Source organism: Rhinopithecus roxellana, chromosome 17 (assembly GCF_007565055.1).
Source record: "Rhinopithecus roxellana isolate Shanxi Qingling chromosome 17, ASM756505v1, whole genome shotgun sequence".
Taxonomy (NCBI): domain Eukaryota; kingdom Metazoa; phylum Chordata; class Mammalia; order Primates; family Cercopithecidae; genus Rhinopithecus; species Rhinopithecus roxellana.
Window position 1 is genome coordinate 20,055,341 of NC_044565.1, and position 117,207 is coordinate 20,172,547.

The 117,207-nt window shown below is 48.9% G+C and overlaps 7 protein-coding genes and 2 pseudogenes across 38 annotated transcripts; 5 read left to right on the plus strand and 4 right to left on the minus strand.

Annotated features, from left to right (window-relative positions):
• The first annotated feature begins 7,166 nt into the window (after window positions 1-7,166).
• SFTPB (surfactant protein B) lies at window positions 7,167-17,195 on the plus strand. 18 transcript variants are annotated; one of them, XM_010381976.2, is made up of 11 exons: window positions 7,167-7,301; window positions 7,608-7,735; window positions 8,188-8,259; window positions 8,623-8,748; window positions 9,351-9,539; window positions 9,785-9,874; window positions 11,290-11,473; window positions 11,651-11,784; window positions 13,019-13,099; window positions 13,594-13,685; window positions 15,732-17,195. In XM_010381976.2, the coding sequence occupies exons 1-10, from the start codon at window positions 7,199-7,201 to the stop codon at window positions 13,654-13,656; spliced, it is 1,170 nt and encodes a 389-aa protein (XP_010380278.1). In that variant the 5' UTR covers window positions 7,167-7,198; the 3' UTR covers window positions 13,657-13,685; window positions 15,732-17,195. The 18 variants fall into 18 exon arrangements, with proteins under 18 accessions (XP_010380278.1, XP_010380275.1, XP_010380274.1 ...); XM_010381973.2 differs by having other exon boundaries at window positions 15,856-17,195; XM_010381972.2 differs by having other exon boundaries at window positions 13,594-13,675.
• Window positions 17,196-25,670: 8,475 nt separating this feature from the next.
• Window positions 25,671-73,125, minus strand: USP39 (ubiquitin specific peptidase 39). Of its 3 annotated transcripts, XM_030921631.1 has the most exons (14): window positions 59,793-60,156; window positions 56,549-56,618; window positions 54,057-54,151; window positions 51,819-51,955; window positions 49,917-50,069; window positions 44,741-44,966; window positions 39,779-39,856; window positions 38,462-38,529; window positions 36,537-36,725; window positions 34,047-34,189; window positions 30,148-30,283; window positions 26,925-27,011; window positions 26,107-26,199; window positions 25,671-25,939 (listed from the first exon to the last, which is right to left on the minus strand). In XM_030921631.1, exons 1-13 carry the CDS (start codon window positions 60,058-60,060, stop codon window positions 26,152-26,154), a joined length of 1,698 nt encoding a protein of 565 aa, XP_030777491.1. In that variant the 5' UTR covers window positions 60,061-60,156; the 3' UTR covers window positions 25,671-25,939; window positions 26,107-26,151. The 3 variants fall into 3 exon arrangements, with proteins under 3 accessions (XP_030777491.1, XP_030777492.1, XP_030777490.1); XM_030921632.1 differs by lacking the exon at window positions 59,793-60,156 and adding an exon at window positions 72,834-73,125 and having other exon boundaries at window positions 25,671-26,199; XM_030921630.1 differs by having other exon boundaries at window positions 25,671-26,199.
• On the plus strand, window positions 57,172-57,472 carry LOC115894336 (annotated as a pseudogene). The gene has a single exon (XR_004054445.1). The product of XR_004054445.1 is annotated as a 60S ribosomal protein L39 pseudogene (transcript).
• On the plus strand, window positions 64,521-70,996 carry C17H2orf68 (chromosome 17 C2orf68 homolog). The gene is made up of 4 exons (XM_030921639.1): window positions 64,521-64,720; window positions 64,804-64,922; window positions 66,678-66,832; window positions 67,200-70,996. Exons 1-4 carry the CDS (start codon window positions 64,614-64,616, stop codon window positions 67,320-67,322), a joined length of 504 nt encoding a protein of 167 aa, XP_030777499.1. The 5' UTR covers window positions 64,521-64,613; the 3' UTR covers window positions 67,323-70,996.
• TMEM150A (transmembrane protein 150A) lies at window positions 72,719-77,366 on the plus strand. 7 transcript variants are annotated; one of them, XM_010381967.2, is made up of 8 exons: window positions 72,719-72,912; window positions 73,842-74,022; window positions 74,428-74,475; window positions 74,803-74,889; window positions 75,492-75,559; window positions 75,877-76,004; window positions 76,208-76,385; window positions 76,593-77,366. In XM_010381967.2, the coding sequence occupies exons 2-8, from the start codon at window positions 73,958-73,960 to the stop codon at window positions 76,832-76,834; spliced, it is 816 nt and encodes a 271-aa protein (XP_010380269.1). In that variant the 5' UTR covers window positions 72,719-72,912; window positions 73,842-73,957; the 3' UTR covers window positions 76,835-77,366. The 7 variants fall into 7 exon arrangements, with proteins under 7 accessions (XP_010380269.1, XP_030777496.1, XP_010380268.1 ...); XM_010381966.2 differs by lacking the exon at window positions 72,719-72,912 and adding an exon at window positions 73,180-73,308; XM_030921636.1 differs by lacking the exon at window positions 75,492-75,559.
• RNF181 (ring finger protein 181) lies at window positions 77,321-81,048 on the minus strand. Of its 4 annotated transcripts, none has more exons than XM_010381960.2 (5): window positions 79,999-80,588; window positions 79,263-79,393; window positions 78,980-79,089; window positions 78,733-78,807; window positions 77,321-78,483 (listed from the first exon to the last, which is right to left on the minus strand). In XM_010381960.2, exons 1-5 carry the CDS (start codon window positions 80,082-80,084, stop codon window positions 78,361-78,363), a joined length of 525 nt encoding a protein of 174 aa, XP_010380262.1. In that variant the 5' UTR covers window positions 80,085-80,588; the 3' UTR covers window positions 77,321-78,360. The 4 variants fall into 4 exon arrangements, with proteins under 4 accessions (XP_010380262.1, XP_030777497.1, XP_030777498.1 ...); XM_010381961.2 differs by having other exon boundaries at window positions 78,286-78,464; window positions 79,999-80,577; XM_030921637.1 differs by lacking the exon at window positions 78,980-79,089 and having other exon boundaries at window positions 77,321-78,464; window positions 78,733-78,958; window positions 79,999-81,048.
• Window positions 81,049-81,589: 541 nt separating this feature from the next.
• VAMP5 (vesicle associated membrane protein 5) lies at window positions 81,590-91,348 on the minus strand. 2 transcript variants are annotated; one of them, XM_030921640.1, is made up of 3 exons: window positions 84,321-84,420; window positions 83,469-83,606; window positions 81,590-82,050 (listed from the first exon to the last, which is right to left on the minus strand). In XM_030921640.1, exons 2-3 carry the CDS (start codon window positions 83,550-83,552, stop codon window positions 81,841-81,843), a joined length of 294 nt encoding a protein of 97 aa, XP_030777500.1. In that variant the 5' UTR covers window positions 83,553-83,606; window positions 84,321-84,420; the 3' UTR covers window positions 81,590-81,840. The 2 variants fall into 2 exon arrangements, with proteins under 2 accessions (XP_030777500.1, XP_010380261.2); XM_010381959.2 differs by lacking the exon at window positions 84,321-84,420 and adding an exon at window positions 91,197-91,348 and having other exon boundaries at window positions 81,592-82,050.
• Window positions 91,349-93,643: 2,295 nt separating this feature from the next.
• Window positions 93,644-98,513, minus strand: VAMP8 (vesicle associated membrane protein 8). The gene is made up of 3 exons (XM_010381958.2): window positions 98,360-98,513; window positions 96,840-96,998; window positions 93,644-94,099 (listed from the first exon to the last, which is right to left on the minus strand). The coding sequence occupies exons 1-3, from the start codon at window positions 98,360-98,362 to the stop codon at window positions 93,959-93,961; spliced, it is 303 nt and encodes a 100-aa protein (XP_010380260.1). The 5' UTR covers window positions 98,363-98,513; the 3' UTR covers window positions 93,644-93,958.
• A 12,307-nt stretch (window positions 98,514-110,820) lies between these two features.
• On the plus strand, window positions 110,821-112,591 carry LOC104653835 (annotated as a pseudogene). Its single transcript, XR_746731.2, has one exon. The product of XR_746731.2 is annotated as a phosphoglycerate kinase 1 pseudogene (transcript).
• The last annotated feature ends 4,616 nt before the right edge of the window (window positions 112,592-117,207 follow it).

The window sequence follows — 117,207 nt, forward strand, 5'->3', positions numbered from 1 at the left end:
TGTGTTTTCTCAGACAGGTGGCTTGGTGAGAGCAGGGCTGCTGCCCCTTCTGTCACCCACCCTATGCCTGGAACAGCACTTGAGCACAGAGCCAGGGCCCATCAGATTCAGCGACCTGACCCCATCTTCCTGGGAAAACACTTGTTCCTGCAGGAATGGCAGCTGGAAGCCTTCCAGTCAGAATCAGCTTCTCTTTTCCTGTTGAAGCCACCATCACTGCTCCCTTGTCCTAAGGCAGCTCAACTAAGGAGGTGCCCACTGGGCCTTCTCTGCTCCTGCCTCAAGATGCCTTCCTCAGGATCCACATTTTCCCTCCACACTTTGCACCTGTTCAGGGTGCAAACCTGTTCACAGCCCTCATCATGCCCCTCAGGACTCCACTTGAAGCCTCTTACTTCAGGGAAAGACCAAGAAGAGGGGCCTGAAGCATTTCCTGCAGAAAGGAGACCCAGCCCCTGCCAGAGGCCTGTGTGGGTCTCTTATCTCCTTAGACCCGAGCAGTTGGAGGCTGGGCCAGAAAGGCAGAAAGGAACAGAAACCAACAATGGGCAGGAATGTCCTCCAGCTACAACCTGGAGGCGCAGCTACAGCCAACAGGTGCAATTTTAGGGACATTTAAAAGGGTCACAATTCCACAAACAAAATGTGGTATATGCACACAGTCTTTAAAAGGAAGGAAATTATATGAGATGCATGATAACATGGATGAACCCAAAAGACACTCTGCTAAGTGAAATAAACCAGTCACAAAAAGACAAATACTATATGAGTCCACTTCCAGGAGGGACATAGAATAGTGAAAATCATAGAGACAGGAAGTAGAATGATTGTCAGGGGGTGGGGGAAAGGAGAGTTAGAGACAGGAAGTAGAATGATTGTCAGGGGATGGGAGGAAAGGAGAGTTAGTGTTTCATGGGCACAGAGTTTCTGCTCGGGAAGGTGAAAAGCATTCTGGAGATGGATGGTGGTGATGGTTGTGCATCAATGTGAATGTACCTAAAGCCACTGAATGTACACTTGGAAATGGTTAGGAGTCTCACTGTCTGTCGGCCAGGCTGGAGTGTAGTGGCGCGATCTCGGCTTACCACAACCTCTACCTCCCAAGTTCAAGCAATTCTCATGCCTCCGCCTCCAGAGCAGCTGGGATTACAGGCGCCAGCTAGCATGCCCAGCTAATTTTGGTATTCTTAGTAAAGACAGGATTTCACCATGTTGGTCAGGCTGGTCTTGAACTCCTGACCTCAGGTGATCCACCCACCTCGGCCTCCCAAAGTGCTGGGATTACAGGTGCGAGCCACCGCTCCTGGCCTAGGATGCAAAGTTTAGGTTATGTGTATTTTGCCACAAATGAAAAAAGAAAAAGATTTACAATTCCAGTCAGGAGAAAGGCACTCTCTTCTACACTGCTCAGAGGAGATGAAGTCAACGTGACATCTTGGGATACCTATTGGCAGTGTGCATTAAAATTTAAATATGCTAGGCCAGGCATGGTGGCTCATGCCTGTAATCTCAGCACTTTGGGAGGCCAAGGCGGGAGGATCACCTGAGGTCAGGAGTTTGAGACCAGCCTGGCCAACATGGTGAAACCCCGTCTCTACTAAAAAATATAAAAATTAGCCGGGCATGGTGGTGCATGCTTGTAATCCCAGCTACTCAGGAGGCTGAAGCAGGAGAATTGCTTGAACCGAGGAGTTTGCAGTGAGCTGAGATCACGCCATTGCACTCCGAGAGCAGGTTCTCCCGAGAGGCTCCCAGGCCCCCATGCTCCTTCCCAGCAGGCTACTACAGCAGGAGGACAGCGGCCAGAACCAAATGTGTGTGCACCGAGGAGGGGGCATGGGAGAGGCTCAAGTTGTAGCCTTCAGGCCAAATGGACACCCAAGTCAAAGTCTGGCAGTGCTAAGAGCTCTCCCAAAGGACAGATAGTACAATGGCAAGAGGGAAGAGATTGGGTTCCAGGTCAGGGGAAACTGGGAGACCTCCTTGGAGGATGTGAAATTTAATCTGCACAAAAAGGATGCAAAGTACAAATAACTTCCTTTCTTCCTTCCCTCCCTCTTTTCTTTTTCCTTCTTTCTTTCTGTCTTTCCTTCCTTCTGCCTTTGATTGAGATTATTTGGGCTGCATATAACAGAATATCCAAGGAGAAATTATACAAACAGAACAATAAGGGCTCGGGATTGGTTATATCAGCATCTTGGCCATGTCAGGGCTCTGAGCTCCTTCTCAGCAGTTCTTCTGTCTCCCCCTTCTTGGGGCAAGATGGCTACCATGGTTTCGACATCCCAGCCTTGCACGGGAATGTCCAAAAGAAAAAACAGACACTTCTCCTCATCTGTCTGCTTTAACCAGGATGAAAACATTCCCTGGAAGGATCCCCCACCATGCTGCCCCCAGCCAACTTGTGTCAGTCTGGTTGACCAGAACCCAAACACACGCTTACCCTAAGTAATTACCGGCAAACGGAGATGGCGTGGCCAGATCACGCTGCGTCTACAGAGTGAGGCCACAGAATCAGCTCTCTGAACCAGAACAAAACTTGGGTTCCATTAACAACGAAGAAAGAGGGAATGGCAGTTGGTTGATTAGGCAGCCACTATGTTCCCAGCACCATGCTGGGGCCTGAATCAGCCATGAGCAGACAAGCACATTTCCTTCCTGCAGGGAGTGTCCAGTTAGGGACAGAGAGAAAGGACATTCCTGGCAGGGAAGATGAACAGATGAGCTTTCATCAGGGCCCTGGGGGAACGGACATCTGACAGATGGTGAAAGAGGACAGCCCTGATGCAGGAGCCAAATGTCAGCCATCTGGGACACTTACTCAGGGAATATTCTGCACTGAGATTCAAGACTCAGATCTTCCCCAAGGCCTCTACTGCAATCACACTTTTTGGTCATAGAACTCATGCACAGCAAGAGTGAGTCGAACTGTGCCTGCCCCAAACCCAACATGTCCAGTGTTCAATTTGGATTTGGAAAACAGAGCCTCACATCTTGGTGTGGGGAAGGGGCAACACAGATGGGCTGCAAATATGGTGGGCAGCTGCATGCATTTCCTAGGGGTCCTGGAACAAAGCACCACAAGCTTTGTGGCTTCAAGCAACAGAAATGTGTTCTCTAACGACTTTGGAGGCCAAAAGTCTGAAATCCAGGCCATGCACCCTCCGAAGGCTGTAGGGAAGAACCTTTCCCTGCCTCTCCTTGGCTTCTGGCGGTTGCTGCAATCCCTAGTGTTCCTGGGCTTGCAGCTGCATCACTCCAATATCTGTCTGCCTCCATGGTCCCATGGCACTCCCTCTGTGCCCCAATCTCCGTTTCTTTTAAGGACACCAGTTATTGGATTAGGGCCCACCCTAATGACCGCATCTTAAATAGATTACACCTGCAAAGGCTCTATTTCAAATAAGGTCACAGTCACAGATGCCAGGGGTTAGGACATCAACATACCTTTTAGAGGACACAATTCAGCCCAAAACAGCAGCGTAAAGAAAAGGGAATTCAAGGAAGGTCAATGTCAACATTGCCAGTTCCTCCCACCCGCTGTTCTTAATAGAATCCAGCTGAGCTTGGGGAGACAGAGGGAGGAAAAGAGATGATCCCAGTCCCCAGAGATGTCCAGGGCCAAAGCTATTCGGGCTGCTCAGATACAGACCAGGGAGCAGGAGATGTGGGTTTGGCTGTCACTCTCTACCAAGCTCCCCAACACTCTGAACCTCTATTTGTGGTGCAGAGTGGTGAACACTCCCTGCACCAGCCCCATGCTCTCTCTTTTCCTATCTGCCTGGAATTCCTCCTCAATCAATTCCACCCCACCATTTGACCGCACCAATTTCTACGTCTCCCCAAGTCTCCCCTTAGCTGCCCCATCTCCCCCAGAGTCTCCCCTCCTTCTCCAGGCCTGGGTAGTATTCCACTCTGATTACTGGTCTGTGCCCCCACCCCATAGATATTAAGTCCACCAGGGCAGTGACCGTTGTCATCCCAACTCCTAGCTCATTAACCATTTTTTGGTCAAACGAATGAATTGTGAGAGGTCTTTATAAACTGTAAGTTTCATTGCCAAGGGCCCTACCTCCCTACCCCTTCCCATGGAGAAATTCCTTCTTTTGACTGGATTATTTCACTGAGCATCATGTTTTCAAGATTCATCCGTGTTGTAGCATGTGTCCAAATTTCTTTCCTTTTTTTTCCTCTCCCCACCCCCCCAGACAGAGTATTGCTCTCTTGCCCAGGCTGGAGTGCAGTGGCGCAATCTCAGTTCCCTGCAACCTCCACCTCCCAGGTTCAAGCGATTCTCCAGCCTCAGCCTCCCGAGTAGCTGGGATTACAGGCATGCACCACCATACCTGGCTAATTTTTGTATTTTTAGTAGGGACAGGATTTCACCATGTTGGTAAGGCTGGTCTCGAACTCCTGACCTCGTGATCTGCCCACCTTGGCCTCCCAAAGTCCTGGGATTACAGGTGTGAGTCACTGCGCCCAGATGAATTTCCTTCCTAAAAAGGCTCAATAATATTCCTTTGAGTGTGTATAACACGTTTTGTTTACCCATTCAGCCGTGGATGAACACTTGAGTTGTTTCTACTTTTTGGCTATTATGAATAATGCTGCGATGAAAATTGACATACAAATATCTGTTCCAGTACCTGTTTTCCATACTCTTCAAAATACATATGTGGGAATGGAATTGCCGGGTGTGAAGGTAATTCAATATTCAAACTTTTCAGAAACTGTTTTGTAGAAGGTCTTTTCCACATGGGTTTCCACATGGGTTTCCACGGTGACTGCACCATTTCACATTCTCAGCAGCAAAGCACCTAGGGTTCCAATTTCTCCGCATCCTCTCAACACATATTATTTTCTGTTTTTTCATAATAGCCGTCCTAGAGGGTGTGAGGTATGGTTTTGACCGACCTGGTCAACATGGTGAAACCCCATCTCTACTAAAAAAATACAAAAATTCGCTGGGCGTGATCGTGGGTGTCTGTACTCCTCAGCTACTAGGGAGGCTGAGGCAGGAGAATCGCTTGAACCCGGGAGGCAGAGGTTGCAGGAAGCCAAGATCGTACCACTGCACTCCAGCCTGGGCGACAGAGTGAGACTCCATCTCAAAAAACAAAAAAAAAAAAAAAAAAAAAAAAAGGAAACATGTGGCCGGGCACAGTGGCTTATGCCTGTAATCCTAGCACTTCGGGAGGCTGAGGCGAGTGGATCGCCTGAGCTCAGGAGTTCGAGACGAGCCTGGACAATATGGCAAAACCCTGTCTCTACCAAAAATATCAGAGAAAAAATTAGCCGGACGTGGTGGCATGCGCCTGTGGTCCCGGGTACTCTAGAGACTGAGGTGGGAGGATCACCTGAGCCTGGGAGGCGGAGGTTGCAGTGAGCCAAGATCGCGCCACTGCACTCCAGCCTGGGTGCCAGAGTGAGACCCCATGTCAAAAAAAAAAAGAAAAAAAGAAAAAGAAACATGCAGGAGCCAATAGACTGGAGGGCTCTCTGTTATGGTAGTGGGACCACCCTGACAAATACGCCCCTGGAGGCAGCCAGCCACAAATCCCCACTGTCTTGCACAGCCTGTCCTGATTGTATCCAAACCAGATACCACTCGCTCATTTTTTTTTTAACACATACTGAATAACACGCATGTTTCAGTTCCACCTTTCTGAGGTTCTACCAAGGTCACTCGGTTCCCAATCTTTGGTTACACATTTTTACACAGTCTTGGTGGACTCCCATGATGGCAGCTGTGTTTGTTGTACTGACAAGCGCTTGAGGCCAAAAGAAACTATATAATCCTTGGGTAATCTTGAGTGTGTCAATAGCCACCTTGTATCCAATTCCTTTTTTTGTTTGTTTTTTTTTTTTTTGAGACAGAGTCTCTGTTACCTGGCCAACATTGTGCCGGGGGACCGCGCATCCCAGGGACCAGGAGCCAGGACACCCTCAGCTCAGTCACATGTTTAATGGCCTCGCACTCCCAGACCGGAGTGCAGTGGTGCAATCATGGCTCACTGCAGCCGCGACCTAGTGGGCTCAAGCGATCCTCCTGCCTCAGCTTTCTGAGTAGCTGGGACCAGAGACATGCATCACCACACCTGGCTAATTTTTAAATTTTTTTTGTAATGATGGAGTCTCACTATATTGGCCAGGCTGGTCTCAAATTCCTGGGCTCAAAGGATCCTCCCTCCTCAGCCTCCCAAAGTGCTAGGATTACAGAAGTGAGCCACCACGCCCAGCCCCAACTCTTTTCATCATGGTACGAATTCCTGCTCTGTCCACCCCCAAGAGCACTGTAGTGCTTCCTGAGTATAGGGGCCTGTGAGCCTCCACTAGGGAGAGGGTTCCTGCAGAGATCAGATAAACTGATCACAACAGCTGGGGTGATAGCAATGTGCTAACGTTCTCTTTCTTCCACTCAAGATATCCTCTGTCTCCCTTAGCCTGTGAGCTTTTTCTCCAGTGTGCTCTGCCAGTGGGGGCCCTGCCTGAGAGCCCTGCAGCTGCAGAGGACAGTTTCTTTCTGCTGAACCATCGCAGCTATGCCCCAGCCCCTACCCTGAAGGAGTCCCCAGGGTCCATGGGCAGTACTTCCTGTATAGGGCTGTCTGGGAGCCACTCCAGGGCCACAGAAATCTTGTCTCGGACTCAGGGTATTTTGTTTTCTGTTTCATGTAAATGTTCTTCTGACTAACGCCAATCTTATGTCCATAGAACCAGAAGATTTTTCCAGAGGTAAAGGTAAGGAGGAGGTGAGAGTGTCCTAGGTCTGCCCTTCCAGGGGTTAAGAGCCTGGGTTAAGAGCCAGGCAGGAAGCTCTCAAGAGCATTGCTCAAGAGTAGAGGGGGCACCAGAGGCCCCGGGAGGGGATGGGAGGGGAACACCAAGGCTGCCTCCAACCAGATGCCCCCCACCCTCCTCAGCTTCCCTCCCACGGCCTGGAGAGGTGAGACCAGGTATGGAGGCTTGAAAGCCCCTGGTTGGAGGAAGCCACAAGTCCAGCCACATGGGAGTCCGGGCAGGGGGAAAAGGAAGCAGGAACAGGCCATCAGCCAGGACAGGTGGTAAGGCAGGCAGGAGTGTCCCTGCTGGGAAAAGGTGGGATCAAGCACCTGAAGGGCTCTCCAGAGCAAAGACAAACACTGAGGTCGCTGCCACTCCCACAGAGCCCCTATGCCCCGCCCAGCTATAAGGGGCCATGCCCCAAGCAGGGTATCCAGGCTGCAGAGGTACCATGGCTAAGTCACACCTGCTGCAGTGGCTGCTGCTGCTGCTGCCCACGCTCTGTGGCCCAGGCACTGGTGAGTCTGCCCCAGCCTCCCCTGTCCTAGGCAGCTCCACCACTTACTGAGCACTGCTCTGTGCTAGGCATTATCCTAAGTCTGTCCTCATTTTAAAGACAAGGCAGCTGGGGCTCAGAGAGGGTTCAGAGCTTATCCAAGGTCGCACAGCTGGTGGGTCCAGGAGCAGGTGGAACCCAGAGCTGTCTGACGCCCACATGTTTAATGGCCTCGCACTCCCAGCAAAATTGGGTCTAGAGATTGGGTGAAATCAGGATGCCAGGTATGTAGCCTGGATCCTGACTAAGGTCTGGCCCCGAACCGCAGCTGCCTGGACCACCTCATCCTTGGCCTGTGCCCAGGGCCCTGAGTTCTGGTGCCAAAGCCTGGAGCAAGCATTGCAGTGCAGAGCCCTAGGGCACTGCTTACAAGAAGTCTGGGGACATGTGGGAGCCGTGAGTACCACCAAGGATGCACAGCAATTGGGGGTCTGAGATGAAGGGTGCTGGGTGGGCTCTGAATGGGCAGGAGGGGAGTGGAGTCCCCATAAGGGATGGTTGAGATGGAATGGGATGAGATGAAATGAGATAGGATGAAATGGAATGGGATGGATGTGATGGGATACGATGACATAGAATAGATGGAGTCGGATGAATGGGATGGGATGGGATGGGATGGGATGGGATGACAGAATAACAATGGATGGATTGGGATGGATGAATAGAAGAGATGGATGGGATGGGATGAATAAAATGGAATGGATGAGTTGGGACAAGATGGGCTGGTGGGCAGCCACTGGTGCCTTGGAGTGTTCTGTTGGCCTCTGCCTGAGAGAACCTCCCCATTGGATCTGGGAGCCTGCCCCCCACTCATGTGTCCTGCACCTTGGGGCCCCCTCCCTCCCCAGGATGACCTATGCCAAGAGTGTGAGGACATCGTCCACATCCTTAACAAGATGGCCAAGGAGGCCATTTTCCAGGTAATGAGGCCTAGATCCTGGATGAAGGTTGGGGCCCAAGAGATGAGGGACAGAGCAGGGAAGAGGTGAGCCCCCTAAAGGGGCCATTTCCAGGCTGAGGAGGAGGCCTGGGTGCCTGAGAACTCCCAACTCCTCCTGGCTGGGAGTAGGTCCTGGCCCTGAGCTCAACAGCACAGCCAGAGATAGTCCTTCCTGAGGGGAAGGGCCCCTACATGTGCCCAACTACTTAACTCCTTGAAACTCTTGAACTCCAGTGCCCTGGGGGAATAGGGGTAGGTCTGCCCTGGTGGGGCCTTGTGTCCAGGGACTTGGGTGGGATAGACCTCAGAGAGGCCCAGCTGACAGCCCGCTCTGGACTCCCAGGACACGATGCGGAAGTTTCTGGAGCAGGAGTGCAACGTCCTCCCCTTGAAGCTGTTCATGCCCCAGTGCAACCAAGTACTCGACGACTACTTCCCCCTGGTCATCGACTACTTCCAGAACCAGATTGTGAGGGCTGCCAGCTCACTTCCTGCCTGCCTCCCCACGCAGGCCCCTGTGCCCACCCATGGGGAGTTACACACATAGCACCCCAGCCGGCTGGACACACACACACAGCACCCCATCCAGACACATACACACACACAGCACGCCAGCCAGTCAGACACATACACAAACACAGCACACACACAGCACCCCAGCTGGTCACACACACACACACACACACACACTCTGCCCACAAAGGGCCCAGGAAACTAAGTGCCCTTCAGCCATGCACCCGACCACAGGCCCCCAGGTTCAGGTTCATATGGTGGGCTTGCACGCTCACACACCCTTACACTCTCACTCTCACACACATGCTTACACACTTATTCATGCTCACATATATGCTCACGCTCATTCACACGCAATGCCAGCCACCTCCCTTAAAGTCCCCACACAGCCCCATCTTTGCCTTTTGTCCCCCCACATAGAGTTCTAAACCACAGCACCCCCACTAGGCCTGTTTCCTCCCATTCCAGTGGTCCTGGTCCCTGAGCCCTTGGGCCAGCATGAACAGGGGTGGGCTTCCCTCCCATAGCCTAATACTCCCACCCTGTGCTGTGCCCCAGGACTCAAAGGGCATCTGTATGCACCTGGGCCTGTGCAAATCCCGGCAGCCAGAGCCAGAGCAGGAGTCAGGGATGTCAGACCCCCTGCCCGAACCTCTGTGGGACCCTCTGCCAGACCCTCTGCCGGACAAGCTGGTCCTCCCCGTGCTGCCCGGGGCCCTCCAGGTGAGGCCTGGGCCTCACACACAGGTGAGGGAGGCCCCCACAGCCAGTTAAGTGGGGATCCGGAGGGCTAGAGCCACCTCTGAAGCCCACGAGCACTGGGCCCTGGAAGAGGCAGAGCCGGGAAGGTGACGGGAAGCTCCAGGCAGGGCCTAAGGGAGGAGGGAGAGAAAGGGAGGGGAGGAGAGCCTGGAGAGAAGAGGGAGGGGAGGAGAGCCTGGAGGACTCTTCTCCCAGTACCCAGCCTGGCCTCCACTGGATTCTCTCCCCAGGATCTCTCCGAGCAGCAATTCCCCATTCCTCTCCCCTACTGCTGGCTCTGCAGGGCTCTGATCAAGCGGATCCAAGCTATGATTCCCAAGGTGAGGTATCCAAGGCCACACAGAGCCCAGGAGGGTCCCCTGCAGCTCCCACCTCTCTCCCAACTCACACCCCCATCAGAACCCAGCTGGCTGCCAGAAGTTAGGAGGGGAGAGAACCGCTTGTGCATTGCCCCCACCCGGGGACCCTGGGGCTCCGGCTCAGGCCTGGTAGGTACCAGGCCTACAGTTCATGCAACAAACATTAAGCCCCCACTGTATGGAGGTGCCACGCCAGGTGCCAAAGTACAAAAATGGACAAGATGCAGCTCTATTCTCCAGCAGCTCACCAACTGATGGAGAAGGATCCCCAGAGGTCCCTGTAGAAAAGTTGCTTTGATCTTTCAAGAGGGAATTTCCACAGATAGATTCCCCATCTCTGCCTGAGTCCAGTTTGGAGTCTTCCAGACCTGCAGTGGCTGTTGTCCAATGGCCCCACCAGCCCAGGGTTACCTTGCCCCAAAATGAGGCCCAAATGAAGAAAGGCCCTCCCCTCTCAGCCTTTCCCAGATGGGGTCTCATGGGCCACTGCGGACTCAAGGCAGCAGGTGAGGTTCCTGCTGAGGCAGGTGGTTCATGTGAGCCCAGGAGACCAGCTTGAGCAACATGGCAAAACCCTGTCTCTACTAAAAATACAAAAATTAGCCAGATGTGGTGGCGGGTGCCTGTAGTTCCAGCTACTCGGGAGGCTGAGGCAGGAGAATCACTGAGGCAGAGATTGCAGTGAGCTGAGATTGCACCACTGCACTCCAGCCTGGGTGACAGAGCAAGACTCTGTCTCAAAAAGAAAAGAAAAAAGAAAAAAAGAAAGATCACTGCAGAGATCACAGTGAGAGGTGATGGGACAGGGATGGAGCTGAGGGCTGGTCTGGAGACGCATTTGGGAGGTGGGCCCGCTGCACTTGGGCATGGATGCTGGAGTGTGAGGACCAGGGAGGATTCCACAGTGACTTTTACAGACTGGCCAGAGCAACCAACCCTCTGTAATACCAGCAGCTGAGATGGGGATACTCAACAAGAAATGGGTTTGAGTAGAAAAAGAGAGCTCCCTCCTGGCCATGTTGAGTTCAAGATGCCTGTGTGAAGTGCAGGAGAGGAGAGTCAGGCAAGCAGCTGAATCTCAAGCCTTGGGGGAAAGTCAGGTCCAGCGGATCAGTCTGAGAGTCACTAGCTGTGGGCCACAGCCTTTGGGACCAGACGTAGGTCTGAAGCTGGCTCCTACACTCAGCAACCCTGTGTGAATCCCCTGCATCCCTTGGACTCTCTGATCCCCAGTGTCCTTATTTGTGAATAGCCTTGCCCTCCCTTCTAGAAGAGAATGAGGGAATGTGTAGGAAGTGCCTAGCTGGGTGCTGGGCAGAGAGTGGAGGCTTGCCAAGTGAAGGCCCCATGCTGGCTTCTCTCCGCCCCCACCCCAGGGTGTGCTAGCTGTGGCAGTGGCCCAGGTGTGCCACGTGGTACCCCTGGTGGCGGGTGGCATCTGCCAGTGTCTGGCTGAACGCTACTCTGTCATCCTGCTCGACATGCTGCTGGGCCGCATGCTGCCCCAGCTGGTCTGCGGCCTCGTCCTCCGGTGCTCCATGGATGACAGCGCTGGCCCAGGTGAACCCACTGCCCCTTAGCCCAAAGCCTGCTCTCCTCCTCCCCCTACCCTGCCCCTGCATGATGCTCTCCCTCTCTGGTCCCACTGCAATGCACCAAGGACAGAAACCGAACGCCTCTGCAGGGTGGCCTTGCCTGCTTTCCCCCTAACGCTTGCGTCTCTGGGGTTGCCCACAGGAGAATGGCTGCCACAAGACTCTGAGTGCCGCCTCTGCATGTCCGTGACCACCCAGGCCAGGAACAGCAGCGAGCAGGCCATACCACAGGCACTGCTCCAGGCCTGTGTCAGCTCTTGGCTGGACAGGGAAAAGGTACAGGGCAGGCACATGGGGACTCGTGGTCAGGGCCTATTCAAGGTGGAAGCCTGAGCCCAGGAAAGGCTTTGCAGCCAGAGACACATAGGATGGGCCAGAATGGAGCGCAGACAGGCAGGCAGGATGTGGGGCAGACAATGGTGGGACTGTAAGTTAGGGCAGAGCCTGTTAAGGGTTAGGAGTCGCCTCTGGACAAAGGGCTGTGGGCTCCAGAGACCAGCAGGCCCCCTCCATGGGCTGAGTGAGCACCAGGCAAGCCTTCAGAGGCCTGGTTATCTACTAGGAAACGAGTAATGCCAGGGCCAGCTCGAGCCAGGGAAGGGACCAGCCTTCTCTCCAGGGTCCTGATCCCATTACTGCTCCCACACTCCTCAAGGTTTAACTCACTCAGGACAAACCCATCTGCAAAAGGAGAGGGTTGGGCTTGAAGGTCCTAGGGCCCCTGCCAATACTCAGTCAATGACAGAAAATCTCACTTTTTTTTTTTTTTTTTTGAGACGGAGTTTTGTTCTTGTTGCCCAGGCTGGAGTGCAATGGCGCAATCTTGGCTCACTGCAACCTCTGCCTCTGGGTTCAAGAGATTCTCCTGCCTCAGCCTCTCAAGTAGCTGGGATGAAGGCATATGCTATCACGCTCGGCTAATTTTTGTATTTTTGGTAGAGACAAGGTTTCACCTTATTGGTCAGGCTGGTCTCGAACTCTTGACCTCAAGTGATCTGCCCGCCTTGGCCTCCCAAAGTGCTGGGTTTACAGGCGTGAGCGACTGTACCCGGACAGGAAATTCCCTTCTTAAAGCAAGATCCTGTCCTGAGGCAAGCCAGCTGATGCTCTTCCCAGGAGGCAGCTGTCCACACTGTGCTCCCTGCTCAGCAACTCCCAAGCCTCCCCGCTGCCCATCACATCTGGTATCAAGGACCAGATGAACATTAAGTTTCCTTCTAGAACTGAAATGGAGGTGGAGGGAGGGAAGGGTGGTGGCTGAGATTCCACCCCTCTGCCTCAGTCCTCCGTCTCCAGCATCGCCTGCTTTTCTGATGGAAGTCCTCCATTTCAGCCAGCTCCGGTTTGTTAAGGGTTTTAACTGCAGCCAGAGCTGTTCAGTGAGGGCTGATGGAGGAGTCAGAAGGGAGCCCTAAAGTGATCCAGAGAAGTGGAGAGGCCAGGACCACACGACAGGAGAGTCCTGCAAAGGGCCCGGGTCCCCTCCACAGCTATGTGTCTCCTTCCTCAGTGCAAGCAATTTGTGGCTCAGCACACGCCCCAGCTGCTGACCCTGGTGTCCAGGGGCTGGGAAGCCCACACCACCTGCCAGGTACATCCACCCCTCCCAGTTGGTCCTAGGACTTCCCTCGGCTCCCAGAACCCCCACCCTTTGGGCCCGTGATCCTCAGAGGCCCCACTCCCCTGGGTCCAAGGTGGTCCCAGGTGCATAGGCCAGAGACTGGAAGGCACCCCTCACTGTTTCCATGTAGAAAATCATGACAGTATGGAAAAGGGGAATGGGAAGGGAGGGACGCCCTGAGGAGTGCGGCTGGATGTCCATTATGGGATGGGGCTGTGTTCCCTGGCCAGTGTGTGCTGGTGGGGTAGGGGTACAAAGTAGGTGTTCTGGAGTTAAAAATCTCACCTCCTCAGACTCTAAACCCTAAGGCCTGTGGCTCAGGGAGTGGCCCGAGGGGTCTCCAGAGTCACACTGGGAGCACCCGCTAGGCGGGAGGTGGCGTGAGTGCTGTTCACTTCCGGAAGAGCTGGGTGTGGGGAGCTGAGGGGGCCCAGGCCTCAGCCCTGGTGCTGTCCCTGAGACAGGCTCTCGGGGTGTGTGGGACCATGTCCAGCCCTCTCCAGTGTATCCACAGCCCTGACCTCTGATGAGAACTCAGCTGTCCAGGTGAGTCCAGGTGAGTCCAGGCCCCCAGTTGCGGGGAGAGAAGAGGGCAGGTCCTGACCATCACGGCATGGGAGGCCCTTCTGCTCCCCAAGCAGGAAGAGGCGGCTACTCCTGCCGGCTGCTCCATCCTCCCTCTCACCATGCAGCTGGAGGCTCCTGAGGGCTTCTGGTGCACCATCAGGAAAACGCCCTTTCTGGGACCCTGAGCACTCCCCTCCCGTAGAACCCCGGTAACCAAGTGCCCAACCACCAGCTCCCCACCCACCTCCCCCCACTCCCATCCCCCTGCCCTGCCCTGTCCCAGGCCTCCCCCTCAGAGCTTGCCCCAGGGACTCTATGGTCCTCAGGGTTCAATGTATTCCAACCAAGGCCAAGCTTTCCTGGACTCAGGGAAAATCACACTTTGCTACCAAAGCTATCTCCCCTCAGATGCCAGGAAGGCCATGATCATCTGACTCCACCCTCCTGAGGCACATTCTCTCCCTGACTGTCATGTTGTAAGTCAGAGGAGCACTTTAGGACGGAGGGGTGGAGGCAGGGCCAGATGCAGCCTCTGTGAACAGGTGCCTGGGGGCTGGGAAATGGCCCTGAGAGGGCAGGACACAGCGACCGTGGGCTTAAGGTGACCCTGAGCACAAGCTTGGTCCACTTTACAATTCTGTTCAGAGCCAGCCCCTAACATGGTGGTCATTTATTCATTCGTTCCCTCATTTTAAAAAATGTAAGGCTGGGCATGGTGGCTCACGCCTGTAATCCCAGCACTTTGGGAGGCCAAGGCAGGCGGATCACCTCAGGTCAGGAGTTCGAGACTAGCCTGGCCAACATGGCGAAACCCCATCTATACTAAAAATATTTTTAGGCCAGGCGCGGTGGCTCAAGCCTGTAATCCCAGCACTTTGGGAGGCCGAGACGGGCGGATCACGAGGTCAGGAGATCGAGACCATCCTGGCTAACACGGTGAAACCTCGTCTCTACTAAAAGAATACAAAAAACTAGCCGGGCGAGGTAGCGGGCGCCTGTAGTCCCAGCTACTCAGGAGGCTGAGGCAGGAGAATGGCGTAAACCCGGGAGACGGAGCTTGCAGTGAGCTGAGATCCGGCCACTGCACTCCAGCCTGGGCGGCAGAGCGAGACTCCGTCTCAAAAAATAAAAAATAAAAAAATAAAAAAATATTTTAAAAAATTAGCTGAGCATGGTGGTGGGCACTTGTAATCCCAGCTACTCAGGACGCTTAGGCAGGAGAATCACTTGAACCTGGGAGGCAGAGGTTGCAGTGTGCCGAGATCATGCCACTGCACTCCAGCCTAGGCGACAGAGCACAACTCTGTTTCAGGAAAAGAAAAAAAAGGTATTTCTTTGCCAGGCAAAGTGGCTCACACCTGTAATCCCAGAACGTTGGGAGTCCGAGGCGAGTGGATCACTTGAGGTCAGGAGTTCAAGACCAGCCTTACCAACATGACAAAACCCCGTATCTACTAAAAAAGTAAAAAATTAGCCGGATGTGGTGGCACACCTGTAATCCCAGCTACTTGGGAGGCTGAGGAGGAGAACTGCTTGAACCTGGGAGGCAGAGGTTGCAGTGAGCTGAGATTGTGCCACTGCACTCCAGCCTGGGCAACAGAGTGAGACTCTATCTCCAAAAAAAAAAAAAAAAAAAAAATGTAGTGAGTGCTTGTGGCCAGGCCATATCCTAGGGTAAGGGCCATGGCTGAGCCCTGCCCTCCTCGAGTTCACAGCCAAGTCCACTTCTTCCATCTGAGGCGGGGGAGCCAGCCCTGTTCCTGAAACCCTGAATCACAAGCCCCTGTGGGAGGCAGTGGGGAGGGGAGGTCCTCCCCCACTCAGACCTGACCCACAGGAACCAGTTAAATGTGTCCTTGCCCCACTGATGATAGCTGGGGACCTGGGGGTGGGGAGTCACCAGGAGCCGGGCAGTCACCTTTTCCCAGCTCCCAGGCTCCCAGCCTTCCCTACTGAAACAGCAAGACCATTGGGTTGGCATGGGAGGCCTGGACTTCAAACCCAATTCTGCTATCACCTGGCTGTGGGTCCCCAGGCAGGACACACGCACAGTCCCTCTCTGGTCCTCATCCTCCTCAGCTGCAAAGGAAGAGCCAAGTGAGACGGGCTCTGGGACCATGGTGACCAGGCTCTTCCCCCTGCTCCCTGGCCCTCGACAGCTGCCACACTGAAAAGAAGCCTTGGATCCCACACCACCCTCCTCACCGCCCTTCCTCGGGAGTCACTTCCACTGGTGGACCACGGGCCCCCAGCCCTGTGTTGGCCTTGTCTGTCTCAGCTCAACCACAGTCTGACGCCAGAGCCACTTCCATCCTCTCTGGTGTGAGGCACAGCAAGGGCAGCATCTGGAGGAGCTCTGCAGCCTCCACGCCTACCACAACCTCCCAGGGCTGGCCTCAGGAGAAACCAGCCACTGCTCCACAGGACAGGGAGTAGAAGCTGAGCCCTGCCTCACACCCACCCCCATGCACTCAAAGACTGGCTTTTACAGCTATTTGTAATTCAAAATTCAGAAGAATAAAAAATGAGAACATACAGAACTCTAAAAGATAGACATCAGAAATTGTTGTTAAGCTTTTTCAAAAAATCAGCAACTCCCTGGCGTGGTCAAGGGTGGACACTGCACACTCTGGCATGATGGGATGGCAACCAGGCAACCTTTCTTCCTCGAGATGCTCTGCTGCTTGAGAGCTGTCGCTTTGTTAAGATATAAAAAGGGGTTTTCTTTTTGTCTTTCTGTAAGGTGGACTTCCAGCTTTTGATTGAAAGTCCTAGGGCGATTCTATTTCTGCTGTGATTTATCTGCTCAAAGCCCAGCTGGGGTTGTGTACGCTAGGGACCCATTCCTGTGTAATACAATGCTTGCACCAATGCTAATAAAGTCCTATTCTCTTGTATGAGAAAGAAAAAGACACCGCCCTTTAAAGTGCTGCAGTATGGCCGGACGTGGTGGCTCACACCTGTAATCCCAGCACCTTAGGAGGCTGAGGCAGGAGGATCACTTGAGGTCAGGAGTTCAAGACCAGCCTCGCCAACATGGTGAAACCCCGTTTCCACTAGAAATACAAAAAATTAGCCAGGTGTGGTAGCGTGTGCCTGTAATCCCAGCTACTCAGAAGGCTGAGGCAGGAGAATCGCTTGAGCGCAGGAGAATCACTGGAGCCCAGGAGGCGGAGGTAGCAGTGAGCTGAGATCGCACCATTGCACTCCAGCCTGGGTGACAGAGCAAGGCTCCATCTCAGTAAATAAATACATAAAAAGCGCTGCAGTAGCTGTGGCCTCACCCTGAAGTCAGTAGGCCCGGGCCTACCTCACTCTCTCCCTTGGCAGAGAAGCAGGTGTCCACAGCTCCTCTTGCTCACAAGGGCTCCCAGCCTGCCCTCTGGCTGCTGCTCTCCCCTCCCAGTCTCTACTCAATGGGATGAGGTGAGGTCGTGAGGACACCAAAAATCTAAAAATAAACAAAAACCCAAATAAGCCTTAGCTTTTTTAAAGACTGAAATGCCTCAAAGTGTCCCTTTATTTATAAAATAACTTTTGTCATATTTCTTATACATGTTTCTTGTAAGAAATTCAGAAACTACAGACAAAAAGAGTGGAAATTACCCACTGTCAGGCCTCTGAGCCCAAGCTAAGCCACCCTATCCCCTGTGCCCTGCACGTGTACATCCAGATGGCCTGAAGCAACTGAAGATCCACACAAGATGTGAAAATAGCCAGTTCCTGCCTTAACTGATGACATTCCACCATTGTGATTTGTTCCCGCTCCACCCTAACTGATCAGTTGACTTTGTGACAATACACCCTCCCCACCCTTGCAATAATGAACTTTGTGATATTCCCCCACCCTTGTGAATGTACTCTGTACTATACACCCTCCCCACCCTTAAGAAGGTACTTTGTAATATTCTCTCCGCCCTTGAGAATGTACTTTGTAAGATCCACCCCCTGCCCACAAAAAACTGCTCCTAATTCCACCGCCTATCCCAAACCTATAAGAACTAATGATAATCCCACCACCCTTTGCTGACTCTCTTTTTGGACTCAGCCCGCCTGCACCCAGGTGATTAAATAGCTTTATTGCAGGCTGGGTGCGATGGCTCACACCTGTAATCCCAGCCCTTTGGTAGGCCAAAGCAGGCGGATCATGAGGTCAGGAGATCGAGACCATCCTGGCTAACACGGTAAAACCCTGTCTCTACTAAAAATACAAAAATAAGTCAGGCATAGTGGCAGGCACCTGTAGTCCCAGCTACTCGGGAGGCTGAGGCAGGAGAATAGCGTGAACCCGGGAGGCGGAGCTTGAAGTGAGGCAAGATCATGCCACTGCACTCCAGCCTGGGCTACAGAGCGAGACTGTCTCAAAAAAAAAAAAAAAAAAGCTTTATTGCTCATACAAAGCCTGTTTGGTAGTCTCTTCACAGGGACGCGCATGACATCCACAATCCCACCAAGCCCAGGAGAGAGCTATTGCAGGGTGTGTATTTTGACACTGAGCCTGGGGCTTTTTCAGTCCTCTCCCTGCAGCCTCTGGCTCCACACCTCCACGGTTCAAGCACCAGAGCTGTCTATGTAGCCTGCTCTTGGGCTAGGGATGAGACACACAACTCATTGGCTCCTGGATTTTAACTTTTAAGAGGAGGGGACTTATTCTTCACTTTCCAGGGTGTGGGCTTCTAAGAGAAGCCTGCCTCTCACAGGACATCAGAAAGGGTGAGGACGCTAGCCTGAGGGATGGAGTTAGGCAGCAGGCCTGAGGTCTGCCTCACAGAGAGTGTCCCCAACATGATGTGGCTGCAGAAGAGCAACCTCAACCCACAGACCTACAGGCAGTCAGAATCCATGGCTGGGGATGAATCTGTGACAGATTTAGTGGATCTTGAGATGAGCAGAAATCAGATGTGTAGCAATGATGGCACAAGAAGATGATGATCAGGCAAGACGAGAGACACTCCAGAGAAACCTGGACGGCCAGGGAATGCTTAGTCCCCAATGCCTCTTCTCACCACAGGGCAATCTGTAAATCATTCCCAGGGAAAGGGGAAGGAGGATTCAGTGGTGAGTCAGCCAAGAGAGGCTGAGTATTAAGAAGGGAACGAGTTATTCCGAAATGGAAAGAATATGTTTTGAGGGCTCATGAGCCAAAATGAGTTCAGCTACAGAGAAATAACGACTATTACATTATGTCCCCATAATGAATAACTGAAATTTTAAATCCACAACATAATCATTATTAACACGTTATTATCTATAATTCCAAAGCTTTCTGCGCACATATACAAAAACAGATACAGCAGATCTACAAAACTGGAAACATCCTACACATGCTGCTTTGTAACCTGCACTGTCCATTTAACAATAACCTTTTCAGGTCAATAAATGTAAGTATCTATTATTATTGCTAATTGCCACATGACAGCTCTGTCTCCCAGGCTAGAGTGCAGTGGTACAATCACTCCGGGGTTCAAGCAATCCTCCTGCCTCTCCCTCCCTAAGTGCTGGGACTGCAGGCGTCACATACCATGGCTGGCCCTTTCTTTTTTTAAGCAACTATTATCAATGATTTGCGAAGAATACAAATGCTTGCACTTACATCTTTGTCTGACTGTCTTCTTAGAATCAATTCCAAGACGTGAAATTTGGGGGGACACCTTTACTTTTTTTTTTTTTTTTTTTGAGACGGAGTCTCACTCCATCGCCCAGGCTGGGGTACAATGGCGCGATCTCGGCTCACTGCAAGCTCCGCCTCCCGGGTTCATGCCGTTCTCCTGCCTCAGCCTCCCGAGTAGCTGGGACTACAGGTGCCCGCCACCACGCCCGGCTAATTTTTTGTATTTTCAGTAGAGACGGGGTTTCACCATGTTACCCAGAATGGTCTCGATCTCCTGACCTCGTGATCTGCCCGTCTCGGACTCCCAAAGTGCTAGGACTACAGACGTGAGTCATCTCACCCAGTCTGACACCTTTACTTTTAACAGAGGCTGGATTATCAATCTGGGCTTCTGTGCCAGCCATACCAATTTCTATCCCAACAGAAAACAAGTGCCTCTTTCCACTCTCACCAAACTGGGGTATTAACAATCTTTCAAACTTTGCTAATCCCAAAAAATATATATATATAAAAACATATTTTTATATATAATATATATTATAAATATATATTACATATACACATATATATTTTTTTTTTGAGAGGAAGTCTAGCTGTCGCCCAGGCTGGAGTGCATTGGCACGATCTCAGCTCGCTGCAGCCTCCGCCTCCCAGGTTCAAGCAATTCTCTCGCCTCAGCCTCCAGAGTAGCTGGGATTACAGGGGTGTGCTACCATGCCTGGTTAATTTTTGCATTTTTAGTAGAGACGGGGGTTTCACCATGTTGTCCAGGCTGGTCTTGAACTCCTGATCCACCAGCCTTGGCCTCCAAAAGTGCTGGGATTACAGGTGTGAGCCAATGCACCTGGCCTACCCAAAATATTTGTTTTGTTTTGTTTTGGCTTGGTTTTGTTCCTTTTCTTTTTCCCACTAATCCAAAATATTTTTAAATGATGTCTCATGGTTGTTCTAATTTGCATTTCTTTAGTTACCAAATCAACACCTCGTCACATGCTTACTGGCTATTTGTATTTCATCTTTTGCGAAATGGGTACTTAGGTTTTTTGCCTACTTTTCTGTTTAGGTTTCTTTTTATTGTTTTACCAATAAAAATAAATTAGGCATATTCATTTATTTACTGTCCTATACATTGCAAATTTTTCTCTATCATGTATCTGGGGTATTTTTTCCATATCTATCTTTTCCTCTGTGACTTCTGGCTGTGGGGTCATGCTAAGAAAACATGAATTGAATTTAACTTCTTCCCCGTGTGTGGTTCAAACTCTGGTCAGACCTTGAGGTCTCCAAAAGAGACCTCAAGGGCATGCTGGGATCAGCTTTGAAGACATGCAGGCCAGGCCCCCAGCCCAGACAGCAGTGGTGGAAGCAAGCCATGTGTCACCCACAAAGGACCTCAAGATCACACAGGATATGACAGTCAGCTCCAAGAAATAGTCCCTAAACTTTTAAGTGACAATACCTATTTTCACCATCTTGAAAGGGTAGAAAGAGACAAAATCATTTGTGCAAAAGGACAACACAGAGAACACAGGCTAAGTACTAAAGCATTTACTCAAAAAATATGGGTGACTGGCCAGGCATGGTGGCCCATGCCTATAATCCCAGCACTTTGGGAGACTGAGGCGGGCAGATCACTTGAGGTTGAGAGTTCAAGACCAGCCTGACCAACATGGAGAAACCCCATCTCTACTAAAAATACAAAATTAGCCAGGCATGGTGGCACATACCTGTAATCCCAGCTACCTGGGAAACTGAGGCAGGAGAATTGCTTGAACCCAGGAGGCGGGGGTTGTGGTGAATCGAGATCATGCCATTGCACTCCAGCCTGGGCAACAAGAGCAAAACTCCATCTCAAAAAATAAATAAATGAATAAAATATGGGTGATTGACTTCCAAGTGCCAAGCATTTCCCTAGGGCTGGGCACAAAAGTTTCTATCTATCCTTTGTAACTTGAGAGTTTAGTTGGGAAAACAGGCCGTAATCAAAGAATCACAGAAAAAACAAATTTTTCAGGTGCAATAAGGGTCATCAATGAGAGATATACAGGGTATTAAGGGTATGAGAGGTCATGGAGGAGAAAGAATTAAAAGGGAAAGGAGGAGCATCCCTCACAGAGGAAGCAGATGGTATAGAGGCCTCATGCCATGTGGCACATCTGAGCAATAGAATGAAGCTCAGTGAGCCTGGGGTCAAGAACAAGCAGGGAGCCGGGCGTGGTGGCTCATGCCTATAATCCCAATACTTTAGGAGGCCGAGGCAGGCAGACCACTTGAGCTCACAAGTTTGAGGCCAGCCTGGGCAACATGGTGAAATACCATCTCTACAAAAAAATCAAAACAACTAGGCCAGTGTAGTGTAGTGGTGCAAGCCTGTGGGCCCAGCTACTCAGGAGGCTGAGGTGGGAGGATGGCTTGAGCCCAGGAGGCGGAGGTTGCAGTGAGCCAAGATCATGCCACTACACTCCAGCCTGGGTGACAGTGCCAGACCCTGTCTAAAAAAAAAAAAAAAAAGGGCCGGGCGCGGTGGCTCACGCCTGTAATCCCAGCACTTTGGGAGGCCAAGGCGGGGGATCACGAGGTCAGGAGATAGCGACCATCCTGGCTAACAGGGTGAAACCCCGTTCTCTACTAAAAAATACAAAAAATTAGCCGGGCGTGGTGGCGGGTGCCTGTAGTCCCAGCTACTCGGAGGCTGAGGCAGGAGAATGGCATGAACCCGGGAGGCAGAGCTTGCAGTGAGCCGAGATCGCACCACTGCACTCCAGCCTGGGCGACAAAGCCAGACTCCGTCTCAAAAAAAAAAAAAAAAAAAAAAGTAGAAACTTCCTGATAAATTAGGCTAGCAGCTGAGGATTTCACTCATTATCCTAAGAGCCAGTGAAGTGTCTTTAAGCATGATCAGAGTATGGGGGAGAAATGATTCAGGTTTGTGTTTTAAAAGATTACTCTGACTAAAGCATGGATAAACTGGGGGTAGGAGGCAAGGAAATGTAGAGAGACCTATTGAGGCCACTGCCAACAGAAACTGGCAATAGCTTAGACTAAAATAAGAGTGGCAAAGGGCCTGTGCAGAAGTCTGATGGATCTTGGAGAATGACTGTGGACTATCGTAAACTTAATCAGAGTGACTCCAACCGTCCAACCGAAGCTGCTGTCCCAGATGTGTCTTTTATTTTTTTTTTTTGAGACAGTGTCTTGCTCTGTCACCCAGAGCTCAAACTCAGCTCACTGCAGCCTTGACTCAAGTGATCCTCCTGCCTGTCTCCCATGTAGCTCAGACCACAGGTGCATGCCACCATGCCCGGCTAATTTTTTTTGTAGGGATGGGGTCTCACTTTGTTGCCCAGGCTGGTCTTGAACTCCTGGGTTCAAGCAATCCTCCTGCCTTGGCTTCCCAAGCTGCTGGGATTACATCTGTAAGCTACCACTCCCGGGGCCAGATGTAGCATCTTTATTGATAAAGAACAGCTCTTGGCACTTGGCATATAGCTACCAAATTAGAATCAAATTGTTAATTCTCCATACCAATTTATAAGGATCACCAGAAGTAGTTTGCTTTTACCTGGCAAGGCCAACAGTATACCTTCCCAGTGTTACCTCAGGACTATGTCAGTTCTGCTCTCTAGCATAATACAGTTCACGGAGATCTTGATCATCTTGGCAATCCACAAAATATCACACTAGTCCACTACAGTGATGACACTATGCTGTTGGATCCAATGAGCAGAAAGTACCAAGCGCTTTAAATGCCTTAGTAAGACATAAATAAGAAGTTGGGAGTTAAACCCAAAAAACAATTCAGGGGCCTGCCACCTCAGGGACATTTCTGGGAAGTCAACAGTATAGAGTTTATGTCAAAATATTCTCTCCGAAATAAGACAGATGGCTGTACCTCATACCACCTCACACACACACACACACACACACACACGCACGCACGCACGCACGTTTGATAGGTTTTTCTTGGCTTTTGGAGACAACATATACATTTGGACAGCACGGGCACCCAGTAGCTTCAGCTGGCACTCTCTCCTCCCTGGACAGTTTTGTAGCAGAGGCCTCCAGGGAGACACCTGTGAATAGCTTTCCCAAGCACACTACAAAGCAGATTTTTAATGACGTTCAAAGGGCACACTTTTAGCAAGGTCTGGATCTCAGCTTTGGATACTGTCAGCCCCAGAGGTAGTGGCAGCTCTTTGTATCTGTTATTTCTACATTCTTTACTTGTTACTAACTAATCCCCTGTCAACTACAAACCCCTGTTGTAGTTAATAATTATTGAAATTAAACTTTCCCTGATTATAATACATGAATTTCTGTAACTGGATAGTGTAATCTTCACCTTGAAAATAGTCAAGTTTAAAGGTAAACTCATGGCTGGGCAGAGTGGCTCATGCCTGTAATCCCAACACTTTGGGAGGCCGAGGTCAGCGGATCCCCTGAGGTCAGGAGTTCGAGACCAGCCTGACCAACACGGTGAAACCCCATCTCTACTAAAAGTACAAAAATCAGCCAGGTGTGGGGCACACACCTGTAGTCCCACCTACTTGGGAGGCTGTGGCAGGAGAATCACTCAAGCCCGGGAGGCAGAGGTCGGCAGTGAGTCAAGATCACACCACTGCACTCCAGCTTGGGCAACAGAGTAAGACTCCGTCTCAAAAAAAAAAAAAAAAAAGGGAAACTCACAAGCTCAACTTTTTTCTTTTTTGTAATGACAAGGTCTTGCTCTGTTGCCCAGGCTGGAGTGCAGTGGTGCAATTATGGTTCACTGAAGCCTCAAATCTTGCGCTCAAAGGATCTTCCCGCCTCAGCCTCCCAAGTAGGTGGAACTACAGGCACACACCACCATGCCTAGCTAACTTTTGTTGTTGTTCGAGATGGGGTATCACTATGTTGGCCAGGCTAGTCTTGAACTCCTAGTCACAAACAATTCTTTCACCTCAGCCTCCCAAAGTGCTAGGATTACAGGCAGAAGCCACGCCTTGCAAGCTCAGTTCTGAACAATGTTAAGTTTGAGTTTACTTTAAAACACCCCAAAATAGGGCTGGGCACCATAACTCATGCCTGTAATCCCAACACTCTGGGAGGCTGAGGCGGGCAAATCACTTGAGGTCAGGAGTTTGAGACCAGCCTGGCCAACATGGTGAAACCCTGTCTCTACTAAAAATTTTTTAAAAATTGGCTGGGTGTGGTAGCTCACATCTGTAATCCCAGCACTTTGGGAGGCTGAGGGGGGTGGATCACGAGGTCAGGAGTTCGAGACCAGCCTGGCCAACATGATGAAATCCTATCTCTACTAAAAATACAAATATTAGCTGGGCACGGTGGTGGGCGCCTGTGATCCCAGCTACTCGGGAAGCTCAGGCAGGAGAATCACTTGAACCCAGGAGGCAGAGGTTGCAGTGAGCTGAGATCGCGCCACTGCACTCTAGCCTGGGAGAAGGAGCAAGACTCCATCTCAAAAATAAAATAAAATAAAAATAAAAATACAAAAATTAGCCGGAAATCACTTGAACCTGGGAGGCAAAGGTTGCAGTGAGCTGAGTGCCACTGCACTCCAGCCTGGGCAACAGAGCGAAGTTCAAGAGTTTAGAGAAATCTGGGATTAAGATGTGTTTATGAGTCATTTCCATAAAAATGGTAAGTGAAGCCCTAGGCATAGCCAAAATGGCCTAGGGAAAAAGTAAACAGCAAGAAGAGTAATGCTAGGACTGAATCTTGAGAAATCTCAACATGTAATGGCTGGATAAAAGAGATAAGCTTGCAAAGGAAATACTGGAGCTTTCAGAGAGGTAGACGAAAGTGAGGACAGGGTTGTATCCAGGTAAAGGGTGGCACCACAGGAGTGCACGGCTCCTGTCTCCCTTCAAGAGAACTTGCTGAGGCTGACTGGCTGCCTCCAGCTGCTTCCCACATCTTTGGACCTGCCACAGTGCTCACGCCAAGGTCACCCTTCTAGGCTACTAGAGCCCACTACAGAGCTGATGAATTGTCTGACAGAGAATCTTTGCCCTGGGGCTCCACACTGGCCTGGCTGAGACCTTCTCAGAATTGCACTGTAGTGAGAAGCACTTCCTATTTCCTTTCTTTCCTCTTCCCTTACTCATTCCTGCACTGCAGCCGGAAACTGCCCACCTCTGGCCTTCTAGTTAAGCACAGTAACAATGTATCCCCTTGACTCAAGCATTTTTTTACTTAGAAACAAATGCATCCTAAATGACACACCACCCACAAGCTGACAGGAAAGGGCGAGCGTGATGTTCGCCAGATGTCAGACTGTAGGGTAGAGAGTTTGTGAAGATTAAAAAGGAAAATATTTTCCTCAGCCAACCACCAAAGGAAAAGATATAAAACAAGAGGCTAGTTTAAAAACAGGAGAATATTTAATCCATCTAAAAATACACATCAGGAAATGAGGGGAACCATAGGAAAATCCTCCACCTCTAACAGACAAGAGTGAGGTTACTGGCTTTCTGGTTGCTCCAAGAATCCCAAGGCTTGATGTTTGGAAGAAATTATCTGTTCTTCAGCTACTCCCAGATACTCAGACATAAGTTACACACATCTGGAGAAGGGTTCTGCCCTGCTGAAGCTAGAAGGGAGCTTGATGCATGGGAGAAAGGAGCATCAATCTAGAAAAAAATGATCAAAGAACAGCTGGGTGACAGTGTGGGGCCATCCCAGGCAAGTGGGCTCCTGGTGCTCTGGTGTAGCCAGAACCCATACAAGCTGGGCTTGCCCAGGGAGCCCCCCAGTCAGCCTGTAGCTGAACAGCTACAGCTTCTGTGTTCTTATTTACCATTATCAGCCACAGCCCTCGGAAGCAAAGCCCTAGACGCCTCCTTCAAGCCCCCTGCTGGTTGGTTTCATCATTATCTCGCCTCTTCCAAATCTGTAAGAAATGAAAACACAAACTGAAGTCTAGGAGGCATTCAGTCAACAGATACTTGTTAAATACCTATTCTGTGCCAGGCCATGGATAACTAGTCATGCCATTTACAAACCTGCTATACTCCATCTGGAAATCTGCTACAGTGGCTACAGTCACTGAAGGGCAGAAACAGTTATCTCTAGAAGAGGTATCACTTTCTTCTTACAAAGCTATGGCTTTTGTCTCAATCTTCCTTCTTTTGCCAAGTACTAGGGCAGTTACATAAAGAGAAGACAGAGATGCTCTGTGCTCCATGGGTCAATCCAATGGAGAGGACAGACAGGCAAAGCGATATGGTCGGCACTAAAACAAAAGGCAAGCAGAAAGTGCTGTGGGGTCACAAAGAGAGCTCTGCCTGGGGCTCTCGGGGAGTACTTCACGGTCGACTTCTAGCCAGCCTCCCTTCCTCCTTGCAACCAGACCGCACACTTCTGCAAAACTAACCCAGCCATAATCACAACTTTCTTTGCTCACTCATACATTTTCTTATAATTCTTTTCTGAAAATCTGTGCTTGTCTTTCAGGGCCATACATTCTGGCCCCAACTCACTCCTAAGTACTTCCCAACAGGTACCTGGCCCTCCAACCAAGGTCCTAACTCTGTCCCTCTTTCTGCCTTGGCCCACTCCTCTCACTGGCCCCATACCCCACCTATTTGTGGCTCACTAAGCCTGTGGCCAACCCACCTGAATGTAAGCCTCTGACAGTGTGATCATCTGGGGAAGGATGTCAGTCACCTGGAGGTCTTGTAATTCATACCATTTGCCTGTCCCCTGCAGAAAGTATGAAGAGCTGGGTTAGTCTGCTCTCTAAAACCAAAAGGGTGTAGAAGGAAAGGATCACAGCCAAGATTAGAAAAATTAGAAGAACAGCCACTAGACATCATCCAGCAAGAGTCATAAAGAAGAGAGTACATGGGCCGGGCGCGGTGGCTCACGCCTGTAATCCCAGCCCTTTTGGAGGCCGATGCGAGCAGATCACGAGGTCAGGAGATCAAGACCATCCTGGCTAACACGGTGAAACCCCGTCTCTACTTAAAATACAAAAAATCAGCTGGACGTGGTGGCGGGCACCTGTAGTCCCAGCTACTCAAGAGGCTGAGGCAGGAGAATGGCATGAACCTGGGAGGCGGAGCCTGCAGTGAGCCGAGATTGCACCACTGTACTCCAGCCTGGGTGACAGAGTGAGACTCTGTCTCCAAAAAAAAAAAAAAAACAAAAACAAAAACAAAAAAAAAAGAGGGTACATGACTTCTGTGGGCCTGATTCAACTAACAGGACTTTTGATGTGTCAATCATGGCAAATTCAATTTTTTAAAGTACAGTTTTTTTTTTTTGTTTGCTGGTTTGTTTTGTTTTTTTGAGATAGGGTCTCACTCTGTCATCCAAGCTGGAGTGCAGTGGTGTAACCACAGCTCACTGCAGCCTCGACCCTCTGGACTCAAGCAATCCTCCCACCTCAGCCTCCTAGGTAGCTGGGACTACAGGTGTGTGCCAAAACAACTGGCTAATTTTTTTTTTTTAAATAGAGATGGGGTTCCACTGTGTTGCCCAGGCTAGCTCCTGATCTCAAAAGATCCTCCCACCTCAGCCTCCTAAAGTGCTAGGATTATGGGTATGAGCCACTGTGCCTGGCCCCTTAAAGTACAATGGAGACTGAAACACTTCTGTACATCTTTTTAAAAGGAATTTAGTGGACACTAAAGAGGAGAAAAGAGGAAGCCCTCTAATCATCACCTATGTCTCCTTCCTGCTCAGAAATGACAGACTAGACATTCTCACTTATGAGGTACACAGTGTCAACCACTGACAGAACCTAAATATGGACATTCCTGGCTGGGTGCAGGGGCTCACGCCTGTAATCCCAGCATTTTGGGAGGCCGAGGCGGGTGGATCACTTGAGGTCAGGAGTTTGAGACCAGCCTGGCCAACATAGTAAAACCCCATCTCTACCAAAAATACAAAAATTGGCCAGGCGTGGTGGCAGGCGCCTGTAGGTCCTAGCTACTTGGGAGGCTGAGGCAGGAGAATCACTTGAACCCAGGAGCTGAAGGCTGCAGTGAGCCAAGATCATGCCACTGCACTCCAGCCTGAATGACAGACGGAGACCCTGTCTTAAAAAAAAAAAAAAAAGGCAACAGCTCATCAAGAAAAGGTGTCCTTGGTGGACACTGTCTATCACACTAACCTGATTCCTTTGGCCTAAGAAACCAGTGCTGCAAATACAGCAAAACATATCTCACTTCATGCTTCCACGAACAAGGGGAAAAGGTTTCTAGATTAAGGCAGAGGCACCTCTGGCCGCCCACCCTGCCTTATCCAATCAAAGTTCTAAGACATGCCAAAAACCACTATTGTAGAATATAAATATTCCAGATCCTCTGGATATTACAATAGTTGGGAAAATAGGAAACAAGGAAAGCTTAGGATCACATAAGCAAGTTCCCATTCCTGCTTCAAGGACGAGTTAAGACATGGGCTTTGAAGCAGAGTACTTGGGTTCAAATCCTAATTCTACTGACTTGAGGTCAATTACTGAAACTCGGAGCCTAGGTCTCCTCCTCTGTAAAAAAGATAATACTGACACCTGTCTTGGAATTGTGTTTTAATGAAAAAAATGAGATTAATGTACATTAAGTAACTGGTGTACTGCCTAATCATAGCAAAGCACTTGATAAACAGAAGCTAGTTAAGATTAAACCCACAGTTCCAGAAGAGACTAATCAAATGAGAACAATTTATGGTAATAATCTATTGATATCAAATATATCAAGTACATGTTTTATCTGTTTTCAGCTTTAGACAAATTCACAAAATTTTTAAGATGAAAGGGAGCCTCTAAACCAGTGCTTTGCAAACTTTAATTTCTTTTTTTTTTGAGACGGAGTCTCGCTCTGTCATCCCGGCTGGAGTGCAGTGGCGCAATCTCGGTTCGCTGCAAGCTCCGTTTCCTGGGCTCATGCCATTCTCCTGCCTCAGCCTCCCGAGTAGCTGGGACTACAGGCACCCGCCACCACGTCCGGCTGATTTTTTGTATTTTCAGTAGAGACAGGGTTTCACCATGTTAGCCAGGATGGTCTCAATCTCCTGACCTCGTGATCTCTCGGCCTCCAAAAGTGCTGGGATTACAGGTGTGAGCCACCACGCCCAGCCGCAAACTTTAATTTCTTACAAATCAGAGGGTCATATTAAAATCCAGGTTCTGATTTAGTAGGTTTGAGGGGCCTGAGAGTCTGCATTTCTAACAAGCTGATTTCTTTTTTTTGAGATGGAGTCTCGCTCTGTCGCCCAGGCTGGAGTCCAGTGGCGTGATCTCCCCTCTCTGCAAGCTCCGCCTCCCGGGTTCTCGCCATTCTCCTGCCTCAGCCTCCCCAGTAGCTGGAACTACAGGTGCCCACCACCATGCTCGGCCTATTTTTTTGTATTAATTAGCAAAGCCAGGTGGATCACAAGGTCAGGAGTTCAAGACCAGCCTGGCCAAGATGGTGAAACCCCATCTCCACTAAAAATACAAAAATTAGCTGGGCATGGTGACAGGTGCTGTAATCCCATAATCCCAGCTATTTGGGAGGCTAAGGCAGAGAACTGCTTGAACCCAGGAGGCGGAGGTTGCAGTGAGCCAAGATCACACCATTGCACTCCAGCCTGGGCTACAGAGCGAGACTGTCTCAAAAAAAAAAAAAAAAAAAAAAAAAAGCTCCCAAGTTGAGTCCAATGTGTAGCCAAAATTGAGAACCACTGCCTTAAACTAACTACTGACAGCACTATTACTGTCAGTAGTTAGTTTGGGACAGCAGAATCCCAAAGCCAAGGCCAAGCAAGGACAAACTGAAGGGAGCTGCCCTCTGAGATGCCAAAGAAACACCTGTTTTTGCCACTCTGTGCCATGAGACGGTCAGCAGCCACTCACATGATGAAGCACATGGATCCGGTAGGAGCCCTCGGAGGGCTTGCCATCATGCACGATGTTGGCAATGAGGTCATAGGTGGTATTCTTGTGTACTGCTTGTACTTCTTCAGACAAGTATTCTCTGAGATCCACATTTCTGTTAATGGTGAAAATAAAGCCGGAATAATCAGACAAAGGCTGTGCAGCTAAGGAAGCTGTCCTACACAAACAGACCACAAAGGCTCTGGGTAGGCCTGCAGAGTCAAGAAGGTCCAGGTGTGTTGGAATTCACAAAATATGCCAAAATGAACGACAGGGTTACACAGCTTCCCACATGATTAAAAAATAAATAAATAAATGACAGGAAGTGGCTTATACCTATAATCCCAACACTTTGAGACGTCAAGGTAGGAGGACTGCTTGAGCCCAGGAGTTCAAGACCAGCCTGGGCAATGTAGTGTGACCCCTACAAAAAAAAAAAAAATTAGCCAGACATGGTGGTACATGCCTGTGGTCCTAGCTACTCAGGAGGCTGAGGTGAGAGGATCACTTGAGCCCAGGAGATTATGGCTAAAGTGAGCCAGGACCACACTATTGCACTCCAGCCATGGTGACAGTGAGACCCTGTCTCACAAAACCTCCAAAAAGAAGAAGAACTTTCAAACAGTTAAAAAGGAAAACATATAGACAGTTAACAAGATTATTAACAGACTATTTTAAACACATAATTTTAGGAAAATATATCATTTTGGAGCCTACAAATATTTATAAAAACTTAATACAAGGTAAAATAAAAAAGATATTACACCAAAAAAGTTGTTTGATGTGCTACAACTCATTACATGAAACAAAACCATGTTATCACTGAAGAGTTCACAAGAAACAGCTAATGGTGGTCACGCCCAGTTATATATCTCCCTTTGAAGTCAGACTGTGAACCTACTAACTTTTCAAAATTACAGAGTTTAAAATGTAAACCATGTGGTAATAAACAAACATACAACTTTGTTGTAATTATTATATGTAGCTTCCTATGTATTGGTGACAACTATTTGTTTCTACAGACTGACAGTGTCCCATATATGATGCAGTCAGACTGCAATAAACATTCACCGTTAAGAAAATGGAGGCCGGGTGCGGTGACTCATGCCTGTAATCCCAACACTTTGGGAGGCCAAGGCGGGCAGACTGCCTGAGCTTAGGAGTTTGAAACCAGCCTGGGCAACATGGTGAAACCCTGCCTCTACTAAAGTACAAAAAGAAAAAAATTAGCTGGGGGTGGCAGCATGCACCTGTAGTCCCAGATACTCAGGAGGCTGAGGCAGGAGAATTGCTTGAACCTGGGAGGCAGAGGTTGCAGTGAAGCGAGATCACGCCACTGCACTCCAGCCTGGGCAACAGAGCGAGACTCCGTCTCCAAAAAAAAAATGGAGGTATGAGTCCTGAGTCCATGTGAGCTCTAGACAGCCAACCTGCCTTCCTGCTGCCAAAAGCTGACTTCTCATTTTCTCTTCAGCTTGAACAAAAGCTGACTAGACTTGTCTAAATGAGTATCAGAGAAGTCTTTTTTTTTTTTTTTTTTTTGAGACAGAGTCTCGCTCTGTCGCCCAGGCTGGAGTGCAATGGTGCTATCTCGGCTCACTGCAAGCACCATCTCCTGGGTTCTCACCATTCTCCTGCCTCAGCCACCCCAGTACCTGGGACTACAGGTGCCCGCCACCACGCCAGGCTACTTTTTGTATTTTTAGTAGAGACGGGGTTTCACTGTGTTAGCCAGGATGGTCTCGATTTCCTGACCTCATGATCCACCCACCTCGGCCTCCCAAAGTGCTGGGATTACAGGTGTGAGCCACCCGCCCAGCCCGGAGAAGTCTTTATACTCAAGATTTCATGACTGAACCAAAACTGTCCATGTGGCAAAAGAGAAATACTACGTTTAATCATTTTGTTTTAGTAAACAGGAAAAGGAGCAAACTATTCATTTTTTTAATTTTTAGTAGAGACGAGATCTTGCTATATTGTCCAGGCTGGTCTCAAACTCTTCAGCTCAAGCAATCCTCCCACCTCAGCCTCCCAAAGTGGTGACATTACAGATGAGAGCCACTGCACCCAGCCTAAAAGAGCAAACTATACTCATCTCCCAGCCACAGCAACAAACCAGTTAAGAGAATGGCTAATTACCTGAAAGTGAAACTTCAAACCTGCCCTCAAAAATCTCTGTCTCCAAATAAGCAGAGGGTGCCTAATCACCATAAGTCTGATAACTCTGACAAAAAGAGGATGTGTTATGAATAAATCACAGGAAGACAGGTATGAAAAGAATCCTTTTCAAGAAGTATGGATGATGAAATGATCCAGAATCGTATTACTGGAAGTCATTACAGCACATAAAATACTTAAAAGTGCAAGTTTCCAAAATTAGTCACAATTTGATGTTCTCTAAAAGACTGCCTAGTTAAGAACCAATCTTTCTCTTCTGAAGGATAAACTTTTATACTGGGCCTACTCTAGGCCCATAAAAGAAAACAATGGGACAAGGAAATTTCTGTGGCAACTGAGCAGGAAGTACCATTGATACACAGTCTTCCTCCCTCTGGAGCTGCCCTTGGAATCGAGACTGCCCCTACCTACCAGGAACAGACAGGTGACTGGTAATTCACAAGAGGCTAGTGCTGAAATAAAACCCTGATGCATAGACTTTCAAAGAAAGCAGCTCTGTCATCCTACTCAAGGAGGCAGAGAACAAACCTCCATGTCTCCCTATTTAATTCTACTGTCTCACAAAGAAGATGCTAGTGGAGAAAAGTGGGGGAAAAGAGAAAAGAGAAAATTCGCCTGTAATTCTCAACTGCAAATGTTCTCTCTCCTCACCCTCCATGGTTCTAAGAGTCCTGGCAATACTATAGTAAGATGTTACACCCGGACAAACCCCTAGGGCTCAGGCCCATCTACTCCAAGCTCTCATTTTATCTTTGAGAGAACATATCCAGAAAACATGCAAACTATGGGTCTGAGGTCCCACCACTAAGACAGCCTAAAACTCGGGCCTCTTAATTTTAGATACTACCTTCTTAAACACTACGTAGAATTTAAAACTGACACTACTTTCTTTCTTTTTTTTTTTTTTTTTTTGAGCACAGTCACACTCTATCACCCAGGCTGCAGGGCAGTGACACCATCTCACCTCACTGTAGCCTCAATCTCCAAGGTTCAAGCAATCCTCCTGCCTCAGCCCCTCAAGTAGCTGGGACTACAGGTGTGCACCACCACATCGGGCTAATTTTTTTGTATTTTTTTTTGTAGAGACAGGGTTTTGCCATGTTGCCCAGGCTGGTCTTGAACTCCTAAGCTCAAGCGATCCATCTGCCTTGGCCTCCCAACGTGTTGGGATTACAGGTGTGAGCCACCACGCCTGGCCCAACATCTTCTTAAGTGTGAAAAACCTTGTCTCTTGAGAACTGAAAACCAACAGTCTACCCCCAAAAGGATTTTGCAGAAGTTTTCTGAGTTAGAAGGAAGCAAATTAAAAGCATCTAGCACAACTCCAGTGTGCAAAAAGGTGTGATGGCCGGCAAATAGATGGGCAGACCCTCACTACTCAGGACATCTTCCAAACCAGGCAGAATTCTACCTGTCTTATCCTACTTGCATCATTTCTTCTTCTCTACGCAGGAGGACTATAATTTCCGGCCAGCAACAGGAGAGGAGATAAAATAGGGATTGCCTCCTAGTAAACATCCATCTTTTGTGGTCCCTGAAGTTAAGTGTACCCTTCCAATAAAAACTGTTATCTACTGTAGGTAGGCTCTGTTAATTGTAATCCCCAACTAAGACAGTCCAAAATTAATACTGGTAAAAACATAAGAGAAGAAATCCAGGTTCACTCCTCGTGAGAGGAAGTGAAGCAGGATGTTACTTACGTAATAGGGAAATTGACAATAGTTGGATTCTTCTCAACAAAGAAGTTGTTCTTAGTGAATCTCTTGATACAAAAGATTAGATATGGAGGTAGCTTGGTAAGCTGGAAGCGCTTCAGAAAGTTCTCCTTGTAAGTCTTATATTCCTAGAGAAAAAAAAGAAAATTCTCAAGTCAGTGCTGAAGTTCAGTAGGTATTAGAGCAGGGGCATGAGGTTTTCATTTTGGTTTTTGAAAATGTAATTTTGCCTCACACCTAAAGTTCACAAGACTCCTGGTCCCAGAAATAATGTATGAGGCTTAGGATGTGCAGTTTGGCTAAGGCTGACTTTAAAAAAAAGGCCGGGGCCGGGCACGGTGGCTCAAGCCTGTAATCCCAGCACTTTGGGAAGCCGAGACGGGCGGATCATGAGGTCAGGAGATCGAGACCATCCTGGGTAACACGGTGAAACCCCGTCTCTACTAAAAAAAATACAAAAAATTAGCCGGGCGAGGTGGCAGGCGCCTGTAGTCCCAGCTACTCGGGAGGCTGAGGCAGGAGAATGGCGTGAACTGGGAGGCGGAGCTTGCAGTGAGCTGAGATCCGGCCACAGCACTCCAGCCTGGGCAGCAGAGCGAGACTCCGTCTCAAAAAAAAAAAAAAAAAAAAGGCCGGGCCTGGTGGCTCATGCCTGTAATCCTATCACTATAGGCAGGGGGATCACTTCAGCACAGAACTTCGAGACGAGCCTTGACAACATGGTGAAACCCGATCTCTACTAAAAAAGAAAAAAAAAAAAAAAAAAAGAAAGGCCGGCGTGGTGGCTCACGCCTATAATCCCTGTAATCCCAGCACTTTGGGAGGCCAAGGCCAGTGGATCACGAGGCCAGGAGATCGAGACCATCCTGGCTAACATGGTGAAATCCCGTCTCTACTAAAAATACAAAATATTAGCCAGGTGTGGTGGCGGGCGCCTGTAGTCCCAGCTACTCAGGAGGCTGAGCCAGGAGAATGGTGTGAACCCAGGAGGCGGAGCTTGCAGTGAGCCGAGATTGCGTCACTGCACTCCAGCCTGGGCGACAGAGTGAGACTCTGTCTCAAAAAAAAAAAGAAAAAAAAAAAAAAATATATATATATATATAAATATGTATGTAAAGAAGGCAAGCTAACCAGGCACAATGGTTCATGCCTATAATCCCAATATTTTGAGAGGCTGAGGCAGGCAGATCACTTGAGGCCAGGAGATCAAGACCAGCCTGGCCAACATGGTGAAACCTCATCTCTACTAAAAATACAAACATTAGCTGGGCATAGTGGCATGTACCTGTAGTCCCAGCTATTCAGGAGGCTGAGGCAGAAGAATCACTTGAACCCGGTAGGTGGAGGCTGCAGTGAGCTGAGATCACACCACTGCACTCCAGACTAGGCAACAGAGTGAGACTCCATCTCAAAAAAAAATTTTAAAAAAAGTATGTCTCCCCACTTTTTGGAGTTTCTCCTCTCCTAAATGACCTTCCTTTCTCTATACTACCCAGAGGCAGGCAGAAAGCTGAAAAAAGGATATATGAGAAGTACAAGAGGGGGCACTGTGGTTGGGCACTGGTTCACATCTGTAATCCCAACACTTTGGGAGGTCAAGGTGGGAAGACACCTTGAGGCCAGGAGTTAAAGACCAGCCTGGGCAACAGAGTGAGAGCTCTCTCTACAAAAAAACTTAGCTGGGCGTGGTGAAGCGTGTCTTTTTTATCTTCACAAAATAAAAAATTGGCCGGGCACGATGGCTCTCACCTGTAATCCCATCACTTTGGGAGGCCGAGGCGGGTAGATCATCTGAGGTCGGGAGTTCGAGACCAACCTGACCAACATGGAGAAACCCCCATCTCTACCAAAAAGTCCCAGCTACTCAGGAGGCTAAGGTGAGAGGATCACTTGAGCCCAAGAGTTTGAAGTTGCAGTGAGCCATGATCATGCCACTGCACCCCAGCCTGGGTGACAGAGCAAGACCCTGTCTCAGAAAATAATAAAAAGAAGGGCACTGTAAGTTAAGAGTTGGGGGTGACCAGCTAGAAACACCAAGGAGTCTGGGAGGCTCAATAAAGTCAATATACTTTACAATAAATACATCACATACATGTGGTGATTCTTATGTATAAAATGAAAATGGACCGGGCGTGGTGGCTCACGCCTGTAATTCCAGCACTTTGGGAGGCGAGGCAGGTGGATCACTTGAGGTCAAGAGTTCAAGACCAGCCTGGCCAATATGCTGAAATCTCATCTCTACTAAAAATACAAAAAATTAGCCGGGCATGGTGGTGGATGTCTGTAATCCCAGTTACTCAGGAGGCTGAGGCAGGAGAATCGCTTGAAACTGGAAGGTGGAGATTGCAGTGAGCTGAAATCATGCCACTGCACTCTAGCCTGGGTGACAAGAGCAAAACTCTGTCTTGAAAAAAAAAGAAAATGAAAAAGTCGAGAGTGCAAAGTATAGGCAGGGCAGGTGTGTTAATCGGCTACCTTCTCAGTGATGCCATTGAATTTGGCCAGGATGTTGAAGAGTGGCACTTGGGGAATGATGAGCTGCTCCTTCTCGTCCTTGTAGAGGGGGGCAGTAGGAAGGTCAAGTGTCAGGTACATAAAAGTGGACTCCACCATCGTCTCCTGGTACTCGTCATTATGGAGCAACTGTTCTTTTTCTTCTGCTGGCTAGAAATGAATGAGAAGAAAAGAGAGGAAAGGAGTGTGAGTGGTATAGGAACACACACAGAACCGGTGTTTTGCTACGCTGACATTTCCTTCATCTCAAAGAACAAAGAGAGGTGCCTGAGAGACTGGGCAGTTGGCATGCACCACCTGGTTAGATTAACTTAAGAACCAACAGGTTTCCTTCTTATAAAGAGATTTTGCTTATATACCAGACTATCTAAAAAGCTCTGAGGCCAAGTGTGATGGCTCACACCTGTAATCTCAACACTTTGGGAGACAAAGGTGAGAGGATTGCTTGAGTCCAGGACTTCGAGACCAGCCTGGGCAACACGGGGAGACTCCATCTCTATAAAACATAAAAACCGGCCAGGCACGACGGCTCTCATCTGTAATCCCAGCACTTTGGGAGGCGGAAGGAGTTAGATCACCTGAGGTCGGGAGTTCGAGACCAACCTGACCAACATGAAGAAACCCCATCTCTACTAAAAATACAAAATCAGCTGGGCGTGGTGGTGCATGCCTGTAATCCCAGCTACTTGGGAGGCTGAGGTAGGAGAACAACCTGAACTTGGGAGGCAGAGGTTGCAGTGAGCCAAGATCGTGCCATTGCACTCCAGCCTGGGCAACAAGAGTGAAACTCCGTCTCAATAAAATAAATAAATAAAACTAAAATAAAAATAAAAAATTAGCCCAGTGTGGTGCTGTGCATCTATAGTTCCAGTTTCTGGGGAGGCTGAGGTGGGAGGATCACTTGAGCAGGGGAGGTTGAGGCTGTAGTGAACCATAATCACGCCACTACACTCAGCCTGAGTGATAGAGTGAGATCTTGTCTCAAAAAGAAAAAAAAAAATCCATTAAAAAAAGAAAGAAAGTGGGCCAGGCACATGGCTCACGCCTGTAATCCCAGCACTTTGGGAGGCCAAGGCGGGTGGATCACCTAAGGTCAGGAGTTTGAGACCAGCCTGACCAACATGGTAAAACCTCGTCTCTACTAAAAATAGAAAAATTAGCCAGGTTTGGTAGCTCATGCCTGTAATCCCAGCTACTTGGGAGGCTGAGGCAGGAGAATTGCTTGAACCCGGGAGGTGGAGGTTGCAGTGAGCCGAGATCATGACATTGCACTACAGACTGGGCAACAAGAGCAAAACTCCATCTCAAAAAAGAAAAGCTCTAAGACCATCTAAGAAGCTTAGCTGAGGGCCAGGCACAGTGGCTCATGCCTGTAATCCCAACAGTTTGGGAGGCCAAGGCAGGCAGACCACCTGAGGTCAGGAGTTCCAGACCAGCCTGGACCAACATGGTGAAGCCCTGTCACTACTAAAAATACAAAATTAGCTAGGTATGGTGGCAAGCGCCTGTAATCGCAGCTACTCAGGAGGCTAAGGCAGGAGAATCATTTGAACCCAGAAAGTAGAAGTTGCAGTGAGCGGAGATGGCGCCACTGCACTCCAGCCTTGGCGAAAGGGGAAGACCGTCTCAGAAAAACAAAAAGAAAGCTTAGCTGAGCTTTCTGAAAAAACACAGCAGCACCACTTAGTTGGCCAGAACACTTAAACCAGCAAAGTACATCCAACCACTAACTCTCAAACTGAAAAGTGAGCTGCCACTAGGCAGGTGCTTTGTTGAACCTCTTCATGGGGCAAGCAGGCTTGTCAGTTCTCTAAGCATCTCTTCATCTCCCCTATATCCCCTCAAGCAATATAAATCAGTCCAAGACCCAGGCTCAGCTAACTCACCAGATCAGGATGGGGAAGCTTTTTAGTGAAGATCCTCATGGACCCCTGGAAAACATCAGTCACAATAGCTGCACAAACAGGAAGCAAGAGACAAATTCCATGAGGATGGAAAACATGTCTAAAATATATTTCCAGCTTCTAAATTTCTGAAATAAACCAGCATCTTCCAGCAAAAGACCCAGAGCTCTCACTAAACACAGAAGTTTCCTTTTGTACCATATACCACCAGGGTACCTTTATAATTATTTGTGTAAATAATTACTTTATTTCTCTTCCTTAAGACAACTTTTGATCCTCCATCACAGGGCCTGGTCCATAAAAGAAAAGGTAAATGTATTCAAAATGAAGGAATGATTTACAGAGCCCGGCAATACATGAATTACAAAAAAAATTCACAAGCGAAACAAGGAAAACCAAGGAACTTCCCATAACCATAAGCTACTTTCAAAGGGAGACAATGTCCAAACTGTAATGAAGACAAAAGGACAATGACAGACTAAGAGATGGGCCAGAACAGGATCAAAGCAACAAGAGAGAAAGCACAACCAAGTTCTAGAATCCTGCCAAAACGTAAGTTTGAGAGCTCAGAGGGTTAACACAGGCTGAAGACACCTGGTAGAGAGGGCAGGGCCACCCAGTGGGAAGAGCAACAGGCCACAATCCCACATCAAGACACCATCACGTCTATAATCCCAGTACTTTGGGCAGACCACCTGAGGTCAGGAGTTTGAGACCAGCCTGGCCAACAAGGTGAAATCCCATCTCTACTAAAAATACAAAAGTTAGCTCAGCATGGTGGTAGGTGCCTGTAATCCCAGCTACTCTTGGGAGGCTGAGGGAGGAGAACTGCTTGAACCTAGGAGATGGAGGCTATCATGAACTGAGACCGTGCCACTGCACTCCAGCCTAAGTGACAGAGCAAGACTCCGTCTCAAAAAATATATAAAATAAAATATCACTGTGACTATAACCATATTCTAGCAAAAACTACGCAGAGGGGCCTATTCAGAAAGAACATTTAGTTTATGTATAAAATAGATACCACCCTACCCCAGATAAAGAGTTAACAAAAGAATGGGAAGTTGCCTCAGCCTCCCAAGTCACTGGGACTACAGCCACCACACCTGGCTAACTTTTGTATTTTTGGTAGAGATGGGGTTTCACCATGTTGGCCAGGCCGGTCTCAAACTCCTGACCTCAGGTAATCCACCCACCTCGGCCTCTCAAAGAGGATTATAAGCATGAGCCATCGTGCCCAGATGCAAAGTTTTTTAAAAGGGAACAAAAGAGCTCCTTTTTTATCAGTAAATGACTTACTCTTCTTTTTCTTCTTTGTGCCCCCCAGAGCTGAGTGCAGAGCATTCAGAAACCAAGACAGAAAGTCGACTCCATCCCCTGGAAAAAAAGGAAGGATGGAAAACGTTGAAGCTAAATGGCATTAGAGTTAACTCAAACCATGCACTGGTTGGCATTCCTGATTCTCCCCCTTCCTCTCTGGCCATGCCATCCCATCCCAACTCCTGTGCATCCTCCTCTGTCTGATCATTAAATGCTGGCACTCCTCAAGGTCAAGCTCTAACTCTTCTGATCTTGACTCTCTCCATAGGCTATCTGATTCATACCAGGACTGTATCGCATCACTCAGGGATGACCAAAACAAATGAATGTGACCTTTTAACATCCACTTCTCTCCAGAGTGAGCTCACACTTCCTTCTTCCCTTCTGTAGCTCACAAAGATTCCTATCTTATAGGAAAGTGACTAGCATGCAGACTGAAAAGGCATACAGAACAAGGGGTTCTGGAAACAAGCAGATTGACAATATTCCATGAAAATGCTGTCTACGGAGCCTGCCACTCAGACATTTCTGGGATAATGGCTACTTTTTTTTTTTTTTTTTTTGAGACAGAATCTCGCGCTGTTGCCCAGGTTGGAGTGCAGTGACATGATCTCAGCTCACTACAACCTCCCCTCCCGGGTTCAAGCAATTCTCCCACCTCAGCCTCCCAAGTAGCTAGGATTACAGGCGCCTGCCACCAGGCCCAGCTAATTTTTGTATTTTTAGTAGAGATGGGGCTTCACCATGTTGGCCAGGCTGGTCTCAAACTCTTGACCTCAAGGGATCCTCCCACCTCAGCCTAATGTCTACTTTCTCATCAACTAAGATTTGCTTCTATTTAGTTCCTCTCTGCTCACCCAATTAAAATCTCAAAGACTATAGTGTATCTTTCTCAATTTCATTTCTCTAAACCCAGAGACCCCTGACAACTCCATAGAATGATTTTCTTTTTATTCCATACATAGAATGCTTTTACAGGACAACTACCACAGCAAGAAACACTTCACACATCTAAACGCTAGGCAAGTAATAACCTACTAGGTCTCAGAGATGGAGGAAATTATGTTTATGTGACATCGTAACTATCATAGCCAACACTGGCTGTGATAGAAGAAACTAGACACATTCATTCTCAACTGATTTTTCTGCAACTCTACAACCCAATTATGCCGTAACTTTCCAAACTGCCAAAAGCTGACAGGCCCCACTATCCACCTTCAGGCCAGAAGTCACCTGTGGAACACAGTGAATGCTGACATTGATCCATCCATTCCTGGTCCACAAAAACATCATTCTCAGCAAAAATTTTTTCCTTTGTTGTAGCCTTAATATAACGCTGGGAGCTCAGAGAGTTGGTCCAGAAACAGAAATATCCCTATAAACACAAGACAACCTAGCCACCTAGTTCCTGGGAATTAGATGGTCCTACAAAGCACACAAACAGGCTGTCACCTGTTTAGAAGGGTGAGGCATCCAGATTTTTTTTTCCCAACACAGGGTCTCGCTCTGTCGCCCAGGCTGTGTGCAGTGACACAACCTCAGCTCACTGCAAGCTCTGCCTCCCAGGGCCGAGGAATCCTTCCACCTCAGTTTCCCAAGTAGCTGGGACTACAGGCATGTGCCATCAAGCCCGGCTAACTTTTCGATTTTTTGTCAAGAGGGAGTCTCCCTATGTTGCTCAGGCTGGTCTTGAATTCTTGGGCTCAAGCAATCGTCCCACTTCGGCCTCCCAAAGTGCTGGGATTACAGGCATGAGCCAGGGTGCCTGGTCCCAGATTAAGATGTTATTGGCCATGTTGTAAACTACTAAACACCATCAATTGCCAAGCCCAAATAGCTTATAACTTCTGCTCAGTTGAGACTAAATCATGGGGCTTCTGATCAATATATATTATCCAACCCGAAGTGTATCTTACTTCCTACTAACCCTGAACCAAGTGCTCCATGGGCCCCATTCCTTATCACCTTGATTCCTCCTATTTCTCCTTAGTTAAGGAGAAATAGGCTTTTAAGAGACTCTTAAAAGCCACTACTCGATATCCCCTCTAAGTCAATCCTCAGCCAGAATAATGTTTTTTGTTTTTTTTTATTTTACAGATAGAGGTCTCACTCTGTTGCCCAGACTGGAGTACAGTGGAGCTAACATGGCTCACTGCAGCCTCTACCTCCTAGGCTCGTGTGATCCTCCAACCTCAACCTCTCAAGTAGCTAGAACTACGGGTACACACCACCATGCCTGAGTAATTTTTAAAAACTTGTTGTAGATACAGGGTCTCACTATGTTGCGCAGGATGGTCTCGAACTCCTGGGCTCAAGCAATCCACCCACCTCAACCTCCCAAAGTGCTGGGATTACAGGTGTGAATGACAATGCCCAGCTAGAAATGTTTTTAAAACAAATTAAGTCTGATGTCACATTTCTGTTAAAAGCCTTCAATGAGGTCGGGCATAATGGTTCATAGCTGTAATCCCAGCAATTTGGGAGGCCGAGGCAGGCGGATCACCTGAGGTGAGGAGTTCAACACCAGCCTGACCAACATAGTGAAACCCCGTCTCTACTAAAAATACCAAAAAATTAGCCAGGTATAGTGGCAGGTGCCTGTATTCCCAGGCTACTCCAGAGGCTGAGGCAGGAGAATTGCTTGAACCTGGGAGACAGAAGCTGCAGTGAGCCGAGATCACACTACTGCACTCCAGGCTGGGCAACAGAGTGAGACTCCCTCTCCGAAAAAAGAAAAAAAAAAAAGCCTTCAATGATTCCAACTATTGTCAGAATATAATCCAAGCTCTTTATGGTGGCTTACAAACCAGGCCATCTGGTCCCTCCCTCAGGAGCTACACCTTGGCTCTCCCTTGACCCCTGGAGTCCAAGGGTCCAGCTACTTGCAGTCTGTCTATGCCAGGCACTTTTCTCTTCTGCCCACCATGTCCTCTCTACCTGGAATGTTCACTCCCCATCCCAACCTGCCTCCACATCTACCTAAAACTCAGGGTCTCTTCCTCCACTCTGACCTCTTATCTACCTCCCACATGTTCAGTTGAGGGGGTCCTTACTCCATGCTCCCCTCCCATAGCACAGCACTTAACACCTGTAATTACCTTTTCTAAAAAAAGATAGTTGAGCCAGGCGCGGTGGCTCACGCCTGTAATCCCAGCACTTTGGGAGGCTGAGGAGGGCGGATCACGAGGTCAGGAGATTGAGACCAGCCTGGTTAACACCGTGAAACCCCGTCTCTACTAAAAATACAAAAGAAATTAGCAGGGCGAGGTGGCACATGACTGTAATCCCAGCTACTCAGGAGGCTAAGGCAGGAGAATCACTTGATTCCGGGAGACAGAGGTTGCAGTGAGCCAAGATCGCGCCATTGCACTCCAGCCTAGGCAATAGAGCGAGACTCCGTCTCAAAAAAAAAAAAGACAGTTGAAATTTGCTTACTTATTTTTAAAGACAAGGTCTTCCTCCGTTACCCAGCTGGAGTGCAGTGGTGTGATCATAGCTCACTGTAGCCTTGAACTCCTGGGCTCAAGCAACCTGCCTCAGCCTCCCAAGTAGCTCAGACCACAGGCTTGTGCCAGCACACTCAACCTTTCTACATAACTTTATTTCCCCACTAGACTGTGAGTTCTTCAAAGAGAAAAATCTTGTTTCTTATCCCTGCTGCTCTAAAACCTAGCACCATGAGTGAACGCTGAATAAACTAATATGGACGCTAGACGATATGATATGAGATTTAGGTACAAAGTTACACTGTCCGCTTTACTCATAAGGCAATAACACATTGGGTCTGGAGAGATAAAAACAGTCAAAATAGTTCATCAGAGGCTGGGTGCAGTGGCTCACACCCATAATCCCAGCACTTTGGGAGGCCAAAGCGGGTGAATCACTTGAGGTCAGGAGTTCAAGACCAGCCTGGCCAACATGGTGAAACCCCCTCTCTACTAAAAATACAAAAATTAGCTGGGCACGTTGGCGGGCATCTGTAATCCCAACTACTTGGGAGGCTGAGGCAGAAGAATCCCTTGAACCCAGGAGGCAGATGTTGCAGTGAGCACAGATCACACCACTGCACTCCAGCCTGGGCAATGGAGCAAGACTCGGTCTCAAAAAAAAAAAAAAAAAAATCATCAGAATACCCTAATGTGGGACATGAAAAAATGAGGATAGGTGACAGATGTTTAATAAAAGCTAGTGTCTTTCCCAGTCTCCTGGTATTCCCCTAAGCCATACAGTTTAATTTACCAAATAAGACCGACTTTCTATTCAGCTGGAATCTCCTGGGACTCTTTGCAGGGCAGACTGGTCAGAGAAGAATGAGGAACCTAACCACACAATCCACTGGACACTCCTGGCTACTCTCAAGATTCACTGCAGCTGGGCACAGTGGCTCACGCCTGTAATCACAGCTACCTGAAGTTGAGACAAGAGGATCCCTTCAGTCCAGAAGTTCAAGGCTGCAGTGAGCTACAAATCCCACCACTGTACTCCAGCCTGGTCAAAAGAGCAAGACTCTGTCTCTTAAAAAAACAAAACAAAACAAAACAAAAAAAGGCTAGGTGCAGTGGCTCATGCCTGTAATCCCAGCACTTGGGAGGTCAAGTAGGGTGGATCACGAGGTCAGGAGTTCGAGATCAGCCTGGCCAACACAGTGAAATCCCATCTCTGCTAAAAATACAAAAATAAGCCAGGCATGGTGACACGCGCCTGTAGTCCCAGCTACTCGGGAGGCTGAGGTGGGAGAATCGCTTGAACCCTGGAGGCAGAGGTTGTAGTGAGCTGAGACCATGCCATTGTACTCCAGTCTGGGTGACAGAGTGAGACTCCATCTCAAAAAAATAAAATAAAATAAAATTAATTAATTAAAAAAAAATCACTGCCAAGTAGACATAAATTTGTTCATCAAACTAGTTTTGTTGTCCTGAAACATGAATGACTTGTTCTTACCTTGTTTGGTGATCTGAAAAGTCTTCTTACTGCAAAGTACAACCGCCTGAAGCATCTCATGGGGAGACACATGTGCTTTGAAATTTCGAGGGTTCCAGAGCTTTCTCATCAGCTCTCCAAAACGCTGGACCAACAAGAACATGATATCCCCTGGAGGACGCTTAATGTTCTTATAATTGTCTTCTTCCAGAAAGTAGTTCCGGAGAGGAGGAACATTAGATAGAGCCTGAAAATCAAACACTCCAATTAACCCAAAGCCCCTTTGTAGGACCCCTTGAGCCAAGCTCTTCCAACTAAAGTTCTAACAGAATCTTGTGATGTGCCTGTGATGGCCTTAAAAAGCCAAAGTAAATCGACCCTTGGAGAATCCTACCCAGGCTCACATTACAGAAATATCATTAATGTTGAGTTTCATATGACCTACACTTCTACAGACACTTTGCTGATGTGGATACCACAAAGAAGGTTAAAACAAAACAAAAAAAACCCCACAGGTATTCAAATCTCTATCAACTTATTCAACAATTTCCTTTTGTTACTCTAATTATGCTGTGACAATACTTAAATTCATAAGATAGAAAGGTAAAATCCAAATACCCTTTCCTTCATCATCCATTTTGGTTGAAGCAAAAATAACTACCTAGGAAACACAGTTCTCCCATCTCTCAACTCCACACTAAAATAATATGAAAATTATCTTAAAATTTGATGTTTTCCCATAATAAAACCATATAATTGTACATAAAAGTAAATATAGGGAGCTGTGAAGACACAAAGGAGTAAGAATGATACAATGATCTTCGGGGACTTGAGGGAAAGAGTGTGAGGAGGGGTGAGGGATAAAAGACTATACATCGGGTACAGTATACACTGCTCGGGCAATGAGTGACCAAAATCTCAGAAATCACCACTAAATAACTTATTCATGTAACCAAAAACCAACTGTTCCACAAAAACCTATTGAAATTTTTTTTTATTTTTGGAGACAGAGTCTTGCTCCATCCCCCAGGCTGGAGTGCAGTGGCATGATTTCGGCTCACTGCAACCTCGGCCTCCAGGCTTCAAGCAATTCTCATGCCTGAGCCACCGTGCACAGGCAAAATTTTTTTAAAAAAGTAAATATACTGTTACGATGGAAAATGGTCGGCCAGGCGAGGTGGCTCATGCCTGTGATCCCAGCACTTTGGGAGGCCGAGGCGGGAGGATCACCTGAGATCAGGAGTTCAAGACCAGCCTGGCCAACATGGTGAAACCCCCTCTCTACCAAAAATACAAAAATTAGCCAGGCGTGGTGGCAGGTGCCTGTAATCCCTGCTACTCGGGAGGCTGAGGCAGGAGAATCACTTGAATCCAGGAGGCGGAAGTTGCAGTGAGCCAAAATGGCACCACTGCACTCCAGCCTGGACAACGAGAGCAAAACTCCATCTCCAAAAAAAAAAAAGAGAGAAAAAGAGAAAACGGTCAAAAGGTTTAGGACAATAAAAGCAAATTGGATCTCATTAAGCAGAAAGATAAAAATTAGCCGTATTGGTTTCAGGAAGAAACACAGGCTCATTAGCCTGAGCTACAAAACTGGGAGGAAGGGTCCGGGTGCAGTGGCTCATGTCCACAATCCTAGCACTTTGGGAGGCCAAGGCAGGTGGATCATTTGAGGTCAGGAGTTTGAGACCTGCCAGGCCAACACGGTGAAACCCCATCTCTACTAAAAATACAAAATTAGCTGGGCATGGTGGTGAGTGCCTGTAATTCCAGCCTCTTGGGAGGCTGAGGCAGGAGAATCACCCGGAGGGGCAGAGGTTGCAGTAAGCCGAGATTGCTCCATTGCACTCCAGCCAGGGCAAAAAGAGCGAAATTCCATCTCAAAAAAAACAAAACAAAACTGGGAAGAGGAGGACCAAGCAGACCCTAAATAAAAATGCAGTATCCCCACAGGTCCTTCCTAACCAGCACTGTGCTTACCATGAACACATTTCTTTCTTAAACAAGGTCATCTATTCAGGGAGTCAGCTAGAAGGGTTTCTGCTAAACGTAATAAACCCAGGCATCTCTAAGGAAGACAACTCAGAACACAGAAAGCACTTTAACCATAGAGGGGATTAGGAAAGCCCTGACAAGCTGAGCCCAGCTAAAGAAACAAGGACTTCCAACTTGTAGAATAATTACTACAAAGAGAGATTTACTCTCAAAACAAGAGGATGGATAAAGTTTATTCTAATTCTCAGTTGTCTATCTTATGGAGAAATGTTGCACTCTGTTGCACTCTGGCTTCAGCAACAATACAAATAATATTGGGCATCCTCAGAGAAGAATTATCCACCCTCCAGATGGATGACCTGGTCCAGTCAACCCTATTTTAGCGGAAACAACATCACACAGGGTTTGTTCATCCATTTATTTTTATAAAGAGACGTTCCTACACGAACTAAAATTCATCAGAAAGCCAAGACTAACAGCTCTGACCAAATCCAAATTCTATCTGTCCATCCTATAATAGTTTTTACTCAGCGGGGCACGGTGGCTTACACCTGTAATCCCAGTACTTTGGGAGGCCGAGGGGAGCGGATCACGAGGTCAGGAGATCGAGACCATCCTGGCTAACATGATGAAACCCCATCTCTACTAAAAATACAAAAAAATAGCCGGGCGTGGTGGCACGTACCTGTAGTCCCAGCTACTTGAGAGGCTGAGGCAGGAGAATCGCCTGAACCTGGGAGGCAGAGGTTGCAGTGAGCTGAGATTGCGCCACTGCATTCCAGCCTGGGAGACAGAGCAAGACTCCATCTCAAAAAAAATTAGTTTTCACGCAGCCATGACAGGATTTAAAGGGAACAATCTGATGAAAAGTCTCTCTCTACCTAAGAATTTGACCTTTCCACAGAGTAGTCATGACACCAAGAGCAGACACCGAATGTAAAAAATATGCCTTTACAGTTTTTTGTCCAATTCTTCATGACAAAAATATCACTTAAAAAAATTTAAAGGCCAAGTAAGTACTAGCAGAAAACATTTGCAACATATCCAACAGAAAAGGGCATAATTTCATCATATATTTCTTAAAGCTCAGTCAGATGAACCAATAGGAAAGGAGTCTGTAAGGTGCAATAACTCAAGAAAAAAATGTAAATAATCAACTTTAGAAGTGAAGCAAGGTTGGGTGCAGTGGCTCACACCAGTAATGCCTGTACTTCTCAAAGTCCTCAAAATTCTCCAACAGCCTCGAATTCCTGGGCTGAAGGGATCCTCCCACCTCAGCCTCCCAAACAGCTAGGACCACAGACATGCATGCACCACCGTGCCCAGCTAAATTTTTTTTTTTTTTTTTGAGACGGAGTCTTGCTCTGTCGCCCAGGCTGGAGTGCAGTGGCCGGATCTCAGCTCACTGCAAGCTCCGCCTCCCGGGTTTACGACATTCTCCTGCCTCAGCCTCCGGAGTAGCTGGGACTACAGGCGCCCGCCACCTCGCCCAGCTAGTTTTTTGTATTTTCAGTAGAGACGGGGTTTCACCATGTTAGCCAGGATGGTCTCGGCCTCCCAAAGTGCTGGGATTACAGGCTTGAGCCACTGCGCCCGGCCTAATTTTTTTTTTTAAACAGACAGGGTCTCGCTATGTTGCCAGGCTGGTTTCAAACTACTGGCCTCAAGGGACCCTGCCACTTTGGCCTCCCCAAGAGCTGGGATTAGAGGCATGAGCCACCGTGCCCAGCCCCTCACAATTTATACATTTTTTCCCCAGTAAGCCTGTGTTTACGATTATAATTTTTTAATCATGCTCTCGGTGAAGTAGAATTATTGTTTTCTTATTATACTTACCAACATTTAAAAATTGGCCAGTCGTGGTGGCTCATACCTGTAATCCCAGCACTTTGGGAGGCTGAGGCAGGTGGATCACAAGGTCAAGAGTTCAAGACCAGCCTGGCCAAGATGGTGAAACCCTGTCTCTACTAAAACTACAAAAATCAGCCAGGCACAGTGGCAGGCGCCTGTAATCCCAGCTACTCGGGAGGCTGAAGCAGGAGAATCGCCTGAACCCGGGCGGCAGAGGTTGCAGCGAGCTGAGATCCCATCACTACACTCCAGCCTGGACGACAGACTGAGACTCCGTCTCAAAAAAAAAAAAAAGAAAAGAAAAGAAAAGAAAAGAAAATAGGACAACTTTGGTTTTCTGTCTTTTCCATTTCAGGGTTATGAGCATATGGGCAAGAGAAAGTCATTGATCAGCCAGCATGACAAACATCTACACCATTAAAAAAAAAAAAAATACATCTGGCATGTTTCTTACTTGACACTGCAAGGCAACACAGACTTGGTCCCGCATTCCCTGGAAGTTACAGAGGCCATGAGCCAGAGGCTAGAAAAAGCCTCACCATTTGACAGCAGCCCAGTGAGCAAAGGAATGCTCTGCCTGTTGCAGAACAATTACTCAAGTAGAGTCCTTAGCAAGACTTGGTGTCTGAGGATCATCTGACTATACTCTATAAGAAGGCAGTAATTTCTTTTTTGAGATGAAGGAGTTTCGCTCTTGTTGCCCAGGTTGGAGTGCAATGGCATAATATCGGCTCACTGCAACCTCCACCTCCCAGGTTCAAGCGATTCTCCTGCCTCAGCCTACCAAGTAGTTGGGATTACAGGCATGCACCACCACACCCGGCTAATTTTGTATTTTTAGTAGAGATGGGGTTTCTCCATGTTGGCCAAGCTGGTCTCGAACTCCTGACCTCAGGCGATCCTCCCACCTTGGCCTCCCAAAGTGCTGCGATTATAGGTATGAGCCACCACGCCCGGCCAAAGGCAGTAATTCCTTGGCCAGTACACATACTATTTCCTGTCCCTCTCTTTTTTATTTTTTCTTGAAACAGAGTCTCACTCTGTTCCCCAGGCTGGAGTGCAGTGGCACGATCTCGGGTCACTATAACCTCTGCCTGCCGGATTCAAGTTGATTCTCCCACCTCAGCCTGCCGAATAGGTGGGATTACAGGCTTGCACCACCATACCTGGCTAATTTTTATATTTTTAGTAGAGACAGGGTTCTGCCATGTTGGCCAGGCTGGCTGGAACTCCCGACCTCAGGCAATCCGCCCGCCTTGGCCTCCCAAAGTGCTGGGATTACAGGGGTGAGCCACTGTGCCCAGCCTTCTGGGTGTCCTTCTCTTCCTCACTGTTCCCGTCTTGATCTTACCTGAAGAACAGCGTTGGCATAGTCATTGGCCTTTATGTTATTCAGTCCCACGATACCCGGCAGGTAAGTGGTACCATCATATGCCCGGGACAATTTGGCTTGCTTGTCCAAGTTTGCAATTTGCTGCTTTGTGAAAGTGGGCTTCAACACATACTGCAAAGCAAAAGAAAATGCTAAGTTGTTTAAGAGCTGAGTTCACAAGAAATGTCTACAAACAACAGCAATTTCTACAAAAACAAAGAACACTTTGGCCATGAACACCCCACCACACACAGAAAAAGTCCCAATCAGTAGGTATAAAGATTGAAGTAACACAGGGTAGATCCTCTCCCATGGCTAATCTACAAGGGAATCTCTGTGTCTAACCCAAAATCACTGAATCCCAGGTCTTTTCATAGACCTCAGGTCTGGTCAACTCATGAAAACTGACTGCCAGAAACTATTAAGTTCCTAAAGGCAGTCTAAGTCTCAGATAGAAACCCCTGGGAGCAGCACATGTACCTAGCTTTGGAGCAGGAGAGTTTCCTCCATTCTGGGTGAGACTGAGGATCTCCACGAGTCCCTGGTACTGGAAGAGCAGGATCAGGCTCTTCTCAGGCAGAGTTACCAGAGTCATTATGTCACAGACTGGATAGAGGTCATCCCAAATTCACTTTGAAACACTGAATTGAGGCCAGTTTCTCCCTCTATAAATACTGTCCATACTTTTTTTTTTTAGACGGAGTTTCACTCTTGTTGCCCAGGCTAGAGTGCCATGGCACGATCTCGGTTCACTGCAACCTCCCGCTCCCAGATTCAAGCAGTTCTCCCGCCTCAGCCTCCCCAGTAGCTGGGATTACAGGCATGTGTCACCATGCCAGGGTAATTTTGTATTTTTAGTAGAAATGGGGTCTCATCATGTTGGTCAGGCTGGTCTCAAACTCCTGACCTCAAATGACCCACCTGCCTCCGCCTCCCAAAGTGCTCGGATTACAGGTGTGAGCCTCCGCACCCAGCCTGTCCATAACTATTTTAATCTCAACTATTAATAATAGGCTTATAAAATTTTTACAAGTAGAAAAAGCAGTATTTCAAAGACTATAAATACCACCATTTCCTTAAAAATAAACAGAACATGACCAACCTGGGCAACACAGTGAGACTCCATCTCTACAAAAAATTTAAAAAACGTATCTGGCCATGATGGTAATGCCTACAGTCCTAGCTACTTGGGAGGCTGAGGTGGGAGGCTGAGGTAGGAGGATCACTTGAACCCATGAGGTCAAGGCTGCAGTGAGCTGTGATGGCGCCACCGCACTCCAGCCTGGGCGACAGAGCGAGACTCCATCTAAAAAACAAAAACAAAACAGAGCACTTGGCACCATGAATATGCCCCACGTGCTGAAAAAGAAAATAATAATCAAAAACCCAACACTAATCAAAGCCCAAGAGGACTTTACATGCTCAGCACAGTGAGTGTCTCTTGGTACAGGTCACAAACTAGAGCCCAGAGATTAGACATCTGTGGCTGGATGCTCTGCTCCCATTATACGTTAAAAGCAGCCAGGAGCTGGTGTGCAGCTTGGTAAATATTGTCCTACACCAGGACCAATTTATATCCCTGCTTCAAAGTGTGGAAGAATAATTTCACAAAAACACTTTAAACCCCATCAGAATACACCCATATTTCTTCAGTCCTAGCCCTCAATGTTACAAGTAGAAATGACAGTTAAGTTATAGACTACAGGCTGCAATTATGAATTCTGACCTTACTCAGTTTCCCCAGTTCTTCCCAAAAGGGAAAGCAGCCTCTCGATGCCCAAAAGGACTGAGATTCTTCCCTGTCCTCAGATGGGGCAGTCCCCTGGGAGCCCTGGGATGGCTCAGAGAATGGACCCCAAACCAACCCTCTTAGACACACACCGTGATATCCTCCAATGAGGAATCGATGATCTCATAGTTGTCTGGAAGGCAGTAAAACTTGAGGGTATGGAGGTTGAGGAAAACATGGTGGCTAAATTGGACACTGTGAATGTAGGCGTGAGACTTCAAACCTCGGCCTGTAGGGAAGGGTGAAAGGCTGTAATAGAAGGGCAGATACTAGAAGGCGCAGATCAGGTTTGCTTTTCCTTTCATTATTTTCTACCGGAACATGTTAACATCCGCGAAAAACAAATATTATGTCATTCATAAAATGAATCCTCCACATGAAGTTCTCTCATAAAAAAATTAGCAAGAAAGACTAGCACATTAGTTACTTCTTTCTCTAGATGGCATGAGACATTGATTGGGAAAACAAATTTCACTAGTTTTTGCATATATTTGTAAAATACATATCATATATAAAATATATATAATCTCTCTCTATATAACTATATATTCACATACATAGTTTCCTATATATATGAAACTAGAAATATCTATGCATATGTGTGTGCATAAATACACATATACATAAACATATACATATCCTATGACAGTCCATCATCACTCAGTCCTGAATTTCCAAATGCCCATATTCAGGACAATGCTGTATCTATGTAACTTTTTTCATATTGCTACTCCTTTCTAGACTCTCTTTCCCCTAACCATTCAAACTCCTATGTCCTGCCAATTCAAGTCCCACCTCCACTCCTCCACGAACTCAACATCAACACTCCAGCTAACATTGATTTTTGCACATTTTAACTCCTACTGCACTTATTTTTACTCAGTGCCACGGTCCAGCAGTAATCTTTATGGTCTAACAGAACTTGCTGGTTGTTTCACATGTCAACCTTGACTCCTTAGAGCTCCTAATTAGAGCAAAGAATATAGTTTTTATCTCCTGTTTTGAGACAGGGTCTTGCTATGTTAGCCAGGTGGGTCTTGAACTCTTGGCTTTAAACAATTCTCCTCAGCCTTCCAAAATGCTAGGATTACACGTGTAAGCCACTGTGCCCAGTTGTTTTTACCTCATTTGAATCCTCCACTATACTATGTACATGGCATATGCTTGGTGTGAATGAGTTGAAATGATAAATTTTCAGGAAAAAAAAGGCACAAAAAAAGTCCTTTGAGCTAAAAGATACTTCAAAAAAAAAAAAAATTGTAGCCTAGGTAACATAATAAGGCCTTGTCTCCACAAAAAAAATAAAATATTTAGCCAGATAGCGGGGTGCAATGGCTCACATCTATAATCCCAGCACTTTGGGAGGTACAGGCAGGCACATTGCTTGAGCTCAGGAGTTTCAAGACCAGCCTGGGCAACAGAGTACAATCCCATCTTTTAAAAAAAACGTGGCTGTGCGCTGTGGCTCACACCTGTAATCCCAGCACTTTGGGAGGCGAAAAAGTGTGGATCACTTAAGGTCAGGAGTCCAAGACCAGCCTGGCCCATATGGTGAAACCCTGTCTCTACCAAAAAATACTAAAATTAGCCAGGTGTGCATGCCTGTAATCCCAGCTACTCGGGAGGCTGAGGCAGAAGAATCGCTTGAACTTGGGAGTGAGAGGCTGCAATGAGCCAAGATCACGTCACTGCACTGCAGCCTGGGTGACAGAGTGAGACTCCACCTCTTAAAAAAAAAAAATTAGGCTGGGGCAGTGGCTCATGCCTGTAATCCCAGCACTTTGGGAGGCCAAGACGGGTGGATTACATGAGGCCAGGAGCTCGAGACCAGCCTGGCCAACATGGTGAAACCCCGTCTCTACTAAAAGTACAAAAATTAGCCAGGCGTGGTGGCGGGTGCCTGTAATCTCAGCCACTCCAGAGGCTGAGGCAGGAAAATTGCTTGAACCCAGGAGGCGGAGGTTGCAGTGGGCCAACCTGGGCAACAAAGTGGGACTCTGTCTCAAAATGATTTTTAAAAATTAAAACTTAAAAAAATACATATATTAAAGATTCGAGAACCCAGAGTCTTTGAGATTACAATCTTTCGTATGACTAGCTCTTTCTCCCTTTCAGATATATCCAGGTTCTGATCAGTCAGAGAACCTCTTATTGGTTTTCTAAGAATATTTCAATTTCCTGGGAACAAATAGAAATTATTAGATATGATTCCTGAGAACAGCTTACTTTCTTAAAAAAAAAAAAAAAAAAAAAAAAAAAAAAAGTCCCTCTGGAGCAGAACTGCAGCTAGCTTGAAAAACTTAGGTTTATAATTCCTAACATTCATTTACCTTGAAAGTACTTGCCACACACCAGACAGGCGTAAGCATTGATGTGTGAGAGGGAGATAGAACACAGTTTCTCAAAGTCAAAGTCCAGCACACTCCTAAGGAAACAAAACAGAAAAAAATAAATAGGATGGACACGTAGGAAGGCACTCAAATGAAGCAGTGTTGGCTCTATGACCCATGATACCACACAACATCCTTCAGAAAACAGTTCCCAGCCATATATACACCATGGGGGACACTGATGATTCCTCACCTCCACCCGCCATGCTCCAAAGCACTGTTGAGGTGTCTCCACCAGACACACAATACCCAGGAGCCAATCTCTCTTTACCGTTTGTAACCAGTTCAGGACTTCCCATTGCAGTCACTTTCTCTAGAGGGAAAGCTACAAGTCAGACTAAGGTTAACAGTACCCCAACAGCATTCTGGAGGTGGAGAGGACATAAAAAGGGTGAAAATATCCTCGCATAAAAGAAAAACATATCACTTAAGCCCAGGAGTTTGTGGCTACAGTGAGCTCTGATCCACCACTGCACTCCAGACTGGGATACACAGTGGGATCCTCTCCTAAAAACAAATAATACTAATTCATTTTTAAAAAATGTATTTTTATCCATAGAAACAAATGAAAAGCCTGAAGAATTTTAAAATACCTACAAATAGACCTATTTATTCAAGTGCAAAGTGAGTACTGGGCAGTAGGGAACAAAAACCTTACCTCCACTGAATCCACAAAGAGATTTATTCTCAAATAGTAACTATTAATTAACTGATAATGATCCCAAAGAGCTATGGTATCTAATTTATTAGAGGCCACTAGACAAAGTGGCTATTGACAATTAAATTTAAAATACAGCTGTCCCTCAGTAGCCAAAAGACACTGGTTCTAGGACACCTTCAGATACCAAAATTCAGAATGTTCAAGCCCCTTACAGTTGGCCCTTTGTATCCATATTCTGATACTGAGGCTGACTGTAATTCCATTAAATAAAATTTAAAATTCAGTTCTTCAACTGCAGGAGCCACTGAAGCCACACGTAGCTCATACCTACCATAATGAACAGCCCTTATAACTTTTTTGGTTTTTTTTTTTTTTTTTGAGATAGGGTCTCACTTTGTCATCCAGGCTGAAGTGCAGTGGCACAATCTCAGCTCACTGCAGCCTCAACCTCCTAGGTTCAAGCAATCCGCCTGCTTCAGCCCCCCAAGAAGCGGGGACTACAGGAGTACACCACCACACCTGGCTAATTTTTTGTGTTTTTTGTAGAGATGAAGTTTTGCCACATTGCCCAGGATGCTCAAACTCCTGAGCTCAAGCAATCTGCCTGCCTCAGCCTCCCAAAGTGCTGGGATTACAGGCACGAGCCAGAGAACCCAGTCATAACTTTTTTTTGTTAAGCTTTTTTAAAAGATGGGTCTTGTTGGCCGGGCACGGTGGCTCACGCCTGTAAACCCAGCACTTTGGGAGGCCAAGGCGGGTGGATCACCTGACATCAGGAGTTCAAGACCAGCCTGGCCAACATGAAGAAACCCCATCTCTTCTAAAAGAAAATACAAAAATTAGCTGGGTGTGGTGGCAGGCACCTGTAATCCCAGCTACTCAGGAAGCTGAGGCAGGAGAATCGCTTGAACCTGGAAGGCAAAGGTTGCTGTAAGCCAAGATCATGCCATTGCCCTCCAGCCTGGGGTACAAAAGTGAAACTCCATCTCAAAAAAAAAAAGATGGGTCTCATTATGTTGACCAGGCTGGTCTCAAATTTCTGGCCTCAAGTGATCCTCCTGCCTTGGCCTGCCAAAGGGCTGAGATTACAGGTGTGGGCCACCATACCCAGCTCTTACAAGAGTAATTATATTATTGTAGAACATTCCCCTACAATATAGGTTGAAAAACATTCTACAAGCCACCTGGGAATCAGAGAAAAGAATGCTATGATGAGGTAAACTACCTCAGCTTTCAAACAAATTTCTGTGTTTTTTTCTGCTGAATCCCAGGCACCCAAGAGTATCCAGTACATACTAGATACTCCATAAATATTTCAGTGTGCTGTTATTTTAGGATACTATGCATCTTGTTATCCCAACATACAAATGCAAAATAAGCTAAAAGCTCTTTAACAACATGTGTTCTAGCACTTACAATCAAAGAACAAAGAGTAACATAGCAAGAAGCACAACTCTCTAGACAGGTTTAAAGGAAGTAAAATTTGCGGGGAATGGGGAGGGATAGCATTAGGAGATATACCTAATGTAAATGACCAGTTAATGGGTGCAGCACACCAACATGACATATGTATATATATGTAACAAACCTGCACGCTGTGCACATGTACCCTAGAACTTAAAAGTATAATAAAAAATAAATAAATAAAAAAGCTTAAAAAAAAAAAAAAGGAAGTAAAATTTGGGAAAGTGTTGTCCAATGTACAGTCAAAAAACTTTCTGCATAGATTCCATTGTTCTTGTGCCATCCTCAGCATCCCTGTCCTACTGACCTATTAATGGTGTCCAGGTATGGGCAGTGGCGGCTCCTCCGGTCCTCAGAGTCCACTCGGCCATTCTTTGCTGAAAGAAAAATCATCACAGGCTTTGAAAATGGGAAACCTATACTCAGGGCCAACTAGCAGTACAAAAAGAAACAGAAATGGGAAAAACTAATCAAGATGAGTTCCTGTTGTTTGGGTGGCAACATCGAAAAACAAGTCCACTAGCTGGGCGTCGTAGCTCACACCTATAATCCCAGCACTCTGGGAAGCCGAGATGGGCGGATCACTTGAGGTCAAGAGTTTGAGACCAGCCTGGCCAACATGGTGAAACCCCATCTCTACTAAAAATACAAAAATCAGCCAGGCATGGTGGTGGGCGCCTGTAATCCCAGCTACCTGGGGGGTTGAGGCAGGAGAATCGCTTGAACCTGGGAGAAGAAGGTTGCAGGGGGCCGAGATCGCGCCACTGCACTCCAGTCTGGGCGACCAGCAAAACTCTGTCTCAAAAAAAAAAAAGAAACGAAAAAAGTCCACTAATAGAACAAGCCACAAAGTAGGAGAATACATTTGGTATACATAAAATCAACACAAGATCTGTTTGCATTTTACATAAAGAAATCCCGCCCCTCTTTTCCTTTCTCCGCCATCGTGGTGTGTTCTTGCCTCCACTTCTTGCCATGTCTTCTCACAAGACTTTCAGAATTAAGCGATTCCTGGCCAAGAAACAAAAGCAAAATCGTCCCATTCCCCAGTGGATTCGGATGAAAACTGGAAATAAAATAAGGTACAACTCCAAAAGGAGACGTTGGAGAAGAACCAAGCTGGGTCTATAAGGAATTGCACGAGATGGCATATATATTTGTGCTGTCTGAAGGTCACGATCACATTACCATATCAAACTGAAAATGTCACCACTCTCTGGAGAGTTCGACGTATTTTCCTCTCTGAATCGATTATGAATGCATTGGTTGGCTGGGTTCAGTAATAAATATGTGAGGCCTTTCATTTCAAAAAAAAAAAAAAAAAGAATTCCCATAAAGCATGAAAAATGTGAAATGTCACAAGCACTACAATAAACTAATTGTAATACAAATGTACTACTATATAGTTGTGTATTTGTTTTGTTTTATTTTGTTTTTTGAGACAGAGTCTCGCTCTGTCACCCAGGCTAGAGTGCAATGGCGCGATCTCGGCTCACAGCAACCTCCACCTCCCAGATTCAAGCAATTCTCCTGCCTCAGCCTCCCGGGTAGCTGGGACTACAGGCGCACGCCACCACACCCAGCTAATTTTCATGCTTTTAGAAGAGATGGGGTTTCAACATGTTGGCCAGGCTGGTCTCAAACTCCTGACCTCGTGATCCACCTGCCTCGGCCTCCCAAAGTGCTGGGATTACAGCTGTGAGCCACTGCGCCCGGTCACAAATGTACTACATAGTTTAAAGAGTGGCTGGGTGGGTGGCTCATGCCTGTAATCCCAACATTCTGGGAGGCAGATGCAGGCAGCTCACCTGAGGTCAGGAGTTCGAGGCCAGCCTGACCAATATAATGAAACTCCATTTCTACTAAAAATACAAAAATTAGCCAGGTGTGGTGGCATGCGCCTGTAATCCCAGCTGCTTGGGAGGATGAGACAGGAGAATCGCTTGAACCCGGAAGGCAGAGGTTGCAGTGAGCTGAAATCATGCCATTGCACTCCAGCCTGGACAACAAGAGTGAAACTGTCTCAAAAAAAAAAAAAAGAAGAATGTACATGTGTATCTATAAATCTACCACTTGTCAAAAACTTAAGGGGGGTCTCAGATCTTACCCTACTTGCAAGCTAACAAGTTAGCCTGTCACAGTTTTACGAATGTTGATGGAAAGCATGTGACTACCTGGCCTGAAATGAAGGGCAATTTATTACAGCAATGACAGTAGCCAGAATATAGCATTGGTATCAGTTTCCCAAGTGACTTTCCACAAGGCAAAGTGAGAAGAACCCATGCACACAGTGAGTTGCCTTACAGGAGAGTAACCCTGAGCTTAGAGAATCTGAACCATTAACCATTTTTTTTAACTAGGTCTCACTCTGTTGCCTATCCTAGTCTTGAACTCCACCTCATCCTATAGAGTAGCTGCGATTACAAGTGTGAGCCACCACACCCTGCTCCAAATCTTTTATAACGGATTGTGCCCTTGTCTCCTCCTTGTTTTGTAGAGAGACACCATTTCTATCTTCCAAGGCTGCCCACTACACGAACATCCTTAACGAGAGCCTAGGAGCAAAGGCAGTCAGGCAATGATCCCAGTATGTGCACAAACTCAAGAGACTAATGGAGAATTGTCTCCAGACTTTATTCAGCTTAAAAAGTGCTACATGATTCATACTTTAGTGCAGGTGCCTATTGCTCAGGCATTCTGAATATCTTGATTACAGAAATTACAAGACCTTAGAGGTTTTGTAAAAACTGAAGGAAAGCCATGCACAGTGGCTCACGCCTGTAATCCCAGCACTTTGAGAGGCCGAGGCGAGTGGAAAACTTGAGCCCAGGAGTTCGAGACCAGCCTAGGCAACACAGCAAGACTTGCCTCTATTTTAAAAGGAAAAAAAAAAAATTATTTTTTAAAATGGAAGGAAGTAACACTTGTAAAATCAGCACTGAGCCCCCACATCAGGCATTCGATGACAGGAAGCTGCTGTTATGACTGTTGTAGTTAGAAATACCATACGGTTGGCCGGGCACGGTGGCTCACGCCTGTAATCCCAGTACTTTGAGAGGCCGAGGCGGGAGGATCACGAGGTCAGGAGATCAAGACCATCCTGGCTAACACGGTGAAAGCCCTTCTCTACTAAAAATACAAAAAATTCGCCAGGCGTGGTGTTGGGCACCTGTAATCCCAGCTACTTGGGAGGCTGAGGTAGGAGAATCGTTTGAACCCGGGAGGCAGAGGTTGCAGGAGCCGAGATCGCGCCACTGCACTCCATCCTGGGTGACAGAGTGAGACTCCATCTCAAAGAAAAAAAAAAGAAAAAAGGAAAAAGAAATACTATACGGTTGAGATAAACACTGTCTTCATCAGAACAAGTCGAACAGCAGAACCGTAGAGTCTGGATCCCTCCTCTTCTCCACCCCAACCCCACCCCTCCCCCGCCAACCCCACCCCTGCCCCGCCAAACCGGGCGCAGGGGCCTGGCGGAAAATTAGAGAGACAAGAAAAAAGAACGTGAAAAAAAGAGGCTCTCGCGCCTAGCCCGGCCCGGCCCCGCGCACCTCGCACCTCCCGCTCAGGCTCCGAGTCCTCATCGACCTCGCGCTCCCGCTTCACCCGCACAAACGGGACAACAGAAGCCGGGGCCTCGCGCGCGCTCGCCGGCTCGACCTCCCGCTTCACGCGCACAGGGCTGCCCCGGGAGCTTGCCGCCTCAGGCTCCCGCTCCCGATCTCGCTCCCGCTTGACGCGACCGGAGCTGCCCCGCGACTCGGACTCTCGCTTCCCGCGGGTGGAACCGCGAGGCTCCCGCTTAGACCTGCCGGACATCGCCACTATCGGCAGTCTTCCAGCGGAGGCGCCAGGCACGCTCGAGCGCGCGGCACGCGGCCAATCAGGAGAGGGGCTGGTAGCGAGCCGCGAACGCTCTACGAGTCGCCACTGGGGACACATCACGCTGCAGGAAATTTGTGGGCGGTGCTGTTCCTGCAGCGGCTTCCCCGCCCCTGAGAACCTTCTGTGGGCCTACTGTCGTTTACAGTTTACTGAGTACAGGAAACTTTACTGGCGACAGTTTTCTGGATAAAAGTTGTCAGGCCGGGCGCGGTGGCTCACGCCTGTAATCCCAGCACTTTGGGAGGCCGAGGCGAGTGGATCACCTGAGGTCGGGAGTTCAAGACCAGCATGACCAACATGGAGAAACCCCACCTCTACTAAAAATACAAAATTAGCCGGACGTTGTGGCGCATGCCTGTAATCCCAGCTACTTGGGAGGCTGAGGCAGGAGAATCGCTTGAACCCGGGAGGCGGAGGCGGAGGTTGCAATGAGCCAAGATTGCGCCATTGCACTCCAGCCTAGGCAACAAGAGCGAAACTCCGTCTCAAAATGAAATAATAAAAGAAAAAGAAGCTGTCATTCGGCCCCAGATTTGTGCCTCGAAACCACCATCGCGAGGTCGTTTCCCACAGTCTCCGCGGCTTGGAGGCTGACAATCCTGCGCAGGAAAACTAGGCGACATTCCCAAATCATCCCCTTGACGGCCCTAATTCTACTGTTAGAGGGTTCTTGGTACCATGTAAACGCAAATGCCCGGTAGAAGCGGATTTACCATGAAGCTAATAAAGCTATAACCTCAGGACCTGCCTTGAACTTGTTTGCTTGTTTGAACTGTTCCATTGAGGTATAATTGACATACAACAAACTACATGTTTAAAGTGTGGAATTTAGGCCAGGCGCTGTGGCTCACGCCTGTAATTCCAGCACTTTGGGAGGCCGAGGCGGGCGGATCACCTGAGGTCAGGATTCGAGACCAGCCTGGCCAACATGGCGAAACCCCGTCTCTACTAAAAATACAGAAATTAGCCGCAGTGGCACGAGCCTGTTATCCCAGCTACTCAGGAGGCTGAGGCAGGAGAATCGCTTGAACCCGGGAGGCGGAGGTTGCAGTGAGCCGAGATCGCGCCATTGCACTCCAGCCTGAGCAACAAGAGTGAAACTCCGTCTTACAATACAACACAACACAACACAACACAACACAACACAACACAACACAACACAGCAATTTACTGAATTCTGACTTGAGGTATGTGTCAGAGGAGTTCGAACCAGACCAACTCCATTGAAGGTTAGAAAAATGAGGCTGGGACTTGACAGGCTGCATTCCTAGGAAGTTAGATATTCCTAGCCTCTAGATGTCTCCGGTTAAGGGAACAGAGAGATAATGTTTACTAAACAGATCCAGACTTGGGAGTGTCCTAAAATCCCAATAACTGGAGAATACAGGCATTCCTAATTTTGCTTTAAAGATAATATTGCTTCTTGCAAAATATAGTAATTAATAAAATTAATCCTTTATCACAAACCCTTGTAGCAGAGCACATCTCCCCATAATCTTTTTATCCTATATATAAACAAGTATTGTAGCCAGGATGGACGCGTTCCTCCTCTTTCAGGAACGCCCTGCTCTGTCTATGGAGTAGCTGTACTTTCATTACTTTATTTTGTATTTTTGTTGAGACAGTCTCACTCTGTCACCCAAGTTGGAGTGCAGTGGCGAGATCTCGGCTCACTGCAATCTCCACCTCCTGGGTTCAAGTGATTCTCCTGCCTCAGACTCCTGAGTAGCTGGGATTACAGGCACCTGCCACCACACCCGGCTAATTTTTGTATTTTTAGTAGGCACAGAGTTTCACCATGTTGGCCAGGCTGGTCTCGGACTGCTGACCTCAAGTGATCCGCCCGCCTCTGCCTTCCAAAGTGCAGGGATTACAAGCATAAGCCGCGGCACCTGGCTACTTTACTGTCTTAATAAACTTGCTTTTACTTTGCACTGCGGACTCACCCTGAATTCTTTCTTGCATGAGATCCAAGAACCCTCCGTTAGGGTCTGAATCTGGATCCTTTCTTGTAATATATACACCCATGAAGCCATCACCACAATCAAGAGAAGGGATCTGGGCCCAGCATGGTGGCTCACACCTATAATCCCAGCACTTTGGGAGGCCTGAGGCAAGAGGATCACTTGAGGTCAGGAGTTCAAGACTAGCCTTGGCAACATAGACCACATCTCCACAAAAAAAATTTAAAAATTAGCTGGGCATGGTGGTGTGCTATTCAGGAGGCTGAGGCAGGAGGATTATTTGGGCCTGAGAGGTGGAGGCTGCAGTGAGTAGTGATTGTGCCACTACAATCCAATCTATGCGACAGAGATCCTGCCTCAAAAAAAAAAAATTTTTTTAAAGAATCTACCCAGCCCCAAAGATAACCTCTTCCTCCCAGAGAACCCCCACAAAAATCAACTGATCTCTCAGTCACTATAGATTAGTTTGCACTTCCTAGAGTCTCTCTTTTTTTTTTTTTTTTTTTTTTTTTTGAGACGGAGTCTCGCTGTGTCGCCCAGGCTGGAGTGCAGTGGCGCGATCTCTGCTCACTGCAAGCTCCGCCTCCCGGGTTCACGCCATTCTCCCGCCTCAGCCTCCCAGTAGCTGGGACTACAGGCGCCCGCCACCACGCCCGGCTAGTTTTTTGTATTTTTTTAAGTAGAGACAGGGTTTCACCAAGTTAGCCAGGATGGTCTTGATCTCCTGACCTCGTGATCCACCCGCCTCGGCCTCCCAAAGTGCTGGGATTACAGGCTTGAGCCACCGCGCCCGGCCGCCTAGAGTCTTATATAAATGGAATCATACAGAGTCCCTGGCCTCTTTCACTGGGCATATTTACTTTATAATCCATCTACGTTGGTGAGCTACAGAGCTTCCCTTGGATTGCTCAGTAATACTCCATCGTGTGGCTGGACCACCATTGGTCCCTGCTTTTTGTTGTGTGTGTGTGTGTGTGTGTGTGTGTGTGTGTGTGTGTGTGTGTGTGTGTGTGTGTTTGAGATGGAGGTTGGACAGCAGTGGCTCCATCTCAGTTCACTGCAACCTCCGCCTCCCAGGTTCAAGCGATTCTCCTGCCTCAGCCTCCCAAGTAGCTGGGATTACAGGCGCCGGCCATCAAGCCCAGCGAATTTTTTATATTTTTAGTAGAGACGGGGTTTCGCCATGTTGGCCAAGCTAGTCTCAAACTCCCGACCTCGTGATCCGACCGCCTGGGCCTCCTAAAGTGCTGGGATTACAGGCGTGAGCCACCGCACCCGGCTCTTTCTTTCTTTCTTTTTAAATGTATTTTTTTCTCATAGAGAGGATGTCTCACTGTGTTGCCCAGGCTGGTCTCAAATTTCTGGCTCCAGCCATACTCCCACTTCGGCATCCCAAAGTTTTGGAATTACAGGCATGAGCCCCCACACCCAGCCGTTTGTCCCTGTCCTAATCATGAATTCCTGATTTTGACTTTTGTAAAAGGACTTGAGAATTTTACACGCTGTGACGTGAACCCAGTGGTCAGAAAAAAATAGAAAAAAAAAAAAGGGCTGAGCGCGGTGGCTCATGCCTACAATTCCAACACTTTGGGAGGCCGAGGCAGGCGGATCACCTGAGGTCAGGAGTTCGAGACCAGCCTGGCCAACATGGTGAAACCTCATCTCTACTAAAAATACAAAAATTAGCCAGGCCTGGAGGCACGGGCTACTCCGGAGGCTGAGGCAGGAGAATCGCTTGAATCCGGGAGGCGGAGGTTGCAGTGGGCCGAGATCGCGCCAATGCACTCCAGCCTGAGCAACAGAGTGAAGGCTCCTTCTCAAAAAAAAAAAAAAAAAAAAAGGAAAACTAAGTAAACAAGAAAATAATACACCCGTAGGTCCCTCAAAAACCCTGGGTCATCCCGCAGGGACAGTTAAGCCGTCGGCGCGGAGGATACGAGGCAAGCCAGGCCAGGAGAGCCTTCGTGGAGCCTGCGGCCTGGGCGCTGCTGTGTGCCCTGCCTGAGCATTTCAAGGCCTCACAATCTATTTGCGGTAGGTGCTCTAGGTGTTCCCATTTACTGATGAGGAAACTGAGGCGTGGCAAGGTTACACGGTAAGCCAAAGTCACGCAGATGGTGATGGATTGCACAGTATCCTATTACCAGAAAGAAAGACGGGAAGGCACCGCCGTAAGCATCGAGTTGTGTTAATAGATGATTTGCATTTTGCTGAATGTTCTGGTATCAGCTGTAAGCCGAAGTCCTTGTTTCCTATTGATGTGTTACGAAAAAACAAAAACGAAGCAAAACCAAAAGCCCTCTAGAGGTTCGGGCGGTAGAACTCAAGCGTACCCTGCTCCACCCGACCCGACCAGACCCCGAAAACTCCGCGCGCCGCATCGCTTGGCCAGGCAGGGCCTCCCAGACCGGAAGTCAGGATGCGGGGCCGGAAGCTGAGCGAGGGGCGGCGCGGACGTCTGTGGGCGGGTGGCTGTTGTTGGGGCCGTCGAGGCGGCGACGACTCTGCGCCCCCCGGCTCCGGATGGAGGCGGGGCCGCATCCCCGGCCGGGACACTGCTGCAAGCCTGGCGGGCGGCTGGACATGAACCATGGCTTCGTGCACCATATACGACGGAACCAGATCGCTCGGTACCGCCCCGCCCTGCGCTGTCGCCGCCACTCCTGGCCTGGCCCGGCCCGACAGTCCCTGACTCCCGCTCGGCTCCCCGCAGGGACGACTATGACAAGAAGGTGAAGCAGGCGGCCAAGGAGAAGGTGAGGAGGCGGCACACGCCCGCGCCGACGCGGCCCCGCAAGCCAGACCTGCAGGTGTACCTGCCGCGACACCGAGGTGAGGCCGCCCGCCCCGCCTGTCTCCAGCCCGCGCGCTCTTCCTGCAACGCACTCCCCTTCTCTGTAGGGAAAAACCACTTCTTACTCCTAAGGTTCAGCTCACCTCGTCTCTTCCCGGAACCTCCACCTCAACGCTCCCAAATCTCCGCTGAATGATTCTCCCCAAAAGTGGGACGACTCACAAGCCCCCAGTTAAGCATCGCTGTCGCAGAGAGTATCCAGGAGCCTGCAAGACGTTTATCTGCCGGTTTGCCCCACCGTGCTGTATTTTAGTAAGGTGCTCCGCTACCTAGCAAAGAAAAAGTCTGGCACAGCGATGAGCGACCAGCACATAATTGTGGAATGAACCCAGTAAATGGTCTTTCCCCAGCTTCCCTGCTACCTAGAGATCACAATGGTTAACATATGACACTTAATTTTTATTAAGCATTATTACTTCTTTTTTTAAGTTTTTATTTTATTTTTGAGACTAGGTTTCTGTCGCCCAGGCTGGAGTGCAATGGTGCGATCTCACTGCAGCCTTAGCCTCCCGAGTACCTGGGACCCCAGGCGTGTGCCACCACACCCAGTTAATTTTGGTATTTTTTGTAGAGAAGGGGTTTCCACCACGTTGCCCAGGCTGATCTCGAACTCCTGAGCTCAGATGACCTGCCTGCATCGGCCTCCCAAAGTGGTGGGATTATAGGTGTGTGCCACCACACCCTACCTTTGTTAAGCATTACTTAAAGTGCTTTTAGATCTTACGTATATTAATTTATTGAGTCTTCATACAGCCTCATAAAAACGCTTATATCTGTTTCACAGTCAGGAAACAGGCACAGAGAGATTAAACAACTTGCCCAAGATCTCAGCTAGTAAATGGCAAAGCCTAGATTTGAACCCAGGCAGAGCTCTATCCACCCTTCTGCTTTCCAGTACTTTTTGCTAGACAAATGTGCATTGTGTACCTACTGTGTGACAGGACTGTGCTGGCCTCAGGGCAGGGATGCAAAGGTAAATAAGTTCTTGACTGGCAGCGCACCAAACACTTACACTGGGCCAGGCATGGTGGTTCATGCCTGTAATCCTAGCAGTTTGGGAGGCCCAGGTGGGCGGATCCCTTGAGGCCAGGAGTTTGAAATTAGCCTGGACAACATGGTGAAACCCCATCTCTACTAAAAATACAAAAATTGGCCAGGCATGGTGGCAGGCGGCTGTAATCCCAGCTACTCAGGAGGCTGAGGAAGGAGAATCGCTTGAACCTGGGAGGCGGAGGTTGCAGTGAGCCGAGATTTAGCCACTGTACTCCAGCCTGGGCGACAGGGCAAGACTCATCTCAAAAAATAAACCCACTTACACTAGACCCATAAGAAGATTGGGGTAGCTGGGCGCAGTGGCGCACGCCTGTAATCCCAGCACTTTGGGAGGCCAAGGTGGGCTGATCACTTGAGGTCAGGAGTTCGAGACCAGCCTGGCCAACATGGTGAAACCCCATCTCTACTAAAAATACAAAAATTAGCTGGACGTGGTGGCACTTGCCTGTAACCCTAGCCACTCGGGAGGCTGAGTCAAGAGAAGCGCCTGAACCCCAGAGCGGAGATTGCAGTGGGCCGAGTTCACACCACTGCACTTTAGCCTGGGTGACAGAGTGAGACTTCATCTCAAAAAAAGAAGACTGGGGCTTTGTTAACCGTATATTTTCCTGCAGCATCTCTATGGGCAGGGCCTTCAGCAGCATCCCCCTCTTCTTTCTTACTGTGGTTCATCCTTCCAGATATCTCTGCCCACCCACCACGCAACCCAGACTATGAGGAGTCCGGTGAAAGCAGCAGTAGTGGAGGCTCTGAGCTGGAGCCCTCTGGCCATCAGCTCTTCCGCTTAGAATACGAGGCAGACAGTGGAGAGGTCACATCAGTTATCGTGTATCAGGTACGCCTGGTGGAAACAGCTGCAGCCGGAAGGTCCTGGGCTATGGTAGTAATCACTGTCAGACCCTGAGCGCTGTTTTCCTCAGGACCCCCAGTGGGAAGTGTCTGCTCCATATGTGAACTTAGGCCTGGCGGGCAGTGCTTTTGAGCACAACTCACTCCCATCTCACAGTGATTCTCAGTAGGGGAACACGGAGGGCTCTTGGCCCCCAGTGGAGAATCACTATTACAGGGGACATCTGGGAAATGACAGGTGCTGGCAAAAAGCCTTGAGCTAAACGGAGTTCTGTGAGAGTGTTTAGGGACAGGGCAGGTCACCTTTCTGGAAGAAGCCAGGCCCTGAGCCTCCTGACTCTTCCTCCATGTAGGGCGATGATCCAGGAAAGGTGAGTGAGGAGGTGTCGGCACACACGCCTCTGGATCCACCCATGCGAGAAGCCCTCAAGTTGCGTATCCAGGAGGAGATTGCAAAGCGCCAGAGCCGACACTGACCATGTTGAAGGCGTTCTCTCCAGGCTGGATTCACTGCACTCGGAAGAATTCTGCCCAGGAAATTTAGTGTGGGGGTACCAGGACCAGTTTGTCTGATCTTGAGACCCCCAGAGCTGTTGCATCCATAGGGTGTTGCAGGACTACACCTGGCCTGCCTTGCAGTCATTCTTTCTTATATGTTGACCCATTTACCCAGCCTGATATTCTGGATTTTTTTTTTTTTTTTTTTTTTTTTTTGAGAATTTTGTGTGGCTAATGTGGTGTTCTAGAAGCAGAGACTCCAGGGAGAACCAGAATTTATGAAGCCTTGTGCTAACATGGTGCTTTCTCACCGAGGTCATATGCCTGGCTGCTGCTGTTCCACTCAGCTCCATGAACCATGTTTGTTATTTTATGGTTCTTCTGTGCTTTTGCTCATTTCCACCCATGTATTCATAGACCTTTTTTCAGCCCTTTTTCTTTATTCCTTTCCCTCATCTTTTTGCCTCAGGTAGAATCCATCAGTTCTCCTCCCCCTCCAACATGACTGTGTACCTCCAGCTGCTCAGGACTTTGGAGGTGGGGAGGTCTAGGGATCTATCCTTCTAAAAAACTCTGCAAGTAATTCTGATACCAATAAAGTGGGAGACCTCCATTTTTGAGGCCTATTTGCAAGCATGTCTCCCTCCCTTTCCATGGCTTTTTCGTTTATCGCATGTTCCACTGCTTTGCACTGTCTAGATAGCAAACCCAGGAAGATGTTGGTGCTAAACTGCAAAGATTTCTTACAGCAAAACCTGCCTTGGCCAGGGCTACAGAATTCCAACTTTCAGCTTCATTCCTAGCTGTGAACAGACTGTCCTCTGCTCAGACTAAAAGGGAATTATCAAAACAAGTGGGAACTCACTCTCAAGTTGTGACTTAACAGTTCTGAACATACCTACAAAGGGAAAGTCAATATTAGCAATAATTGCCTGATTGACAATGCGCCAGAGGGAATGAAATGAGACCTTCTTTCCTACCTCCCAGGAGTATATAACTCAGATCCTTACCATAAAGATCCCCAGGAATACCACTGCTCTCACCCAGTGAACATTTTTTCTAATGCAGGGTTAGGCTTACATCTGAATTCCACAAGACATCCTCCCTCTCCAATACGGAAGTTCCAAGGCACTTGTTTTCCAGCATATCAGCCTAACCTCAGTGCCTTGAAATGTGGCTTTAAGCCTTTGAGAACTGAGATTTCCTGAAACCACAGCCCCTTGCCCCAGGGGTTTCTCCACATCCGGGATGTTAAGACACCTGATGGCACTGTTGGTTTGTTCCCTATACCCCAGAAAATCTATCCTGCAAGGTAGCTACTTCAATCATGTCATTAAAATGTGGCAAGTCACAGCTCGCAATGCCAAAGGAATGCTGGGGCAGTAAGTCAGGTGGATAAGTGAGAAGGGCCTGGTAGTGAAAGCAGCCAGGGACCAGAATGCTCCAGACCTACAGAACTGGTCAAGGTTAAGTGCCTTAAACTTGCCAATCGTGGGCTCAGTTCTCCTTTTAAAGGAGAAAGGGTTTTTCCTCTACTTAGGCAACTGGGCTAGAAGTGCCTTTTGACTTCTAATGTTAACTACCCTCCAAAGCCTCCTGGGTCAAGGAAGCTCTCCCAAACTCCACCCTGTTCTTCCTGGTCAGAGAACCAGTCAGTCATTCTAGTCTTCCAGTCCTTAAACTGATCTGATGACTTGGAACATAGGATTTCACTGGAAGTTTTTGGCTTTTTAGTCTGGAAATACTTTTGAGGTCTGTCTTCTCAGCTGGATCACCTGTTTCCTGGTTTTATTACACAATTCAGAAGGCTAGAAGAGGAGTTTGGGGACTTGGCACCTGAAAACTTAGACCCCATTCTTGTTAAGTAAAGGAAGAGGTAGGGAGGCCGAGGTGGGCAGATGATGAAATCAGGAGATCCAGACCATCCTGGCTAACACAGAGAAACCCCGTCTCTACTAAAAATACAAAAAATTAGCAGGCATGGTGACATGTGCCTATAGTCCATCCCAGCTACTCGGGAGGCTGAGGCAAGAGAATTGCCTGAACCCAGAAGGCGGAGGTTGCAGTGAGCCGACATCACACCACTGCACTTCAACCTGGGCAGCAAAGTGAGACTCCGTCTCAAAAAAAAAAAAAAGAAAAAAAAAGAAGAGGTAAAAGGCAAGGCAGCATTTAATAAATACCTATTGTATCCTTTTAAGTGTTTGTTGTGGTAATCCTCACAAAGACCCCTCTCAGGTAGGGGACTGATGGAAATTCCTTGCTATTAAACTTTTTTTCTTGAGGAATTTTGCTTATCAAGTGCATATACACTATTAATATTTTCCACTCGAGAGAGCACTGTAAGCTAATTTATGCAGTGTGACTGTATTAAGCACTAAGCTTCCTTCAGAGCTGGCCTATCGGAGATGCTACTGCCCTTTCTCCAGGTGTGTCTGAAATGCCTGCCCAAGGATGGCCCTTAGCCAGTTAACAGCCTTATAGCCCATCCTCATTGCTTACTGCCACCCCTCAGTTGGAGTCCAAGGCAGTACTATCCAGCTTATTCACCAGACCTGCCTCCAGACATCTACTTCTTTCAAAAATTAGTGTTTCCCATGAAGGAACAAGTTCCAGAACATTTCCCACAGATGTCCCAAAGAACAGTGTCCGATGAGACTAAGTGGAACTTCCCAGCAGGCTGCTTTAGAATCTGCTCATTTGACTAGATACGATGTAATTGGCTGTCTTTAAAAAAAAAAAAAAAATACACAATCTGATAGGCGTATCTCATGCCCATTCAATATGGAATGTTCTTCACTCACTGAATTTAAGCCTGTATTTTAGATTTTGTGGTTCCTGGGCCACAATGGGTGATGTCATTGATAGAAGGAAGCTGGGTTTGCAAGGGTTTTGGGCTGTGCAAGAGTAAACACTAGAGCTTGAGTTGCATCCAGCTGGCAAGCACGGAAGTCTTTGAAGAATGTAATGTAAGACGGGAAAAGAATGTAAAGCTTTTTGTACCAAATGAGAGTTGGAGCCCAGCCAACAAATGCTTTTCCCTGTGTAAAAGTCTCTCTGGAAGGGACGTTCCATCTCCATGATGCACTCTGAGGGACACTGTCAACTCGAGATTGGCCCCATCCAGGTGGGAGGAACCCCTTTGGGATGGGGAGTATCCAATCTGCTGTGCATTTGACAGGATCTCTGAATGGCTAGGTAATGGATCCCCAGCAGGCTCTCAAATTTAAATGAAGCCTTTGTGTGCACAAAGAGGAATAAGTACAGATTACTTTCCTACCACTAGATTTTTGGGGAGAGTCACCATGGAATGTTGACAATTAAAATATTTTAAGCTCCCTTGCTGAATTCCTGTCCTGTCCATGAGGAATCAGATGGTCATACAGCCATAGGCATCCACCCGAAATTTCCCTAGGAGTTGGAGTAATGCTAGAATTGAAGACCTTCTGAGTAAAGGGCTTCTCTGCCTTCTCAGAGCCAGAATTTGCACTGGTTGTGTTAAATGTACAAAAAGCTATATGTTCACCAGTTTACTCATTTCCAATGTGTAGATGAATAAAATGTAGTGCAAATTATTTGAAAATCCCAGAAGGAAGGTACTTTTCAAATGCAGCATTTTTTTTTAACAAATAAACTTACTATTTTTACAGCACTGTTTTTGCCAAGAGTTGTGAAATCACTTGTGTACACGGGGAAGTGGAGGTTAAATACCTGCCCTAAAGTCATTCCACCACCGAGTCAGCACTGGAAATCTCATCTCTTGCTTTGCCACACTATTTTAAGAGCTGTCCCTGTTGGAACATAACAACTAGACAGATTCATGTAGCATTAGGGTTGGAAGGCCTTTTTAAAGACATCTGGTCCTACTTCGTACATGATACACAATTCCCCCTACCAACTACCTATGAAGAGCCCTTCTGTCATACGGAGCTCTATCCTGGGATAATTCTATTTTAGGAACTATTAGATTGTCATATTAAGCCAAAAGCTGCCTCATGTCCCGGATCTGGAGTACTATGCCTTGCCCCACATCATGTTAGAACTTGAATAGTCCTCTCAGGCCTTCATTTTGATTGGATAGGGACTCAAACCCAGCTCAAGAAGATACAGTGTTAAGAATTGCAAAGCTTCCAATTAGGGTTCACAGCCCCATTGGGCAGATAAGGTGCCTAGTCAATGGGAATGCAGTTGGGCAGGAAGATGGTTCCTGTCAATTAGCAAGGAAGCACACCTTGGTCCTGAGGCACAAAGCATAGCCAGCGGCAGGTGGGCTGGATTTTATCCCCCACTGGTTCATTCAGCCAAGTGTGCTTGTACAGTGATCACTACACAGCCATACTTCTTAGCCTTGTTTTAACTACTTGTCCTGATGTGATTAAGGAAAGGGCTCTCCTGCTGGGCGCGGTGGTTCACATCTGTAATCCCAGCACTTTGAGAGGCCAAGCGAGCAGATTACCTAAGGTCAGGAGTTCGAGACCAACCTGGCCAATATGGTGAAACCCCGTCTCTACTAAAAATACAAAACTATTAGCCAGGCATGGTGGCAGGCACCTGTAATCCCAGCTACTCTGGAGGCTGAGGCACAGGAATCACTTGAACCCAGGAGGCAAAGGTAGCAGTGAGCCGAGATTTGCGCCATTGCATTCCAGCCTGGGCAACGAGTGAAACTCAGTCTCAAAAGAAAAAGGGCTCTCCAACAGGTCTGCTGCTTCCATTTCTACTTTCCACTGGGTCCAAGAAGATTTTTCCTTCTTCAAGTCATTGTGCGGTTTATTCTGCTCTACCTTTCCAAAGCACAGGGTCCTGTTGTTGCACATAGCTTTTGCCTCATCAGTCTTGCCAAACTTCAGCTCCCCGCACCTGGCAGCCTGCGCCTGTGCACCATTCAGGTGATGATCTGCCCAAGTGTCATCTCACAAGGGCTCCAACAGATGCTGGGACTGCCTTCGAGACAGAATGCCAGGCACAATTCTGATATGTGAAAGTATTTCCACCCTTGCAATAATTTAAGAAACATCCAGGAATGCACTCATAGCCTGTAAGTTTTTGGTGAAGCTGGTCAGTAATTTTTCCCACACTATCCTGTTTCCTTTTCCCAGAATCCTCCGGGTCTGTCACCTTCCCCTCTTTGCTTACCAACACTGGCCATGTTAATCCTTACCTACTCTACACTGACACCTACATGTGTGGATGTCCTCTGATCTCTGCCGCCTTATTTCAAATACGTGTTGATCAGTCGGGAAACACGTCTTGGGCACTGATTTCTGGCTAGTACGCTGTGTACTTGCACGCAGGAAAGCAAAAAGTATCTAATGAAAGCAGCCCTCCTCCGGAGTTTGCTGAGCCACAGGAACCATAAGCCAAATCCCAGGCGCTTGGATTTCTTAAGAAACAGCCAAGTCTTTGTGTCTGCTTCTCTGGACCCACCGCAGCCCTGGCCAGAGGCAGGCATGGGGCGCCGAGTTGAGAAAGCTTCCTAGAGGACTCACCGTTGGCCGGTGCAGGCTGCAAAATATGCGCAGCGGCGGAGAGACGCTCCTCCAGCCACGTGCACGGCGACAATCCCAGGTAGAGCTGGAATGCAGGCTGCCCCGAGGTCCCCAACTGCTGGCGCTTCCCCCGCAGGAACCGATTAAACCAAACCTCTAGGCATCTTGGTTTTAGAGCGGTCTTAACGCCACAGCCCTCCGCGCCCAGATCCTCCGAAGTTGGGACACCGCCCACGTTTCCCCCGTGACACGGGCGCGGGGGCTCGGGAGTTGTAGTCTTGGGCAGGGCGCGGGCGCCGAGGCCGGGGCTGCGCGGACTCCACGTCCCGGCGGGCGGCGCGGCGAGGCCTGGGGCCGCCAGGGGCGGGGCCGCTCGGCCCTTTAAACCTTTCAGGGCTGCTCCGAGGGCCGCAGCTAGAGTCGGCGCCACGAGGGGGCCGAGCAGGGTGCGGCAGCGGCGGGGCGTTCCGGGGAGGTGCGTACTGGGCTCCCTGCCTTCCTCCGAGCTTCCAGGAATCACCTGGGAAGTCTCGCGTCCCGGGTCCCGGGGAGTCGCTGGCCGCAGGCTCCGGCCCCAGTTGGGGTCCCCGCGCCCAGGCGAGCGGGGGCCGGGCCGGGCTTTCCGCGTGAACCTGCCCCTTGCCCAGGGCGCCGATGGTCAGGTGGTTGCCTTCGCGCCGCTGACTCGCCACCGCTCCACTGGGCCAGCACCCAGCCTCTCCTTGGCGTGGCCTCTTCGGTTGTCCAGCCCGTCTCCCAGCCCTGGTCCCTCAGAAGGAGGGTAACTCCCTTCCAGATGTTACGGTCCGCCTGCGTCTCTCAGCACGCCGGTGGCATTTGGGTTGACCGCGGAGGCCCCCAATGCCAGAGGGTGTCCACGTTCTGCCTTGGGCTCAGCCCAAACTTTGGACGCTCAGAGACCCAACGGGAGCCCTGGATAAGGTGTTGACCCCCTTCCCCTCCCCCTTCCCGGCCAGTTACCCACTCCTGGACTTTGCTCTCTACCAGGCCAGGGCCGCTGATGGTTGTGGCAGAAACATCTCAAGGTAGCTGGTCCGCCCCCACTTCCCCATCTACCTCTTGTCCTCCCCCCCACACCACCACCACCCTGGCTCCCCTCCCTCATGACCGCCTGGATCCTCCTGCCTGTCAGCCTGTCAGCGTTCTCCATCACTGGCATATGGACTGTGTGAGTAAAGAGGGGTGCGGGGGGCAACAGGAGCTTGATGACGCACACAAAGTCCCTTGTCCTGTTGTAGGCTCCAGGGTGGTACCCAGGGTCACTCTGGCTGTCTCAAAAGCCTGGCCTGGTGCCTGGGCAGACAGCCCTTTGGGACAAGCTGGCAAAACTGCTGTCCAGCAGGGTGGCCCTGACAAATGTACTTCTAGCCAGGGCAATTTCCAGGGGGCCTCTAGCTGGGGGACATGCTGCAGGTGCTGGTATGGCATCAAGCCTCAGGGACCCCAACTTGAGTCCCCAGGAACAATAATGAGGCCGAATGAGGCCAGAAATCAAGGTTGAAGAGAAGGGTCGTGGGGTGGGTTGATGGGGAGCTCAGGAAGGCTGGCCAGGGTGACAGTTCTGTTCCCACAGGTATGCCATGGCTGTGATGAACCACCATGTATGTCCCGTGGAGAACTGGTATGAAGGACTCTGCAGACAGCCTCGCTCTAAAGTTTCCTTCATCTCTGTCCCATCTTGGGCCCAAGGGTGCCACGAGCCAGACTGCAACCCTGAGCCTCACTGCTCTTCTCTGAAATTGGTCCCCAGGCATGGCTTCATGCCACCTACGCACTTCCCACCATCCCTTTGCCCCTTTGGTTACTGCTTCAGGCCAGCACTGGGGAGTGTGATCTTCTGTCCCTGTAGGGGAGGTCTGGGAGAGAGTCCTCTTTGAGGCCTGAGGCTATAGGCCAAGGGACTGGGGGCAGTCCCTTCCCCCAGTCTACTCCCTGTCCTGCCTGCCAGGTCCTACAACGAGTCCTGCCCTCCTGACCCTGCTGAGCAAGGGGGCCCCAAGACCTGCTGCACCCTGGACAATGTCCCCCTCATCAGGTAAGGCCTAGATATTGGGCAGGGGGAGATCCGAGGTCCTCCCAGACAGATCCTCAAGCAAAGAGCTGTCCTTGGGTCTCAGGAATAATAAGTATCCTAAGAGCCACTTCATAACAACACTACTTGCCAGTTACTATGGGGCAGGCACTCTGCTGAGAGCTTTATATGCATTGTCTCTTTTATCGTCCCGGGAGTGAGGCAGCTATTGTTTTCACCATTTTATAGGTGAGAAAACAGGCTCAGTCTTACTTATCCAGGTTACACAGCTAATAAGTGGAGGCACCTGGATTTAAGCTCGAGCCCTCAGATTGCCCAGCCCGTGTTCTGGCTCAAAGATAACCAAACCAGCTGCAGGGCTCAGCAAAGAGTGTCAGGGTTGCCTGAACACTCCTGGGCACTTCCTTCTCTCTCACACACGAGCTCTGCTTTGGGGGCCCAGCCTGGAACCAGTTGTTCATGAGGGACCCTGACTTTTCACATGAATCAATGGCCTGCCTGCTAAGGAGCAGGTGCAGGTAAACCAGGGGAGAGCCAGTGAGCCAGAATGGGGGCCCCCTGGGCCTCCTGCCGCCCTCTTACTCTATCCTTCCCCCTCCTCGCAGCAAGTGCGGCTCCTATCCCCCAGAAAGCTGCCTCTTCAGCCTCATTGGCAACATGGGTGCTTTCATGGGTGAGTTGTACCCTTAGCCCTGACCCTGCCTGCCCAGCCCAGTGCCCCCAAAACAGAAAGGCCCAGGAAGCCCTTCCTCTGTGCAGCCCTCCCCACCAAAGGCTGAGGCAGTAGAAGCAACATCTCTCCCCTTCCTTAAAGGCCAAAAGCTGACTCCCACACAGCCACCCTGCTGGCTGGAGCCTGAAGAAACCTAGTTCACCACCCACCTGTCCATTCTGAGGGGCAGGAGCACCACAGCGTCTGGGGGAAGCTGACAGGCTCACTGGGCGGGGCCAAGGCTGGAGGAAGGCCTCAACTGTGCTCTCCTCCCCCAGTGGCCCTGATCTGCCTCCTGCGCTACGGGCAGCTCCTGGAGCAGAGTCGGCACTCTTGGGTTAACACCACAGCGCTCATCTCGGGCTGCACCAACGCCGCGGGCCTCTTGGTGGTTGGCAACTTTCAGGTGCTTCCCCTTCTCCCCCGCAAACCTTGAACTTTACCTAACAAGACCTGGCTGCCTTAGGATGGCACCTCAAGGTTGGGGCTGGAACGAGGGAATGAGAAGGGAGGGAGAGAGGAAATTCACTGAAGGAGGGGTGGAGGGGTGGAGGGGTGGAGGGGTGGGGCCAATGGCCACATCACCATCTGGCCCTTCTCTGGGCCCAGGTGGATCATGCCAGGTCTCTGCACTACGTTGGAGCTGGTGTGGCCTTCCCTGCGGGGCTGCTCTTTGTCTGCCTGCACTGTGCTCTCTCCTACCAAGGGGCCACCGCCCCACTGGACCTGGCTGTGGCCTATCTGCGAAGTGTGCTGGCTGTCATCGCCTTTATCACCCTGGTCCTCAGTATCCTTTCAGGATGGGGCAGCCGGGAACTCATCCTCTAGCTCAACCTTTCTCCCTGCCAAGAGGATGGGGGATGGTGGCCTAACACTGCCATGTGGGGGAGAGGTCTAACACCTCTCCCTTTGGAGAGGTGAGGCCTGAGACTGCAGAAGGGGTGTTGCCAGGTTTCCATATGTCCTACTGAACATTTCCTTAGCCCCATTTCAGGTGGAGTCTTCTTTGTCCATGAGAGTTCTCAGCTGCAACATGGGGCAGCCCTGTGTGAGTGGGTGTGTGTCATCGATATCCTCATTTTCTATGGCACCTTCAGCTATGAGTTTGGGGCAGTCTCCTCAGACACACTGGTGGCTGCATTGCAGCCTACCCCTGGCCGGGCATGCAAGTCCTCCGGGAGCAGCAGCACCTCCACCCACCTCAACTGTGCCCCCGAGAACATCGCTATGATCTAAGGTCTGGGGAGGGTGGCTGGCCCGGCCTCTGCAGCACCCCACCCCATATCTTCTTTGCATTTATTTTGTACCAAAAACAATTTTGAGAAAGTATTCTGTTGGGATCTGGGCTTCCTCACTTCTGGAGAAGTGGCCATCCCATGTCCACCTGTGCCATAGAGGAGTGGGCCCTGCCAGCTGCCATAGCTGCATGACCTGCTTCCCCACCCCACGGTGTTGTTTTGTTTTTAAAGGTCACCTGTCCTCACTCACCCAGCCAGCCCTTCAGGTGCCTTCTACTCCCAGTGCCAAAGCCAGACCACTGGGGTTTCCTGCTGCAGGAATTGGGGGCTGGGAACAGCAGAGGGGATAGAAGTCTGGTGGAGGTGGAGTGGGCACGCCTTAGCCTACGGAAAGGCCCATGTCTGGGCCCACTGAGCTGCACTGGGATTCTTCACTCTGCCCCTCACTTCCTTTAGGGCAAATAACACAGCAGAACCACGTGGGTATTTTAGTACTTTTTTTTTTTATATTAAAAGGATTCTAATTTGCATGTTTGTAGTCTGTTCTGGAGAGTCGGAGGGCCTGATCCGGGATAGCTTTCCATAAGCCAAGGATGGCAAGCCCTTGCCCCCCAGGAGAGTGCTGAGTGCACTCTGTTGCCAGAAACAAAGGATGCCAGGTGCCATCCAAATACCCCTTCAAAGGGCTTGAAACCCTTCTGGGCCTCTAAGCAATCTAAAGAACCGCCTTGGTCTGATAATCTCACCCATCCCCCACTCAGAATCTGCTTTGAACTTTGATTCCTTAGGAGGCATGGGGGGAAGGTGGGGGTGGTACAGAGAGCAACTTTAAAATATTAAACGTGGCTTTCTCAAGGGAGAGAAAACCTCTGGGATTACAAAGTTAACTAGACATTGCAGTGGGAGGAGGGTGCAGGCTAGTTTATCAGCTTTTTTTTTTTTTTTTTTTTTTTGAGACAGTTTTGCTCTTATTGCTCAGGCTGGAGTGCAATGGCATGATCTCAGCGCACTGCAACCTCTGCCTCCCAGGTTCAAGCAATTATCCTGCCTCAGCCTCCCAGGTAGCTGGGATTACAGGTGTGTGCCACCACGCCCAGCTAATTTTTGTATTTTTAGTAGAAACAGGGTTTCACCATGTTAGCCAGGATGGTCTCGAACTCCTGACCTTGTCATCCACCTGCCTTGGCCTCCCAAACTGCTGAGATTATATGCGTGAGCCACTGCACTGGGCCTAGTTTATCAGCTTTAAGTAATTAACTGGGTACCAGACCCTGACACATTTTGCCTTCCAACCATGAACACATAGGCCCAAGCCCTGGCTGATGCAGTAATCCAGTTCTTTACCACTGCCATGAGTCCAGATGGGCCAGCAGGGAGGAAAACCGCAGCCTGGTGCTTTCTGTGGTTTAGGATCATCTTCCCCAACAGGAGTAGAGACCTGATGGAGGATGCAGAGCCCCTGGCCAGGTCTGTGATCAATACAGCCTCAGGGTGGGTAAAGAAACCTTTAATGAGGATTCAAGGTTAGTAAGGAAGACGCAGAGGGCCACCACTTAGCCCCAGCCTCCTCACGTGTACATGGCTCCATGGAGGTTCTCCAGTCGGTGTTGCTGCTGCTGTTTTCGAGCCTAAAGGAAAGAAGGCACTCTGGGCAGGGGCCCAAAGTGAAGGCCTATGGGTGAGGGGATAGGAAGCTATCATGGGGCTGGCTCTGTTTTCAGGCCTCTGGCATCTGCATTGCTGAGGCTTTTACCACAAATCAAAGTCACTAACAAGGCAGCCAGAGCCAGGGATTCTGAGGCCTACCCAGTCCTGCTGAGGTGGGAAGTGATGGCAGCGGGGACAGGACTGAGGGGGAGTCCATTACGACCCCTCCACTTAACCACCAGCCCCTACCTTATCTCGTCTGTGCTCCTCATAAGTGTCATCATCAGTGGGCAGCTCATGGCGGCACAAGGGACAGGAATTTGTCTGAGAAAAGTAGAGTAGTGTTCTAGCCTTGGTCTGATCTTCATAAGCTGATAACCACCCTCCCCTGCTCCCAACTGCCACTCTTCTTCGATCCCCCAGCAGTCCATGAACAGAAAGAAGCTTGAGTACTGGGCCCAGGGCAGGGTGAAAGCTGGAAGAAGAGAAGCAGTACCTTGTTTAGCCAGGGCAGAATGCAGCTGGAATGGAAAAGGTGATGGCAAGGCATCTCAATGGCAGTCTCCTCCTCCTCAAATTCCAAAAGACACACGGGGCACTTGAGCTCTTTAGGAAGGAGCGCTGGTCAGAAGAGCTGCTACAGGCTGTGCCTCCCAAGCTCCCACTCCTGAAGGACACTTGCCCCCACCTGACCTGGAAAACTGAAGGACCCAGACCACAGTCTGGCTTGGGGAAGGGGTGGGTCTGGCCCAAATAGCAGAAAGAATTAGTGTCCTCACCAGCCTGAGAGCCTCTGATGACTGTCCTGGGGAGGTTCTCAACCACATTCTTGGCAGCTGGTGGAGGCAGGTGGTGGTCCCAATCTACTACCAACCCCAAGTCTTCAAAGTCCATCCTATTGAAAAGTGACCTGGGGAAGAGGATGTAAAGTCAGAACAAAGGAAAACTATGCTTTTTCTTTGACCCCCATAATCCACTGGACATTAATAAACACCCTGCCCAGTAGGAATAATAGCTACCCTTAGTAGTTAGTAGATGCTCACTAGATAAAAAGCACGATGGGAAAGTTTACAGCTGCTATCAAACTGTTCCAGCACGTAAAGTGTTTATTCCCATTTTACAAATGAGGCAACAGGCTCAGAGAAGTTACTCAGGCCACGCTAAATAACCTGGTAGAGCCAGATTCCAAGTCAGCAGTACCTACTATTCCTGATGAATATACCCACTCACAGCACACGGCCCCAACCCCGCCCCCATGCCTCAACTTCCGCCCCCACGCCCACCACTCTCCAGCTCCAATCTTTCCCGCAATCCCCTTGCCCAGGTTAGCCCAACGGACGGCCCAAATTATCAAGATGCTCATCCCCACACCCTTCAGTCTCGCCGCCCGGACTAACTCCAGATTACTCATCTGTCCTCCCCAGAATCCGCTGCCCCTGGTAATCCGTCTTCTCCAGCCAGCCCCAGCCCAGAAACCTGCGGGCTGGACCCCATCCCCAAGCCTCGCGCACCCACCTTGCGAGCTCCAGCAGCATGTTGGTTCGCGTCTCCTGCTCGGGGTCAGACGGCTCGCAGTCGTGTTCATCGAAATAGGACGCCATGGCTGCCCAGCCTCCTGACACCGCCCTCGGACCCGGCTCGATAGTGGCCTAGCGGTGCCGCCCAATAAACTGACGAGCTGAGAGAGGCTGGCCAATCAGAGTATCCGAGGGACGGGCATAGTGGCTCGTTAAACCTCACGGAAAGCGGAAGTACTAATTCGGCCCCCTCTCACTGGCTTGAATAAGTCAGGTGACCAGAGACCAACGCCAATGACGGAGATCCGGCTGGTGAGGAAACGTTTGTTTTGGAATCGGAGCCAAGACTGAATTCCCTGGAATTTCTGGCGCGGTCGCGTCCAAATGTCTGGTCTGTTAGGGTCCTCAATCTGCCCTGAGGCTCAGAGGGCTTCGACTGTGCGGATGCTAGAGGCCTCTGCGAGAAAAGGCGGCGCTGGCCCAGGAGTTCAGGTTCCTGCGAGCGTTGGGCCATGGCGCTTCCCGATGCGCTGTCCAGATCCCCGCCGGACACTTCTGCCCCGCGGCGCTCTAGTTGGTTCAAGAGTTTGCGTTTGATTCCTCCCCAACCCCCGAAAAAAAAAATTCCTGCACATTTCTTATGTGTTAGGCATAATAATAAAGGGTGGGGCAAGCCTCCCCAACCGAGAGAGCTCTCTCTGCCAGAGAACCTGGGGCCTCAACCAGCTCATGGGACTGTTACCTTCAGCCCATTGCTATCCCTAGCTTCTGTAAAACTAGCGGCTTGTACTAAGACCTTTTCATTCTTGGCTACACATGAATTCCCAGAGGAGAGAATGGGCGCGGAGGAGCTTTAGAAACACCCGTGTATGATACCTTCCAAAAATCTGATTTAACTGATCTGTGGTGGGGCCTGGGCAATGGCACTTGTATAAATTCTGCAGGTGAAGCAGGTTTAAGAACCACTGCACTCTTGGCCGGGCTTGGTGGCTCAAGCCTGTAATCCCAGCACTTTGGGAAGCCAAGATGGGCAGATCACGAGGTCAGGAGATCGAGACCATTCTGGTCAAACCCCGTCTCTACTAAAAATACAAAAAGAATAAAAAATTAGCCGGGCGTGGTGGCGGGTGCCTGTAATCCCAGCTACTTAGGAGGCTGAGGCAGGAGAATCGCTTGAACCCAGGAGGTGGAGGTTGCAGTGAGTTGAGATGGTGCCATTGCACTCCAGCCTGGGCAACAGAGCAAAAATTCCATCTCAAAAAAAAAAAAATTTTTTTTTTTGTTGAAGTGCTTTCTTCTTTGTCATCCTATCTACAGTCTCATTGGTTCTCTAAGCATCCCCAAGATGACAGAAAAATAATAGATTTCATTCTCAGAGAAACAGGCTCAGATGGGGAGGACTGGTTCAAGGGTCTGGTTTGGGGGCCATTGTATTCTTTTACCCACACTCCCGGTCTGTGTAGGGTTGGATCAAGTAGGGAAGGGAGAGGAAGGAGCTATCTCCCAGGGGTGGAGTCCTTTGGGTGATGGGCTTTCTAAGGAGCCCGAAGGGTAGAGACCGATGGGACTAACCAAACTGGGGACCTTCACACACAGATACCAGCTTTTAATCAAACAGCAGCTTTTACTGAGCTCCAGGTAGGGCTGGCCCAGCATGGCCAGTACGGCAGGCTGCCCTCGAGGGCCAGTCTGTGGCATGACAGGAAATGCAGGGGTGCACATGTTGGGGCTGCCCTTTGGCACTCACTGGGGTGGGTCAAGGGAGAGCAAACACCAAGGTCCTCTGGAGACCAGAACCGGCCAGTGCAGCCGTTTGGCTTCTGCTTCAGGACCAGCTGGCTCAGTCCCCAGGCCCTGAGGCAGTGCCTGCATCCTGGGTCTGTGGGGCACTACTGCTGTCACTGCTCTGAGGGAGAAAGACGGCCAGAAGCACAATCAGGATGATGAGCAGGCCACCGACCACCACCAGCCCCAAGCAGACCCGGCTACGGATGTTCTCCCAGCGCTTCTTCTGGGCCAGGGTCTTTGTAGTCTTGCTGAAGGTTGAGCTCTGTGGATACCCCCAGACACAAAGTGAGAGTAAGCTCGTACCCCCTTTGCCTGGGAGCCAGCTCCTCCCAGACCCATCTGAGTAAGGCTTAGTCTCTTCCTGCATCCTCCCCATCTTGTCTGCTTTCTTTCTTGTTTTTTTTTTTTATTTGTTTTTTGTTTTGTTTTGTTTTGTTTTGTTTTTGAGATGGAGTCTCTTCCTGTCACCCAGGCTGGAGTACAGTGGCACAATCTCAGCTCACAGGAGAATTCAAGAAATTCTCCTGTCTCAGCCTCCCTAGTAGCTGGGACTACAGGCACATACCACTGCGCCCAGCTAATTTTTGTATTTTTAGTTGAGACAGAGTTTCACCATGTTGGCCAGGCTGGTCTTGAACTCCTGACCTCGTGATTCACCCGCCTCGGCCTCCCAAAATGCTGGGATTACAGGCATGAGCCACCGTGCCCGGCCTTGTCTGCTCTCTTTCTATACCACCTGCCGTGGAACCCTCCCCGCCTGACTCATCTCAAACACCAGTGTGGCCCTTTGACTTTCAGCCCTAGTGTCTCACCCTCAGTTAACAATGCCAGTACTCAGGCTGGACACAGTGGTTCATGCCTGTAATCCCAGCACTTTGGGAAGCCGAGGTGGGAGTATCTCTTGCATCTAGGACTTCAAGACCAGACTGAGCAACATGGTGAGACCTCATCTCTACAAAAAATCAAAAATCAAGGCCGGGCGCGGTGGCTCAAGCCTGTAATCCCAGCACTTTGGGAGGCCGAGACGGGCAGATCACGAGGTCAGGAGATCGAGACCATCCTGGCTAACACGGTGAAACCCCGTCTCTACTAAAAAATACAAAAAAACTAGCCGGGCGAGGTGGCGGGCGCCTGTAGTCCCAGCTACTCGGGAGGCTGAGGCAGGAGAATGGCGTAAACCCGGGAAGCGGAGCTTGCAGTGAGCTGAGATCCGGCCACTGCACTCCAGCCTGGGCGACAGAGCAAGACTCTGTCTCAAAAAATAAATAAATAAATCAAAAATCAGCCAGGCACGGTGGTACATGCTTATAGTCCTAGCTCCTCAGGAGGCTGAAGCAGGAGGATCGCTTGAGCCTGGGAGGTAGAGGCTGCAGCAGATGTGATTGAGTCACTGCACTAGCCTGGGCAACAGAGTGAGACCCTGTCTCAAAGTAAAAAAGAAACAAAAAACAACGCCAGTCTTCTACCTTTAGGAAGGTCCACAGCTTCAAACCAAGGCCTTATTTTGTGGGGTCTCTCTGTTGCATGTCTAGGCTATGGGTGCCTGAGCAAACCCAGAGGCCCCACACTGGCCCTCAGTAAGGCCTCAACCCCACCAACGACCTGGAGATCCTGAATACAGCCCAAGAGAGCCTTTCCCAATCCTCTCCCCTCCCCTCCATGCTCCCCCAGGCCTCACACCATATCCAGGAGTTGCTCTGAACGCTGCTCCAGTTCGGCCAGCTTCCCATCACGCTCCAGGACCTTGTCGAAGTTGTTAAGCATAATTTCCGTCACCTCGTTCGCCTGCCGCTGGCACCGCTCCAACTCTTTTCCTGCCTGGGCACCAAGCCCAAGGTCAGGGATGCATGAGGCCCCCACCTGACCCTCATCTGCCCCTGAGATCTAGAAGCCTCCTTCTCCCCCGGTAGGTGGGTACAGCATGAGAGTAACAGCATCCTTCGTGTAAGGGTGTGATGTGTGTGGAGTGAAGGGCTGGCCTTCGGGGTGAGTGCAGCATACCTTAGGTCTCACAGGCTCCACCACTTACACATCAAGGCAGGGTGACCTAGGACCTAGGCCGGCCCTGGCTTCCAGCACCTCAGCTTCCTCTAAGCTGTCCCAAGGTGGGATCTTCCCAGGACCCCACCCTCCCACAAAGCTGATTCTTTTCTCACCTGCTCCAGAATGGCCTCTACCCAATCTTAGGGCACAGCTGCCCTAAGGTTTCCCACTGGCCTAAGAAGGCAGCAAGGAATGGGTAACCAAGCTACCTGGCTGGAACACACAGGGAGGAGACCTACCCTACAGGCTAGAAAGGTAATTTTGAAGCAGCACACATCATAGTCTCTGCCTAACCCCTCTCGCCCCAAACTGAGAAGCTCAGATCTCCCTCCCTGGGCCTCTGACTGGTCAGGCCAGTTCTGCCTCCTGGCCTGATCTGCTCCCTATATCACTGCCCCAACTTCCCTCTCTGCCTGGGAACCTCAGTGGTACCAGCCCCTGGCCTCCAGCCTTCCAGTCAGCTGGGGTCCTCACTGGGGTCCAACTTACAGAGATGAGACCAACTCTTAGATTTCCCAGCCTGGGCAGCGGCTTTGCCTCCCTTCCCAGCTCATTTCAGAGGACTGGGAAGGGAGGTCTTGGATCCAAGCTGGGGAAGGTTGAAACGACAGGGGAGAGAGAAAATCTGGGTCATGTGCAAGAAAGGCACTGGGCTTTGGGTGCACGTAACAGAGACCCCAAGCAGGAGGTCCTAGTATAAGCCAGAAGCCTAGGAGCAGGGACATTTCAGGGAGATGAATACCAGTGGATTAGCAAACCACAGAAACTCCTTCCTCTTAGCCTAGTTCTCCACAGCCCATTCCTGTTCCCTTCCCCTCCTTACAAGAAGGGCAAGCTTTGTTTTCTGCCAGCCCACGTCACCCATTGTCTACAACAGACATTTTGGCACTTGACTGAATTCCACTTAAAACCAGAAAACCTTCAAGCCTATAATCCCAGCACTTTGGGAGGCCGAGACGGGCGGATCACGAGGTCAGGAGATCGAGACCATCCTGGCTAACACGGTGAAATCCCGCCTCTACTAAAAATACAAAAAAAAACTAGCCGGGCGAAGTGGCGGCGCCTGTAGTCCCAGCTACTCGGGAGGCTGAGGCAGGAGAATGGCGTAAACCTGGGAGGCGGAGCTTGCAGTGAGCTGAGATCTGGCCACTGCACTCCAGCCCCGGCGACAGAGTGAGACTCTGCCTCAAAAAAAAAAAAAAAAAAAAAAAAACCAGAAAACTTAAGTGTTAGAAGAGATCTGGTGGTCACAGAGGGCCACCTCCCACTCAGGCAAGAATCCTCCTTCAGGTTCCTTGCAGCTGCTTGGTACACAGCCTCCAAGAATTCCCAGTGTATGAGTCCTATCTCCCCAGCTGGACCACAAACTCCCAGAGGGAGGGCAGGGAGCAGTGCCCTGCCTTTGTCCACCACCATCCCACCAGGAGGCCAGCACAGTGCTGACCATTGCAAGCAAGGACTCAGTGAGTGGGCCAATTACTATACAGCCTAATCAAAAGCAACTCTTATTCTCAAGAGATGTTCTCCCAGCATGTTTTTCTAGCCCTGCATGAGTTTCGAGGGGCAGGCATTTGAAATCCAAATAGGTCAATATTTACCCACGAGCTAGAAAAGCAACCTGCTTCAAGAGAGGTCAGGCAAACCACTGTAGGGGAGGGTACGCTCATAGGCTGGAGGAAGCAGTAAGCAGGAAACACAGAGGAACAACGAAGAGAGCAGGGAAACTGCACTCTCACCTTTTCTTAAGTCAACCATCATCACTATTATTACTATTATAGCATTCAACAAGGCTCTGTCATTCAATCCTTTGAATTTCCCCACATTCAAATACTCCAAGGCAGGCTGGGCACGGTGGCTCACACCTGTAATCCCAGCACTTTGGGAGCCTGAGGCAGGCAGATCACTTGAGGCCAGGAGTTCGAGACCAGCCCAGCCAACATGGTGAAACCCTGTCTCTACTAAAAATACAAAAATTAGCCAGGCATGGTGGTGCGTGCCTGTAATCCCAGCTACTTGGGAGGCTGAGGTGGGAGAATCGCTTGAACCTGGGTGGCGGAGGTTGCAGTGAGCTGAGATCACACCACTGCATTCCAGCCTGGGCAACAGAGCAAGACTCCGTCTCAGCAAACAAAACAAAACAAAACAAAAAATAAAATTAAATAGTCCAAGGCCAGACGCGGTGGCTCACACCTGTAATCCCAGCACTTTGGGAGGCCGAGGCGGGCAGATCACGAGGTCAGGAGATCGAGACCATCCTGGCTAACAAGGTGAAACCCCGTCTCTACTGAAAAATACAAAAATTAGCTGGGCATGGTGGCGGGTGCCTGTAGTCCCAGCTACTCGGGAGGCTGAGGCAGGAGAATGGTGTGAACCCGGGAGGCGGAGCTTGCAGTGAGCTGAGATTGTGCCACTGCACTCCAGCCTGGGCAACAGGGTGAGACTCCATCTCAAAAAATAAAAATAAAAAAATAAAAATAAATAGTCCAAAGCAAAAACTTGAGAATGGATAAAGACTCGAAAATAAGAGTCACTGCTAGAGACTGGGAAAATACTGGATATTATCTTTATATATATATATATATTCTAAATGCTACAGCTGTTTTTACCTTATTCTTCAACAAGGGGTGATATTTGGGTCACATTCTCCAGAGGGCTGGCTGTGCTTCCAGCTGTAATCTGGACCAGTCTCCCCCAATGCAAAGCCAGGCCTGCCTGGAGCCAAGATGGACCCAGGCCCAAAAGAACACACTGACTGCAGGGAACACAGAGGCCTTAGACTCAAGTCTCGGGCCCTCTTTGGCCCCCACTCAACCAGAGGAAAAAGGACGCTACCTATATCCACAGGTCTCTGCTGGCACTGTGAGAAATAAAGCTCCAGGGACCCTGGAAGGAGGTAAGCAAGAGGACAAGGGTCACACTGCCTTATGCCACACTGTAACTCAGCATAATGTCTGCAGACAGCAGATATGTGATAAACAGTTCCTGAATGAATTGTGCCTATATTTTTAAAGATGGGGTCTTTCTATGTTGCCCAGGATGGTCTTGAGCTCCTAGGCTCAAGCAGTCCTCCCACCTCAGCCTCCCAAAGTGCTGGGATTATAGGCATGAACCATCATGCCCGGCCTAACTGTGCCTATTCTTAAAGAGACCACTTTGCCCTGGGGAAAATACATACGTAATACAATTAGAGAAGAGGAAAGAGTTACACTGTGTGATACAGATAGTAAGTGTTGGAGCTGCCACAGAGAGGGTGCCATTGCGGGGGGTGACCCCTTGAAGGATGGCATGGAGCTGGGACATTCTGGCACTGAGAGATAGGGATACACCCTGACAGTGAGGACCAGGCAGAGGATGGGCGGGACAGGGTGAGGCTACAGAAGGCAGAATAGGTCAGGTAGAGAAGACTGGCTCCAAGTGAGTGATAAAACTTAAGAGCTAGTGTGGGTTTTTGAGTCAAGGGTGACAGTCAAGAAGTGCTTCAGGATAATTTCTCTATTGGTGGTAGACAGGCACAGATAGAAGTAAGAAAACGGCAGAGAGGCCAGCCAGAGGGGTGGAGAAGTACCATCAGCAAGGCTGTGAGGAGATGCCCACCAGGACAGAGAGAGGTGACAAGCAGAGCGTGGAGAAAGGAAGAAGAGTGAGAGAGGCATTTCTGAGACCTGAGGCCAGAAGGCTGCAGGGCTTGGAATTTTGAGCCAGAGCAAGCGGGGAGCAGTTGTGTCATTGCCAGAGAGTGGCAGTTACACAGGAAATGTTCTTGACTGTTGCCCCCTGTACAGAATATCCCCACTATGACACTCAAACCTTTCAGGTTTTTCTGGGCTCAATCTCTTTGATTCCTCCTTTGAAAATGCAGTTCTCAAAACCACACCATCTGGGCCAGGCACGGTGGCTCATGCCTGTAATCCCTGGACTTTGGGAAGCCAAGGTGGGCAGATCACGCCTCTACCAAAAAATACAAAAATTAGCCGGGCAAAGTGGTGCCTGCCCATAGTCCCAGCTACTTGGGAGGCTGAAGCAGGAGAATTGCTTAAACCTGGGAGGCAGAGGCTGCAGTGAGCCAAGATTGCACCACTGCCCTCCAGCCTGGGCGAAGGAGTGAGACCCTGTCTCAAAAAAAACAAAGAAACAAAAACAAAAAAAACCTCCCTATCCTAACTCTCCTTGTCTCCCCGTCTCCTGTCTAGTATCCAAGAAACCCTGTTCTAACTGTCGTCAGATGAATGGGTGCAAGTACTGGTATAACATCGCCTCCCTAAGTCAGCACTCAGCTCAGAGACTAGGAGTAGAGCTCTGCTTTGCACCCCTCTGTTGAAATCCTGCTTCTGCCACTCACTAGCTGAGTGACTGAGACTGAGGATATGACCTTTCTGACCTCCACTTCCTCTTCTGTAAAGTGCTGATAATAATGATTTCTCTTACAATGTTAGCTAAGGATTATGTGACATATTCATTTGTGATGTAAATCAAAAGCTTAGCACAACGCCTGGCACATACTAAATGCTCAATAAATAAGGGCTATTATTATTGATGTGGCCCACATTTCCCAGCTCTGTTTTTTTTTTTTTTTTTTTTTTTAGCAGTCAGATCTCAGGAATTGTACAATATGGCCAGGTGTGGTGGCTCACACCTGAAATCCAGCACTTTGGGAGGCCGAGGCGGGCAGATCACAAGGTCAGGAGTCAGATCACCGGTCTGGCCAATATGGTGAAACCCTGTCTCTACTAAAAATACAAAAATTAGCCAGGCGTGGTGGCAGGCACCCGTAATCCCAGCTACTTGGGAGGCTGAGGCAGGAGAATCACTTGAACTTGGGAGGCGGAGGTTGCAGTGAGCTGAGATTGTGCCGCTGCACTCCAGCCTGGATGCAGAGCGAGACTCTATCTCAAAAAAAAAAAAAAAAAAAGAATTGTGTAATACATATGGTCAATAAAACCTCTTCGTTTTACAAAATGCACAGCCAAGCAAGCTCTTCCCTATGGCAAACTTGTACACATAGTACACATAATTGTTTCTAACCCGTAGCTCAGAACTTTACATGGGCCTTTGGTAACCAGCATCTAGTTTATTTTCATCTGGCACTGCAGGCTGTTGAGGTTTTACATCTTGAGCAAGAATAACAGCCACCATTCAGTGGGCACATACTCTGAGCTAAGCACTATGCTGCTTGCTGTTCATTTGCTCTGCCTCATTTAATCTTCACCCAACAACCCATTGAAGACCATATTATTAACCCAGTTATTTTGTTTGCTTGTTTGTTTTTGTTTTGAGACACAGTCTTACTCTGTCACCCAGGCTGGAGCGCAATGGCACGATCTCGGCTCACTGCAACCTCCACCTCCTGGGTTCAAGTGATTCTCCTGCCTCAGCCTCCCGAGTAGTTGGGACTACAGGCGTGTGCCACCACACCCAGCTATTTTTTTACATTTTTAGTACAGACAGGGTTTCACCATGTTTGCCAGGCTGGTCTTGAACTCTCGACCTTGTGATCTGCCCGCCTTGGCCTCCCAAAGTGCTGGGATTACAGGTGTGAGCCACTGCGCCTGGCCTTTTCCCAGTTTTATAGGAAACTTTGGCTCAGAGGTATTAAATCACCTGTATAAGATCACAGATCCAGTAAGTAGAAGATATGGGAGTTGAACCAACACAGACTCCAGGCATCACATTCATAACGGGTGTGCTAAATTAGATACAGGTACAAGGAGGTCAAACACTTTAGCTGACTGGCTAAAGAACCACCAAACCTTTTGATGCTACCAACTTAATTTGTGTGCATATGAGGGAGGCCCGCGGCTCAACACACACATTCTTTGGAGAGAGGATCATCTACAAGATTAATAAATTCAAGTAATTACTCATTCCATTTCCATCTTTCCTATCCTGCTTTGTTCCTGCTCTGTCCCCTATACTTGTCACCATGCTGGCATGAAGGACATGCCCAAGAAATCCTTGTTGGTTGAGTGAGTCACAGAGAATAAAAGAAAAGTAAAAGGAAGAAGGACCAGGGAGGGAAAGGGGATGGGTGGAAGGAAGGGAAAGAGCTAGGGTGAGAAAGGGGCAATAGTGAAGAAGAAACAGGAAGAGGCTAGGAGATGGATGGGTGGAGGAGCGACCTCCCCAGGCTCTCCTCCACAGACTGCCTCAAATGTACCCGTGAGAATCCCCAGGTTTCCCAGTACCCTCCTCCCCCAATAAATTATCCTGCCTTCAGCCTTCACTTCAGGAGCTTCTCCCCAAAAGCTAAGGGCCGGCTGAAGCCCACCCCTACCCCTGCCTGACCCCTTGCCCTGCACACCCTGAAGTGGGCTCTGGGCTCTGCCCTATTCTCAGAGCCTTCCTCAGCTTCCCAGCATGGCCTCAGAGCTCAGTGCTACCTTCCTGCCCCACTTCCTCTTCCTGCCTCCAAATTCCCTGGAGATGAGGCCATCCAGGCATTGACCCCTAGCCAGGCCACATCCATCACACCTCTGTCAGTTTCTCCGAGGCAAAATCTTAAAGCACCAAGCCTACTTCCTGCCCAGTCCATCTTCCCAGGAGCCCTAGGGAAAGGGGGAAACTGGCACCAGCTGTTCCTGACATCTTCGCCTTGGAGATGGCAAGTGAGGACAGAGGCCAGGATATGCAGCAGGAGTGGGGGGTGACTCAACTCAGGAATGTGTCACTAGGTAGAGGTTAGCAGCGAGTCAGGCCTGTGCCACACTCTGATAACTTCAGTGGAACTTTCAGAGTAAACATCTCCCTTTCTCTTTCTCTAGGGGAGGAGTTAGTCCTCCAACACCCTGCCATGGGGCTGGAATGGCCTCTGCCACCCCATCTGCTCAAGTTTCCAACTCCTGAGCCAGGCTTGGCTCCTCACAGCCGCGGAAAGGGCTGACGAGGTCATTACATTTCCTACCACTTCTTAGCAGTGGGTTCTGAGTGCCAGGCGGGTCTCTGCCATTGTGTCTCCTTTAACCTCGCAAGAACCCAACAAGGCAGGTATTACTGACCCCACTTCACAGATGCGGAAAAGGAGGCTCAGGGAGGTTAAGTGACTCGCCCCGGGTCACAGAGCTGGGATCCCAGCCCGGAGTCCTCCAAAGTCGGTGCTCTTAACCGCTTCGCTTCAGAAGAATGGGGAGCCCGGGCCCCGCTCGCTCTGCGCGGTGCAGCCAGGACGAGGCTCACGCATTTCCCTCCCAGGCAGCCCGCGGGGAGTGGAGGGTCCGCCCCATCCTGCTCCGGCAGTGGTCACCGCCTCGGGTCTGACCCGCATGGGCCCTAGGGTACGCCCCGGCCTGTGGACTTCGGACTCCTTTCTCCCACCCTCGCCACTCGCCCTCTGCCCATCGCAGGGCTGGCCGGCCCCGCCCGGGCCCTCACCATCGCCGCTGCCGCCACCACCTCGACCGCTCCCGGCTTCTCTGCCGGCTGAGCGGCCGCAGTGCCAGCGGTCCGGGAGGAAGCGCAGGGGCGGGGCGGGGCGGGCCGCCGAGAGAGGGCGGGGGGCGCGCCTTCCGCGAGCGGCGACCGAAACAGAGTCAAATCGAAAGCGATGGGCCACAGCGACCCGGGTCCGTAGAGTCGCCTCCTCCCGGGCCCCAGGAGCCTGAATTCGAATGACACCTCAGCCTGGTGAACGGCCACACCTCGGGGCCTGATCTGTGGAATGGGCACAGTGGAGTGAGCCCTGGAGTCTCCTAGGTCGGGTTTAGCTCAAGAGGCATCATTCATTCACTCAACAAACACCCTATGAGTGTCACGGTCAGGCACCACGCTAGGTCCTGGAGACGCCATGAACAAGCCAGGTAGGGTCTTTGTCACCTTGGTGAGTGCATCTCACCCAGAACCAAAAACAGGCCCCCCCAAAGTTTTGAAACTAAAGACAAGTGGTGATTGCACAACATTCTGAATACATGTCATTGATTTGTGCACTTTAAAATAATAAACTGTATGTTATGTGACTTTCACCTCTATTCAAAAAGAAAGCAGCCCCACATGGGCAAAGTACTAGCTCTAGCCTTTCTGTATGTCTCTCCTCACCATGAGGGCAAGTGCAGCTCTGTGCTGGCCTGCACCTGCTCCTCAGTCAGAGGATGGGGGAGGGTGGTGTGTCTGCTACCACTTCAGAGCCTTCCTGAGCCGAATCTACCCATCCTCTCCTCTCACTGCTGCAGAGAAACCACCAGCTACCTGTTCTCCACTACTCCAAGCTGCCTCAGACATCTTAAAATAAGGTCCCTCTTTTATTTTTTTTTAAGAGAGAGAGAGACAAGGGCTCACTATGTTGACCAGGCTGGTCTCGAACTCCTGGCCTCAAGCAGTTCTTCTGCCTCAGGCTTCCAAAGTGTTGGGATTACAAGTGTGAGCCACTGGGCCTAGTCCCTTAAATAAAGTCTCTCTTGACCAACAGAGTTGAAAGTTTCCCTCTCTGGGGCTAAGCCTCTGTGAATACAGAAGTCCCAGACCAAGAGGTTTTCACAGACCCTCACCCCCACCTTGGACAGCCTGGGTCCCAAGGCAGAAGCTTCACTTCAGTTCTTTACACCTTGAATCCAGGAGAGAAAGGATTAATATATGTAGCAAAGACTACCCCAAGGCCGGGCATGGTGGCTCCCACTTGTAATTCCAGCACTTTGGGAGGCCAAGGCGGTAGGATTGCTTGAGCCCAGGTGTTTGAGACCAGCCTGGGCAACATAGTGAGACTATGTCTCTACTAAAAATACAAAAATTAGCCAGGTGTGGTAGCACACACCTGTGGTCCCAGCTACAAGGGAGGCTGAAGCAGGAAGATCTCTAAAGCCCAGGAGGTGGAGGTTACAGTGAGCCATGATCACACCACTGCACTCCAACCTGGGCAACAGAGTAAGATTCTATCTCTGAAAAAATAAAAATAAAAATCTTATAAGGGTCTTTTCTGACCTTTCCTCCTCCCTGCCCAAATTTCAGAGCATGATTCTTCCAGAGCCTGACTTGCCAATCTAGTCCCAAATCCTGACTCTCAACCCTTCCCCTTCCTCCTGACAACAGGTTGTTTCCAATGCTGGAAAACCTGTAGAGGAAACAGGAACAGAGATAGCAAGAACCCTCCCTGCAAACCAAGGCAGACTGAGCACTGGAAAAAGTAACAGTGATGGTGGAACCTGGTAGGGAGGAGGGGGGCCTGAAGACAGAAAGGCTCATTGTGCATGGAGGGGAAGGAGAGCCATTGGCCCTGTCCTGTCACACTGACTGACTATGCACAGCCATGGGATGTGGAGGAGAGATGCTTGCCCCCTTGGGATAACTGAGACCCAGAGGCCTTGCTAAGTCCCAGAAGACAAGGACAGAGAAAAGACAAATAGAACATGCAGAAGCACAAGGAAAGGAATAGCAGTCCATTTCCTCCACCCCTCGACTCTAAGACTACACAGTCGTTGAAGAGAGATGGCTCTGGTGGAAGAGGCAGGAGGCCTTCAAGCAGCTCTTAAACACCCTGTCCGGGTAGGCTTCATGCCTCAGCTAACAATTCCAGAAGAAGAGTACTACAGGGCCATGGCAGGACCCAATGGGAACACTTAAAAATCTTGCATACCACCCCAAAATGCTATAAAGGTTTTGAATTTTCCATATGCCAAGACTCCCAGAAAATTCTTGTTCTTGAGACCTGTGACAATGAATGGAACCGGGAGGAATAAAGAAAGACATCTTTCTTCTCCAAACATATACTCTTTGCCCTTCAAACCACTTGGACCTCAAATGAGAGAATTTCAGCCAGAAGTTATCCTTGGGAAGAAAAGAAATAGAAAAGCCAAAGGCAAAATGGGAAGAGAGAAAGTGACTCACACATATAGGGATACTGAAAGGTCTTTATTGCCCACTGGCCACCAGCAGTTTCCCAGCCACATGCTGGGCCCTCTAGGTCTCTCCAGCCCACTCTAAGGACCCATGAAATGCATCCACAGTCCAGCTCTCTTTTTTCTGTCCTTCTGGGGGACCAAGTTACCCTCTGGGGCATACTACAAGGCAGCAGGGCCTCAGGGAGAGGGGTAGGAGGACCGAGCAGCATTCTCTGTAGAGGAGGACAGGAAAGGAGACCCTCTTGGCACCCATTTACAGAGGGTTGTCCCTGACGAGAAGGGCAGGTGGGAGAGGTTCCCTATTACTTAAGAGAAGGCACCAGTGGCAAAGAGCACAATGAAGAGAATGATGATAAAAACAATCACGCAGATAAGGACAATCATCTTCACATTCTTCCACCAGAATTTCCGAGCCACCTTCTGCGATGTCGTCTTGAAGTGCTCAGACTGTTGGGGAAAAGGCAGAGTGAGTGACCCAGTGGATCCTCCCACTGGAACAACAGTGTAAGTACAAGTGCAACCCACAGGCCAAACTTGTTTTTGTTTTTTTTGAGATGGAGTCTTGCTCTGTCGCCCAGGCAGTGGCTCGATCTTGGCTCACTGCAGCCTCCACCTCCTGGGTTCAAGTGATTCTCCTGCCTCAGCCTCCTGACTAGCTGGGATTACACCACCACACCCAGCTAACTTTTGTATTTTTAGTAGATACGAGATTTCACCATGTTGGCCAGGCTGGTCTTGAACTCTTGACCTCAAGTAATCCGCTCTCCTGGGGTGGGATTACAGGTGTGAGCCACTGTGCCCGGCCTTCAAGCCAGATATCTGTCTGTTTGTTTGTTTGTTTGTTTTTGTTTTCTTGAGACAGAATTTCACTCTGCTGCCCAGGCTGGAATGCAGTGGCGCAATCTCAGTTCACTGCAACCTCCACCTTCCGGGTTCAAGCGATTCTCCTGCCTCAGCCTCCTGAGTAGCTGGGATTACAGGCATGCACCACCATGTCCAGCTAATTTTTGTATCTTTAGTAGAGATGGGGTTTCACCATGTTGGCCAGGCTGATCTTAAACACTTGACCTCAGGTGATCCACCTGCTTTGGCCTCCCAAAGTGCTGGGATTACAGGCATGAGCCACGGCACCCGGCCTTGTTTGTTGGTTTTTTGAGACAGGGTCTAGCTCTGTCACCCAGGCTGAAGTGCAGTGGCACAATCTTGGCTTACTGTAGCCTCCATGTCCAGGGCTCAAGCAATCCTCCCACTTCAGCCTCCCTAGTGCTGGGATTATAGGCACATGCCACCATGCTCAGCTCAAGCCATACATCTTAATACTGACACTGTAAGCTGAGGTAGCAAACTGCTAAATAAAATATGCTCTGGCCGGGCACGGTGGCTCACACCTATAATCCCAGCACTTTGGGAGGCTGAGGCAGATGGATCTCCTGAGGTCAGGAGTTCATGACCAGCCTGGCCAACATTGTGAAATCCCCTCTCTACTAAAAATAAAAAAAAATTAGCCAGGCATAGTGGTGGGTGCTTGTAATCCCAGCTACTTGGGAGGCTGAAGCAGGAGGATCACTTGAACCTGGGAGGCGGAGGTCGCAGTGAGCCAAGATCACACCAATGCACTCCAGTCTGGGTAACAGAGTGAGACTCCATCTCAAAAAAAAAAAAAAAAAAAAGCTCTATCTTGCCTACCTTGACAAATGTACCTTCCTAAAAATCTGGAAGGCCGGGTTGAAATTTAGAATGCTCAGGATCCTAGGAAGTCTCCACCTAGATATGACGAGGGGTCCCCATTCTCTTCTTACCCCTGCACTGTCATGCACACTGAGGGGTCCCTGACACCTGCTTACACCCAGGGGTACAACACTGGCAGCACAATCTGCCCCCCCAGTCTGCCCTTGGGAGGGCAGATCCTGGGACTGAGGGATGCAGGTTCCAGGTGGGCACATCTCCCAGCTCCAGGACTCCTTGCCCCATCGTGACTGCTGAGGCTGGAGGAGGGACCAGGACAGTACAGAGGGTTGGAAGTAAGGGAACTCCTCCTCCTCCATGCACTCTTCCCCATGCCCAGCAATTCGAGTTATAGACACTAAATTTCCTAGTGCTTGTCCAGGCATGGTGACTCAAGTCTGTAATCCCAGCACTTTGAGAGGCCAAGGTAGGTGGATCACCTGAGTTCAGGAGTTCGAGACCAGCCTGGCCAACATGGCAAAACTTTGTCTCTACTGAAAATACAAAAATTAGCAGGTGTGGTGGTGCATACTGTAATCCCAGCTACTCAGGAGGCTGAGGCAAGAGAATCATTTGAACCCAGGAGGCGAAGGTTGCAGTGAGCCGAGATTGCACCACTCTAGCCTGGGCAACAGAGTGAGGCTCTATTAAAAAAAAAAAAAAAAAATCCCGGGGCTGTGCTCCCCAAATTAAGCTACAATTAAGCTACAGAAACAAGCAATGAGCCCCAGGGAGACAAGGGAGCAATACCCAAGAGCCAAGAGTTCACACAGGACTAAGAAAGCCAGAGCCAGCTTCCCAGCTGGACACAAAACCTGAGGCTCCAGACTTTGCTCAACTTTGGAGTTACTTCCTCCCTGAAACAGCTGCCCTCAGGCCCTGGCTGGAGAGAGAGAAGAATGAGGTCTAGCAAGATGTGTGGGAGATATTATTTTAGCCTTCATCTAGCAGGGGACCCTGGGATCAAAGCATTTCTCTGCTCTTTCCCCCTTCTTTTTAAAGCCAACTCAGCAAGATGCCAGCAATTTCCCACCCCTTGTCTAATAGCTCCTAGAGAAGGCTAGAGGCCATATGTGGGGGTTTCCTCAAAGCCAATACTTCTGCCCTGGGAAGGTCAGATCCAAATGATTGTCATGGGCAGGCTTCAAAGGGAAAACAAGTTTCCCAGGAGAGAAGCCTGAGAATGCATGGGCTGACTGACCTATCAGTCTCAGAACATGCCTCTGTGGGTGAGCTGCCATAGTCATGGGACCCGTCATGGGATCCATTCCCTGGGATCCATAACAATCTGTGGAGCAGAGCAGATTCAGAAGTGGAGACTCAGCTCACATCAGCTCCCAAACCAGGTGAAAGGCAACAGAAATGTCACACTTCTGACCCTCCTGTTCATTTTGCCCCACCAAAAAGAAATCCCCTCCCTCCCTCTTGAAAACTCCAGCCCCCAGTGGGGTCCCTGTCTCACTGTGGCTTCCAGATCCTCTGTCTTGTTGCGGAGATGTTCCAAGTTTTCCCCTCGGGCCAGGATCCGCTCCACATTCTGGGTCATAATATTCTTAACTCCCTCCACCTCACTCTGCAGGTTCCGCACGCGATCATTTCCTCCACCTTCACTGGCTTCCTCCTGCGCAGCAACACAGGGTTAATTAGACCAAGTGGTGGGGGAACTGGAGACTTGGCCTCAGAGGTCTGGGGAGGGTAAGGCCTCAGGCAAACTTCAGCTTTTTGTAAAATGCTTGAAATGTTTACAAAGAGAATGTTTTCATGTATTACTTGTGTAATCAAAAATAAACGCATTTGTAAGCCCCAGAAGGTGAGACGTGATGCTAAAGAGACTAGATCAAACTTCTTTCAGGATTGTTAGGGCCCCTGACAAGGAAAAGCAGCACATCACTAAATCTCTCCCCCCTGCTTCCTTGCTCCCTAGAGAAGGCCGTAGAATACAGCAGAGCCAGCATCTCACAATGTTCCCTTTCCAGGGCAGAGCCCACCACTATTTACAATTCCCGGAGCCACCCCCGTTTCCTGATTTCTCAGGATCCTCATTGAAAGTGTCTGTGCTGGCCAGCAAAACACCCTCACCCAGCCTCACCCATCTGCCTCTCTAAATAGCTGCTGGAGCATGGCCCTGGCCGCAATGCCATTGCTGCTGTGACCCAGAACAACAGGCAACCAAGTACCCCAGAAGGTGCCCAGAGCCGTTGAGCCGCACACTTCTGCTTTCCCCACCACTGGGCACCACGCGCAGGCACCAAGCAACCACCTGCTTATGCAGATATTAAATAAAAATACCCGCCTGGGTATTGGGGGAAATGGAGGACTAGTCCTCCCTGGCTGATGTCTCATCTCAGAGGCTTCATGACAAGGTTTTTGAATAAGGAGAGAAAAATATTATTAAGCTCCTCCCTCCTTGACCTCCAAAAACAGGCCAGTGGCATGGGTCAGAACTAGCTTATCACAGAGAACCAACTTCTGGTTATCTTATAAACCCTTAGTTCTCTTCTTCATGTTAATGGAGAAAGGACACCCAAAGGACTCAGTGGACACACAAATCCCTTGTGTTTCTGTGTAGGGATAAAGTGAAAGGCCAGAGAGGAGAGCTCCTGCCGCTGGGCTGGAATCTGAACTGGAAACTGCCCAGGCACTGCCTGGTGGTGTCACAACACCCGCCTCAGGCTCCCTGGAGGAGGAAGGCACAACAACACTTTGCCTGGAATTCGGAGCCCCCACTGGCACTGGCACGGAAGCCCAGCTCCCCACTAGCACAGAGGTCAGGGGAGGGAGGAAGAAGGAGTAGAAACACCTGCTAGGACAGTTCAGAGCTATTTGCAGCCAAGTTGTCAAAGAGGAGAGGCCACAGGCAGCACTGGCCCAGCCCTCTAACTTTGCCACCAACTCTCCTCCCCCCACACAGCCAACCCCCAGTCCCGAGCCCCTTCTGGCTCCTCTTTAAATCAGCCCTTTCCTAGTTTCCAGTTCGCTCACCATGTCTCAGAGCAGCCCAGGCCGATCAGCAGGTGAATTCGCCTAGTTGGCTTCCTCCTAGGGTGGCCGTCAGCTCACTTCCTGCTTGCTCCAGCTTTTAGCCTGCCCCCGCCCACCTCGCATCTCGAGTCGCTCCAGCCACACCTAACTCAGGTTTCCCCAGGTAGGCGGGCACTCTTCACTGTCCACGCAGTGGCTTCCCAAACAAGAACTTAAGATTAGAGTAATAGGGATCTCAGATGTTAAAGGTCTTCTAACTTTTCAGGAATTAGAAAAGAAAGATCAAGCAGCCCTCCAAGGTTTCCTGAGGCTGGACCTCCTGATCTAGAAAGAGCAGCCATCTCTCTCTCTTTTTTTTTTTTTTTTAAATAGAGAGGAGGTCTCACCATGTTGCCCAGGCTGGTCTCAAACTCCTGGGCTCAGACGATCCTCCCACCTCAACCTCCCAAAGTCCTAGGAGCCATGACGCCCCACCAGCCATCTCCTTTTAATGTCTTGAATATCTGACTCCAGTTTCTAGAGACAGAGATCAACCATGCCAGCCCTGGCTCACAGGGAAACAAAATGCAGTTATGAAAATTTCTTGCTGGATAACACTTGTTCTCAGGTCCCTCAGTGACAGAAAACACTAAAACCCCTGAAGTCTGGAATACTGTGATCCTGGGCTCTGATTCTGAAAGCTCTGGGTTACTAGTTACAGGCCCCTGAGTGAACCTTTTCACCTCTGTGGAGTTTGCAGGTGCTGATGCTTAGCTCAGACAGTGCTGGTAAGAAGCAAAAAGAGGCCGGGCATGGTAGCTCATGCCTGTAATCCCAGCACTTTGGGAGGCCAAGGCAGGCAGATCACTTGAGGTCAGGAGTTCGAGACCAGCCTGGCCAACATGGCAAAACCCAGTCTCTACTAAAAATACAAAATAATTAGCCAGGCATGGTGGCAGGTGCCTGTAATCCCAGCTACTCAGGAGGCTGAGGCGGGAGAATCGCTTGAACCTGGGAGACAGAGAGTGCAGTGAGCTGAGACCATGCCATTGCACTCCAGCCTGGGCAACAAGAGCAAGACTCTGTCTCAAAAAAAAAAAAAAAAAAAAAAAGATAGCATGTGCAATGCACTGCCACTAGCACAGTGTCTATAATGATGGCTCACCAAACCCCTCCTTCCCTTCCAGAGTTCAGCAATTCTGCATTTCCCTTCAGGGGCCACCGCAGAGGTAATTGATCCCAGTCAGTGATCAGTGATCAGAAGACTGCCCTGGTGTACCAGAGCAGGGGGCCCAAGGCAAAGGACTTTTCCACTAACCTTGCTCCAGGCCGGAGAAAATCTGTTCTTCCTTAACAGTGTTTATCAAGACAGAAGAACAATAACAGGGACATTCAGAAGGGAACAAACATTCTTGACCCATTCCAGAAGAAATCAGTTCCAAGGAGGAAACGTCAGCTTTTCCAACAAATACTTTTTTTGTTTGTTTATTTTGTTTTGTTTTCTTGAGATGGTCTCCTTCTGTCACCCAGGCTAGAGTCCAGTGGCATGATCGTAGCACACTGCAGCCTTGAACTCCGGGGCTACAGCGATCATCCTGCCTCAGCCTCCCCAGTAACTGAAACTACAGGTGCAAATCACCATGTCTGGCTAATTTATTTTAAAACTTTTCGTAGAGATGGGGGTCTTACTATGTTGCCCAGGCTTGTCTCAAACTCCTGTTCTCAAGTAATCCTCCCTCCTCGGCTTCCCAAAGTGCTGGGATCACAGGTGTGAGCCACCATATCCAGACACAAAACTTTTTTTTTTTTTTTTTTGGGACGTTTCTCTCTTGTCACCCAGGCTGGAGTGCAATGGCGCTATCTCGGCTCACTGCAGCCTCTGCCTCCCAGGTTCAAATGATTCTCCTGCTTCAGCCTCCCTAGTAGCTGGGACTACAGGTGCATGCCACCAGGCTAATTTTTTTTTGTATTTTTAGTAGAGACAGGGTCTCACCATGTTAGCCAGGGTGGTCTTGAACACCTGACCTCAGGTGATCTACCTGCCTCGGCCTCCCAAAGTGCTGGGATTACAGGCATGAGCCACCCACCCAGCCACAAATACCTTTTTAAAGGCTTTAAATAAACTTCGGACCCCTGTAGCTTTTTGTTGTTGTTGTTGTTTTTAGAGGCAGGGTCCCACTCTATCATCCAGGTTAGAGTGCAGTGCAGTGTGTTCAAGCTCACTGCAGTCTTGAACTCCTGGGCTCAAGCAATCTTCCACCTCACACTCCCCAGTCAGCTGGGACTACAGGCAAGGGCCACCATGTCCAGCTAATTTTTTTTTTTTTTTTTGGAGACAGTGTCTTGCTGTGTTGCCCAAACTGGTCTCAAACTCCAAACCTCAAGCGATTCTCCCATCTCAACCTCCCAAAGTGCTGGGATTATAGGCATAACCCACCACGCTCAGCAAATATTATATATAAGCCCAGGCAACATATCAAGACCCTGTCTCTATAAAAAAATAAAACTGCTGAACGCAGTGGCTCACGCCTGTAATCCCAGCACATTGGGATGCTGAGGCAGTGGATCACCTGAGGTCAGGAGTTCGAGACCAGCCTGATCAACATGTCGAAACCCATCTCTACTAAAAATACAAAATTTGCCGGGCATGGTGGCGCATGCCTGTAATCCCAGCTACTCAGGAGGCTGAGGCAGGAGAATTGCTTGAACCCTGGACGCGGAGGTTGCAGTGAACCAAGATCACACCCTTGCAATTCAGCCTGGGTGACAGAGTGAGACTCTGTCTCAAACAATAATAATAATAATAATAATAATAATAATAATAATAATAATGTAAAAAATAAAAATAATTAAAGTAAAATAAAAAAATAAAATTGGCTGGGTGTCGTGGCTCACACCTGTAATCCCAGCACTTTGGGAGGCCAAGACGGGCAGATCACCTGAGGTCGGGAGCTCGAGACCAGCCTGACCAACATGGAGAAACCCTGTCTCTACTAAAAATACAAAATTAGCCAGGCATGGTGGTGCATGCCTGTAATCCTAGCTACTCAGAGGCTGAGGAAGGAGAATTGCTTGAACCCAGGAGGCGGAGGTTGTGGTGAGCCAAGATCGCACCATTGCACTCCAGCCTGGGCAACAAGAGTGAGACTCTGTCTCAAAATAAATAAATAAATAAATAAATAAATAAATAAATAAATAAATAAAATTAGCCAGGCATGGTGGTGCATGTCCACAGTCTTAGCTGCTTGGAGAGCTAGCACAGATGGATCACTTGAGCCCAGGGGTATGAGAGAGCAGTGAGCTATGATAGTGCCACTGCACTCCAGCCTGGTGACAGAGCTAGACCCTGTCACTAAAAATGATAATAATAATAATTTTATATATTGATTATGTGGTGCAATAATGTTTGGCTATATTGAGTTAAATAAAGATTAATACAATTAATTTCGGCCAGGGATGGTGGCTCACGCCTGTAATCCCAGCACTTTGGGAGGCTGAGGTGGGCTGATCATGAGGTCAGGAGATCAAGACCAGCCTGGCCAACATGGTGAAACCTCGTCTCTACTAAAAATACAAAAATTAGCTGGACGTGATGGTGATTGCCTGTAATCCCAGCTACTCAGGAGGCTGAGGCAACAGAATCACTTGAACCCGGGGAGTGGTGGTTGCAGTGAGCCGAGATTGCACCACTGCACTCCAACCTAGGTGACAATCATAGTTCATTGTAGCTGGTTTCAAGCAATCCTCCTGCCTCAGCCTCCCAAAGTGTGGGCATTTCAGACATAAGCCACTGCACCCAGCCCTGTTTCTCTTACTTTTAAAATTTGGCCAGTAGAAAAATGTAAATTATGTGATTAGTAAAAAACGTTAAAATACATATTGTAAAGTGGCTTATTGCTGGGCATGGTGGCTGATCCATACCTTAATATTTACGTGACCTGGGACAAACTGGCATAACAACTGTAAGCCTCAGTTACCTCATCATCTGTGCTTAGCACTCAAAAAACTCAGTAGACCTTGGCCGGGCGCGGTGGCTCAAGCCTGTAATCCCAGCACGTTGGGAGGCTGAGACGGGTGGATCACGAGGTCAGGAGATCGAGACCATTCTGGCTAACACGGTGAACACCCGTCTCTACTAAAAAAAATACAAAAAACTAGCCAGGCGAGGTGGCGGGCACCTGTAGTCCCAGCTACTCGGGAGGCTGAGGCAGGAGAATGGCGTGAACCCGGGAAGCGGAGCTTGCAGTGAGCTGAGATCCGGCCACTGCGCTCTAGCCTGGGTGACAGAGCGAGACTCTGTCTCAAAAAAAAAAAAAAAAAATCAGTAGACCAGGTGCAGTGGCTCACACCTGTAATCCCAGCACTTTGGGAGGCTGAGGTGAGAGGACTGCTTGAGCCTGGGATTTCAAGACCAGCCTGACCAACATAGTGAGAAAAAAACATAGTCTTTTTCTTTTTGCTTTTTCTTTTTTTGAGAAGGAGTTTCACTCTTGTTGCCCAAGCTGGAGTGTAGTGACGCAGTCTCGGCTCACTGCAACCTCCGCCTCCTGGGTTCAAGTGATTCTTCTGCCTCAGCCTCCCAAGTAGCTGGGAATACAGGCCTGCGCCACTACGCTCAGCTAATTTTTTTATTTTCAGTAGAGACAGGGTTTCACCATGTTGGGCAGGCTGGTCTCGAACTCCTGACCTCAAGTAATCTGCCCAACTTAGCCTTCCAAAGTGCTGGGATTACAGGCGTAAGCCACCGCCCCAGCCTCAAACATTTTATTTACATATATATATATATATTTTTGTTTTGTTTTGTTTTGTTTTTTGTTTTTTTTTTTCTGTAAAGTGACTTTGTAAGGAAAAACTGCTAAACTGCTAGGTCGTAGGAGTTGTAGCCCAAGAAGCAATGGACCAAATCTTGGTTTATTCTCGGTCGTACCTCTAATATACACCTCCTCCTTTCCATGCCAGCCCCTTCCTCCTAGTTAATGCCACCATGATCTCTTCCCTGGACAATTCCAATTCCCTCTAAACTCACCTTTCTTTTCTCATCTACTCCTCTGTGACTGATTGCTATCTTCCCAAAACAGGAATTTAAGTATGCTCCACTCTGCCTCCAGGATAAAGCCCCAACTTCCTAGCAATTCCCTGTGTGATCAAAAGACTAGGGTGACATCTGACCTCCTACTCTTCTACACTACTACCCCTGGCTGTGCAGTTTCAGGCAAGTCACTTCATTTGCAAAATGGGATTAAGAATAGGCTGGGTGTGGTGGTTCATGCCTGTAATCCCAGTACTTTGGGAGGCTGAGGCTGGCGGATCTCTTGAGATGGAGAGTTAAAGACCAGCTTGGCTAATACTGCAAAACCCCGTCTCTATTGAAAATGTAAAGATTCGCTAGGCATGGTGACACACACCTGTAGTCCCAGCCACTTTGGGAGGCTGAGGTGGGAGGATTGCTTGAGCCTTGGAGATGGAGGCTGCAGTGAGCTGAGATCGTGCCCTACTGCACTCCAATCTGGGTCATAGAGCCAGGGCCAGACCCCATCTCAAAAAAAAAAAAAAAAAAAAAAAAAAGGGTGGGGCACAGTGGCCCACACCTGTAATCCCAGCACTTTGGGAGGCCAAGGCAGGTGGATCATCTGAGGTCAGGAGTTCAAGACCAGCCTAGCCAACATGGTGAAACCTTGTCTCTACTTAATACAAAAAATTAGCTGGACATGGTGGCACATTCCTCTAGTCCCAGCTACTTAGGAGGCTGAGGCAGGAGAATCGCTTGAACTGGGGAGGCGAAGGTTGCAGTGAGCCGAGATTGCGCCATTGCACTCCAGCCTGGGCAACAAGAGCAAAACCCCGTCTCAAAAAAAAAAAAAGAAAAAGAAAAAGAAAGAAAAATAAAAAGGAGACTAATGGAGAAAACTGAATGAGAAACAAAGAGAAAGGGACTATTACCACCTGAAAAGGGAACCAAGCAAACTTTCAGGTACATAAACCTTGGCATATATACCAGTCTTCTGATTTATGCCTCAGTTGGGCAGTTTACTCCTATATCTCAGAGGAGAAAGGCTGGAGAACAAGGAAAAGGTACATTCAGGAGACTCAACCGAACCTGCTTCCTGAAGGATCATGAAGTTCTCACCATTGCCAAGGTTTATTTCTGTTTCCAAACCTTTTCTCTATAGCCTGTTACACTGGTGGCCATCCCACCTGTCTCCTAATGTGCCCTTTTACTCTCCGAATGTGCCCCTAGAACCCAGAGATTCTGCCCTTGGCCATCTTTCTTTCTTTCTTCCTTCCTTCCTTCCTTCCTTCCTTCCTTCCTTCCTTTTCTTTTCTTATCTTTCTTTTCTTTTCTTTTCTTTCTTTCTTTCTTTCTCTTTCTTTCCTTCCTTCCTTCCTTCCTTCCTTCTTTCCTTCCTTCCTCCCTCTTTCTTTCTTCCTTCCTTCCTTTCTTCCTTTCTTTCCTTTTTCCTTTCCTTCCTCTCCTTCCTCTCCTTCCTTCCTTCCTTCTTTCCTTCCTTCCTTCCTTCCTTTCGACGAAGTCTCACTCTATCACCCAGGCTGGAGTGCAGTGGCACTATCTTGGCTTACTGCCACCTCCGCCTCCCAGGTTCAAGCGATTCTCCTGCCTCAGCCTCCTGAATAGCTGGGACTACAGGCACGTGCTACCACACCCGATTAATTTTTTGTATTTTTAGTAGAGACAGGGTTTCACCGTGTTAGCCAGGTTGGTCTTGATCTTCTGACCCCATGATCCGCCCGCCTCGGCCTCCCAAAGTGCTGTGATTACAGGCCCGAGCCACTGTGCCCGGCCCCTTGGTCATCTTCCGACTTCTGAAGAGAACCAGCTCCGTTTTAGAGCAGTGTTTCTCAGTGGGGTGATTTTGCCTTTCAGGTGTCATTTCACAATGTCTGGAGACATTTTGGGTTGTCCCAGCTGGGGGTAGGGGTGCTACTAGTGTCTGGTGGGTTGAGGCTAAGGATGTTGCTAAAATATCCTACAATGCAAAGGACACCCTCTCACAAGAAAGAATCTGGACCAAAATGGCAATTGTTTTGAGGCTGAGAAACCCTGGTCTCCCTATAGGGAAGTGCAGTGCCTCTACGGCTTCAATAGCCATTTGTGGACAATCCCCAAATTTATTATGTCTAGCCTGGGCCTCTCCCTCAACTACCAATGCTGCTTCTCCAATGCCCTGGACAGTTCACGGATGTGTCCAACACCCAAACCAAACCCTTTATCCTTTCTCCACATTCCTCCTCCTGGGTGGGATCCCATTCTACCTGTTTCTCAAGCTAGGAACCACAAAGCATGCTCCACATGCAAGGTCATCACCAAGCCTTAGTTTATACTTTATTTATTTATTTATTTACAAGGGCACAAAAATCAGGCAATTGGTTCATTCTTGGTCATGCCTCTTATATCCACCACGTCCTTGGTCCACCAGCTCCTGCCTCCTGGTTAATGCCAGCAGCATGATCTCCTCCCTGGACAATTCCAATCCCCTCTAAATTCACCTTTCTTTTCCCATCTATTCCTCTGTGGTTGATCGCTATCTTCCAGAAACACATATTGTGTGCTACATCCTGCCTCCAGGATAAAGCCCAGACTTCTTAGAATGGCATGCCAAGACTGTTCTCAACCTGCTTTTCTTTTTTTTTTTTTTTTTTTTTTTTTTTTTTTTTTTTTTTTTTTGAGACGGAGTCTCGCTCTATCGCCCAGGCTGGAGTGCAGTGGCCGGATCTCAGCTCACTGCAAACTCCGCCTCCCGGGTTTACGCCATTCTCCTGCCTCAGCCTCCCGAGTAGCTGGGACTACAGGCTCCCGCCACCTCGCCCGGCTAGTTTTTTGTATTTTTAGTAGAGACGGGGTTTCACCGTGTTAGCCAGGATGGTCTCGATCTCCTGACCTCGTGATCCGCCCGTCTCGGCCTCCCAAAGTGCTGGGATTACAGGCTTGAGCCACCGCGCCCGGCCTCAACCTGCTTTTCTAAACTTCTCTCCCATTAGATTCACCTCCCAGCCCTCCAGTCAACCAAATTACACATCCTTTCTCAAACATCGTACACCATCCCCCTTCTATACCTTTGCCTAAAGCCTTCACCCATCACTGCTTAAGACAATTCTATTCACATTTAAGACATAGCCTCCATGAAGCTTTAGAGATTTCCCCACTGAAGCTAACTTGTTCCTGTTCTGATCTCCATCACATTTTATTTCTTTTAAAGAATCTTTCACACACTTTGTCATACATATTTGACCCCCTCCAACACTTTAAGTCCTATAAACGCAGGCAGGGACTGAGTCCTCACTTTGATACCCTTTGTAGTATATGACATATGTCCTATACATGTAGGCAACTCACTAAAGTTTTCAGATATTGAACTGAGAAGTCTGAAAGAAAGCTTCTTTCTCCACAGTGCAGAGAAAGATGATTTTTGTTGGAAAACATTTATAGAGAAATTTCTTTCCTAAACTTTGGCCTATTTTATGGATAAATGAATGCTAAATATTACAAATCTTTGTATATTGGTCCTGAAAGGAAAAACTGGAGGTACTGAGTTAGCAAGTTCATTTATTAGCTGTATTTTTTTTTCTATTCCTTTTTTTTTTGAGACAGAGTCTCACTCTGTCTCTAGGCTGGAGTGCAGCGGTGCAATCTCGGCTCGCTGCAACCTCTGCCTCCCAGGTTCAAGCAATTCTCTGCCTCAGCCTCCCAAGTAGCTAGGATTACAGGCGCTCGATGCCACGCCTGGCTAATTTTTGTATTTTTAGTAGAGATGGGGTTTCAACATCTTGGCCAGGCTAATCTTTAACTCCTGACCTCGTGATCCACCCGCCTCGGCCTCTCTAAATGCTGGGATTACAGGTGTGAGCCACTGCGCCGGGCTATTAGCTGTATGTTTCCTACACAGAATACTCTCGTTCACCCAAGACTATTAAGAGCTTTTGATTTCCAGCTGGGTGAGGTGGCTCATGCCTGTAATCACATTACTTTGGGAGGCCAAGGCAGGAGGATGCCTTGAGGGCAGGAGTTCCAGATGAGTCTGGTCAACATAATGAGACCCTGTCTCTACAAAATATTTATTATTTTATTATTTTATTTTTATTTTATTTAATTTTTGAGACAGAGGCTCATTCTGTCGCCAGACTGGACTGCAGTGGCGTGATCTCAGCTCACTGCAAACTCTGCCTCCAGGATTTAAGCGATTCTTCGGCCTCAGCCTCCAGAGTAGCTGGAACTACAGGCGCCTGCCACCATGCCCAGCTAAATTTTGTATTTTTTTAGTAGAGACAGGGTTTCATTATGTTGGCCAGGATGGTCTTGATCTCTTGACCTCATGATCTGTCTGCCTCGACCTCCCAAAGTGCTGGGATTGCAGGCATGTGCCACCGCGCCCGGCCGATTTCATTTTTATTTTATTTTATTTTAGAAATGGAATCTTACTCTGTCACCCAGGCTGGAGTGCAGTGGCATGATCTCAGCTCAATGCAACCTCCACCTCCTGGGTTTAAGCAGTTCTCCTGCCTCAGCCTCCCAAGTAACTGGAATTACAGGCATGCACAACCATGCCTGGCTAATTTTTGTATTTTTAGTAGAGATGGGGCTTCGCCATGTTGGCCAGGCTGGTCTTGAACTCCTGGCCTCAGATGATCCACCTGCCTTGGCCTCCCGAAGTGCTGGGATTACAGGTGTGAGTCACCGGGGCTGGCCAAAATATTTTTTTTTTGAGACGGATCTGGCTCTGTCACCCAGGCTGGAGTGCGGTGGCTGGATCTTAGCTCACTGCAAGCTGCACCTCCCAGGTTTACGCCATTCTCCTGCCTCCACCTCCCAAGTAGCTGGGACTACAGGCGCCCGCCTCGTCGCCCGGCTAGTTTTTTATATTCTTTAGAAGAGACGGGGGTTTCACCGTATTAGCCAGGATGGTCTCGATCTCCTGACCTTGTGATCCGCCCGTCTCGGCCTCCCAAAGTGCTGGGATTACAGGCTTGAGCCACCGTGCCCGAACAAATATTTTTTAAATTAAAAAAAATTTTGAAAAGAACGTGATTTCCCTCTCTCCTTTCAAAACTGCACTCATCCTTCAAAGCCCAAGTGAGACCCGAAGACCCTGTCTCAAAAAAAGCTTTCCTGATTTCTCTAGTGTAATTCATTTCTTCCTCAATGCTCCCATAGCACTCATTTAACAGTATTTATGACTTTCTGTATTCTATTACTGTTATTACTATCCTATTATTTTTAAATTCTTTTATTATTATCATCTGTTTCCTTACCCTTTAATTCCTAGAGGACAGAGGCTACAATTTAGTCATTTTTCCCTCTCTGTAACTTGTTCAGTCCTTAGCACGTAACAGATCATATATGCTGAACTTAATGGAAGCATTAATACTGAGTAGTCCTAGAAGGGTTGATACAAATTTCCTAAGCCAAACTGAATTCATTTGGGCCAGTATTTGATAGTGGATTAAGAAATCCATCTCAGGCCGGGCGCAGTGGCTCAAGCCTGTAATCCCAGCACTTTGGGAGGCCGAGACGGGCGGATCACGAGGTCAGGAGATCGAGACCATCCTGGCTAACACGGTGAAACCCCGTCTCTACTAAAAAATACAAAAAACTAGCCGGGCGACGTGGCGGGCGCCTATAGTCCCAGCTACTCGGGAGGCTGAGGCAGGAGAATGTCGTGAATCCAGAAGGCGGAGCTTGCAGTGAGCTGAGATCTGGCCACTGCACTCCAGCCTGGGCGACAGAGCGAGACTCCGTCTCAAAAAAAAAAAAAAGAAATCCATCTCAGACTGGGAGCAATGGCTCATGCCTATAATCCCAGCACTTTGGGAGGCCAAGGTGGGAGGATCACTTGTGTTCAAGAGTTTGAGACCAGCATGGGCAACATAGTGAGACATTGTCTCTCCAAAATACAAGAAATTAGCCGGGCATGGGGGTGCACGCCTAGTCCCAGCTCCTCAGGAGGCTGAGGCAAGGTGATCACTTGAACCCAGGATGTCGTCTGCAGTGAGCTGTGATCATGCCACTCAGCCTGGGTGACAGAGTGAGAACCTGTCTCAAAAAAAAAAAAAAAAAAAAAAAGCCAGGTGTGGTGGCAGGTGCCTGTAGTCTCAGCTACTTGGGAGGTTGGGGCAGGAGGATCACTAGAGCTCAGGAGTTATATAGTGTGCTATGCCCATCGGGTATCTGCACTAAGCTCAACATTATTATAGTGACCTCCCGGGAGCAAGGAACCACCAGGTTGCCTAAGGAGGGGTGAACTGGCCCATGTGGGAAACAGAGCAGGTCAAAACTCCCATGCTGATCAGTAGTGGGATTGCACCTGTGAATAGCCACTGTACTCCAGCCTGGGCAACATAGTGAGACCCTGTCTCTAGAAAGAAAGATGGGTCCAGGCATGGTGGCTCACGCCTGTAATCCCAACACTTTGGGCAGCCAAGGCGGGTGGATCACTTGAAGTCAGCAGTTTTAGACCAGCCTGGTCAATATGGTGAAACCCCGTCTCTACTAAAAATACAAAAATCACGCCTGGTTAGGCGTGGTGGCAGGCATCTGTAATACCAGCTACTCAGGAGGCTGAGGCAGAAGAATTGCTTGAACCCGGGAGGCAGAGGTTGCAGTGAGCCGAGATCACGCCACAGCACTCCAGCCTGGGCAACAGAGTGAGACTTGGTCTCAAAAAAAAAAAAAAGAAAAAAAAAAAGTGACTTGACCTGCCTTGCCTGTTAGGATAACCTAGAAGTGAGCTATATCCTCAACAGCAGGAACACAGTTTGCCTGGTGATTCCTCCTGCTATAAATCCGTCTGGCACCAATAGCCCCTTTTATGTGTCTACCTCTGCCATTCTTTTCCTTTAGGACAATAGTTCTCGGTGTGTGGCCTAGGAACTCCTGGGAGCTTCAAAGACAAAATTACTATAGTACCTGCCTTTTTAACGGCTGCCATTTGTACTGATGATGCAAAAGCAATGGTGGGTAAAAGTGCTGGCAACTAAGCAGAAATGAAGACGATGGCATCAAATTGTAGTAGTAGCCATTGTATTCCTCAATGCCATGCACTTGCAACTTTTAAAAGTGCCACTTTATATTAAGAATGTCCTTGATGAAACCAGGCATGGTGGTTCACACCTGTAATCCCAGCACTTTGGGAGGCTGAGGCAGGTGGATCGCCTGAGGTCAGGAGTTCAAGACAAGCCTGGCCAACATGGTAAAACCTCATCTCTACTAAAAATACAAAAATTAGCTGGGCGTGGTGGGTGCATGCCTGTAATCCCAGCTACTCAGGAGGCTGAGGCAGGAGAATCACTTGAACCAGGGTCGGAGGTTGCAGTGAGCCAAGATCATGCCACTGCACTCCAGCCTGGTAACATAGTAAGACTCGGTCTCAAAAAAAAAAAAAAAAGAAAATCCTTGATGAAGCGGTACAAATTATTAATTGTATTAAATCTTGACCCTACAGTACATGTCTTTTTAATATTTTGTGTGAAGAAATGGGAAATATGGGCGCAAGTCTGCAGCAGGCTCCCGGGTTGTCCGAATCACCGACCTCTCTTCCCAGCTGTATTTCCAAAATGTCGCTTTCTAACAAGCTGACGCTGGACAAGCTGGATGTTAAAGGGAAGCGGGTCGTTATGAGAGTCGACTTCAATGTTCCTATGAAGAACAACCAGATAACAAACAACCAGAGGATTAAGGCTGCTGTCCCAAGCATCAAATTCTGCTTGGACAATGGAGCCAAGTCGGTAGTCCTTATGAGCCACCTAGGCCGGCCTGATGGTGTCCCTATGCCTGACAAGTACTCCTTAGAGCCAGTTGCTGTAGAACTCAAGTCTCTGCTGGGCAAGGATATTCTGTTCTTGAAGGACTGTGTAGGCCCAGAAGTGGAGAAAGCCTGTGCCAACCCAGCTGCTGAGTCTGTCATCCTGCTGGAGAACCTCCGCTTTCATGTGGAGGAAGAAGGGAAGGGTAAAGATGCTTCTGGGAACAAGGTTAAAGCCGAGCCAGCCAAAATAGAAGCTTTCCGAGCTTCACTTTCCAAGCTAGGGGATGTCTACGTCAATGATGCTTTTGGCACTGCTCACAGAGCCCACAGCTCCATGGTAGGAGTCAATCTGCCACAGAAGGCTGGTGGATTTTTGATGAAGAAGGAGCTGAACTACTTTGCCAAGGCCTTGGAGAGCCCAGAGCGACCTTTCCTGGCCATCCTGGGCGGAGCTAAAGTTGCAGACAAGATCCAGTTGATCAATAATATGCTGGACAAAGTCAATGAGATGATTATTGGTGGCGGAATGGCTTTTACCTTCCTTAAGGTGCTCAACAACATGGAGATTGGCACTTCTCTGTTTGATGAAGAGGGAGCCAAGATTGTCAAAGACCTAATGTCCAAAGCTGAGAAGAATGGTGTGAAGATTACCTTGCCTGTTGACTTTGTCACTGCTGACAAGTTTGATGAGAATGCCAAGACTGGCCAAGCCACTGTGGCTTCTGGCATACCTGCTGGCTGGATGGGCTTGGACTGTGGTCCTGAAAGCAGCAAGAAGTATGCTGAGGCTGTCACTCGGGCTAAGCAGATTGTGTGGAATGGTCCTGTGGGGGTATTTGAATGGGAAGCTTTTGCCCGGGGAACCAAAGCCCTCATGGATGAGGTGGTGAAAGCCACTTCTAGGGGCTGCATCACCATCATAGGTGGTGGCGACACTGCCACTTGCTGTGCCAAATGGAACACGGAGGATAAAGTCAGCCATGTGAGCACTGGGGGTGGTGCCAGTTTGGAACTCCTGGAAGGTAAAGTCCTTCCTGGGGTGGATGCTCTCAGCAATATTTAGTACTTTCCTGCCTTTTAGTTCCTGTGCACAGCCCCTAAGTCAACTTAGCATTTTCTGCAACTCCACTTGGCATTAGCTAAAACCTTCCATGTCAAGGTTCAGCTAGTGGCCAAGAGATGCAATGCCAGGAACCCTTAAACAGTTGCACAGCATCTCAGCTCATCTTTACTGCACCCTGGATTTACCTACATTCTTCAAGATCCCATTTGAATTTCTTAGTGACTAGACATTGTGCATTCTAGAGTGCATATATATATTTTGCTTGTTAAAACAAGTGAGCTGTGTTAGCTTAGTTCTCTTTTGATGTAGGCTATTATGATTAGCTTTGTCACTGTTTCACTACTCAGCATGGAAACAAGATGAAATTCCATTTGTAGGTAGGGAGACAAAATTGATGATCCATTAAATAAACAATAAAAGTGTCCACTGAAACCGTGAAAAAAAAAAAAAAAAAAAAAAAAAAAAAAAAAAAAAAAAGAAATGGGAAATATGCCTATAGCACTTCTGCATACAATAGTTGTCTCAGGCCGGGCGCGGTGGCTCAAGCCTGTAATCCCAGCACTTTGGGAGGCCGAGACGGGCGGATCACGAGGTCAGGAGATCGAGACCATCCTGGCTAACCCGGTGAAACCCCGTCTCTACTAAAAAATACAAAAAACTAGCCGGGCGAGGTGGCGGGCGCCTGTAGTCCCAGCTACTCGGGAGGCTGAGGCAGGAGAATGGCGTAAACCTGGGAGGCGGAGCTTGCAGTGAGCTGAGATCCGGCCACTGCACTCCAGCCTGGGCGACACAGCGAGACTCCCTCTCAAAAAAAAAAAAAAAAAAAAAAAAAAAAAAAAAAAAAACAATAGTTGTCTCATGGTTTGTCAAGAAAAAGCACTTGTGCAATTAAACTAACCTTTGGCCTGGTGCAGTGGCTCACGCTCATAATCCAAACACTTTGGGAGGCCAAGGCAGGAGGATTGCTTGAGATCAGGAGTTTGAGACCAGCCTGGGCAACATGGAGAAACCAGATTTGTACAAAAAATTAACTAGGGGTGGACACCACACCTAGCCAATTTTTTGTACTTTTTTGTAGAGATGGGGTTTCACCATGTCATACAGGCTGGTCTCAAACTCCTGACCTCAAGCGATCCTCCCACCTTGGCCTCCCAAAGTTTTGGGATTATGGGCGTGAGCCACTGTGCCCAGCCCCTCTGCCTATTTTTATTTGGGTTGTCTTTTTCATTGTTGAGTTGCAGGAGTTCTTTACATATTCTGGATACTAGACCCTCATTAGACATGATTTTAAAATATTTCTCTCACTGTTTTCACTTTCAAGTATCCCTTTGATGCACACACCCAAAAAAGCAGACAGTGTCCAATTGCATTCTTTGATGAAGAAGAATACAAGCAGTAAGTCAATTACAGCCTATTTTTTTCTTTTCTTTTTTTCTCTTTTCCTCTCTCTCTCTCTTTTTTTTTTTTTTTTTTTTTTTTTTTGAGACGGAGTCTCGCTCTGCCGCCCAGGCTGGAGTGCAAAGGCCAGATCTCAGCTCACTGCAAGCCCCGCCTCCTGGGTTTACGCCATTCTCCTGCCTCAGCCTCCCAAGTAGCTGGGACTACAGGCGCCCGCCACGTCGCCCGGCTAGTTTTTTGTATTTTTTAGTAGAGACGGGGTTTCACCGTGTTAGCCAGGATGGTCTCAATCTCCTGACCTCGTGATCCGCCCGTCTCGGCCTCCCAAAGTGCTGGGATTACAGGCTTGAGCCACCGCGCCCGGCCCTCTCTCTCTCTTTCTTTCTTTGAGACAGGGTCTTGCTCCATTGTCCAGGCTGGAGTGCAGTGGCACGGTGGCAGCTCACTGTGGCCTCGACCTCCCGAGCTCAAGCAGTCCTCCCACCTCAGCCTCCCAAGTAGCTGGGACTCCAGGCATGCACCACTGCACCTGGCTACTTTTTGTATTTTTTGTAATTTTTTGTAGAGATGGGGTGTCATCATGTTGCACAGGCTGGTCTCGAACTCCTGAGCTCAAGTAATCCTCCCTCCTCAGCCTCCCAAAGTACTGGGATTACAGGTGTGAGCCACTGTGCCTAGCCTATGGTTGTTTTTAAATTAACAGACTAGGCCGGGTGAGGTGGCTCACACCTGTAATCCTAGCACTTTGGGAGGCTGAGGTGGGCGGATCAGGGCGAGGTGGCTCACACCTGTAATTCCAGCACTTTGGGAGGCTGAGGCGGGTGGATCACGACGGTTAAGAGCTCAAGACCATCCTGGCCAACATGGTGAAACCCTGTCTTTACTAAAAATACAAAAATTGCCGGGCGCGGTGGCTCAAGCCTGTAATCCCAGCACTTTGGGAGGCCGAGACGGGCGGATCACGAGGTCAGGAGATCGAGACCATCCTGGCTAATACGGTGAAACCCTGTCTCTACTTAAAAATACAAAAAACTAGCCGGGCGACGAGGCGGGCGCCTGTAGTCCCAGCTACTCGGGAGGCTGAGGCAGGAGAATGGCGTAAACCCGGGAGGCGGAGCTTGCAGTGAGCTGAGATCCGGCCACTGCACTCCAGCCTGGGTGGCAGAGCAAGACTCCGTCTCAAAAAAAAAAAAAAATTAGCTGAGCGTGGTGGTGCGTGCCTGTAGCCCCAGCTACTCAGGAGGCTGAAGCAGGAGAATCATTTGAATCTGGGAAGCGGAGGTTGCAGTGAGCCAAGATTGTGCCACTGCACTCCAGCCTGGCGACAAAGCGAGACTCCATCTCAAAATAAATAATAAATAAATAATTAAGTAATTAACTGACAGACTATTTTGGAGGGACAATTTTAGGCTTACAGAAAAATTGAGCAGAAAGTACAGAGAATTCCAGGCTGGGAGCAATGGCTTACGCCTTTAATCCCAGCACTTTCGGAAGCCAAGGAGGAAGGATCACTTGAGCTCAGGAGTTTGAGACCAGGCTGGGCAACATGGTGAAACCCCATCTCTACAAAAAATAAAAAAAATTAGCCAGGCGCAGTGATGCACGCCTGTAGTCCATCTACTTGGGAGGCTGAGGTGGGAGGATCACTTGAGCCCAGAAGGTCAAGGCTGCAGTGAGTCAAGATTGCGACACTGCCCCTCCAGCCTAGGCAACAGAGGGAGACTCTGTCTCAAAACAAAAACAAAAACAAAAACAAAAAAAAAAAAAAAAGAAGAAGAAGAAAGTACAGAGAGTTCCCATATCCCCCTTCAGGCTCCCATTTCTCCTATTATTAACCTTTTGCATTAGTGTGGTACATTTGTTACAACTGATGAGCCAGTATTGGTATACTATTAACATAGTCCAGCCAGGCGCGGTGGCTCATGCCTGTAATCCCAGCACTTTGGGAGGCCGAGGCGAGTGGATCGCCTGAGGTCAGGAGTTCAAGACCAGCCTGGCCAACATAGTGAAAACCGTCTTCACTAAAAATACAAAAAATTAGCTGGGTGTGAAGGCGGATGCCTGTAATCCCAGCTACTCAGGAGGCTGAGGCAGGAGAATTGCTTTAAACTGGGAGGCAGAGGTTGCAGTGAGCCAAGACATTGCACTCCAGCCTGGGCAACAAGAGGGAAACTCTGTCTCAAAAAAAAAAAAAAAACATAGTCCATATTGATACATTATAATTAACAAAGTCCGTAAGTTACATTAGGCTTTACTTTTTGCATTGTACATTCTATGGGTTTCCACACGTGTGACATGTATCCACCATGACACTATTACAACATCATACAAAATAGTTTCACTTCTGTAAAACTCCCCTGTGCTCCACCTACCATTCCTTCCTCCCCCCAACTCTACCTCCCTGGCAGTCACTGATCTTTTTATTGTCTCCATAGTTTAGCCTTTTCAGAATATCATACAGTTGGGGCCAAACGCGGTGCCTCATGCCTGTAATCCCAGCACTTTGGAAGGCTGAAGCAGGAGGATTGCTTGAGACCAGGAGTTTAAGATCATCTTGGGCAATATAGCAAGACCTTGACTCAAAAAAATACATATATACATATACATACACATACATACACATGTATATGTCATATACATGTGTATGTATGTCATATAGATGGAATCATAGTTTGTAGTCTTTCCACATTGATTTCTTTCACTTAGCAATATGAATTTAAGGTTCCTCCATGTTTTTTAATGGCTTGATAGCTTTTTTTTTCCTTGAGATGGATCCCATTATGCCATTATGTTGCCCCGGCTGGTCTCAAACTCCTCAACTAAGTGATTGTCTTGCCTCAGCCTCCAGAAAAGCTGGGAATAGCTGAGACTACAGAAACATGCCATTTTTTTGCCTTTGTAGTACAGGCTAGAAAGCTTTTTTTTTTTTTTTTTTTTTTTTTTTTAAGGGCAGAGTATTGCCCTTTCACTCTGGCTGGAGTACAGTGGCGCAATCTGGGCTCACTGCAACCTCCATCTCCCGGGTTCAAGCGATTCTCCTGCCTCAGCCTCCCGAGTAGCTGGGACTACAGGCACCTGCCACCATGCCCGGCTAATTTTTTGTTTTTTTAGTAGAGACGGGGTTTCACCGTGTTACCCAGGATGGTCTCGATCTCCTGACCTCGTGATCCACCTGCCTCGTCCTCCCAAAGTGCTGGGATTACAGGCGTGAGCCACCGCGCCCAGCCAAAAAAATTTCTCATATGGCAAATATTAAAAGATATAATCCACGTAAACAAAGCTTTTAGGATCTTCTATAATTTCTAACACTGTAAATGGTTCCCAAGACCCAACAGTTTGAGAACTACTTCTCTGGGATGCCTTATTCTTTTCCTGATGGCTAATCCCAGTGGAGGGATTTAGGTATTACAATTCTGTTCCAGACTCGTCTGAGAACCTTCTCTGATGGGCCACACTCTACTTACTGCCCTTGCTCTGTATCCCCTCTTCAGTCATGTTGTTCCTGTTTCCCCGGCTGCTTTTTATTTTCCTTCGTTCTTTTCTTCCCGCCTTTTCTTTCCTTTCTCTTTCTTTTTCGCTTTTTGTTTTTTGAGATGGAGTCTCACTCTGTCGCCCAGGCTGGAATGCAGTGGTGCAATCTTGGCTCACTG

Excerpts from the sequence above, each read along its gene's own strand:
- RNF181 (XM_030921637.1), bottom strand. The coding sequence starts at position 80,084 with ATGGCGTCCTATTTCGATGAACACGACTGCGAGCCGTCTGACCCCGAG. Across the intron at positions 78,959-79,262 it reads CATCAGAGGCTCTCAGGCTG|CTTTCACCCTGCCCTGGGCC; the intron begins GTGAGGACACTA and ends CTCTTCTTCCAG. Across the intron at positions 78,465-78,732 it reads AGGAGCACAGACGAGATAAG|GCTCGAAAACAGCAGCAGCA; the intron begins GTAGGGGCTGGT and ends TCTTTCCTTTAG.
- C17H2orf68 (XM_030921639.1), top strand. The coding sequence starts at position 64,614 with ATGGAGGCGGGGCCGCATCCCCGGCCGGGACACTGCTGCAAGCCTGGC. Across the intron at positions 64,721-64,803 it reads CGACGGAACCAGATCGCTCG|GGACGACTATGACAAGAAGG; the intron begins GTACCGCCCCGC and ends GGCTCCCCGCAG. Across the intron at positions 64,923-66,677 it reads GTACCTGCCGCGACACCGAG|ATATCTCTGCCCACCCACCA; the intron begins GTGAGGCCGCCC and ends TCATCCTTCCAG.
- VAMP5 (XM_010381959.2), bottom strand. Across the intron at positions 82,051-83,468 it reads CAGAGCAACTCCTGGATATG|AGCTCAACCTTCAGCAAGAC; the intron begins GTGTGAGGCCTG and ends GGGTATCCACAG.
- VAMP8 (XM_010381958.2), bottom strand. Across the intron at positions 94,100-96,839 it reads CAGAGGATCTGGAAGCCACA|TCTGAGCACTTCAAGACGAC; the intron begins GTGAGACAGGGA and ends TTTCCCCAACAG.
- SFTPB (XM_010381976.2), top strand. The coding sequence starts at position 7,199 with ATGCCCCAAGCAGGGTATCCAGGCTGCAGAGGTACCATGGCTAAGTCA. Across the intron at positions 7,736-8,187 it reads TCTGGGGACATGTGGGAGCC|GATGACCTATGCCAAGAGTG; the intron begins GTGAGTACCACC and ends CTCCCTCCCCAG. Across the intron at positions 11,474-11,650 it reads GGATGACAGCGCTGGCCCAG|GAGAATGGCTGCCACAAGAC; the intron begins GTGAACCCACTG and ends GGTTGCCCACAG.
- TMEM150A (XM_010381964.2), top strand. The coding sequence starts at position 73,695 with ATGCCAGAGGGTGTCCACGTTCTGCCTTGGGCTCAGCCCAAACTTTGG. Across the intron at positions 75,560-75,876 it reads CAACATGGGTGCTTTCATGG|TGGCCCTGATCTGCCTCCTG; the intron begins GTGAGTTGTACC and ends CTCCTCCCCCAG. Across the intron at positions 76,386-76,592 it reads CTTTATCACCCTGGTCCTCA|GTGGAGTCTTCTTTGTCCAT; the intron begins GTATCCTTTCAG and ends GCCCCATTTCAG.
- USP39 (XM_030921631.1), bottom strand. The coding sequence starts at position 60,060 with ATGTCCGGCAGGTCTAAGCGGGAGCCTCGCGGTTCCACCCGCGGGAAG. Across the intron at positions 44,967-49,916 it reads ATGCCAACGCTGTTCTTCAG|GCTCTATCTAATGTTCCTCC; the intron begins GTAAGATCAAGA and ends TTTGATTTTCAG. Across the intron at positions 30,284-34,046 it reads ATTGTCAATTTCCCTATTAC|AAATGTGGATCTCAGAGAAT; the intron begins GTAAGTAACATC and ends CACCATTAACAG.